General features: G+C 38.4%; 5 protein-coding genes across 6 annotated transcripts; 4 read left to right on the plus strand and 1 right to left on the minus strand.

The window, feature by feature from the left end:
• Positions 1-3479: 3479 nt before the first annotated feature.
• LOC145204750 (uncharacterized) lies at positions 3480-6178 on the plus strand. Its single transcript, XM_080077346.1, has 3 exons — positions 3480-3781; positions 4872-5016; positions 5195-6178. The coding sequence occupies exons 1-3, from the start codon at positions 3622-3624 to the stop codon at positions 5424-5426; spliced, it is 537 nt and encodes a 178-aa protein (XP_079933472.1). The 5' UTR covers positions 3480-3621; the 3' UTR covers positions 5427-6178.
• A 385-nt stretch (positions 6179-6563) lies between these two features.
• On the plus strand, positions 6564-23208 carry LOC145204612 (coiled-coil domain-containing protein 180-like). Its single transcript, XM_080077205.1, has 31 exons — positions 6564-6941; positions 7217-7363; positions 7491-7628; positions 8414-8567; positions 8991-9115; positions 9235-9369; positions 9475-9604; positions 11021-11179; positions 13286-13408; positions 13645-13773; positions 14122-14282; positions 14546-14678; positions 15215-15410; positions 15539-15620; positions 16018-16193; positions 16467-16647; positions 17081-17227; positions 17446-17622; positions 17842-18025; positions 18366-18488; positions 18577-18821; positions 19107-19197; positions 19516-19625; positions 19768-19867; positions 20090-20194; positions 20373-20463; positions 20653-20813; positions 21130-21222; positions 21374-21530; positions 21716-21922; positions 22637-23208. Exons 1-31 carry the CDS (start codon positions 6628-6630, stop codon positions 22837-22839), a joined length of 4677 nt encoding a protein of 1558 aa, XP_079933331.1. The 5' UTR covers positions 6564-6627; the 3' UTR covers positions 22840-23208.
• A 98-nt stretch (positions 23209-23306) lies between these two features.
• LOC145204611 (uncharacterized) lies at positions 23307-80515 on the minus strand. Its single transcript, XM_080077204.1, has 28 exons — positions 79823-80515; positions 72583-72697; positions 72334-72428; positions 70023-70332; positions 66245-67229; positions 65645-65824; positions 65263-65335; positions 64947-65149; positions 52531-52997; positions 51735-51958; positions 51509-51623; positions 50580-50710; positions 42756-42810; positions 42368-42554; positions 41934-42075; positions 41574-41693; positions 29711-29852; positions 27319-27373; positions 26766-27207; positions 26485-26622; positions 26282-26365; positions 26039-26154; positions 25832-25967; positions 25388-25558; positions 25007-25149; positions 24763-24878; positions 24528-24650; positions 23307-24330 (listed from the first exon to the last, which is right to left on the minus strand). The coding sequence occupies exons 1-28, from the start codon at positions 80400-80402 to the stop codon at positions 24192-24194; spliced, it is 5787 nt and encodes a 1928-aa protein (XP_079933330.1). The 5' UTR covers positions 80403-80515; the 3' UTR covers positions 23307-24191.
• An 8179-nt stretch (positions 80516-88694) lies between these two features.
• On the plus strand, positions 88695-101173 carry LOC145204500 (carboxyl-terminal PDZ ligand of neuronal nitric oxide synthase protein-like). 2 transcript variants are annotated; one of them, XM_080077088.1, is made up of 18 exons: positions 88695-88900; positions 89146-89217; positions 91934-92026; positions 92162-92220; positions 92359-92467; positions 92973-93090; positions 93294-93439; positions 93898-94053; positions 94794-94850; positions 94991-95114; positions 95406-95521; positions 95607-95760; positions 96041-96206; positions 96693-96848; positions 97686-97791; positions 97978-98060; positions 98210-98260; positions 99344-99408. In XM_080077088.1, exons 1-17 carry the CDS (start codon positions 88784-88786, stop codon positions 98253-98255), a joined length of 1878 nt encoding a protein of 625 aa, XP_079933214.1. In that variant the 5' UTR covers positions 88695-88783; the 3' UTR covers positions 98256-98260; positions 99344-99408. The 2 variants fall into 2 exon arrangements, with proteins under 2 accessions (XP_079933214.1, XP_079933213.1); XM_080077087.1 differs by lacking the exon at positions 98210-98260 and having other exon boundaries at positions 99344-101173.
• A 1227-nt stretch (positions 101174-102400) lies between these two features.
• LOC145204779 (uncharacterized) lies at positions 102401-107585 on the plus strand. Its single transcript, XM_080077372.1, has 9 exons — positions 102401-102484; positions 102661-102746; positions 102824-102919; positions 103510-103621; positions 104226-104468; positions 105625-105730; positions 105817-105971; positions 106383-106552; positions 107074-107585. The coding sequence occupies exons 1-9, from the start codon at positions 102418-102420 to the stop codon at positions 107269-107271; spliced, it is 1233 nt and encodes a 410-aa protein (XP_079933498.1). The 5' UTR covers positions 102401-102417; the 3' UTR covers positions 107272-107585.
• Positions 107586-110455: the final 2870 nt, after the last annotated feature.

The following is a 110455-nucleotide window of genomic DNA, read 5'->3' on the forward strand; positions in this document are numbered from 1 at the left end:
CTGCCGATACTATGATGGCTGTGTCTTTAAAAAAACACAAAACTGTAACTTACCATTTAAAGTGCACATAAATTTGTACATTTTAAATACGAAGGAATTTGTCCTCTTTTAAACTTTCATGTAAAAACGATGACTTGTTATGCCTGACAGGCGAAGTTTAATAATAAATTTCTAAAACGCACGAGTAATTTTTCGTTTTGTAAATATCACTTCCCCACTAGGCCTAAACTGAGGTTGATGACCCTGAAGAATGAAGCAATGTTTGGTGGGTAAACAAACCCTATACTGGCAGATTATAGGGAAATAAACTTTACCCAGTTGCGATAAACAGCAAAATGTCCTGACCGTGGGTGCCCGAAATCACGCTATCGCCCCACAATTATAGCTGGGTTGTTTGACAACTGGGTAAAAGCAGTGGGGTAATTGGTGGGAGGGGCCGATTTCTATGAGGTGGGACATAAATTGCCCCAAAGCCGATTGGGACCCAGCCTAAGCAATTTTATAACGACCTGGAAATTTGCCCACGTTTTGACCCAACTGCGATCTAAATAGACTTGGGGTTAAGCCTTGGGAAGTTGGATGTCCGGCCAAATGTGAAAAAAATGTATCAATTTCAGGCCCATTTTAAGGGTTTTCACGCTATTTTAGGGGGAAATTCAACAACAAATATCACATAAGAACGGACAAATGTCAGTACGTGACGAACTTTACATTAACGCAATTACGGTCAACCAGTAATGAAAACTATTAATAATCCATAACCGGAAGAGTTTATTCACCAACAAATATTCGTGCATATATTTTTCAAATATCTGTTTCCATTTTTGTTTCCAAATGACCCACATATATGCTGTCAAAACGACCTATTTTGCATCATCACCTGTTATTGTAAGTCATATATCTCACTGAAGAACTTCACAACGTAAAATATAAGGTCGAATATTGAACGATTCGCTCACACCTGGATATGGTGGGTAATCGAATCTCCACGATGTTGCCACTGTGACGCCATCACGACGTCACAATCCTGCTACTCGGATTAGAACTGGGCGGAATTGTGAGGGTGTGCGCCCGAGTCACACAGGATATCGGATTCTCACTTTCGCCACTTTCTCTGGTCGTGTGTTTGCGTCCCACAAATTATGGGCGCCGTAATTGACAAATTGCACCCCCTCCCCTCTGTTCACGTGACCCTAGGAGTGCTGCGGAATTGTTTTGCACCGTTTTTTTGCGGCTCAAGAATTCCAACTACGCTTGATACTGCGGCCTGAACTGAAACCCACCGATAACAGGCCTCGCGTGAGCAGCTTTCAATTTAAGGCAAGTAAATTGTGATTGATGGATCGAACAGGCGCGAAAACTTCACCCACGGGCCCCTAACTGCCGAAAATTAAACACCAATCGATTACTATGTTGCGAAATTCGAAACTGTCGGAAAGTACATGAACAAACATAACGTTTACTGCAAACCTTAATTTGGTGCGAGAACCCTTAATTTATTGCCTTAAAATCGTATTTGTTTTTCGTGTTTGACATAATACGCTCGTCTCTTGAATCAACTTTCACCCATGAATCACCCTGTCCATATGTGGATGTGGACACACGCACCCTTTTGGCTCGTGTGAGCTGCCTGTTTCCAGTTGTCATCCGCTGATGACACACGACGGTGCTTGAAGACCACTTAACCAACCACGAATGCCAGGAATTCCGCGTACCCCGCAAAAAAAAACGTTTTTAGCACTGACGGTTTCTTCAAGTGGTTTTCCCTTTTCGCAAATAACTGGACTAGATTTTCTCCGCACACTTTTTCATTGATTTTCGTGTGAGATTTTACGTCGTATGAGACATCATGCAATAAACTTGCGTCATTCATAAAATTTGATGCCATGTGTTCAGTGACGTTTAAATTAAGGGGGTGTGGTGCGTGGGTAGAGGGGGCGTGGTTAAACCAAGTGCTGGACTGAAACAGACCAATGAACTGGTAAAATAAACTTCAAAGAGTAATAAACTCTCCTTGCAATTAAAATGTCTCTGGTTTGTTAAATTAATGTCATACCGGCAGACTGCAAATATCAGCACCTTTAATAACTTATGATTCATCGCTATTTTATTCAATTGCATTGATTTCTCTTTTAAGGATGTCTGTCAACCCGTTTGTCAGCTGTCGCAGATTTCAAATGCCCCTCCAGAGACGGATAATCCCGTTTTGATCCTGTCATAAAAGGTGTCAGAAACCCAACTTTTACCAGATTTACGAGATCAAGTATCGCAAAATAATAAACTTGGTCGCTTACAGGAGACCTGCAATCCTGGCTGGGAAAATACCACAATGTTTAAAGAGGCATCACTTCAGACAAAAGCCCTGATACCAGTTATTGGCTCATCGGGGTCAATGCGACCCAGGTGGTCCCGAAGGGAGGAATTTTTGTCGCGAAGTGGCTTGACGTTATTAAGCAGCTGGGGTAATAGGTTATCAAGAGCAAATATTGTCACCGTAAGCGAAAAACTATTCGCTTTATGATAGTTGATATTATAATTCGGGCGATGCGTTGATAAGCTCAAGAGCTGAGTTATTTCGGGAGTTCGAATCAGTGTCTATGGCTTTTAATCCTTGTGATTTTGGTCCAAAATAATTTGTCAACCAATTTGCGTTGTAGTCGTATACCGTTACACACAACGAAGTAAAAAATATAATAAAAAGGTTGCGCTAAATGTATTTCGATACATCAGTTACCCCTTTGTGGTGTCACCGTTAATTTCAAGACATAATTGTCTGTTTTTTTATATGGCGGTCTCTAGACTTTAATGACAAATCTTAACAACCGAATTTAAATTTCGGGTTTGCAATATAATGGGTTCTTAAATGTGTAATTTCCTTTGGCGGAGAAACAAAGATGCCACGTAGAAAGCCGCAAGCGTATTTAACCTAGCATTTTTATAATTAGATGAAGGAAGTTTAATTTGAAACAAATGCTAGTTCCACATTTAAATATTACAGAATTCAATACTACAAGGAAATAAACTAAAAAATATGGAATTGCTTCTCAAAAATGTATGTCCTTGCTGGGCACTAAACAAACGCTGTTTTGTCAAGATGTTGACCTTTTGAAGACCGACGGGGAGACTTGAAAAAAACGTGTGCGTTTTAAGTGGGGTAGCTGATAAAATTGGAAAACACAACCAGGTGACATTGTCGCTTTTCGCCGAAAGACGCTACCACAAGTGGCGGTCGATCATTGCATGTCATGTTCCTTGGCTGCCAACAAGCCACACCAAAGCCGTGGCCAAAAGCGAATGCACTTACACAGCACAACGTCACATGTAGAAAACCCGACATATTCTGTTGCTGGACATGCTGCTTTGCGCGTGTCGCACCCGAAAACAATAATAACATTGATGACAGGCGGCTAGGTGTGCGCCCACAATGCTAGGTTCCAAGCGGCCGACGACCCGATGTGATCTAATACGACGCGAATAGTCGTTTTACGTAAGAAGGCCCCGCGTCTGCGCCCATTAGAGCTCGTCGGGCTATTTAAGGCCGCGCACAACCGAAATTTATGTATTCCCAGTCTGCATTCGTGGAGTGTTGAGGTCAATCAAAAAGTGAGGTTACCGCGAAACATGGCCATGACCCATACGATCTTATGTTCTGCTCTAGCTTGTGCTGTCACTTTGCTTCTAATGGCTGCAGGTTCAGATGCAAAGTGGAAGGGAAAACTGAAACACGATTATAGCGTAGCAAAAGTTGCCAAGAAGTTGAATTGTCATCTCAACACAAGACGTAAGTTACATTTTGATTTTTCTATAAACGCGTTACAAGTAAATTTTAATAAAATACCGAAAAAATGTGTCATTTTTTACAAACAATTCACACTTCGTATATTTTTGTTACTCTGTTGCAAAACAATATAAATTTAAAACATACTTTTCCGCTATTTTGACGATGTCCTATATGAAGATAACATGACAAGTAATTTGTTGAGTTAACATTGCGAGAAGATATGTACATTGATTAAAACCAACAATACAAAAAAAACACATTCCTAATCTTCAAACTCCTACCGTCGATGCATGTAACTTTTGTGAGATGTTAATTTAGTTTATTTCATTAGTGACAATAAGCGCCTAATCTAAAAAAAGCAGACAATTTATTTGCGTTTAGTCTGGTTTTCCGTCGTATAAGTAGCTTTTGTGACCGAAATAAGATTGACATGGCGACAGACAGGTTAACCACGGACAAACATGGCAATGAACTTTGTCTACCGATTTTACCCGGCGCCCAAGATTACCTCATTTTAAGAACCTAATGTCAACATAAATTTGGCAACACGTAGCCCCACCCTCGTCTAATACTCGCTTAGTGACTTCATGATTGACATGTAGCGACAAGTAGACACTGTAGGGAATGCCTTAAACCTCAAGGTGAAGTCGGTGTTATTACGTAATGCGCACATGCAAGTATTGCGTGGTATGCGTCAGTTGAGTGTCGGCATTTTATACCAGGTTTGACGGCACTAAGTATATTTTCAAACAAGCAGATTAGCGGTTTAAAATCGGTGTAAGACGGTCGAAAGCGTTGTCGCAAACCGGGCGTAGGCCACGGGCGTGGGAGCTATCAGTTGATCAGTCGTTTCTAGAATAACGCCCGACATTGTGCTTAGGTTTATGGTAAATAGGAGCGCCCCTGTAACTTGTTAAACTATTGCAGATCAGACTAATACCAAATGAGAGTACCAAGTTGAAGCAATGAATTTTTGTTTTCTAAAATTCGTTTCAACTTACCAAAATTTGTCCATGCAAAAATAAAGTTTAATTGATGAAAATGCTTGTTTTGCATTTCAAAAGTCCTAAACAAACAATTGCTTTTTTAGCGCAAAACATTGTTCAACTCCAAGATGGAAGCCAAATCTGTCAGTACCGGGGAAAATGGCACGACGTCGCCGCCAGCTGGTTTGACACGAGTCGATGTCTTCAATGTCGATGTCTGGCACCGTTGGGAATTGGCTGTTGCCAAATGTAAGTTTTTTAACTGCTAAAATCAACGGGAAACTAAATATGCAGGATACAATTTTCATCATAAAATGTTGTCTTCACTACTGATTTAGCAGAAATCTTGGCATTATATACAGAAACTTTATTTATAAAAAGAGATCATTTAAAACCCTACTTTATCTATGTGTTTGTTTATTAACAGACTTCTGCAGCCAGTAAACATACCCAAGCGGTGTGAGGTGGACCCACATCCCAGATGGAGCAAATTACCCAGACTCGCTTCGTGTATGGCACCAATAGTAAGCGTGAAATCACGAAAAAAGGCATGCAAGAACAAACGACTGAGAGAAGCACTGCTTAGAACTCGGTGGACATCAATACGTGGACAACCTGACTTTCTTCGTGCTGTTCACAGAGCTGATAGCAATCCCTGATCTTGGGGCGATATGAAATCTTGTTGTTTATGATTTAGGACTTTAAAGTTCTTCGGCCAAGTGGTAAACATTCCTTGGGTTGGTCGAGACCAAAAACAAACGAACACAGACAAAAGCTTCAAGCGCCATGGCTATCGTTACAAAGGTCCTTCGTTTTGTACTCATTTTTTTGCGATTCTTTAATGTTTTATGTTTAAGAATTTTGAAATGCATGCTTTTTTAAGGCCTAATTATTGCTAAACAATTTAGAAGTTATAAAAGCAATGACCCAATACAATTAGCATGTTACTCCCAACATACTGGGTTATGGTTCTGCTAGCTCATACCGCCAATATCTTGTCACCAGCTGCACTGATGGGACCTTTCAGGTCGATACATTGTGCACTGTCAGTTGCAAAATTTTGAAATCCTTGAAACCAATGCAAAAGATAAAAAATGCTTTTACATTGTTCTAAATGCTTTTACATTGTTTTCTGTATTATTATTTATTATTTATTTATTGCGGGTTTGCATTTGTTACCTTTTTACGCGGCCACTGAGTTATGCAAACTAACCAAACTAAACTAACATTCAAACGACAGTTCATGACATTCGAACTACACACGTTTCTGTTCAACAAAAAATGGTTTGAACACCATTTTAATGCTGTGTAAACACTGTGAATTTCTTGCAAATCATATTTACATTTGTAGTGTAGACGCTTGCTGTTGCTTTTTAAGCTCGTGTTTTCTTTAATAAAATCGCAAAGCCTTCCCGAACAAACTGCTTTCATAAAACTGGAAAAAAGTTTGTTCAAAAACAAGATGGAGAAAAAAGAAGAGTATATTGAGTTTCCAATTAAACTATGTAACAAATAATGTGTCATATAATTAACATAACAAATGTTACAAGAAAGTTTAGTACTGAAAACAAAGGAAATCTTTTTTTTAAATAAGCAGCTGCACGCCTGCAGCGCATTGGATAAAAAGCAGTTAGGGAAAACACCAGAGTGACATCGTTGTTATGACAACAGTTTAGCTTTGGCTGGCTTTATATTTTAAATGTACTTTCGAGGTAAATTTGCAGTTTTATATTTGGTTTATCCTCTAGGTTTGTTAAATTGCTTTATGAGTCACTGTTACTTTATTCGACAGGTTTTTGTGAACAATAATGTAGATATACTCGCACAGTCGCACTGACATTTTAAAACCACAGGTAAAACATGGCAGAAATAAAAATGCCAGTTAGGGTTCTGCAAAGTGGAAAAGTCTATCGTCAGATGTTTGATGCTGAAGTTCAGCTTATGAAGAAACTGGAATCAAGCAAAAACAATAAGCCTTTAGCATCACTTCATGAACCCACTGAGAATTTTTCCTTGCCTGAATTGCCAAAAAACAAAACTGACCATGCCATGGTTTCCAGACAAGAAGGGGCTGCCTCCAAACTGACTGCAAACAATATACTGACTGACAGACAGCGAACATGGAAAGATGGAATGCCCAATGATTCTGTAACTGAAAACCCTGTAGTTTACAGGTTGGTCTACTGTAATGTGATGTTAATTTGTTATTTCATCATCTGTCTATTAATAAAACTACTTTTTTTGATGTAACATACATAGTGGTTCTTGTTATACTCGTCTTGACTTTGCCCCAATAGCTGGCTGAAACTGGTATAGAAATCAGGTCAAGATTTTCATACCGTTCAAGCACTAAAATGACCCTTTGAAGCAATTTTACTTATAGTTATCATTTCAGGACTTGACTAAAGTATCCATGAAACAAATTAATCTCAAATTGTAACTTATATAGGCAACTTACAACTGAAGCAGCTGTAAAACTGCAAGAAAAAGATGTTGACATTGAAACTAGAGAAGTTAGAGGACTTCCAAACATCATTCATGTTGTTAAAAAGGATTCAGACATTATTCACAGAATTGCTGAAAAGAGAAAAGAAAGGTAGGGATTTTGTTTAATAAAGCAATACAAATATGAATGTGCTCTTGTTATTTCAATGGTTTATTATCATTTTGTTACTGTAATATACCATATTTTTGTCGTAAAATGCTCGTGATACTTGATTTAGACATGATAAAACATTGGATGAAATGCATCGTGATTTAAGCATGATCAGCAACAGGGTGGAACCTCGTATTACATCGATTGGCGAAAATTTGCAGAAGCAACTAAAGGATGATGACACAGAGATTGAAGTTACATTTAGGTACGCACGAATGAGTTTGTCTTATTTGAAAATTTTACACAGTTTGATACAGAGGCCCTAAAACAAGTTGAACAGGATACAATACAGTATGTTAAAAACACTATCATTTGCTAATGTTGAAATTTGCTGCAGTCATGTGACAATTCAAAACCCTATGATGCTTAAATTAAGTGTGTGTAATACATTTGGCAGTTTCCAAGAAAGCTCGTAGTTCCTATTTTTATCAAATAGACCAGGGTAATCCAAACTCCAGCATGCAGGTCATATACAGCCAGGGTCTTTCTTTTGGACCACAAAGTTTTCCTCAAACATTAATGTGATTTGTCATGCTATCCGTCTTAGACCTGAAACAGATTCCAAATCTAACAAACCAAGTTAATATTGACTCTGAAAAGCAATGGTACCATAACTGATTAATTTTTTAGCAAATGTTTAAAACATATGTGGAATGCCTCCCTCAAAGTTTATAATTGCGAATTTTCAACTGAACACCCTGGTTTGGAACCACCACATTAGGCTTACATGAACCTGTGACTACACTTTGCCCGTTCATTTCATAAAACTTTCATGGTAACTTTTAATCTGTCAAGAAAAAATATTATTTTTTCCCCAAAACACATTTTTTCACATTTTTTAAGTTTGTTTTAACTTATAGTTATATAGTAATAAGGAACATTTTACCATTAGTGAATATATATACTTTTATTATCTTTCATGTGAAAACAGTAAATATCTCACATTGTGACTAAGACGACAGTTTTGCTTAACATTCATTTCATTTTTAGTGAAATTGAGGATGACGATGATCTCATCCATTTTACTTTTGATCAATTGGAAGATCTTTGGAATCGAATTGAATCACATTCAGGTATTCGCAGGGAATGGATAAAGAATGCTGGAGAATGGTTGAATCAAGTAGAAGATGAACGCTTGCAAGCAGTAAATATTAACTTTATACATTATGCTAGGTGGATCTTCATTATGTAGATCAGAGTGGTCACAGTCCCAAATAATACACTTTTAATTATCAAATAGTAGGTCAATATGTATCTGTTGTGAAGCAACAGGGGCATTTGCACTTATTGTGATTGCATAAATGCATTTTTTTTCTTTTGCTAATATCAGCCCTTGTAAGAACTTTGAACTTTAGGTATTAAAACATAAAGTCTTATAAATGGCAAATTCAGTCCTTTCACGCAAAAAGTTTCTACTTAACAGTCTGAACCTTTTTATGGCCCTCCATTGGGTTAGTCTTGGACACTGATGTAGATATATGTGCATGCAGTTTTTTTGGTGATTAGTTTTGTGTTACTATGTGAGTGTCTACATAAGTGTATTTAAAATACAATTATTTACATTTAGATATCAGGAGTTCTTCACAAATTCACACTGAAACTTGAGAAAGTGGCAAGTCAGTCAAAAGCTGATATTCACAGATTGATTGAGAAGGAATCAATGATGATTAATCAAAGTGTGCTAGCTAACAGGTGAAATGATAGTCATAAATTACATTGTTCTTTAGTAATTTTTTGGGGATGTATGACTTTTTTGGGTTTGATACACAGTCTAATCGATAACATGTTTGAACATGCTACTTATTTTGTAGACGTGCCTTTGCCAAACTTGACACAAATCTTTTGGAGAGTGATATTGAGCGTGAAATCTCACAACACATGACATGGGAGGAGAGAGTCAAAGATTGGAAAAAACTTAATGCAGAAATAGCTGTCAAAGAATTTATGTAAGAATATGTCTGCAAATTATCTTGCCAATGAATGTATTGTATTCTTTTTCAATTTCAAACTAAATGCTAGCTACAATGAATAAACCATTTGTCTGTTTAAAGTTTCTTTATGGAGACTGATGAAATTTTGGAACCTCCAGAAGTAAAAGAAGTTATGGAAAGTTTGTTGGCAGAGCAGAGAAGACTTTCCAATGATCGCAAGGAAATGCTGGAGCAACTAAAAGAGCTGAAGGTTTACTAGAATTCTAATCACCACTAATGCAAACTTGAAATCATTTGTAGCTACATGTTGTGTCTTTAAAGTAGACAGGTGTCATTTTTTTGTACATAAAGGAATTAGCGTGTTTTAACTGCAACAAAAAGTAAATTTAAAAAGATAATACTATCAAATTTAAACCGGAAAAACGTTTCATTTTTACGATTTTCCTAAAACCAGTTTCTCATTACGGAAGAGAATAAGATTAGTCGTTATAGGCAGGTTGTTTATTCCGTTTTTTCTTTCTGGTACCAGTATTTTCACTTCTTTTGGGTTGACCGAAACTAATTTATTGCAGTATTATGTAGTATTTCGGCCTCAACAACAATATCTCCATTCGTGGTCTTTGCTCCGAACTAAACCCTGAAAGCAATTTGCAAGACATAACCATTATTATCAGGTGGTAATTGTATCACACAACTTCTAAAATTTACCAGACGGCTCCAATTAGCCAGATGGGATTACCAAATCTTGAAGCATATTCTTCTATTGCGCTTCCAGGCCGAAACACCGATATGTATTTTGTTCCACACTGGTGACGTTTTAGGTCAAAATCTGTAATCACCTCCAAGTGGATGAAAGGGATGGACCACAATGCACTACCCTTTATTTAGTACTTCTTTAAACCTTCTACAAAAGCTTTTGTTTGAAGTCGACTTGAAGAGACATAACCTTTTACAATTTTACCGTGAACAGCCAAGTGTTACATGTTTGAAACGCTAGCCTTTGTACTGAAACACTAGTAAGACAAAGTTGCACCCGAAACACAGTAGTTTTGCCTTCTGTTTAGGCGCCTTTTGACTTACTAATTACACCACACCCAAAGCCCTTGTCTCGTGTGGTCAATAACATAACCGCATACCTGCCTGGGAACTCTGTCCTCATGTGTAGTGTGTCAATCAGTGTCTTTGTTGCGTTATGATTGGCAGACGCTTAACAGGGTTTGGTTGTCATGTACGTGTAAGGTTCGTAAACAGGTCACGTATAATCGAATAAGGGGCTGTGAATCATGAACTGACAAATGTGAGGGGATTTCATTACAATTTTTGATTTGCAGTAATGTAATGCTATAAATGCAATTTTTGTGACATTTAACATGTGTTTTGTGCAAATATTTAAAAATCTTTTTTTTCTGTGGATGCTTACACACAGGTTTTTTTTAAGGTTTGGTTTGGGTGACCGCTAAGTAGTTTTAAGAGACCACAAGTGTTTCATTTAAATACCAAAAAATAGCCATATTTGCTTTTTGGGAAACCGCTGGAGAAATTTGGGGGACCGTTTCGGTCCCCCAAAACACCTTAAAAAACACTGCTTACACATGTAATTTTGTAAACAATAAAAATATCTGCATCTGCAGGATATGAGTGTCTTTATCTTGTGATTATTTTCCAGCCTCCTACATCCACCAAACCATCCGTGTACAAATGGAACTCAGCCCTGAGCAAAGCGAATGAAGAGTTGGATAAACTTCATCTCAAACTGGTTCGTTCACTTCACGAGAAATACGAGACCACGTGTCAGCTATGCTTGTCCGAGATTGAGAAATACAAGGTAACTTTAAAGACGAATAAACGTTGTATAAGAACAACTAGATTAACCTTGACCCCAGTTTGTTTGCTTCACAGTGAAAATATACGCAAGATAGTTAGGATTCAATTGCAAGCGTGTGATTTAAATTTATTTTAACTTACCGAATTTTATTGGGCTAAATCAAAATTACAAAAGTCATTGCTCAATTAACGACAAGGCTTTAAAAACAATTTTAAAACTCGAGTCCGCGAGTACAACAAAGTTATTAATTAGCCCTTAATAATAGGTAGTGGACAATAGGGTAATATCACAGGAATCATTAAAGTTGGCTTTTTCCGAAACTGCCCCAGTATGATTAGTAACAATCTAAAATGCGGTTCTCCTATGACACATGGATGTGCTTAAATTTTTAAACATTTCGGCGTAAATAAACAGTAACCACGTGGCTATCCGTCACTGATGACGTCAATTACGTGTGGGGAAAGTTAAGATCTAATCTTAAAACTTAAAAAGTCATTTCTCAAAACAACTACAACTTTGTTCTTGTAATCTATGTTGCATAAACAACGTTCAACAGCTATTTATATTTTAAAACGTGTGACAAGCTACAGGAGTTGCTCCCAAATGTGGCAAAATCCCGTGTTGATATTCTGTGTTGTGTTTGTTTGATGTTGTAGGTGTCTTTAACGGCAAAGGTTGGTATATGTTGTACTTTGACTGCTGTCCTGTGGGAGTCTGTAAAGTCAGATGCAATCCTTTAAAACCTAGTGGAAATTTGCTGTGGCGAATAAGCAGCAAAATGTGTTTGTCATGTTAGCCCAGGGATTTGGAAAGTTTAAATAGCGTTTGGGACAAACGTTTGCAAGAACGAAATTTCCTTGGGGGTTTTGTTTTTCCCCCCACAAATAATCGAGTGCAACAGGATTAGATTAGGTGTTAAAAAGTTACATTGTTTGTTAAACCAATGGACATTTTATCTTTTAACACAGACGTTTTTTCAGACCACTATTTTTATTATGACTTCTTTTATTGTTTAAAAAAAATATCAAGTGTGTTATTTTGTAGCTTTTATAACGTTTGAAATGCCCTTTGTGTATTTAGTTTCTTAACGTCGCATACCTGGAGATGAAAATTCCTGGAAACACTAAACCTTAAAAACTAAACTTGAGATAACTGTTTCTTGGGAAAAATTATTCTTCGAATCTTACTTTGACCTGGCGCGTGTAGGAACCACAAAGTTGCTTTAACTAATCCGCTTAATCCAGAGCACGATAGTGCAATAGCTTGCCGCTTCTGAAATGACATGTGCTTGCTTCCGCGCTCAGGATAATTTCTTTTCAGACAGTGATTCATGTTGTAGTTTAGGGCAGTTTGTTGACATTACAAAATCCGCTGCTTGGTTGAGCCGGATGTTTTCTATTTGCGCGGGTTTATCCGCAAACATGATGACGTCACGGCGCTAAAATTTCTATGGCAGGTTTACCGTTTGCGGTTCAAGGGTAAAGGACCGTGGTTAAACACAAATAATGAAATCCTTAGCGTCCGCTATACATAAGAACGGTTTATCGCATATTTGCCCAAGTGTTGCGGGAAATTCCGCACCATTCGTCATCAAAATGACGTCATCGTATCGCAGCAGGGGCGTGAATCACGGCAGTCGGTAAAAATCACTTACTTTCTAATTGTACCACACGGGGAGACCTACTTTCTTTGGCGTTTTCAAACAGTGCAACTCCTTTTCTTGTCAGCACGGATCGCATAACGCCTTACAATAACGGTGTAACTTCTGCGTTTATTCGTCGTTCAAGAGTCCTTCCATTAATGTTCGCTATTTTTTTGTAACCAAATCGAATAAACCTAACTCCAATCACAAATTGTTAAATATATGTTATAACATGTAAAGCAAGTCCTGTACAATACATGCAATTGCCCGAAAAATAGTTTTACTGCAATGTAAACTGGTTGTTTTGGAACTGCAGAAAACTCATCTAATCTTTGGCCCTTTTTTGACATTTGACAACAATTGAAACCGTCAGTGGGAGTGAAAAGATTGTTGACAAAACGTTGTTTTGTTTACGCTTTACAGGGACTTTGAATTACAAATCATAATCATTGTTTTTCTTCTAGCAAAATCTGCTTTCGTCAAAAGTTTGTGATGAGGAGGACATGAGAAGGATCGTGAATGAACATCTTCTTCCCATGGTCGGAAGCAGACTTCGCAGTTTTGAAAAAAGGCTAGAAGAGATGGACGTAAGTTATACCGATAAGTTGTTGAGTAAAAACTTAAAACCCTTATGATTAAACTTAAGTGTTTTCAAAACTACAGCTGCCGAACTCGTTACCCAAGAAAATGTTTTGGTGTAATTGTTATCGATTTGGTCTAAATTTTATCTATCTTTTTTCAAGCCGCATCATGACTTTATTTCAGCAATCTATCTCACATTGTAACATAGTGCGTTTTGCACTCTTTGACATCTTGTTTTTAGCAAATGTTGGAGTCGCTTGCCACTCGGACCGAACGTCAACTAAAGCGATTGTTCAAATTCGCACAAGGTGCAGCTCATCTGTGGGATGTTCATGAGATTGGTTTGGCACGACAAGAAAGAATATTAGAGGTGCACTTGTAACTATATGTGTTAAAAATACATTTGTCTGTTCCTTACAATATGTTTGTTAGGTAATATGCTGCCACTAACTACCCTACAGAAACACTTAATGTTTGTGCTGAAGATGACCAACTGTTTGCCTTAACAGTTTATAAGAGTCACAGAAAACTTTACGACATAAATACACAAAGTTGTAAACGGGCTCAAACCTGGCGCGATTCCAAAACACCAAACCCTAAACTCGATTAAACCCGAGTAAAAGCCCAAATTAGGTAGACCGAAGACAAAATTACGTCACAACTGAGGTCGAATTTAAAACATTACAACCAGCACGATATATAAGGTAATGTGGTTTAGAACGAGCTGGAGCACACACGTCAGCTCCACGACACCGACAACCAGGAAAGAGAGACGAAACTTGACGTCGCATTGGATCGCTTGAGACAGGAGAGCACTGATGAAGCTCTCTCTACATGTCTTGATCAATGCATGGAAATGTTGGCTCATATAAAAGACGGGTAAGCTTCGTAAGAAAAAAACTTCGAAACATAAACTTTCGATCGTTTCATTTAACTTGCATTCAAAACATTGCTGAATTACGACCAATATTGTTTACGACAAAATGGCTTAGGAAAATCTGATACACTGTTTGCGTTTACCAATGGTTTTAATTATAAAATTTTATGACAAAAGTTATGCAATTACCCATTTAAAAAAAATTACAAAGGCGCTTTTTTGAGAAAAAGACAACTATTTTTCACCAGAAAAATCGTTATTTTAGATACAAGGAGTTTCACGTGTTGCAAGTCCAAAAAACTGCTAACTACCCCTCCATGGTCAGTGAGGAGCTGACAAAATACGATGAGACTCTTTGCAAGTTTTTTAACGTCGATCGCACAAATCCTGAAGCCGAGGTTTGGTCTAACTCTAAAACAAAATTTTGAAATATTTTTTTTTGAGTGGAAGCATTTTGAGGTGTAACCGAGGTCAAAGTTTTTTGCAAACAAACAGTTTTGTGTTTTAATGTATTTTGTGACGTCAGGGGACAACAAATGTGCCGAGAACAGGAAAGAAAAAGAAACCCAAGAAGAATGAAAGAGTAAAGTCACCTACCAGTGTAAAAAGCGTTTATTAGCCTTTTATTTTTATCATATTTCACATATATTTACACACCAGGCGACCACCTGCGGAAATGAGCCATCAGGTGAAAAATCTAATTGAAAGAGTTCGTGCTCAAGAAACAGTTCAAATTATGTAAAATATAAAGTGCAGCAAGGATAGTGAATCTTATAGAACTGAAAACCAGACCGCACCTCAAGGCAGTGGCCACAGTTAATTAGTGTAGAAACGTTTCTCACATAAAGTTTTTTTGTTTGCTGTTGGGATATTGATGTTTGTTTCATTTTTCAAAACCTATTTAACCTCGTATACTTTGCCTCATTTGCGTTAGGAGAAGAGAAAAAGAAAACGAGAAAGTGACGGTGATGAAACTGAGTTGGATAAAATTGTGCGAGAAATATTGACAACGGACAAAGGGACAAACTTTTGCGTCATCACTCAAGCTGACCTTGAAGATTTTGAAGACGCAGGGGCGCCATCAAGCGACGATGAGATTTCTAAATCTACTTTCCTTACTGAACTTCAAGGTCTATATTTACACATTTTTTTACAAACCAGTAAAATATGACCTGTAACTAGTTTGTGGTATTGACGACTGGTTTGTATTTTAAAGTATGTTAAGCAGGATAACAAAGTGAAGTATTATTAATTACAGGTGGCAGTGACCCGGACAAAATGCCTGACTACATAAAGTGTGTTTATCTTGAATCGTCCTATGTGACGGATCTGAAGAAAACGTAAGAATAAAACACTTGATGCTTTTATTTACTGTTTAGAAATCTGTCGGTTGATTTAATGAAATTTGCAAATCGAAGTTTTAGTCGTTAAACTCATAACGGTAAAATTGATGAAAAGTGTTTTAATGTCTGGTAGAAAATGCATTATTTGACTATATTTTATTACAGAAGACTAAAAAAATAACTAAGAAACAAAATTGCCAGCGATGTAGAACAAAACGAAAACATTTTTTCAAGCAAAATTTTCACTGGTGATGACAATTGCTTTTGTCGAAACGTTTGCTTAATAAAACGCCTACGTTTTATTCTACAATTTTTTTAAAACATTTGTTGGCAATTTTGTGTTTAGTAACGATAGCTTTCTTTGTTCTTATCCATGTATGTCTTTTTATTTTAGCGTCCGACTTAACTTTCTAAACCACTTGGAGCAATGGAAGGAGAAGGCATCGAACAACGCACATGCCACATCCAGGAGCAAACAGGAGGAGCTCGTGTCTGAACTTGACCTCCGTCTCCATCTTCATGCTCCGAGAGCGAAGCGGATCGAAGTTGACGTCAGAAACGTCAGAGCTGGTAAGGTTACTCGCGGTCAAGTAAGGTACTAATGTTAGGATAAATTTGTCAAAACATTACCGACAACGTGATTGGTATTAGAATTCATTGATTGCAGTGAAAAAATTCTCTTTTTATTGTTCTCCTTTCAAGCAGAGGACATATATAGTTTTTTTTTCGGTATAATTCAAATTGTAATTTTGGTATTTTTTCATAGTTTTGAATTTCGGGTTATTGTGCACAAACAAGGATACTTTCTAGTACAAATATTTAATGACAAATATTATGTTTCAGCGGAACTAGTTTTGCACAAAGAGAGGGTAACACGTCACTGTAGGGGAATAACCGCTGCCCTGGCAACTTTGAAACACGAGTTCAGTGAAATGACGAAACAGCATGATGAACAGGCGGCCAAGTTCAAAGCACAGGTCGAGAGCACCGAAGACGTGTTTCTTCATGCAAACAAGTCCACCAAGTAAGTGTTGTGAATGATTTAAACACATAGAGAGGTCATTCCTAACCTATCCGTCAAATACCTTTGCATGTTTTTACATTTTTTATGAGTTTGTTATTACTCGTTGTTTTGCAAGGCACCATTAGGTTTGTGTAATGTTTTTTGACAGACTGTGAGTGTTTTATATTCCCTCAAGTAGCATTTTTGCATCCCCTATAACTAGAACAACGAGGCTTCTATTTTACCTCCAAAATACATTTTAACGCTGTGCAATGTTTTACAGCTTTGTGTTTAGGTGTGTTGCTATTTTGCACACAATTTTGCGTGAAAGCATTTCCCGGCCAACAATGTCACTAAGTAAAGTTTGTATTTATCGATACTTTTGTTTGCTTTTACAAACTCTTAAACACACTGGCCTATACTGTTTTTAGCTTTGATTGTTATTTTACGCTAGGCTGGTTGATCTAAATACTTCCCTGCACAAAGACCTGGAAGGTTACGTCGAAGACATCAAAGCGTCCCTACGTCGGTTCCGTCAAAAACTAGATGTGACATTAAGCAGGTTAAGGACTTCCAACGCCCAGTGTGTGAGAGCTTTCAAGTAAGTTTATCTGTTCATAGTCCATGAAAGAAATATAATGGCCCAAATAGATGTAAAAAGGCGCCATGGTTTATTTTTGAACGTAGATAACACTGACATAATTTAACAGTATTTTGTCATACTGTGCCTAATGCAAAACTAGGCAAACATACGTTTTATGGACAAAAAGATTTTTTATGGACAAAAAGATTCAATCCAAATTTTCCTGTGTTGTAAAGACTTTTTGCTGAGGGTGGCAACTTCTCACCAGAAGAAACAATCCCACTTCGCAAGAAGTTGGAGAAAATGGCCCAGAAAGTGGACATTTCTGAGGGAGCGATCATGAAGGATCTGGAAGGGATGGAATCGAAACGAATGGATCAGGCTACAGACGTGGTCAACAAGTTTGAAGACAGGTACTCAATAAAACTACAATTAAAATATGCGTTGGTAAACTTTGGTTGTAAATTGAAAGGGGGATTTGTATTACAAGGTCGGAACGAAAACGCAAAGCATATTTACAGTATAGTCAAACACTTTTTAGTTTATCTTAGTATTGCTTAAAAAAGAGAAGAATGTGTGTAAATACGTCTCGGGGATTCGAACTTATATTACTAATTGATCATAACTTTCAGGTTTAAAAGTCACTTGGTCGATATGACGTTTATCGAAAAAATGAAGAGATGGCTGACGAACTCACAGACCCGAATTAAGACCGAGGTTGCCTATAGCAACGGAATGGCTGTGGAAGTTGGAAGTCATCTCAGCACATTACGACGTCGCGTGGATGCTTGTGAACGACCCAACATTGACAAAGAGGTAACATTTTCTGATTCACCGTCGTCAACCGTACAAAATTCAATTCACTTGTGTGTAAGTGTTTACAAGCTTGAATTGTAGGGGGGAAATACAGCAAAAATGCAATTACGGAACACATTAATTTATTTAAAAACACGTATGAAGTACAAAGGGAACTGCGATATTAGATAAGACTTGCTTGATTTTAAGTAAAAAAGAAAGGTTGGTAACTTGGTATCAATTTTCACGGAAGATTTATTTACTTTCAAAAAAATAAAAACTCTGTCCTTTATTTTCACCGCGAATCAGTTTTCTAATTGAACCGTTTCTATCGGTAAACTCAACTACATTTTCTCTACAGAGCGTCACGCCTGAGCTGCTTCGTACTTACGTAGATGACGTAATGCAATGTCTTCACAAGAGGGCGCTGTACCTAAACTGCAAAAAGCTACCCCCTCTGCAATCGTCTGACAAAAATGGACAGGTGAACTAAAACTTGATTTTCCAAATATTTAAACACTATTGATGTTTTCTACTTCGACGGATGACTTAACTTTTTTCAACAATTCCAGCAACATCCCGAATCCCAAAGTCAACGTTCTGATCAGCTTACTCCTGGTCCTCCTCTATCAGCTGGTATCATCCCACCAACACCGCTGTCAGCAGCTAAGATACGTTCTGTTTCGCCAGCTGGTACCAAGGTGCCATCGAAAACCACCAGCAGACAGGGATTGGACACGCAGGGATCGACTTATAGTAGAGGCGGCAGACAAGCTACGGAAGATGCTGCAATTGGTGTGATTAAAAATATATTAAGGTTGGTTGCTTTAACTGCATTATGGCCACTGTTGGGGATAACAGACTGATAAATAGACATATTTACGAAATGTACACAGAAATACAGTTTTGTAACAAAATATTTAATGACATGTACAACGCATACAGTATCACTGTCATACTTTAACAAAGGCCTGACATTTACCTAAAAATACTGTTTTCAAACGTAATGTTAGCAACAACAAAAGCATTTACGCACGTTGTATTCTAGGTAAGAATAATGTTGTCAGACGTTACCTTCAACTTAGTATGAATTTGTGTGCAGAGCTCAAAAAGGTATGAGTGGTGAATTTGAAGATTCGAGATCGATTATGACAGGAACCACACGACCACCCCCATCATCATCAAACTCACAAGTATGTGGAATTAAACTAGACTGTTTAGCAATATCACCTTGGGTGTATTACTTGGTCAAACCTTGTACCCCAGGAGAGCAAATTTTGTCAAGGTCAGGAATGGTTTTCAAAACATAAAGAAACAAAGAGACTGATCTATAGTTGCCTCATATGTGTGAGACAAACCGTTTACTGATGAAAAATGCTTGCTACTCAGCAAATTATGATACATAGATTTTGGCAGATAATTGAGCCTTATATATCCTTGCGCCTATAAGAGTAAGATACTGCATTCGTTGTTTGTTACCAACCTGCAAATCCGTTTTTCGTTGCAAACAGATCGCCACCACAGGCCGAATGCATCGGACATTTCAGCGACAAGGCACTCTGGTCAGTATTGCCGGGAGTTTGGGAGAATCAGAGGCAGGAAAAAAGACTCCCTCGGACGGGTAAGAGTTACCGCATTATTATGAGACGGAACCATTATCTGTTTTGTTTAACTTACTAATTAACATCTTGTACGCAAAGGTATTTTTTATGAATTGTGTCATGCCTTTGTTTTTTGAAAGTTTTTATGATTTTGTATTTTAGTGGCACATCTGGTGTGTACAAACGTCGAGAGACGAAGTTTGAGGCAAAGCACATGATTTTCGGGGCAAGGCCTCCTGAAGGAACGCACTTTCTGGCAAAGGTAACAAGAAACCGTAACAAAAGCCATATATTTGCAACATCTTTATGTAAAAATCCTTTGAGTCTTACTAACTTTTTTATGGTTTCTTAGTTTCCAAATTTATTTTCTTGCATTGACGCACAAAAACTCGTTTTTTTAATTTCACTGGCCTGAAATTCACTTTAAAAAGCAAAACAATAAAACTCTTTGTCTGGTTGGAAACAGGAGTTTTTTGTTAAACAGACACAACAGATCTTGTACGAGACTTTGGACGGAATGTTGTCCACGGCCGAAATCTTTTACAAACAGAAAGGATCACGTCAGCTGACACGGCCACAGCTGATACAAGTAAGAAGTAGTTGCAAATTTCCACACTACATTGTTTTAGCCTGAGCCTTGCCATATGGGAATACTTGGGTGAGTGACTTGACTCGGTATTGCACCTTCATAAGCCTGACGTACCGTGATTCAATTTGCTCTACCGATTGTTTTCGTATTTGTGGTAAACATTGGTTTCTTTTATCAGGACAACTTTGATCAATGCGCTGAAAAGGTTGTGGAAAAACTTGGAGGCTTTCAAAAACAAACACAAGAGTTCCACAATTCCTCACTGCAAGGTTAGACCAGAAATTTATTTGTTTAGTTCCTTATGTACATTTATTTGTACATGTACATTTTTACATTACATTTATATGAAAACGGAAATTGAAAACTATGTTATGCAAATAAATCGCCCATACAATTTAAATACATGTTCTAATCTTCGACCCTGTGGGCAGGCTTACAAGTATTGTCGAACTTTAAAGATTTTCGAAATTTGCTTCGGGAACTTGAAGAGGAAATGTGTCACGTGCCCAGACTCGTGTTGAACGATCTTCTCCAGCAAGAGTTGGATGATCTCAACAGAGGACAGAATCAAATCCAGGATGAGTTTCGGAGCAGGGAGAAGAAGTGGGATGAGGAAAAGGTGTTTGAAAATCGTTCTTAACATTTTTAACAATTCGAAATAAAAATAAAAAACTTTAGGAAGACTTTGTTTCAAACAGAAAAAATAAGTTTATGCAGGCATCAATTTCCATTTTTATGTTGCGTTTGAATATTTTTAAGAGCTTATTTTTTTTGTATTGTAATAAAGTAATGCGATCTATGTAAAAATATACAAACTATTTCTACGTCATTTCGTTTCTAAATTGCAAAAATGAAAAAGTCTCTTTCAACAGCAGCGAAGAAAGAAACCTAACTACAAAGATTAACATTTTGCTAAACTGAAATTTGTTTACCAGAAATCGCATAAACATGAATTGCGACCAACAATGGGTCATCCTGATCAAGAACCTTCACTGCTCGAACTTTCTCAACGAGAACTCGATAGACAGGTGAAACTTTTATGATGTCGGTTTTGTACTCATTCTGCTACTTGTTTTGAAAATAATCCTGATTAACGCTGACTTGTAAAAGAATGACTGATTGTTATAAATTTAAATGAGATTGTGGTTTAAATTTGAAATGTGATGTCGGTTCTCATAGGATCGTCAGGTGACAGGTATAGAGGAACATTCGCGCTGCAAACAAGAAAACGTTCGAGAATGTGCTTCGCGCTTTGTTGATCGCATCACGGCCTGTTCTGCTCAACTGTTACGTCAGTACGACGGCCTGCTTACAATCGATGACGTCATCGTTGGTCGTAAGTTGGACCCAGTTCGTTTTTCATTTTATTTCGGAATGCCATTGGTTTTTGGACTTTGGCAAAATTTAATACTTTACAGAACACAATACATAAACATCTGAACTTTGTTTCATCAAATATTTGTATAAATCATGATGTCTCAACAAAATTAAATGTTTTTCTAACACAACGTATTTTACCAGGAGTTCCACCACGAAAAGAGCTCACCAGCACCCTCATGCGGCGGCGTGCGGAAGGCGTTGCCATGGGCGACGTAGCTGATCCCACGTATGGAATCAAGCCAATTGTTGAGCGTGGACCGAGACAATGGAAAGGATTGGACTTCGCTATTTTGGATCTATCGAGGGACGTTAAAAGTGGTTCAAGTGAAAGATCACAGACCCCAGGAGGTAAGTGTGTCTGCAGATTTGGATGTTGCATATTAGCGCTGCAATATTTTCATTGCTTAAGATTGAGACACATAAATTGATTGAGTTCGTAAAGTAAAAATCATGTTGAGCGCATTTCGAATAGAAATGTAACATGGCAGGAACTTGGCCGAATGGTCTGGACGTCTCACCCACAAACACACAAATACCTTTTTTATCTGTGATTTGTTGAGGCCCCTCCCCGCCTCAACATGTGACGACCGACCGATAAAACAAGTTATCTTGTCGTCTCCAGTTTAAATTACATACAGGTAGCCGAAAGAAATTGAAAATGAAATAAATGCATAACTGAACCACAAATAATGCGCTGCAAGCAGAAAAAGACAAACCAGAATATTTCAAATTCGAAACTTAGTTCGATGACAGTAGGTTGTTTGCACATAATACAATAATATGATGCAAAAAACAAACCCTTGTGGTTTCCTGTAGTAAGTGCTCGGAAGAGTCGTAGGTTCGAACCCCGCGAATACAGTACTCTCAGAATTACACTGTTTTCGCACGATCTTTTAAATTTCATGTCAACCATGTTCGACAATTAACAGAAGCGATGTAATCGTTCTATTGCGTCACAAACCCACGCGATGAAGCTATTTTTTTAGTTTAAAAATTTGAAATGAATACAAAATACAGTAGGAGCATACTGTATTTGATACCAACTAATAGTGTTTATTTTAGATGTGGTTCATACACTTTCTACTACTCTTCCACACACAACTGTGGCATCGGAGCGGGATGCTATTCTGCACAAATATCACGACGCTCATGTCCGGACATTACAACGAATTCGTGACAGCCGCACGGTGTCGCTACAGGCTGAAAGCCGCTGGAAAACGAATTGGCAAGATTCCATTGAACATGTTCGAAATCTGTATCGTTAGTTTTGCTTTTATTCGAGGCACTACTAATACTGTGAATTGAAATTAAACACAACTAACATTTTATTTATGTTTTAAACACAGTTCGTCTGGTACATTTAAAAAAAGTTTTTTTTACCAATCACGGCTTTACAACTGGGCTTATAATGAGTCTTTGCCGTGAATGCTCTGTCGTCAAAAACACATTCAAACTTGGGAATATTTCGTTGTTTGATCACTTAGTAAGTTTATAAAACTGTTTTGAACTATATCGCGCGGTAAAAAATGCGGATAATATCTTCTCGGGTGCGAACAAAGCATATGTCGCCAATGGTTACTGTGATTACTCTACTTACCCTTTTTACGTTTTAACTAATAAAAACACAAAACTTACGTGACTGGTCTACTGTATTATTGCTTTTCGCACTAACTGTTCAGACAAAAGGGCCTACCCCGAAATACCATGCTTTTCACACATAGAAATGTATCAATCGGCGTTAATTTTCGATTTATTACGTAAAGAGCACGCGCGAAAATACAATACAGAGGCGACACGTTATGTACCGATAGAAACAACACGAACACCTCAATCGCAGGAACTGGTGAAAGAAAGAGGAGAGGTTAACAGCGAAAACAGAACAACGGACAAATAAAAACGCGCAAAATTTTTAAACCAAACCGCGAGTCAAAAGCTGACACTTGTCTCTACCGACACCTAGTGGTTCACGTAAGTAGTTAACAATGGCTGGTTTGTAAGTGAGGGTCTGTTTTAAAGCACTTTAACCGTAATAACAAATAAATAGCACATTTGGAGCGATTTCGACGCAACTTATGTTGCACGGAAGAATAAAATCGTGTACCACCCATTGTTACAATACAATGACGCAATTGTGACGTATTATTTCATTCACGAAGCGAGATCACGAATAAAAAGACGCAACACAAAGCGAATACGAGCGCCACTAATACTGTAATCGTTATTGTGTGTGATGACGTCACCATCAGCAATAGATCAAGATGACGTCATCGGGCAGTGATGCTAACAAATGAGGGGTGGTGGTTCTGTATTTCGAGACACTGTAAAATTTTGTTGGCGACTATTATATTGTTTTTTACATCATGAAATTTTAAGAGATTAAAAAGGGCTTTTTGTTAACACCCCGTAAGTGTCATGTAACGATCTGTGTCAGCAGCTTCGCAAAGCTCTCATGACGTAACAACGCTATACTCTGTGACGTAACATATGCACAATGACGGAGTCCACCTTTTGCCGTGGTCCACTCTCGGCGCGGCACTCTCTTGGTTCCAGGTGGCGTCATATGGGCCATGGGGCAATGTGCGATATTCACAACATGCAGAATGTACATAGGTGTTGTTTAGCTGTGGCTTCCACTAAGCAAGATTTTGTTGATGAAGTTCACGATTGCTGGGGCTGGTTGGTCCATGTCAATTTCAGCAAACAGGTGACAGCTGTTTTCCGCGGTGCCAGTTTTCTTTGCAACGAAACCGAACACCCTGGACAAAATACAACATGCTTTTACTTGGTACAGGCCATGTGCGGTTTTAGAGCCGGAATTGACATTAAAAAAGTAATAGTTTGCAGTGCATTGTTTTTGACACAGTGATCCACCGTGCGAAATATTCCATAGTTCGGCTAAAGTATGAGATAATTATCTTTTCTGTTATGACTGGAAACTTATCGAACACCTTACCTAGCATTATGGGGTCCTCTGTGTGCAGTTGCGTCCCACCTCCTGTTGTGTGGCTCTCTAGCGCTAGGGTCGATCCCGCAATGGGTCAGAGTGGAAGTGGGGTAATGACGTCGGAAGAATATTCTAGAAAAAGTTAGGTGTTAGGAGTAAACGAAAGAAACGCGATACTTTAGTTTAAAGAACTAAGCCTTTAATCTATGTTATACTTGAAAACCTTAATCTATGTTATACTTACTTTCTGGCATTGTCGGTCAATGTTATTCCCTGTGCTGATACTTTGAAGTGGACGACAGAAGTCTTGACCGCTTGACCAACGTTTTGCGTTACTTCTCGCATGGCCCGTTCAATTGCCTAAAAGCAAAAACAAATGTCAGATGACTTTGTCAGAAAACCTCCAATAGTTTGCAATATGCAAAAAACGCCATTGTTAGCCGTTATCCATTAAATTCAAGAAGTAGCAGTTCCGGTCAGTTTCTCACCTCTGGTCCGGTCAGCGATTCCGTGTCAGCTGATCCAAGATAGAGAACGTTACACGCAGCTCCTTGACGCAACAAATCAGCAGCCGAGTTTGAGATTTCCTGACTGCTGCGAACAGAGCCTGGCCTTGATTTGACCTCCATATCTACAAAATCGTGTAATTAAAATTGACGGCCATCATGCAGTACAGAAATGCCAAAAACACGCAATACGAATTTGCTTTTTAAATATTTTTTGAATAATAGAAAACAACAAGCAAGTAATTAAGCTTTACCTTGATCTAAAAGAATCTCGTTAAAAAAGACACATATTTTACAATATTTAAGAAGTAGTTTCAACTGTTGAATTTTCGACAACGTTGCAAAACAACTAATTACACCTACTTTCGCTGGGAATAGTCAACTTGCATGGCAGAGCCAACGGAGTGATGGAGTGTTGATAGATAAGGGCCGAAAGACTTCCAAAAACTGGTTCGTTTGCACATCCCTTCAACTTGACACCTCGTGAACTTGGTTCGATCAGGAAATGTCGAACGAGCTCATTGTTCATGTCAGCTGTGACGTAACAATACAATGGTTAAGCGGTTGGGCGGTGGTTTCGCAGCAAAATATCATTTGTGGTAGAATAATTCGTGTTGTATGCAACCAACATATAATTTATGGTCATTTTAGCATTAATCTATATGTATACCAACGATCATATACAATTGCTTAAGGAATTTAAAACAGTTTAAAATTTATGCTTCAACTTTAAGTAACAAACTTGTAAAAAATCATAATGATGTCTGCACAAAATCAGCCCTGCTAATAAAAAATGCAATTTCTTACTTCCTGGCTTTGCGTTTTCAATGACTGCTTGCGGAACTTCATGAACCTTCAGTGCAAGTCCAAATGCACCTGGGTAACATCTGCTATCACGAACCACAAAACTTCCAGCAGCTCTATCTCTCAACATTGCAAGAGCCTAAAAACATAGAAGTAAATTGCATTAAGCTGTCAGGAGACAACAGAAGATGTGTTTGCAAATGAACTAACCTGATCACGGGTAATGTCGGGCTTATACCAGTAGGAGGTTGTGTCCTTGATAAACTTAGGAGGTGAATTTCCGTTTAGACCAGCGTGTGCCATGTCGTGCGTAAGTTTTTCAATGTCTGTCAGAAAGTACATAATTTGTTAACTATAGCTCGAGAGGTCAAAAGTCGTCTCTGAAATTGTTAAAACTGGAAAAATAGTCGCATGTAAAAATTGTTACGTAAGGAAATGTTCAGTATCATTTACCAGATATGGACGATGAACTAGTTCTTCCGGATGTTGGACTGCTCAAGCCTCCATCGTCTGACGACATATGATGTCCGTGTGGAACTATTCAAATGAATGTATTAATTTAAATACTGAATGCGCAATCCTATTTCTAGGCTGTATTAAAATTTAGGGTATTAAATATTGGCAGCACTTGAGAGTGTATGTTAGCAGCAGCTTACGTTGTCTGTCGTACGCCGAAAGCTGACTTTCCCGTTTGTTTGCTGGATGAGCGAACGGGTAGTGTCCGGTCGAGGAGACTGGTGATCCAGCCGAATGCGGGGAAGTTTGGGAAGTACCGCCCAAATAACCACTGCCAGCTGCAGTAAAAATACTCTGTTAGCAAAAAATCTTTACTGAAGGTAACAGCATGTAAGAATGTCCACTATAGCTACACATCACATACACAGTTACAAAACCAACAGTTTATTGCATGAAGATGGTAAAACTTTTTTTTTCAAACCTGTTGAAGTGCTTCTAATGCTGCTACCAGAATGCCTGGACGAATCTTTTGGTGGAAGCGGAGGGTTTGATTGTCCGTAACGCTGTTGCTGCTGATAAGCGGGGTGAGGATGCCTCCCTGAGGCACTCCCATCTGACAGCAAGGAGTCGTTGCTTCCAGTCAAGCTCCGTGTTCCGGAGGGAGACACTCCTCCCGATCCAAGTGCTGGAGGAGTCAAAGAAGGTCCCAAAGAAGACACAACGGGACTTCTGGTGTTCGGTGTCGTTGCTATGGGACTTGAATTGTCTCCATTGTAAACCCACGGAGATCTTTGTCCATTTTCGTGACCCTGCATCTGAGCGTTGTAGCCGGCCTGATTGGCCCATCCGTTTTGCGGCACATGTTTAAATTGCTCGGGGTAGCCATCTGTGACCACTGTATCCATGGAGATGTGACCGTGTCCCTAAAAACAACATAACACACGTTTAAATACGACAAGCATATGACAAGGAATGGCTACAAGCAAACATAACTTTTATTGTAGCAATCTAACATCTACTTGTTAGGTACTTACCGATCCAGGTTGAATAAGTCCCACATTTTCACGCTGCCTTGCCTGATCTTCCAACCTAAAACACAAAACTTTAAATTAAAAAATGATCTGTCAAAACTTGATTTTTTTCAGTTTTTTTTTCAACTAAAAAGAAATTGTTACTGCCACAGATCACAAAACCCTTTGTTGAGCAAAAATTTAAAAATCGTATGATTTTCATTATTTGCGATAAAGCGTTGTGCGCCTTTTACTTTCCGGTCACGGTACAGTATAGCGTTGTAAGCTACCTTCCTGAGTCGTACACTTACATTCGTAACAGCGCCTGCTTCATCGTTGTGCCTCTCTAACCAACAAATACACAGTGAAGTATTATAAGCTGAGCACACAGTCCAAACATCAGGTCATAGCATATTGCACATGTCAATTCAGCAATATTTCTACACGCTCCTACGTAGAACCTATTCGTCGTAATTACGCAACACGTTAAAATACAGACGACATCTACACTGCTCAGATAGATGCTTCGGTGAAAGAAACGTTCTGTGACGTACTACAACGCCTACGTGTGTTTAAAAAATTCCCGATACCAAGAAAAAAATCTCCAGCTATACGCGTCCAGATCTTTATCAATATGCACTGATCTCAAAACTGAAACTTAGAATGTAATATACATGCGACTGTATATGTATAGCTTACCGATGTTAACCTTTCGAGGACTAACACAGAGCCTGTCAACTATAGATCATGTTGCATTCAAATTCAGTAACGTCTTATTACATCAGTTCTGCCTTTTCTAAAATGCCTGCATTTGAACATATGAAATCGTTTAGTTAACCACAAGCAATCCAATAGTTAACATACGCAGTTGTGACTATTCACGTAACATCAGGTATGGAAAAAACAAAAGCATTCCGTTACGCCACAAAACAGATTAAGTGCTAACAATTAACGCTTTGTCACCAACGTCGGACATTTACTTTCTCTAGTGACGTCACCATCGCGCGGCTGTTGCGGTACGTCACAAACGGGAAAGCGCGAAAAAGGTTGTTGCTGAGTATTGCTTTATATGATTTACAAGGCAACCTGGGAATTTAAACACTACATAATTGCTTTTTAGTGGGTGAATTATTTTTAAACCTAAAACTTAACAAACAGCTTAAAAAAGTAGCGACTTTTTTTTTTCACTTTGCAGACTCGAGCTGTTATTTCTTGTTTAGCATGAATGCCTGACAATGCTAACCACTTACAAGTATATATGGTACAAACTAATCACTTCCGATTTAAAGGTGATAAAAACAAGATGAACGCATTTATATTGTATAGCTAACGGACTAAACGAATATTTACAACATTGATGTAAACTGAAAAATATTTTGTTCCAACTAATACAAACGAGCGAATATAAACTGAAAGAAAGCTTCTGTGCAACTGTTTCGTAAACAAGCAGCCAGACCTCGCTTTGTGCTATTGCTATGACATTTTGAACGACATTTCCTCTGCTTGGCCTATCTCCCGACAACTAAAGGCGTGTAAATGTCGCCTTTCAATGTGATCTGTCGAAAACTTACGTCATGTCACACATCATAGCAAACCACTTGTTGATGACAAGTTGGCCCAACTGGTTCCCAAGAATTCCCGCAGTGTCTAACCTGTTTCTGTGACTACTGTCTGTTAATAACAAAATTTGGGCGTTTTGGGGAAATTTGGGCTTTATAACTTCATACATATCAGGTACTATATTCAAAGTGCTAAAAATGTGATACAATGCTTGGCAAAACAGCACAAATCTAACCTTCTTTGACGGCCATTTCACCGAACTAATCTGTTTCATGACACAGAACTGTTTCCACGAATTGCATCCGTGCAAACAAAAAACTCCACTGACCTTTACTCCCAAAAACAACTATTACACTCTACGCGGACAGTGCTACCACGGGCAACAACATCTTACGCACAGACGAAAAATTTCCTATCTCAACGATGTGCCAAACAGTTTGAACAGTCTTCCCTCGCATCGCTGTATCATCAGGTCAAGTTACACGGCAACACATTGGATCGGCTCGCTTTCACTGATAGTTGATATTTATAAATAGCTTCCCGCCTGTAACCCACACACCCATTTAACATCGACGCTCTGGATCAGTTACAAAATACGGTAAATACACGCGACTGCCATAAAACGAATGGAACCTTTCCTCTTTTAGGGATAAAACTCATCGCTCCTGCTGCAGTTTGAATGTAAACCATAGTTGACACTAGTAACAGTGCCAGTAAAAAAGTGACCTGATGTAACCTTTTTATCCCATAAGGAAACGTAAAGGTCACGACATGGAAAATTCAAACCCAAACAGTTTATTCCTGTCTCGTTCTGTGTTACGGCGTTTGAAAGATTTTTATCTGTCTGATAAGGTACCTGTTTTGTGACGACATAAGAAGGGTGTCTTTCGTCATAACTTGACTTGTGTTGGTCGAAATTCCGTTGGCGAAATGAAGTGATGACGTCATCGGGGAAATGTTGGTTTGTGGCTTGGTGGCGCCATGGAGCTGGGAACGAACTGAAAATAAAAACACAAAATATTAATCAATTTATACTTGAACCGTATGTTATTTACATTTAAATATAAACCGTCAAGTATAAATAACAACCACATATACCATTACTTGTTCACAAACGCACACAAATAGCAGTACGTTTAATGTTTGTCATCATTACAGCAGAAATAGACGTAACGTTGCGGCTGTACAGCGAATTTCAATTAAGCCATGTTTTGTTGGGCCGACCTGTTGACGTAGCCGCAAATGCGAGCGAAAGAGAAAACGGTGTTTTAAGTTTTCTTCCGGACAACCGTGACTAACCCATCCGTTGTGGTCAGTAAATACGTACGCGGCGTCCTTTGATGTGATAAGCCAATTAGGTTTTAAGGAAACGACTTGTACCCTGTCTATGATGTGATTTTGCTTCCTTATAGCTCAATGTTTCTTTCAGGTAATATTTGTTTACTGCATTTTTAGGGACGTTTTTTTATCAATAATTTTGGATAATGACCTTTTTGTGGTACCTAGAGCAGTTATAATTTTCAACTGACTTCACATGTTTGATCATGGATAGAGAGAAAGCGGAGACGAAAAATGGAAACAAAAACTCGTGCACTCCAGCAAATCAAATATTGACTCTGGATATGGAACAATGTTTTTGCTGAAGACAAACAAGTGGCCGTGAGCCCGATCGAATCATATTTAAGAAGTCTTTCTTCCGAACTGGCCCGTGGGTGTAAGCCCAGCCTCAAACTCCCAGCACCTCAAAAATAACACGGAACCGTTCTTGAACCGCAATAGGTCTATTGTCCCCCGCTTCGGCCACAGAACAGAAACTAGCCTTCTAGTATTGTTGACCACACGATGCTGAACTGTCAATCAAAACCCGCTTAGGCAGGGACAGATGTAAGACGCAAAGAGGATGTTGTCATAAGAGAGGAAATTGAATGTTAAGCAAAAATGTGGCGTCAATCAACAGCAACAAGGGAAAGGCGGGGTCACCAGTCAGCTGTTGGCCTTTACTTATAGTTGTCACGCGATTTCGTTATTTCAGGAGGTAAGTCTGACCTGGGATTAAAATTGCCACCACTGTTTGTTTGCATAAAACCAGTGGGAGTCCTAGTTTTATTGGAACGCGGCAAAATGTGTGTTTTTATCAACTGCTGTCAAAACAAGTGATCGAAACATTGTTGAAAGAAGGTGTGTTGTTACTGAGACAATGTATTTGTTAAGTCGCATTTATTAAGCTAAAAGGTTTTTAAGATTGCTTAGATTTATTTGACTATATTACGAAATAATAGTTTTTCAGAAGTTTGCAATCCAAAGATATGATCTATTGAATTGCAAAATTTTTGACACGAGACTCACAACTAAACACTTTGATAGTTAAGTCATGTACCTTTTGTATCACTCGGCATTATATTAAGTATGATGTAATCTGAATTTTCCTGGTGGCTAGGACCACGTTCCACCGGCTCTGTAATCCTCATGCCTACGTCACAATCCCGGTGTTCCAAAGCGCTTGCTTCCGGTCGCGCGTGATGGATTGGCGCCGGAATTTTAGGGATTTAGTCGCTGGGTCTCTTGGCGGCGGCACTAAATCTGCGGTCCCGGATAAGCTGAAATTCCGAGACAGGTTGGGAAACTGGACACCAAAAAACAGACGCAAAAGATTGTAGAGGCTGCTTGGGTTGACGAACTGAAGCTTTGGTAAAGTCAGATAAAGCTTCTGTTTATTTAAATGTACCACAAGACAAGAAGCTGAGAAAAATCCTGTAAGAGTAAATATACTTAAAAGATGTCCCAATTTGCGTCCATATACTGTTTAATCTGCCTAACTTTAATTCGTTTGTAGTCTGGTCTTTGAAATAACAAATATACATTGTCAGAATTACAAGTCGGGGGAAACCTACGTCGAAGATTTTAAACACTAAACTTGGATTTTCCTGTTTGTTGCTAGAACACAATTGGGAAAATCCTGTGAAGATATGAATCCCGTTTCACTTGCTAAGGAGAAAGCTGCAGGAACTACTTTCAAACTTTCCCAGGAACTACACTCTCGCTTCCGCTTACTGTCTGTAATTGCCTCCTTGCTGAGTCTACAAATATATCAATATCATTTCAGGCGGCAAGTTTCCGCAGTCACATACTGTCCCTAGCTACAACAACAAACGAAAGCCTAAAACACCTGGCAGCTAACACTACAAACCATCAAAGATCACGCACCAATGAACTGAACAGTGCATTATGTCATGCCAATTCCTTCTACCTGGCGACAGGCGCGGCATTTCCTCACATACTGTGGGAAATATATGATGGGAATGTGCACTTTCCCGCCTAAACTGGGAACGGCGCGCCAGACGACTGCCTATCAATGGACGCCACGCGATCACCATTGAGACTAGATTCGATTTGCCACAAAGCTCCGCTGGGCGCACTTTTGTCATGGTAGCCCATACACGTGGGCTAATTGGTTTTAATGAGTGGTGATGAAACCGCCCACTGCGCTGGTTTCTACATATTTGTATGTACAGGTGTGGAAAGTAAAACCATTGTTTAAAGTGTGAGAATGAACTCACACCTTACTGCCACAGTTCTTCCTACTTTACATTGATCAACGGAACTGGGACAGATTAACGTCTTGACCTTGTTTGTTTATTTAACGCGGATTTCCGGTTCGAAGCGTAAAACAAACGGTCAAGAAAATGAAATTATTCCGTACCTTTACTTTCAAACACTGTACTGACACTTTTAATAATCGAAATGAAAACCTTCTGCAACTCAAGTTACACATAAACAGCGCTATCTCTCAAGCCAACCGAGGCACTGCTTGTTGGCATTCGCAAAACTTTATCTGCAGGCAGGCCATCTTGCATGCTGAGATTACCCAACCACGTGATTGTAATACCCTGAAAACATGCGTAATCACATAAAAGCCACGCGCGTAGGGGCTTAAACAACGTCAGGACGACATCTGTCAGTCGCCTTTGTTCGAACAGCAACCCGCCGCGGTGCAAGGCTGCCAGAGTCGATCTCAGCTTCCGATAAATCCGACATCAAAGACCGAGCCGTTGGCCAAACTGCGGCACACACAACAAGCGTCCACTTTCGACTTATGTTCAAGCAATTTAACTCGTAGCTCGCTCTGCGGTCGTAAAGCGGTGCCGGACAATCAGTGGACGATCGCCAAATCACCGGTCAGTCGGCGAAATCCGGGTTAGAAATACAAAGCGCCCACCGGTCAGGCGAAATTATGATCGATTCTAGAATTTCCGCGTGCTCTTTTGAAATAAAAGGCGTCGTAAAATTGCTTGAACACTAACGACGCGATTTTCTAATACGATTTGGTTTCTTGTGCGTTTATTGGACTTTCCGACCTATGCTGTAAGACCCACAGGTGCTTGGAGGCATCAAAGACCTGCGCAAATTGTTCGCAATTACCCGGGCGCAATATAAGATTACCTCTTTCGTGTTGTTTGATGTAAACAAGTGAACAGATAAAAATTGTTCACCACAAAAACTTATCTGAGCATGAGATATCACAACGAACGTTTACTAACATTTAGCAGTCGTTAAAAGCTCGTTAGACAATATTGCTTGTTGAACGCACCTGTCCCTCTTCACAAATGCCACCAAACTGCTAAACGTGATTGCAAACGCGAACCAAGTACGACTTTGTCACGACATCTATTCAAACGTGCTACACACGGGGCGCAAACTGAAGACCAAAAACTTCTTTTTAGATCGTTTCATAAACCTTCTGACAATTTTACCGAACGTACATAGTTTGCGAATCTAATGTATCCTAATTGCTACACGTTCCCCCGTCTAATCTAGTCAGTACACAATAAAGTCTTGCCAAAATTCGTTCTGTAGCGAACTGCAGCGGTCGTCTGGACACTCCTAGAACCTACAGACAACAAACAAACCAAAACAGTGGAAGACGGCGTCAGTAGGCAATCAGCAAAACGTCAAGCTTGTTAACTTGCTGCAATAAAACTGGTGGCAGCGGATGCAGGGCTTCGACACAGAAAAAAGGAGATAATCTGGCGTCTTTTTTGCGCCGAGTTATCTGCTAGTTACAACATGTCGGAAAACAGCGTGACCTTTTAAGGAGATCGCCACTTGACGTTAATGACACCGGAGCGCGAATTAAACCAACATTGTGCGGTGGTGGTGGCAGGTTGGGGAAGAGCAAGGGGGCAACAAGGCTTGACGTCAAACTTTTGGCCTTTTCACCTGCATTTGGGCTCACAGTATCGTGACGGCGCACCTTATAAACGCCGAAGTTGCGCCCTAAACAGCCGAACCCAGTAATCCGAGGCTGATGGTATAGGTGGGTATTTATGATCGGTGAGCGCGGGATACCTCAGGTTCATTTGAGACCTAAATATAGACAACTGAACGCGTGAATATTTGAAAGTTTTTTGGCCTTATTTCAGGTATAAACGATTTGTTTTTCGGCCTTCCAATGCTTAACCATGTTGAGTATCAAAAACAAAACTGCCAGAGAACTTCTATATCTAGTTTTTTTGTGCACGTGTCATTATTATCACTTCACATGACCAACAAATGGTATTCACTATATACGTAAGCTTTACAACAATTTTAGTTCCAATCAATCCTCCCGCGTTCTAAAGAGAAAAGCTATCACGCATAAAGAAAAAGCAACTTAACAAACACAACGCTATGGCTTTCATAGTTCTAAAACACAGTGCCCATCGAATTGCTGACAGTATAACATTCTGCATCTCGACTATATCTTTCTATCAGTGAGGGTTCAACAGACAGGATGTTTGTTACAACGGAATTAGGCGATCGACAGCGGTTTTAACCTCGCAGCAGCCTCTCTTGGCAACCCAGATGTTCAAACGTTCAATTTTGACAATTTTATTCACCGTATAATCGCGAAGCGCCCCACGCCACAAACATAGACAAGACCTAAAGCGTGTAATTACCCTTCGCACGAATGTTGTTATCACGCAACATGTTTCTCTATACCTTTGACATATATCAACGGAAAACTAAAGGTCAACTCAGCTCACTTGAAAACCTTAACACAGATTTTTGAGAACCCAAAACAGCATTCATAGTACAGCATTCATATCTACACTGTATTCTGTATACTTTTTTTCATGCCATATAATGGTCTTCTGTTTGAAATCTCTCAGCTGCTACTAAATTCGTCCAACGGCTATTCAATTGTAACGGAACACAGAGTTTTGCCTGCTTGGTCTTTTACGATTATGACCAGTACAAAGGGCGCCATAACCACGTGTTTTCGACGTTTGCTAATCCGCAATGCAAGTGTGGCGTCAGCAGTGGTTTTACAGCCCTCGTTTGTAACATGTCATTACGGGACAAGAGCGATTAGTAAGACTTCGCTACCCTGGTAACTTGCGACCACATCAATGCACTACTATGCAAATAACTCTACACTGCTTGTAGGATGCTGAACCCTGCATTTACGTCACAATTCAAACCGCAGTTGGGCATATTCCCTGGTGAATTAGGCCGCAACGTTTTTTTTCATTCTTGAGTAACTTAAAAGGTCAAAACCATCTACAGGGCGTAGCTGCAACTATTATACGCCTTTTGTTATAATAACGTATTTTAAAATCGACTTAAAATGTACCATTGTTTGCCAATATACACAAATACTATAGTGCACTAAAAATCTTACTTTCTTAACACCGTAGTACAATGCTTCTGCAGTTTTTTACCTAGTTTTCTGTACTTTGACATTAATGTCCAAATGAACCCATTTGAAATGGATTATATATACCGCGAAACAAGAATGGCAATTCAGAGATAATGGACCACGCGTTTATAATTAACACCTACTGATGATCGACTTCCTATGAAACTAAATGGTTCGAAATGATGTGCACATAAATAGCATGCATACAACTTTATCGTAAAGCGTTTCCAGAATTTGCATTGTCATTGTAGTTACTTTAGATTGATTGATGCATATATTTTAAAACCACGTTTTTCTTAATCTCATTATAATGACATTTTTATTAAATATTTAGAATGAATGGACTGGCAATTCTTAATATACTTTTTGCAAATATTAACCTACACGATGTGCTACTCATATTTGACGGTCTTAGGTTCGGAGCTTAACTGTAAAACTTTTAAAATTTGGGAGCAAATATTATGACCTTTCAGGGCGCCAAAGCCCGTCGTTAAATATTAGCCACAAACTCGTGAACAATAGAGTAATATTTTTCAAAATTTTTACTAACCCCACAAAAGTTAATAGCAAGCTGAAACTTTCTTAACAACTATTAAGCTTAAATACACGTATTTTTTAGAAAAATACCGTTCTTGAGAAGCTGTGCTATGTAACTTGAATAATAACTGAACATACTTTTGCTTGGAGTTGACGGAAACGCTATGGCCGCATTTTTATGTTCAGAGCTTAAAGCATGCCGCCTCCCAGGATGGAAAAACATAAAGCTAGCTGCGAACACTCACACCCTGTCAGTGTGTGGCGCCTGACATAAGACCACTTGACGCCATTCGCTTTTTGCTGAGTCTCATCTGGGTAACGTCAAACCAAATGACTTCTCGTCTCGTCCGGATCTTGTTAACACAGACGACATTCTTTAGCAAACACAAAATGTCCTGCATAATTCCACAACCTACATAATACACATATCCTAACCGGTTTCTGTGTTCAGGATGCGTGGGAGAGGTTTTGCTAATTTCCCACACCTCCGTGTCTAAATCATTGTGAGTGGGCCTTTTGGCGTTAAGATATGCAATGTTCGAAGTTGACGTCAACTTCGTAATGCAATCCACTGACTATTGAACGAACAATGCACAGTGTTTACGTCACAAATAGTTCGCCACCGAACTTTGCTTGTCGTGAAAACGAGATTACCAGGAAATCAATCGGTTTAATTTTTCGCGAAATGCTAGCGTACAATAACAATATAAAATCTCCCGATACTGTACTTTATAAGCTGACGATATATTGGAGAATTGCGAAGATATTTTTTTTACTTCATACAGTTTAAACAAAGAAAATATGTAAATGCAAACATTTGTTTGAACTTTGCCCCCAAATGTGGCACTAAATCAAGTGTTTGATATTCTTAACGGCACTGACGGAGCTCACGTAGCGTATTGTTACGTCATAATTCTTTGGCAGATGTGCGGCGTTTATTCTCAAGATCAGCGGAAGTTTACAAAACAATGCCCCCCGGGAAACGAAGAGCGCGTTGTGCGCACGGGAAAATTGCTGGATTAGATTGAATCACCAAATTACTGTAGGGCGTAATGCAATACTTGTGTGATTTTGTGGCGATATTGGGCGTTTACTTAACGTGCCACCTTTTCTTGCAATAAGAAACGCTCTTTTGCTCACGATTTTTTATAGTGAGCATTGGTCCCAGCCTTGTGCAAATTAGTTCTCACGATAAAAAAATTTCAGAACCGAAGGTTCAAGCATCAAATTTTTAAAAATTAACAAATTAAACATTACAAGCCGGCCTAAATCTACTTTACAGGTAATCACCGCGCATAAACGGATGTGCGATAAAAAATCCGTGATAAGAACACAACAGACTGAGCACTGTTCAATTCTCGCCACGACCGCAATTGAGGTATGACGTAATCAAACATTACGTCATTAGTAAACATCAGGCTAATGAGGCGTATGTAGCTTATCACGTAGTACACTAATTCTTATTCCTGGTTTAAACGAGATCATTAACTAATGTACAAAGGTAACATTCAAATAGAACTGAAACATGACCAACCAGACCCATAAAAATAGCCTGGCAACTAGCAAACATAATTAAACACCAAGACGTGATAACTTTTGCAGTGTGCATCTATATAAAAGCGTACAATCTAGTAGCTACATGTTATGACTTCATGGATAAAAAAAACTTAGGTGCCAACACCTGTAAAAAGGCGTAAGTAAACATGCTTGGCCCACGCATATCCAGAACTGCGTACTGCTCTACCTGTACGAGTAAGAACTGAATGCAAACGCCCGCCCTGTACCAACTTGCCCACATAACCAATACCGTACGTGCGTGGCTCGATGCTAAGTAATAACGGCACTCAAGTTATGAAGAAGTGATGTAATGTGTGTTTGGGCTTGAACCGACATTTCTCCAATACCTCTTGCTGAATGGCGGAGTTATTTCGGGGAATTCGTTAAACTTGATGTAATGCGGTTGATGCGGTACTACCCAACTAAATACACATCGCCAATAAACGACACGTTTCTCATCAGCCTTGTCCACAAAGCACTTTGTGAATTGCGTACTTCAACGGTGCAGAAAAGCAAAGGAATTTTCACTACAAACGTCACAAAGTCTTAACGGTTTTGTTTGGAAAAATATGCGTTGCTCCTAAATGACCTTAGCTCCGAATTCGAAACAGTTTAACAATACATTGTAACTACGAAAGCATCCCTTAACGAGGTACTTGTGTTCGGCTTATGACGGACGGGGCCTAGGAAGCCTGGGGTGAGCTATGATGAAAAGCAGCGTGACGTTCCAGCGGAAAGCAAAGGATGTTGCGGACAGCCTGGCAGTCAGTTGGCCGTAAAACCAATTTTACGGTGCGAAGAGTTTCATTCACTCGTGACCGACTGATGGGACAGTTGAAAGCCGTTGAATTATTGTTCCGCAATGGACGAAGGGAAACAAAAATGATACAACAATAGCACCCATTAGCTCAAATCAGTATCCCCACATACCACGAAAAATCGCAAAATGCATCGTATATCTTGCAAAATCGCTTATTTTGACTACCTTATTACAACCATGACACGTATTTGTAAGGAATACTACTTAGTACATTTGCGTGGTGCGGTTTTTCGAGTGCTGACATGTGGGAAGCAATTGCGGCATTTGACATGGTCAATTACAGATACGAGTCGACGGCTGGACAGCGCAAAACTACCTGTGTTCATTTCCGTAAACACTTGAAAGCGGCATCTGTTCGGCACAAGTAATTGTAATGCTCAAATATGGACAAACACTGTGGGATTACAACCACACTGGAATTCAAATCCAATAAATGCGGGTAAACGTACATGTCCAAACGGTCTCAACGCAATCGTACTGCATTTAATTAAGGCAGCGGTTTTTAAAATTGCCATAGGACTCGTAAAGTCGCATTTAAACGTTGTGTTTGAAGAAAGAGCAAAACGTATCTAAAATCGACGTCTTTATAGTTTTACCGAATTGTTTTTTAAAAAAACGGTGCTTTGATGAACTGCCGCGCGTTCGACGCAAGCGCAAGACAAACATCGAATTTTGGATAAGAAAGGTTGCGTTGCGTGACAAGTTAGGTTTATGTTTGGGATTAGGGCGAAGCGACAGCCGGTTGCGTGTGCTTGGCTACCGGATCACTTGTTTACTTTTCTATTTAGGTGCCCAAGGCAGCCATGAATAAACGCCAAAGGTATTCAGCCAGCCTCGTACCTCGTCAAAACCTGTCCATTTAACGCAGCGAAATCTATTTTTGTAAATAAGTCATTTACGTCAAACAGTTCAAACAACTCTTTGAACACAACATTTCGAAACGGTAAACAAACAACACAATATTTTAACCCTTCAGGCTTTCCTTCTCATGACACTGCCCAACTGAAAGTCCGTTCAATCTCCGTAACTCAGCCAGAAACCAGACTGTATTTCTACACAAGGATTCGCACAACTGATCCTGCTGTAAGCCAAGCACTACTACATCAAATAGAGCTGAACTGGTCGATATCAGGCAAGGTGCTTCACTCGTTCCAACTCCAGCAAGGATTTTCTGTTTACCGAGAAAACATTGGGCCACTCGATCCGGCATTTCTCTGCCTCCTTCTCTCTTTTTGCTGCTTCCCTTCTTCCGTTGACTTTTCAAGCTCATACGCTTCGTTCCGCATGGGTGGTCATATCCACTGAAGCGTGCAGCAAGATGATCATCGTTTAGCATCGGAAATAGGTTTGAACAAAACATTTGCGTATCACTGTATTATAAGACATAAACCAGTCCAGACATTAGGACTCTACGGAAATGGTTGCGGTGGGCTAGAATAGAAATGTACCAAGTATTTTCTCGTATCTTCAGACGACACTACAATTGATATGTCATGTGTTGTTTACTTGAGCGTAGACCCGCGGGCGCATACCAAGATAAGCTGGGAGAAAATCGGCCCGTTTTTAAGGAAAGTGTGATGGTCGGAGATAAACGAAGTCTTCACTCAATGCCATTCTCGCGTGAAATGATGAATATATGAGTGGATATGACAGCTTTAGCATGGGGAACTTACGAGGATGCGCCATGCTCATATATGGTATGGTGTAGGTGTACAGTAAAACGGCACGTTTTTTCCTTCCGTTTAGTTTTTTCGTAGGACAACCAGGAACAATAAAACAATATGTTGAAAAAACTTTTCGCACGTAGTTCTGAGAACTGAAGCGAAGTATGACAGAATTTTTTACTTCCAAGTTATACTTTACTACATAACTGATAATACTGATGTTATAGTTTAATACGATAAGCTTTAAATTAATATCAGACGATTGTACGCGCAATGTGCTTGAGTTAACCGGATCAAAAACCCGGCGTGATCAGGCAAGAGCGTTTTAAAGTTGAAGCGTTCCTTCCCAGTTTCACACAGTAGCCCAACCTCAATATGCCTGAACTTTCATCAATATCGCAAACTGTTTGCTATCCCAACATATAGATCTTTCTCTGAAGTTTGTTGGTTTTTCGATACCGACCAATGGTTCGGTCGGCAGCTTTGAAGATTTCAGAGCAAACGTTGTATTTTTATCCTTGTGTTTGAAGTGGTCATTGCGTTTTGGTTAGAAGAATTTTGTGTCATCAGCAAATCGAACGAAAAAATGTTAAGTTATGGTTTACTACTGGCATAATAATAAAATTTGTTGGTGGTTAAGAAACCTTAATGTACATCTGGAAATTTGGGGTTTGATCATGTCTGCGGTGATCTATATGCTTGTGTACGAATTTCCCCTCATTTCAGTCGCCAAATGGCGAATGATGTACCTGATGTTTATCCAGCATTAGGCGGAAAAACGATTATATCAGGAAGTCGAGTTTGATAAACAAAACTCCTGTTGTAAGATTTCTATCAACTCCGCGTGCCCTGAACATAGCATACCACAACCGTCTAATTGACATTGGAACTCATTAACTTTTAGATCAACTCCAAAGGTCAAATGGAGATAAGGAAGCGGTTTAAATCACATATGACAAAAAATAACTGCGAAGCGAAATTGCTTTAGCACCAAAAGCGTTTGCAGCACATTCTTATCACTTAGCCTTTTTAGAGTGTAAACAGAACGAAGCACAGTGTAGGATGACATCGGAGTCTAACTTGGAAATTCATGTCAGAAAACAACACGCTAAATTAACGTAATGGAGAGAAGTAGAGAAAAGTTTGAGATCATGTCGTTTTAGAAGTATTTACACTGTGTACATTGTGGAAGGACCAATGTTTGCGCTGACCACAATGTTTTGCCACTTTGACGTGGCTGTGACGTAATTACGCAATAGCAACAGCTACCAAAAATATTTGCGTTTTGTTTTCCGACTTCAAGTTACACTGGAGTAAAAGGTTTTTCGTGTGTGACCTTTCTCCAGCTTTGATGAAAAGCCTTACTCATGACATTTTAACATTTTAAACATCCTTCCCATGATATATCTCACAATATATCACAATTTCACATGACGTTGAATTGACATAAATGAACTATTACCTTGGTCCTGATGCTGTTCGCTTGTAGTAGGAACCTCGTCAAATGCTGGTTCGGGATGTTCTTTGGGCTTAAGTCCAAGCGCAGCTAAAGGTGTCTTTGCCAATCCAGCAGGGACGTGGGCTGCAAGAAACATGTAAAAGTTTTATTAATTGGTTATATCTTACGGTGGTTTTCTACAGTTCATTCATATGCAGCAAAATCAACTTTAAATCAAAGCAAAAGATGTTCAGCCAATCACAGTTTACAAAGTAGAAACCATGGTAACAGTACACATGTTATATGTAATACCGTTGTTACGCATGTTTTGTTTGAACTATCTGTTAAAATACCCCATTGCACCCACTTTGATGTGTATGTTACCTTGTCCAGGGCTGGTGTTTACGTAAGGTGTGGCAGGAGTGCCGGGAACATTCGGGAAACCCGGAGTAGCGGGAGGAGCATCTACGATGTCAACGTTGGGCGATAGATGGGGCTCAAGATCTTCTTTGTAACTATGTATGTTCTGCAACAAATGTTAACATCATTTACCATCAACCATTAATTTCAAGGTACAGTAAACCGCGATTAATCCAGACCCGTTTGGGCCAAACAATTTGTCCGGAATAAGCAAAGATCCAAGTTAACCGATGTCGATTAGTTCAAGTCTTACCCCATTAAAAATCATTATTTGTACCTAGAATTTTTTTTATCCGAATCCGGTTTAACCGAGGTTTACTGAATAACCAAGTTGGCGTTTTACGTACTGGGTAACATTAACTGCAAGTTTTGACTCCATTTTTGATGACGCCACTCACCTCAACAGGGCGCCCGCCGGGATTGATGGACATTGCGAGGAAGAGTTCGGGCGAGAGTTGTTCCTCTATTGCAGCGGAGGAGGATTTCTTTTGCGATGGGGGTGGTGTGGACATTGGTCGTGCAATAATTTGTTGCTGGGCTGGACGGGTGAGCGATGATTTAGGAGGGTAGGAAGGCTGGGGAGCTCTGTAGCAAAAAACGCAAATACATAAAGAATATTTTTTATGAAATAACAATACCACAAAACAATACCATTAAAACAAGGAAATTGAAAGTGTACATAAACAACTGCATATCTTATTTTATTGTTTAAATAAACAAAAACAGAAAAAAAAAAAAACTTTTTATGGTGCAGCTAAAATTTGATTGCTCGGTAACAATACTTACACTGGAGTAGGAGATTCAAATACGTCATCTTCCTTTCCAGTAGGCAATTGAGCTTCTGAAATAAAATATGTATTATATTACAATCTTAAGTTTCATATCCCAATGTTTTATTAAAATCATAAAGGAGTAAAAACAGTAGCATATAACTCTTGTTTTTGTTTCTCCTAAATAGATTGTAAAAACAAAACATGTTTTATATCATGCTTTACGGATTGATTTTTAAATTGCACCCCGAAACTGGTATTGGTTTCAACAAATCAAGTCGAAATCAATTTAGGAAATCAAAAAAAAGGAAACTGATTGTAAACTTCATGCGGAAAATTCTGACGACCAGCACGCGTTGTTTGATCAACATTGTCTAAAAAATTGCAATGTTTGCGTTGAAAGCGAAACAAAGATCTGAAATTTGCTCGAAACGTTGCCACAGCAAAATCAGTAAATCGCATTCCTACCATTCCAACTAAAACGACGTTCGTTGGACCACGAATCGCGTTTGAAGTCCACTCGTTGTTGGTTTAGATCGCCGTACATCGTAAAGGTCCTTGGCGTCTCGCTTATTCCATTACCTGGCCGGAAATGGCGGGCAGGTAAGGCAGACTGGGTGCCGTAAAAACCAGCGACTTGTTGCTTCCTCAGGGCTGAAATTTGCTCGGCAGGATCGTCAAAACGTACGTAATTGCTGTTTAGCGACACCGTGTGCCTGCGTGAAGCTGGTTTTCGCTGTTTGAAAGCGTTTTGTTTTTGTGCCGGTTCCTTCACAGCTGGAAGTCGACCTTTACGGAATGATTTTGACTTTTTCGGAAGTTTTGTGTAGAATTGCGGTGCAAAGGGAGATACAAGATCTTCGTTTGAGTCCACTCGCTTTACCCAAATGTCCTCAAGTTTCCCCGAGTCTAATGACTCCGAGTCCGCACTACTCGGATGCGAGTACGAGCCAGTCGAGTTGCGAGCGTTTATGACGGGAGTTAAGGCTTCCATCTCGGCAAGAACTCGCTCAAGTTCAGAGAAACAATCAACGTCATCCTCTCTCATGACGATTATGCAAGTTTTTTTCCGCACAGATTTTTTTACAAAAAACAAAATATATACGACTAAAAGTGAAACAAATAAAAGACCAATTAAACCGTGGAAAGTGCTCAATCCACAGTAAACATGTTGTTTCATCCTACACAGGGAATCCCTGTTTTTAGTCACCACAACCACTCGTTTAGACCGTTTGAATCTTTAATCTGTCTCTGTAACAGATACGTTAAAAATGACTTTTTACAAAGTATAACGAATCTCTTTTCAAATCTTCCTTTTTTGCTGAATAATTTAAAGTTGTAAAGAACGAACAAAATTTCAAAAACACACCTGGGCATATGCTATCTGGATCTAACTTTCACCTGACGGAAGCGATCTGACAAAAAACTGAAAATTGACTAAAACCAAACCACTCTGATAAAATTCCGCGAAGATATTCCCTGCTCGATAAAATCTTTTCCCGCATTCCATGATCTTTAAGTGTATGGGCAACATCATCGTAGGATTGTCGCCGACATTTCCACTCATTGTGTCCCAAGCAATACAAATGCCTGACAAGAATGCGTTAAGCGAACATCTTTAATAGCGGCGAATTCAATATCGGGGCCGTGGATTTACTATAGCTTTGACAAACCTTTCCCTTGATCCATAAAACGGAGGCAAACCCATAAAAGCGAGATATATACAGAGGACAGTGGCCTTATCTAAAAAGGTAGCAGCTGAAATGACAGAAACAGTTCGATGTTGTCAAGACTACACCGATCACAACAGATTTGTTTCTATGTCTTGTCTATTACGAATGTACGTAATTCTACCGCCACATTTATTCCAAATATTTGAACGCAAAACCACTGTATACATGCGCACATAATAAAATGACTTGACGTCATAAAAACGTAGGTAGTGACCTGAAAACGTTTTGCGAATCAAAAATCGTTTAGACTCTCTATAGTTAATTAAATATGGGCGAATGGCACAATTCTTAAGCATTTTGGATTCTAACATAAATGCATAAAACATAAGGCGTTTTAAAGAGAAGGGTTTAAAAACAAACCAAATTAATGGTTTAAAGCAGTGGTTCTCAAACTCGATTTTTGGGGCCGCATGCGGCTCCCAACTACTTATTCTGCGGCTCCCACCAGACCTCAGAAAACCACCAAACATTGCTATTTTAGCTTTCAAAGTAATAATCTTCAGTGATTTTCTCAAGGTTTCGTTTTTTTGCGGCTCCCTACACACTTAAAAAAATACCATTTGGCCCCGACAATAAAAAAGTTTGAGAACCACTGGTTTAAAGTGTCGATACGCTAAATCATATCACACACTAACAAAAGAGTTATAATCAAATTAAATGCGCTCTTTGCGTCATAAATAACATTAGTCCGACAAGGTTGGCCAAATTTTCCTTTCTACTCATCTTCTTCGTAGAAAACCCTAACAAGCATATCACCTAAATGTCACCTAGTTTTGGGATACTTTTAAAAATATACTCCAATCTAGTTGCAGCAGATCGGAATTCGCTGAATAACGACCTATATTAACCTCACATAAAACACACCATCCTGGCCTGACACAAGTCGTAAACTTCGGTAAAGCAAACACCGTTTGACAATAGATGATGCGTTTAACCACAACCTGCATCCAATCTCGCATAAATCGACCCTCAATCTGAGACCACATCAAAAAAAACAGCAACCGCCGAATCTATTCAACCCGTGATTACACAAGATTAAGTGGGCTACAGCGCAGTTAGCACTTTGCTGTGAAAACCGCTGTCGTGTTTACGACTGCTGGGCGGTGCAAGATAATTGTCTGTCGCACGATCGAAATGGGAGCAATATCCGAGCAATGAAGACGTCTATCTGCTCCCGGAAACAGAGTTGTTTTACTGCGTTCCAGCTTCATTTACTTTCAATCTTGTTTGGCTTCGGTTTAACCTGATGCCCTCGTACGTCATAATACGATTACGTCAGCACAGGGAAGAGATTGGTAAAGGAACTTAAGTGACCTTTTGTTGTTGTTTGTTTTGATTTTACATTGCCCGGTTGGCTTTTTAAAAAGGAAACTTGTCCTTTTGTTACATCAAACGGCCAGGTGCTATGCTTGTCAACCACTGAAAGCTTCAAATCTCTGCCTTGCCAATATACGTTTCATATGAACGTAATCGAATCTTGTAACGGCCTATGCGTAAGCTTGCTGTCACAAAACATCGTAACGCCTGACAATTGACACGTATATTTCAATAAAACGTCCAAAACGGCCCTGCTGTATCTGATACAGCACCACACCGAAGCAGTAAATTCTACTTAAAGTATCAAATTTACACAATAACTATTTACCAAAAAATATACCTTAAAGCAATATGACACACATGATGCTACCAACGCAAAACACGCAAAATAGATATTACTTTCCTAAACGCACTAAAGTTTCGTGTTATGCAAATCATACTGTACATGAAACTACAAACCCCAGGCAGCAATCTGCAAAAAAACGGTGCAAAAACACTTCAAAACGCCGTTTGCGAACTGATAATCGCCAATGACCTGAAGGTTGTTATTAGCGTTGTGCGTTTCTGTATGATGGCAACGATCGTTGGCCCTGGCAAATATTGACCTGCGGTAAGCGGTGATAGCATGAAAAAGATGGCCTCAAAAATTGAATTGTGGGCGGGTTTGACCTTTTTCTGTACGGCCCTGTATTATGGCAAACACACACGCTGCTTTTGTGAAGATACACCTAAAGGAGTTAGGTAAACGTTTTGTGGAAGTTAAAGTTTCACCAAAATAGACTTGTTTGTTTTCAAAACCAAATGTTACAAACTGCTTTGACATAACAGTAACATCAATATCTATATCACGGCGAAAACATCTCCGCATATCCTATATCAACTGAATTATCTGGGTATTGTTTATTAGTAATGAAAGATATATACATGTAAGATCAAGCAATGTGATATGGAAAACATTTCTACCAAGATAGCAAGACAACGAAAATAGAATTCCAGCACATTTATCCCTTGTGGGTTCGCAAAGGCGCCTGGGTATGTTTTCTAGCCAAGATTTCGTGTTTTCTTTGCGCGTTAATCAGCTTACAACAAGTGTCCTGTTTTACGCAGCGCCATTTCTCCCTGGCAAATTCGATGCCAATTTCATTACACTGCCCACAAACACACGTTGAAGGTCCCACTGTGGGTGTTTATGCGAGGCGGGATAAATGATAATTGATAAATAACACCACGAGGAACATCTGGCGTCGTTTGCATGGAGCGATGACAGATAACACACCCGGCAAACGTGTATGGCATATTGCGTGGCTTTAAGCGGCGGAAATTAAATTTCAATAAACGTCAAGAGCCGTGGCCTAGTGACCCGCTATACTTCAACACTTGAAAATTTCCTGTTGCTGGAATTTTTCGCACTAAACAAAAGCAAAGGCACCTTGACTAATTTGACCTTTGCAACTATATACACATTCTGTTCATTGGTTTAATGACGAATATAACGGCACATTTATACGTAGAACGCAACATGCGTTATTATTTATAAAAAATAACTCATTTGGCCTGTTATACTTGAGTTATACCTGCCTATACGACAACACTGATTGAGACAGCCCAGCGTAAATATACCAAGATGCCACAAAACAGTCGCTACAAAACTAAAACCTGCATAATAAAATGACCTTAAATGTAAAAAACCAACTACAAACCGAACGCAATCTTGCATCAGTAATAACCAAATCGACACTGCACCTACTTGAGTATGAAAAGCTAGGTGCTGTAGTCTGAGTAGCGCTCAAGTGCACAACATTGCTGCAACAAGTCCGGCTAACAACTATTCAAACCAACCCGTAGTCAATACAGACTGCGAAATGTTAGGGCTTTATTTATAGTGCGGGACTTCATTGTTTTGACATTTTAAGCACAAGTTTTTGAGACAACCAACACATGAAACGCTGCATTTTGAACCAGCATTTATATGTCAGAGTAAACTCCAGAGACGAAAGAAAACGCAACATCTCCTATTGCCTCAGCAATTTTTCCAATGAGTAGCCTACCATCACAGAAAAGACTAGCTTAGACCACAACACGACTACAGCATCTGTCACTGAGTGCAAATAAGTTTGAGGTCAGACCCTTGCACCGACTTCCATCCCTCACAGAAAGACTAAGAAGTTATATCTTTTCTCTTGTGGAATATGTCAGTTGGAGCCTGACAGTCGCAACCGCATGTCTAGCATCAGTGCAGGAGTTTGTCACTGGTGGCATATCACTCCGCAAAACATAGGAAAGTTGTTGACTTAACACGTTTAATTGCTGCAACCGTGCCAAGACTGCAGAAAAATCAAAATGTCAGCAAAATGTTCTGAGATGTGTTCACACGTCTGGACATAGGTAACTTAAACCTGCTAAAGTTCAGCTACACCTGCCATGATATCTTTGCTTTAACATACCCAATGGGACTGCTTTAACGGGAAAGATCTTTTTTCTGGGCCTCTTGACAAAGCCCCACCCACAATCTACACAAGCTTCAACAATCTTAAGTGACTTGAGAAAAACATCCGTTTACGCGAGAGAATTGGCAACTTGGCAACAGGATTTCGGTTGTTGACGATATTAAGTACCTTCTGCTGTCGGGAAAGCAAACCAAGCTGCTGGTGAGATGTGAACAACATATGGCAACGTAGATCAAAGCTGTAATCTTAATCACGGTTTTTAAGTTAAACTAGCGAAATATGATGTTTGTCTTAGAAAGTGTTTCGGCCCAAAATGAAATTCTTCAAAACAAGGTGCGGTTAATTAATTGCTCGAGAAGTTGGAGCTGCAGAAAAGGCTCTAACAATCATTTGTAAAAGCTATATACCTTGTTTGTTCGCACATGTTCGAAAATTCATTATTCAAGACAGTGCGATTGTGTAAAGGGAATACGTTGCACAACAGCCTAGCATTCTATTTCCATCAGCCTTTGGCGGTAAAAATAACTGTGAAAGGACTGAAACTTTGGAACTTGTTTAGTCAACAACCTTGATTCAGTCACACCGCTTCACAATCACGCGAACTGACGAAAGTTGCCACAACAAACTTGATACTGTTAGCGAAGGTGCCACATTCATTTCAAATGGAGGCGCCAGTTCTGCTTCGTCTGCTTCTTGATTGTTACGTCACAAGTACGCAACGTTCAGTTAAAACCAGTACTTTAAAAAATGCCTAACATTGGCAAAATTATTCATTTTAAGGGCTGATTAAACTTGATCATCGCCATAAAGTTTATTTTTTATCTGCATGTGTGCCTAAAATTTAACAAAAGCACATTACCAGCATAAGAAACGAGTATAAACCGAATTTTCGAGCGAGCGTCTTGCAGTAAACCATAAAATATTATCAAAAACATTTAACCAACGATCTATGCCTACCTTAATTCGAATCAACTCCATTTGCAAACCGCTGCGCTTGAACAAACAAAGATGACTTCGACACCTTCTTTAGCAAAACGACAACCTTATTTAAACACCCCATGCATTTACAACAGCGGCCTACATCACGTTCGTAGAAGTCTTTCACTAAACAACCACATCATGATATCCCAAACCACAAGAAACCTAGTAGCATTTGATTAAGCGCGCTGCATTTATCACGTTTTCAACTCTGCACAACGATCTGATATAGAAAGCTAAATGATTATTATCTTTCCAATGCCACAAGCCATTGAAAACAAATAGCAATATGAAGAGGCTTAATTTACAGCAACAGCTCATAACTTCACAAGTGCCGTTGTTTACAATTTCTTCGCAGAGGTTCGCCCAGGTTGCGCTACGTCATAAATGCATATGAATAGAAATGGATCTCGCGTGACGAAGGACTTCGTGAGAGAGGATTTCACGTTGAAATTCGCTTCAATGCGCCTTGTGTAAATTTCAGTTGGCCTCGAAATCACCTGTTCTGTCAAAAACCTCCAACGAGTGACACACACGCCCTTGCTAATGGAGTTCAGATGGAAGTGAGGTAATGGAATTGGAAAGCACTTTAAAGCTAGGTGGGTTTCCATGGGAAAGAGACAATAATTCGTTTGTGAATTAGTCAAGAAGTTTTACATTATTATGTCAGTTAATGGATCAACTGTATTACTAGATTTCCTGTGGAGCTTGTTACATTTGTGATTTGCACTAACATACAACAAACATCAAAAAAACATGTAACCTTTATATAAGGTATGAACAAGTGCGGTAGCGGTTGGAAAAAGCACAATGTGTTTCTGATTAATGATAACTTCGCCCGATCAGGGTGAAACCCGGGTCCGGACATTAATATTGTTCAACTTCAGGGTGTGTTCTACAGTTTTGCCATTAATAAATCAAAACGTCTGTTTTGACGATGATATACGCAGTGCGTGACGTACAACTTTGCTTGGATCTATTAATATACGTCTTCCGCAGTAAAGTAAGTAATGCTCCCCACCTGTTTGAGCTAAATAAAGAAGAGGAAGGGTTTGATACGAAAATAAAGAACTTATATATGAAGGAAGAGTGCTCTTTTGAAAGTATTTGGCAACAATAATTTACTGCGATATAGTTAATCAACCTCTTTGTGAGATAAACTTCTAAAAATAATGCTGATTATTACATAAGCACGAGGTGACATGTAAAAGTGTGTTAAAAAGGCAAGTCTGAAAGATGATGCAATACCACTTTTAGCATGTCACTATGCACTTGTGTTTTATTCCAATAGTAAACCACGTGACACGAAATTTTGTTTTGCAGATAGTAAAAAAATTTTTAGCAAAAGAAAGAAATATCACGCACCATTTTCGATTGAGTTTTGTCTCATGACTTGGGCGAGTTCAAATCCGTGCGAGAGACGACGGGAGACCGAATCATAACTGCTTCTGGTGCGGGAAGGGGGGCGTGGTGGGACGAGCGCGTTGCTGATTGGACTGTAGAAATAAGTGATCGATCGATGTTATGCAAACAATAGATATGTGTAGATAGAACACTGATGTGTATGTGAAGAGTTCGAAAAATGTCCGAAATTCTTCTGTAGAGGATTTTGTTTTGCAAGTAAATTTAGAAAGAAACACCATACAAATGGAGTCCATTAAACTAAAACGCAGTTTAAACGAAAATTTTCCTGGTTGTGGAAGAATCGTAAAACACAGGTAAAGTACAAAAGTTTGAATTTGAATTATGTACAATTAATTTCATGCGTGGCCACATAATGCTCGTTATTATTTTATTTGCAAAATTCTACTCATTAAGCCACAGGTCCAACATTTAAGCGACCAGACATAAATGTTTAACCTTTGACATTCAGTTTAGCTATGCTATTTAGTGACACAGAATTTCCCAAATGCGAAAACCACCCTATTATTATCACAACATGTTGTCGCAAAACGACCAATAATTTGCTCGTAACGTGTATTTCAGTTTGTTTGAATCGGTCGTTAACATCAGAGGTGCTGTGGGAGTTCAGGGAATTTGTCAGGCGATTACATTCATCAAAACTTTTATGTATTTATAGCCTGCTATACTGCAAACAAGGACAATATACTTTCTGTTCCAAACACTGACCACATGCGTGTACATTAAACAATTTTGGATAGTTTTATATTAGAGCAAACCATAGGTACACAATTTGCCGGTAATTTTTCAGAAAGAAGAAACTGTTCGAAACGATGTAAGTTTCAAACTCAGATAATCGCTTGTATATTCTTGCTGGGAGCAAAGGCATTTACCTCGATAATTCTGCAGCTGTCAGGTTAACACTTGGGTCAATTCTTCTCTCCAATTCAATGGAAAAAGATCTTCGTCTGCGCCGCACTACATCAGTCTTGACGGGTGAGGATTCCACTGCAAACACATCAGATGCTTTATAAGGCCACACCCATGGTAAAATTCGATTTTCAAAAACTAAATGAGTTTAAGTATATATCAAACAAAGGGGCAAAGCAGTTTATTAACCTGGCATATCGGCAACGTTGGTCAGTTGGGCGATGTAGCGGTCAAGCTCGTCCAGCTGGCTTTGCAAATCCGGACCAAGTTCCGGTTTCGCGTCCTGAGCGGTGGGACGTGTCTCCTGGGGCCGGGCTGACGTCACAGTGGACAAAGGAGTGCTCGGCGACGTGACGCTTGACGACCGGCTGCTTGGTGACGTCACACTTGATAATGGGCTGCTACGTGACGTCCTGAGGATATGACGGTTGTGTATATTTGTGTTGAAAACAAAAGCGTGTTCATTTTTTCCATGTTTTGTATATGTTGAACCACAACCTTTCAACTGATGAGAATTTCATGTTATTCAACTCTGACATGAAAACAAGTTTTGAAATATTTTGCAAAAACTTTCTTAAAGCAGTATATTGCACGTGACAGATTACAATACACCAAATGCTTGTGCATATTTGAACCAGCATAAATTTTAGTTTACTGGACTGTGTAACTTGAATTCGTAATGCACTAAGCGGCCCATTAAAGGCATTTTAGACAAGCCGTAGCAAATTTTCAATTAAACTTTGTCGTTTTCATGAATATATCATGAGAACCGAATATCATCCAATATCAACAAAACTTGACCCCGGATGTAATTATTGGATTAACGTCCAATAAAAACACAAGTTGTAATACAAAAACAATGTACCTGTACATAAATAATTAAAGAATATAACTACAAAGCAATGCTGAAGATTAAATGTAATGCGCAAAATCCATGTATACAAAGCACAGCACATGTAGCAGGTCAACGCCAAGATATGCTTACGTCAATTTTTTCTTCTGCTGCTGGAGTTGACTAGCAAGAGGAACTTCTTTCGGATGTTGCACGGATCCACCACGCACCAACTTCTGCTTGTTCTCAAACTCAATCTGGAACTTATCTTGTTTCTCTCTTTCTAATTTTCTCTTCTCCTCTTGCTCCAAAAAGTGTCTCTCCCTCCTCTTCAGCAGAAGCTTTTCCTGCTCCATTTGCCTTCGCATGATATCTCGCTCCTCCTCCCGCCTCCTCCGTTGCAGCTCCTCGTGTTGTTTCTCCTCCTGGAGTTTTATCTGCTGCTGTAGTGTGGGAATATGCTGGGGCTGATGCATGGGGTGAGCATAGGCAGGGGTGAAAACCACAGCACGCTCAGCGACCCGGGGGTCAGCCACCTTGAACCCAGGGGATGTTTCGTGAAAGTGGGGGTGATGCTCAGGAGGCATAGCGGTCGCTGCCATGTCTAAAGGCGGTGGCTTCTGCAAAAAAGTATGATAGTACAAATTAAAGCCCAAAAACAAAGTTGAAGATTGATAATTTTACCTTCAAAAAAAGAAAAAACGGGAACTTTTTTGTTAAAAAACTGATAGATTATGTAAAACGTAGTATCTTTATAGTGTGCAAGGTAAAATTGTCCACTAATTCTCCGATTCTTTCGATATCTTATTAGATATTTGTTGACAGTGCTAAAATTGTTAATCAGAAGAAGGCATTTGCCAACAACGGCTTACCTGGTTACAGGCAAGAGTAATTACAACAACAGTCACTATCTAAGCTGCAAAACAAGAGATAAAAGGACATTCTAAAAGAATTTAAAATACAAAAACTTTAATCAAAAAAGAATACATCTTTTTACGAAATCTATAAATATGCTTTCCTAAAGTCTCCATCTGTCTTATCTTTCGCTCCCAGAATCTTATCTTTCGCTCCCAAATGTTTTCTGGTGACTCTGGACTAAAGGGTAGCTAGAGTAGAAACAAGTGATCATCACTGGTAAGCGAACTGAACCCAGGTGATACCGCACAGACAATACGTAGTCAGTCAGGCAGAAACTGAATGCCTGCGACGCATTCTTGGGATCACCAATGCGAAATTGTACCCATGTGAATAAAAGCTGGGTTCGATGCCCTGTATTTTGGGCCGGGTTTGGGGAGTTTTTCTAGGTTAAAGATTGGTCTGGAACGATGATAGCGTGACTAGGTGATGGTAACGCTTAGACTTGGTTTCAGCAAGTGCGACACGATCAAAGTATATTTAGCCCGTAATTTTAGTATTTCGACATTTACGGATCATTTAAAAAACATATATAAGATAGATATCCCCGTATACAATTCAAAAAAAAAATCCAAAGCAGTCTGAAGATGCAAATTAAATCCAAATTGCCGCTGGGATGCAGCTTGAACTTCATGATATACCACACAACAAAATAAGGCTAGAATCATAAAGTTTGTCGGACTACAATACAGACATCTACATCAACTGTACCTGTTCAACAACATGAAGATAATCCTATACACCAAAAAGACTTTTGTACATCTAAAATGCAACGCTGGTAATACTAACGCTTCAACCAAAGGCCAAGCTACATCAAACATCTGCAGTTGGTCAGATAATCCTCAGTACATAAATGCGCGGGCTCAAAGCCGTATCGTTTCACACATTGGTAAGATAGAGAGCTCTGGTAGACCATAATCCCATTACAAGGCGCCGAGTTTAATGGTACGTTCTGTGAACGATTTGTCAACGTAAAACTGTCAGCTACTTTACGAAGTTGTCTAGGCGACAACATTGAACCTATCGATCATCTGATGCCAGGTTACGATGCTGCGCTTAAAAAGTGGCGACGAGGGGCTGTTTTAAAATCATTAATTGGCCACTTTAATGTGGATGAACTGATATGTCCATGAAAACATCTGTACGCATCTGTGCGAATTTTTAGCTTGGTTTCTTATTCATGTCAAAGTAGAAAACATTGCGCAGCCTGGCACATGTAAAAGTTAAAAGCACAATTGTGTGCTAAAAATTACACACGATGCATGAGACAAACTGCTCATCCGATAAAGATCAAGTTGCAGACATATAGCCTGTGGCTCTTTATCCCAATATGAATAATTCACTGGGAAGCTGTAGAATGAAAATGACCGTCTACTAGTGTCGAAATGGAATTATCGAATGACTTAAGTGTCAGAAAAAAACGTGTTTGGTTTATTCATATTCACGCAACAAGTGTTTAAGTATGATATGGGATCAATTTGAGGCTCGTTAAGTGCAATTCCTAACTACCATTGGGAAAGTACAGTGCTTCCTGCAACCACGACCTATATGTGAAAATACAACCGAAACGTGGGAATCAAGAGTGGAACATGAATACTTAAGACTGAATTGATCATCTCATCTATTCAGTAAAACAGTGGGATCACTATAGGCCATATTAGCTAGTTTCAAGTAAATTCGCTGGAATAATGGACTTAAAATGCTATACGAGTGGGTTATACCAACGCACTTACATATATATCGATTGCCAAAATACCCTGTGGTGCTAATGTAAACAATCAACAAGCAAGGTTAACACCATATGTAGTCATAAATTGCGGCCCCCACAACCACAGTAGAGCGCTAGACACTACATAGTGAACAACAACCCACATTCTGCGGCAAGAAACGCGCCAAGCCATATTAGGATTGCCTCAGCGAAAGTCCGACTTCAGGGTAATCCCCTGTTGTGCAACACGCAATTAAGGCCGTGGGAGAGTTTGGAGAACTTTGGAGGAAACACTTATATGGCACACAGGAAAATGATTTAATGTATAAACGCGGTTTTCAGCATTTCGGACATGAATATTAAAGATCACCACAACACAGCCGTTCTTTGGATTCTTTTCGCAATAAAACCACGGCTATATATCGTAAATCAATGCAGTTAGTACTAAACGATCTATAAACGATTAATATATTGCTGTAATTACGCTGTATTTAAATTGGCTGTCATTAAACGGTAATTGTGATAAGCGTCATTAAAATAAACCGAACCTGATCATCTTTTATCTTAACTGATACTATTTATACGTTCGGAAACGAAACTGAGAAATTACACAAAGTGCAAACTAAATTTAGACAAAACACGAAGGACTATCAAAGTACTTTAAAACAATCATTTTCAAAACTTCAAATGGAAAACAAATCTTTTCTAAAACAATTGCTACAGACAAAATGTGGCAAGCAGTGGCAATTTTTCAGAAAAAAAACTTTTACAGACCATATCAGCAATGACCTTACTTGCTGGCTGGACAACATTATTGTCGTGTTCTATCTCGTATTTGCAAGTTGATTCACTATATCTCATCCACTAACAAGCGACTGCTCAGTGTTTTGGAGTCACAACTTACAACACTGAGTAAATTGCCCGAATACCCAATTTAGGTTATTAGCGTGGTCGTTTGGTACATTCCGTGGTTGCAACTAATGGGGGTAGAAAATTCCACCACTGCAAAATAACTTCATATGTTCCAAATAAAAGTGGTTTGGTGATATTTTTGGAGCACTTATATGTTGAAAAACATGTTTTTTTACAAAACCACCACAAATGCAAGATACTCTTCATTTGGTGTATAAAATGTGCTTAAAAATTACCCTCCAACAATTTGAAAACACCTTTTTTGCTGAATGCTGATCAAAACCTTACGCTAGTGAAACAGTTAACGTCGTCTAGACTATTTCTAAACAGTATTGGACTGAGCTATCCTGTCGAAGGCCTTTAGCCAACATAAGCTGTGAGATTTCCTACCAACTTATCAGCAATGTCTTACATCCTGAGACGAATTTAAACCACGCCTTTAGGCAAATATGCTTCCGCAGCCAGTACATCTATTCTAGCGATCGCCAGGCTAAGACGACTATCTTATCATGGTACCACCTCGTTAGCAAGGGTAAACTGAACGCACTAAAGTGGAGTAAATAGTTACTTTATCTGAGCAGCGGCGTCGCCAACTTATAACCGACTGTCTGGCACAGTTCAGATAACACACCGGTCTTGCGACGCCTCTCTATGACGTCACAAACCAACAATTGGGATGACGAGTTGCTGACCGGTGCACAGCCCAACACAAAGTACAGAACAGTGGACAAAAACAAGCCCTTTATCTTTCTAAATCGGTCGGGTTCTTTTGTTTTTCAGCCAAAGCGCTGTCAACGAGCCGGCGCTTTTTAGGAAATGTGGCGGAGCGCGTGTTTCCTGTATAGGCCAGAATTGATTGTGACCTCACCATGAGCATTGTGATGTCGCGAATGGTTTGGTGAGAAAGTATGGTTGGCTCTGTATTACTTTTTCGAACGACCTGAACAACAAACCGTGTGACCTGATGTAACAGTGGTTCGGTCCTAATATTTTTAGTGGTCGACGTAAACAGATGTAATGCTAAAACTGCGTGGGTTAGACAGCGATACGATATCACTTTGGTTCACCGCAGGTTAAATCACCCCACTGAAATGCAAGTGTGTGATTGACAACGCGACTTTCAAACCATCCTGGCTTATCTCAAAGCCTAAAGTAACAAAATACGACTGCATGCATTTGGGCTTGAGTAGGTTGAAGCCAACTCTGACACCTAAACCAAGCATTTCCAAAAGTGCCAAAATACGCGCATATAAAGAGCATGGGTTCGGTTTACAGTCAAGTAAATAATGTGTTGTACTTTTCATAGCTGATGAGTAAAATGTTTAGCGAGCCAAAGCTAATTTTGGCTAACAACTTCACTACATAAATTTTAGGGACCCATTGCATGATCCAAAGCGAAAACAAGACGTGTATGTTAAATCACTGGATGTGATCAAAAAAAGATGCCGCAACAAGCCAGTCATTCTGCAGCATTAAGTTCTGTTTTCTTTAACACGCTGTCGGATTTGGAAACAAACATCGGGCGTGACATCAAAGACCTGCTCAGCGATCCATCAAGCTACACGACTAGTTGATATACAACACAGCTGGGTGCCGTGAACCGAGATGACATGATGTGATATATAACCTATCATGGAGGCCTGCTTGCTTAGTGTACGTTGGGTTGGATTGACAAAATAAGAGTTTGTTATGTAGCACTGTAACTTGGTGAATAAGACTACTTACAAATTTGGTCGCAATAATTTTATAACTGTATTTATGTGATGTGGTCGCAGCTGTGTAGTTGACTGTATATCATGCAAACAACTTATACACATGGGCGCGATCAGAAAAATTTGCAAGTGGGGACAAGGTTGACACATACACATAGGCTCACCATTTTGGGCAAGTTATGTGCCGGCGCCCATGCTTATGTAAAGCATAAAATAAGTTTGATTTTAAAAACGTCACAGATATAGGCTTTTCAATAAATAAATATGGGGTTGAAAGTTTAATGTCGTGTGTTCGAAATCGTGTGAACATATTTGTTCATTTGCCACGGTTTGGTCTTCAAACGTTGAAAGCATGTAATGATTAGCTTGTCATCGTCTTTAATTGTCCATGCTACACATTTACCGTGAACTTTCACAGTTAAGTGTTTATCATTGCTGTTTTATATATACAGACGTTACGTAATGCGGAGTGCTCACATTTTATGGCATGTTATGTCTCAGTGCATTGTGGGAAAATGGCAATACAGGACATGAATAGGGATGTCCGTATTGCAGAATAACTGTCGAGCGATTGCCAATTTGTTGGTTATATCGTGTGAACTAGATGACAAATAATTGTAAATGACACCAAACGATACCGATACTAAAGAAACATCATTCTGCCCAAAATTGCGTATAAAACAACGTCAAAACACAAATTTTAGCCCTGTGATAAGGCAATCATAAATAAAATGAAGAGCCCTATGTTGTCAAAAGAAAATCTAGTACTTTTCAACTTCGGAAAACAGTAAGATACAAAACCAGCAAATTCATATTGCACTTTGCTACAAAAACACTGCACCGCGATCGCCCCCCAGTGACATAATAATATACAGGAACACAAAGCCACAGCGCCACCCGCTGGCGGGACCAATAAAGGTCAACGTAATTTGTCATAGTTTTCGGCCTATTTGTATCTGTGGAATTTCACGCTTTTCACCGAGATAACCCCGATGACGTAACAAAAGCATCCTGGTTGCGTCATAATTGCACGTTTTGGCACGGCAAGAGTCAGTGAAAGGCAGGTGAAAAGGCAGAGCAAGTAACGACCACCGAAAATAAAAAAGGTCAAGATTTGAAATCGTATTTGTGAAATAAAACGTTTCATTTACGATTACTTTTATTAATAATATGATTAAATAGTGGCGGTCTAGACTGAAATTAACATACTTTTTTACTAATTATACGACTGACACAGGTATATTTGACTGATTGGACTTAGAGAAACTAAAAACAAATCAGCACGAAAATATTAAATAAATGGTTGGGATATCCGAATCATCTAATAGGCAAGAGAATAAGTAAAGTAATTAGCTGCACGCTTGGCAAGGACAAAGAACACGACAAACACAAAGTAGTATTGATTTGCGGTTATTGTACAATCGATTTGGGATCAACTGATTAGTGTAGAATGAATGTAAGTGGAGTTAAGACCCTCTGGGACCCTGTTTCTTTGTTACGAATTATTTGTCCTGCACATGGAACGAAATATGGATGAATGCGCAAATGTTTTGGTTGCAATTGCAAGCCTACCAAAAACCAAATTTTCAAAACAAAAAGTTTTTCGTATTCATCTTTTGTCAAACCCCTTCAGTACGTTAATAAACAAGAACTTACATACAACGTTTCAAAGGAGAGTTCTTTTTTATTTTGACAACAATTTAAAGCTATTTCCAAATTAATATTACGTTTATAATGCGAAGTGCATTGCGCACAGAAAAGATAAGAGGGCAAAACTGGGGTCCACGCTTAAATAATGGATAAAGCCAATTTTGTCAGCATTTTAGCACCCAAGCCAGCCACAATGTTGACAATATCACGTAAATAATTTATGTATTTTGAGTTCATTGCAAAGGACATGTCGTTATTGGTCAAATAAAATCCTCTAGTATGCAAACGATTCTGCGCTACAAAAAAACTTTAAAATAAATCTTATGATAGTTTACAACGAGTAAAAAAATATATGACTTATTTCTCTGATTTCCGAAATTGAAAAAAAAAACTATGATTAAATTGAAATAATTTAAAATGCATTTAATTGCGGCAGAATTTAAATCCTAATGATTTTCAACATATAGCTGATCTCAGCCTTGACATGAACAGTTGTTAGGATTCTACGATCGATCAGATTTTAATCTTTTCCCCTTCAATTACGTTTCGGGTCGCTTGAAGCGGACATTCGAACCCCAAGGTCAAATAGGAAAAGGATTTTCGGCTTTCAAGGTCAGATCAACTTAATCTAGACGGTTTAAACAGTCGATAAACTGAACAAAAGCGTTTTTACTGCTGATTGCAACCGACACTTCAGGACTAACAAAGCAGCTTAAAGCCTAAAGCTCGTTCACTATCACAAAATAGCCAAAGGTTCACTAGCACAAAAATAGAAAACAAATGGTACCAGCAGACAAAACCACAAAGGTGTAAGTTATGTTCCACCCCTAATATTAACAAAACGCAAAAACTCGTTTTTTTGCATTGCAACTAAACACAATATTTTGCCTGAAAAACTTATAAAAATAGTAATATTTACCATGGAAAGCGCTAAACTTTTATTGAACAAACTTTTAAGTGTACGTATTATTGTTGCTCAAATATTTGTGACGTCACAGTTACAGGGGGAGTCAAACTCAAAACGTCGGAGGTTTTAACATGTCAGTGACCTCATATGTTTGTTCAACGTCGATTATGTGGCGAACCGCAACGTACATCATAAATCACAAAAGTGCGAGTCAGATATTTGGAATTCGAGCTGTAATTCATCAGCGTGTGTTGTTTGCAGTCATGCATTACTGCCCACTTTGATAAAGCACAACATTTAACCCAAAGTGAGGTATATTAGATACACAGCAAAGTTGTTTTTTCGGCAAATTTTAGTGTTTAGTTTTTTTGTAAAAACTTTGAAAAGTTCATAGTGGATTTTTTAACCTTATAGTACCATTGTAATGCATTATTGTGGAGATTAGTAGAGCATAATAATATTTTTCAATATGATTAAGTACACAACAAAAACGTGTTTCCTCCTGGACAAAATCATCTGTTGGTTCAATGGCCAGTAAGGTCATTCCATTTTGGTGACAATTTAACACGGGTCAAGTTTTACATTACACGGTAATAAGTGGGAGTGTACACAGATCACTGCACACCGGAATAACACGCAAGAAAACGATCCTTTATAGTTACACAAGACGTGGTGGTTTGGTAACGCGGAAACGGCTTGGTGCATTCACCTTCCGTTAAGGAAATCCCACTGACAACAACACGACTGCTCTGTTTATGGAAAGACTATGCAAGGCTGATCGTGTGAACACGTTTGGATTGTGAGTTGGGGGCATTGTGGCTATACTTAGAACAACACGTAATTAGGCGAACAAGTAAGAGCAGGGAAAGTTTTGCTGAGTAAACAATACTGCATAGTTAAATTTAAGAAAAAGGGCTTTTGAAAACGAATAACGTTTTCTGAAGGAGGACGAACGTGAAATGTGTCATAGATTCAATGCAAAAACTGAAAACTTTGGTAATAGAACAAACAAATTGGAGGAATCAAACCAAACGTAACTTAATTGTATTGGTAGATGTTCAGGAGCAAATTATTGCAAGTTAACGATAAAGGTGAACTTGTTTCTGACGCTTTGAAACACCTGATTCTCAACTAATACATCCTACATTTACTACTGATAGTCTTAATGGATAATAATTTATCAATGCTAAACACAAATATTTTTGCTCAATTTTTATTCAGTCAGTGATAAAATGTAAAGCATGTTTTCGATGTTACTTTGGCAGCATCAGTTCGTAAAACTGCTAACACTTTCGGTTTATCTTTAAGCGAACCATTGGTTTTACAAAAAATCTTTTCCTGAAAGCTATCCATTAAAGACACCACAACAAGCAAAAAACAAACGATTTAGGCAAGTGATGACATGCATTATCTCCATGATGGTAATCCCTCACTTGTATGCATGGCAGGTGGGATTGGGGTTAGATGGCTGGTTAGTTGCGCATCAACACATTCATGTACTGATACAGAGCCTGTCAACACTTCACTTAAGTGATCTTGCATCGCGTAAATACCACTGTTCAAGTTACACCAACCAAGATATGCAATGGAATGATAAATAACTGGACTTTGTTAAACATGCAAAAGAACGATGACCCCAAAAGTACAACGTTTCAATAGACAATGGAGACACCTATACGGTTGTTTGAAAATCGTATGGATTTCCAAGACATACTTTTTCTGTTAACTGTGGTCCACCACCTTTACTGAAGGTCTAAGAATTGCCCACAATGAGTCATACAACGATAACATCACACCTACTATACACTTGTAACTGCATGCCACACCTACAAACTACAAGTGCTATATCGTTGTGTAAAGATGAAAAATGAGACTTTTGTTCAAAAATTCACGGGCAGCAAAAATACGAAAAATGTTTTTGTAAAAATGGACAAAACTAGCAAAACCTAATGTTTTGATTATTCTTGTAGATTTGCCACGTAAATGCACTGGAAAAACAATACACATAAGATTATACGTTGTTTTAAAGTTTAACGTGTACGGTGCAACATTTGCTTGGATATATTCAACTTGAAACAAATGCAAAATACCCACTCCGAACAAGAGTTGAAATCGTTTAAAAACCAGGGTAACCAGTGTTACTGGACCCTTTGGGCTACTTTTATCGAAATGCGTTTTTTTTCATGAATTGTTGATTGTGTCTTTCTGACCGGGACTTAAAATGATAACTTCTGCGTTATAAGGGGCATTAATTGCATCGTTCAAAAAACGCACTTAGTTCAATTTTGACAAAAAACTAATTACACGTCCCAGAGTGTCGAAGATCAAAGCAAAATAATGCTGTTTTGTTTATATAAAAGCAAAATTTAAAACCCCAATGAAGTTCTTATTAGCAAAGTTAAAATTCTGAATTCCTCATCGGTAATGACTTAGTATTTAGCAATAGCATCAGTTTTCCCATGACACAGTAACCGTCAACTAATGAAAGTGATTGACTGAGTATGGGTTGTGTTTAGTAAGCTCGCTTTAAGTTTCACACCAGAGCTAACCGCGGCGTTTTAGGATCTGTCATCAATAGTAAAGTGAAACTGGTTATTCTCGTTAAAGCTGATTGATCTCAAAACGCAAAAGTTAAACACGGCGGCCATGCTTTTCTAACGCCGATGCCACCCTGCACGCTAGGGCATAATTTGCATTGTTTTAAAAATGTGTGAGAAATCTCGTAACAGATTACCTAAATAGGAATTTTAAGTTTCATGAACTCTCACCGTTTGGGATTGAGTTTCTAGGTTTGTAAAAAGTGCCTCAATTAAACACATGGAATTCATAACGAAATTTACATAAAGACTGTGGTTGGTGTATGTTTCTGTAAAAGTAAGCAAGGATCCCTTAACTCAGAGCTTCTTGGTCGAGTTTTTATTTACCTACAAAAGGTAAACTTGACAAAGGGGTTTAAAATAAGCAAGTAAAACATTGTCGGCCAAAACTATTTTGTAAATCTTTAAATGGATCATCAAAAGAGACGATATTAAGAACCTCTGTCTAAAAACTAAACTCCATGACATACGATGCAACATTGTTTAGAACCACGCAATCAAAGTTAGCAGCTGAAAATAATAAACAAACAAAACAATATGTCCACCCGCTGGTCACTGCGTCGGTAAATAAGCGAGACCGATTTAGTTTCCCACGAAGGAACTGGCCGTGTTCGATATTCGACACAGACCAACAAGGCAATTACAACGCAGCGTGTCATGGGAGGTTAATCGCAGTGCACGATCGTCATGTATCGGGAAATCTAATTTCAGCCTTGCATTGACACAGCGCCAATTGTGTGCAGCACAGATTCATTTATTACTTCCTGTTGGTCAAGCAATCAGTTTCAAATAGCTTTTCACCGGATATTGACATAAAACCAGTATACATGTAAGTTTTTAACGGGCCTAGCTCTTGTGTTCAAAGTATCAAGTAAAACACTCACTTTAAAAATTCTCAAATTTGCAAATCTATTTCAAAGAATATTATTGTTTGGCATGCTTTTGTGCTGTGTCCGCATTATACCCGTAGCTATAACATAAAGTATACACAAAACAGTTCATATAGATTCGTTTAATGGTGGATTATTGTGTAATGAGATAATAAAGTAGATTGCCTTTTAAGTGATAAATTTGTTCCGCCCTGTCAAAGACAATACACTGGAAATTAGACAGAGCAATACATCAATTACCCAGCGTGATCGATTTGGCTGTCATACAACGCAAAGTCAGACATCACTTAACTACTGTGGAACTAATTTACACGATTAAAAGTAATGAACTATCTGCCACGTGGTAAATCTGTTCAGTCTAATGTAATAATAAAGGACATTATTTTCCAATTACCTCTTTTAATAAATCAATATCTTTTTTCACTGACAGTAATAACATAAACTATATTAAACATCTAAATCCTGATCAAACATGACCAAATTTTACCTTTTTACCAAACTTATTACAGCTTATTTATTTAAAACATATCACTTTTTCACTGTCATGTCCTATAATCTTAGTGTGTGTTTTTAACTTATCACACAATAGGTAAACACAACTGTCCAACCATGGTCACCAACAAAACTGCTGCAAAATAGTGCTGATCACTATAACCCAAGGGCACGCAAGTTGCAACAATACGTCGCGTAAGGTCAGGCAAGGTTCGACTATCAATAATGTAAATGTGCTGTTAGTTTGGATGGGTCTGTCAAGTTGGGCGATGCTGCATTAGATTGTATCGCTCAAAGCAGCAGATCATCGGCGGGGAAATATGCCAAGCTGAGTGACGAGCGGTTCGTTACATGCCGAGCAGTCAGTGATTAATCATTTATGTCGGAATTGTTTCAAGACTGCCTGAAAGATCGGTTCAACAAGGCATTTAATGTTGTTTTAAGCTCAAAACGCATATGAAAGTGTAACAAATCTTAAATAGCGGCCAATAAGGCGAGATTTCAATATCAAGAGAACAATTAAAGTGAACAATCAGCCCTTCTAGACGCTGTTGTACTAACGAAAATAAAAAACAACAACATAGAAACACATTTCACCCCAAAAAACAAAGTAAAACTTGGGAATGTATATTTCGTCTAAAATAGCGTAGACAATTCCGTAGTTAAATCGGACCTGTCTTTTGCGATAGATTCACTATCTTTGGCAGATAAAAAATAAATAAAAGGCTCTTTTTACCCAATTCATATTCTTAGTACATGCATGAAACAAATCTTAGGAAAGCTTACTTGTGGTGTGTTAGTAAGTTGAGGAATCGTAAAATCAAGTTCTTGTACGGATCTCAAAAGATCATCGATGTCTTGTCGTTCCTTCTCACTTATTTTTTCAGTGTCAAGATCTTCGCTTGGTTTTGATGGGTGGAAAACCGGTGTCACGTGAGCAGGTGGGCGCCGCGGCAAAGTGGCGCTTACTACGTGCTGGGGGGCAGCTTCTGTGGTAAAAATGAACATAATATTTTTTTGTGATTTTTAAACATAGGTATTTAACCGCCAATGTGTTCATAAAAAATGTCAATTTGTTCGCTTAAGGCTTTGCTGAAATTACCTGATACAACTGGTGCAGAAATCGTAAAACTGTGTCGTTTTGCTGCATCTTCTTTCTTCTTTTTCATTTTAATCTAAATATCGCATTATTAAACTATTAAACATTTCACGATAATTTGGTGACCCATTTGTAGACAACGACTGTTAAATCGTCTACATTAGAATGTATTCAGTAAATACAATTTCCATGGCAACTTTGTTTTTGATCAAACTGCACCCGGTTAAGTCTTAAGGGTTTCTTTGGCAAAAAATACTTCTATCTAATCGGCAACATACGAACCGTATTTGAGCATTTTTTCATTCATTCATATTGTTAAACCAGCAGTATTTTGCAAACAATATAATCTGGCTACAGAAAATATTCAAAAATGAAAAAGATTTACTCGTTGTTCCTCGAGCCACAGAAGCTTCTTTCTGGTGTTTTCAATTTCTTCCTGCATACGTCTTTCCTCTTCCTCCAGTTCATCATCCATAGGACCAGAATCATCAGCAACTTGTGTTAAAGTTTCAGGTTGTACAGCTTTTGCTGTTTCGGGTCGATCAACTTCTTGCATGGGAACCGTCTGTATCAAGTAATAAAAAAATCTAAAAAACTTAGATACAGTCAACTTTGAAAATTGGTTTTGCACAAAAAGTTGTTGATTTTTACCAACGTTATGCCAAATTGTTTCTTTTCAATCATCAAATAAAGAAAGAGTGCTCAAACATATAACTACTATAAATCTTTGATAAAACGGTTAAATTTAGATTGTTGTTAACAAGTACAAATGTAACAGTTTACATGCGAACACTTGCAATTTAACTCTACCATAGCACAGGTGGGTCTGCTAAAAACCGACCGGCGAAAATGTTTCATTTTACAACACAAACAACAGTGCCATTGTCTGCAGTATGCGATGCATGCTTACTGTTAAGGGGAATGTGGTGTTGAAACAAAGCTGCGTTAAGACTTCATAAGCGCCAGTGCAATCACAACCACCTACCGCGTTGTTCTGGTCGGCGAACACGTTCTTGATGTGAATAATTTGAATCTCAGCTTCTTTGGGAGCAGGAATATATTCGATGACTGGCTCGGGATATTGGGTTGCCGACGTCTCATTGGGTTCAACAAAGTCATCACCGGTGCCAACGCATTCACTTTTACTCTCCACCGATAACGGCATTTCGTGGACTCGCACTTGCGACACGTCATGCATGACGTCAGTATAGGATGATGACGTAACAGTCGTGGACGCAACTGTACTTCTGTCCAGAGTCGGGCTTAGGCGCACATCTGAGGATGTTGAAATGACCGTCGCACTACCATCGATGCCACTGTCGACGTCACTATTGGACATTGTGACGTGGAGATTTGTGGTAATTGCGCTGCCAACCGAATGACCGGAGTCAAGACTATTTTTGTGGCCAGCACGTGGTGCCTCATTTGTCTGTAAATCGTCTATAGTAGAGTATCCGCCACTCTCCAATAATCTAGCATTGTTGCTGTTATTATCATCAACAGTAGAAGTGACTAAAATGGCTTTACGAGCTGGAATCGACGTTAAAACAACATCTCTAACTGGTAAAGCGTATTCAGGACCCTTCTCTTCAAACCGTACATCAGTTTCTAAAGTAGGATAATCCGGTTGTTGTGGGCTGAAGGTAGGTCCAAGATCAGGTACATCCGAAAATCCAGTGTCATGTTTAGGTTGAAAACCATCCGGTTGAGTGACAGAGTGTGCTTCGGTGTCAGCGAGACATTCGTTAACCAGTGCCATAACGTTATCCACATCAACTTGACTTAAGTGGTTTTCTGAGGTTGGTTGTAAGTTTTCCATATCTTTTTCTTCTGCTGTTGCTTCTTCTTTTGATTGGTCTTCAGTTTCTTCAATGGCGTCGTTACTTTCCAAATCAGTATGCACTTCTAGAACGATTGGTATTTCGGGCTTATTCAACACTTCTACATCGGTTGGTTCGGTTACGGAAAAGCTATAAAAGAAACAAAAAATAATAAATGTCACAGCAAAGCAACGTCGGATATTCGCTTATGGGACAAACTGTATTTTTGTCGTATTTTAATTCTAAAACTCCACAATCCGTTATGTCGCATGTTTACTGTACACTATAATTCATGTGAATTTCATCAATATGAGTTTAGGCATGTGCAGCATTAATTGCTTTCAGCGCTTTTTGCAGGGATCTAAGTAAGCAGGTAGGCTTTAAATACGACCGTAATCCACACGAACTGCTATGACCCTTCAGGAGCACTTGCGTAATTACAGCACCTGTAAACACACAGGATTAACACACACACATATTTGTTCAACCATTAAGGTAAAGAATGGTTTGTCGCTTGCAGTGTGCATTCTTTGGCTGCGCGACCTTTAGTGGTAGATGAAGCTAAGTTGGTAATGAATTTACTATATTTTTCGTCCGTAAAACAAGTACAAACCCTCTGCATTAAATTACAAGGTCGAACTCTTTCTGGCAGCTCAATTGCTTGGCTGTAAATTACGGGACAGGACTACACAAATTTATCTCAGCGGTATACGACTAGCAATAACAGTGAACAGCATGCTATCTGTCCTAAATGAAGTAATTCCCCAACTGGTCTATCCATGCTACACAAACACTACTAAGCCTAAATATCGTTATGTGCACGATATATTTGCTCGACATGATTGGAAAAAAGGTACAACAACTTGCTGCATGTTGCTCTGCGCAAACTTTTGTGAAAACCATCTTTCCGGTTCCTTGTTTACACGCTTGGTTAATGATAAACCCACTGTCACGGACATGTGTTCGCAAGAATGTTGGGTTACAAGATCATGTTTGCCTACTATCAAAATACATTAAAGAAATCCAAATAGCAACCATAGTACCAGAAGTTATTTAGCTCAGCGTTATAAATTTATGAGTGTTTATAAACAGCTGAATATGACAAAAAAAAAAACACTTTTTACCAACAAAAACTACATGCCGTTAATTATATTCTACACGCCGTGTTTAAATAAAGACAATTCTACCTGACAAATTTCATTGCGAATTTCGGTACACTTACTCACAGCAATGTTAGTCCAACTGGACCACCGCGCTCGCAGCTGTACTAGTATCCTTCGCAAATAGTGCAATGGATGCAAGGTCCATTAGTCAAACGAGTCGACTATCACTCTGCACGAGAGCAGATAACAAACGTCGCAAAAAACACAAACGATGGCTGACCGCTCCAATCCTACAGAACAGATCGATAACGTACAGAGATACTGTTGCCACATTCACATTTCATCCTTTTTTTCAGCCGGGCAAAAACACACGCATAGTCGGGCTATTGTTTCTACGTTTGACCTCTAGTCTCTGCGCTTTCCAACAATTATCTGCCCTTTGAGTGTAACCACTTTGTGGCCAAAATAACTTACTGAAATTAGCAGTGATTGTCTGCACTTCTTTTTCCCCAATGCAGAAAAATTAAATGATCAAATACATTAATATGGACAAGGTGTGTGGAAAATAACATGTTTGCGCTTTTATCCGTACAGTTACAAAAACGAACTGTGAAGAAATAACCAACAAAGTATTTCTAGGAACTATTAAACTCTCGCATGTTGGTGACGCTAAACTCATGATTATATTTATGCCTCTCTTCTAATCATAAGGCAAGATTGTAAATCCGTATATATACACAAGACCAGAGTCTACGTGGATTTCCGTATGTCTCATCCATTAAACTCGATAAGTGATCTGTTCTAGGTTATTGTGAGTCGAGACTTCTAATAAAGTGTACCTGCCTGTCTACCTCTCATCCTAATGTTAAAACACTACAACTAAAAATCTGAACGCATTTAGTTCAGTAGGATTAAATAAGTTCTTCACGCTCGACTCCGAACAACACTGAGCTTGAGTTCGTTTCATTGAACGTAATTTGATCACAATGCCCAACTGCAAACAAATTAGACCAGGCGTAAGTATTTTGGTCAGGAAACGCGTGAAATCTACCACAAACACGCGGCGCTCTCATTGGAATTAGCTCTAATATCCACTCTCCTAAGCTGCCGACTTTCATGACTGCACATACCGCAACGCAAGGTAACTGAAAACCGTAGCCGGCGAACTCGTCGCAAGCCTTACAAGGTGCAAAACCGTTGAAGCGGCGCGCGTGCCACGAAAGTTACGTCACTTACACGACGTATCCGGTGGACTGGGCAAAGCAAAACGGCGACGAATGAGGCAACCTATGTGATTAGTGCCGTAAGCTCAAGTGACCTACGCCCGCAAAATACTGTGATAAAACAGGCCCAACGTGATAATTTGGCTTTAATTGAGGCCCAACTTACATGTGTTTTTGAAAGAGTATGAGACGAACACATAACAAGTTTATGAGTTGTAACGTTTGCGCTACTTCGTTGGCATTAAACAGCATACTACAAACATTTACTCCTATGTAATGCATTGGAAGTACAATTAGTCATAATCGTACATGTATTCCCAAATGTACATTTAGTCCTAATCACCTGGTCCTATAAAATTCTGTGCATCACTCTGGGCATTTAAGTAAGCTGTTCAACATAAATGTGTTGCAGTTGGAATCACTGGCAAGTGTAAGAGTAACAATATACACTTCGGAAATTTCGTTAGATAAGTTGCATAATTATTTTAAACGAAACTTGGAGTTATAGTTAGTAAACGAATTGTAGCCTGGAGCATAATTGCAAATCCACACCCTTCCAACACAGTTATGTTAAAAATGTGTCGAAATAAAAAAAATGTATCTAATATGCAACTGACCTGGTTTGTGGGGGAACTTCTCGAACTGTCGTAACCTCCGATTCCGTCAACAGTTCATTGTCGGTAAATTTATCGTCTCCCTCATCCGATATTCCATCTACGGTATCATGAGTATCCAAGTGTTCTTCATGTTGTTTAATCATTACAACTTCAGTGGTAACGGTTAGTGACGTTTGTGTTACGTCACGCAATAAATCTACGCTTTCGAAAGCTTGTGACGTAACGGGTGGTAATAATAAGTCCGATTCTTTGGAGATTATTTCAGTTTTGTCAACAGGGTTTCGTAAATTCTTATCTTTCATTTCATATCCTGCAAAATGCAAAAAAAAAGTTTTATTGGTTTAACTTTGAAACACGCTTTATAAAACTGATTACATATCATTTATAAGTTAACTCCACAAAAAAATAATACGAAATTCAAAATAATACAAAACATTTTATCTCACACAGGCAGAAATATTTTAAAGGTGTTTTGAGAAATTTGTTAAGTGCCACGGCATGATACTGAATGATAGGTATGTGGAATCATAAATTCCAGTGGTATTTGTACAAACAAAATTAAAACCACATTTGCTAAAAAGTCGCACCATCAGCATTCCAAAGACAAGTGCTTCTTTTTATACATACCCTCAAGCAGACTCAGTGGGTAAAAATACATGTTTGTTGCACGCACAAGGAATTTGCGATTTCATACAGACTCAAGAGCAGACATACCGATAGATTTTAGGCGAATATTTCGAAGTAGGTGGTCACGTATAAATAGTGGGATCAAAACTTTCGACCAACGCTCACAAACCAGACTCTCTATGCATTAAACGATTAGTATTCACACAAAAGGTGGCCTTTGTTGGAAGCGAACACCCCAAACACATATACCCCATATTTATCTACAATTTTTGGTTAGTTATCATTAGGATTTGACGGTATTATATGCTACAGAACCTACAGTACGCAGACAAAGATCACAGAAAGCCATTTTTCTTGTAGGTCACCGCAACATACGCGAGTTTTACCACACTGCCTATTAATCACTATTCCGTAGAACTATAGGCATCCGCAGTTATAAATGCCATAAAATTGAACACATCTTTCGAAGACATTTACGATACAGGTATAGACGATACTGCACACTGTAACACAGATAACTTTATGTTTAAGGGGAACGTTATTAAGGCCAAGTGCTGCAAATTACCGACCAACATTTGGTCAAGATAGAAACATAAGGAATAAACGTTATGGAACCTTATCACTTACAGCAGGGGTGGCCAACCGGTCGAAGCTTAAGAGCCATATTTTTTATTGTGTTACCACAAAGAGCCACATTATACACATAAGCACATATGTTTAATGCCTCGTCCTTTCCTCCAACACTCAGAGACCTGTGCTTAGCCAGATTTATTCTAAATGTCGCACATGCACCAACATAATAATGACACAATTTTTTTGACTTGTATAGAGTATAGACCACGGGTCAGTCATTTTCAACAATAAATGATTTGCACTGTCTAGCACACACAAACTCTCAATTCAACGAATCCAACAAACAAAAACATATGAATTAAAAACCCCTTTTTTCTCATTCTATAAGTAACGTGCGGTGAGATTCATGTCTGGTGAATTGCTAAAATCTTTTTTCACCGCCATTTTGAAGGTTAACTTGACAAAAATTGTGATTTTCCCTGCTGAAAAACTTTGCGGTATTTTCATCTAACGCGCATGCGCCCTAAACTAGGCGCCGAATTTCACAAAAATGCAAAGTGGCGAAACTAAATTCATTTCGACGTCACTGATGCAATCAGCACCAACAATCGCTCAATTCAAAGCCAAGACAAACTGCCCATAAAACATAACGTTTGCCATAACCCGAAGAACAACGGATTGAAGCATTAAATTTACTTTGGAACACATTTGTTGTAAATATTGCTGTTGCTTTGTGTCTCATTCGCATACGCAATGATGAGCAACCATTCATTGTTCAACAAATCAATATATGCCATCATAATCAAGCCATTTGCCACATAAGGTTGCAGTTTTAAGGCAAGGTTACCGTTTGTGGCCATACAGATAATAAGTTTGTTCAAAAGCAAAATTGTTAAAGCTTTACTTCAAATTTAACTATTTTTGTACCAGATTGTCACATACTAACCAAAATATACACAGTGACCCCAAACTTCGACAACGATGTAAGAGCCGCATAAAACCAGGCGAAGAGCCGCATGGTGGCCACCCCTGACTTACAGTGTTGACAAAAATAGTGTTCATTTTGTATACAACTTTAGGTTGTAGCACATTTCGCAATAAATTTACATACCCTGTATATTTGATCCCGATGAACTCTTCCTATCTATTGCACGTTGCATGGGAAGAGTGGCTGCTGCGCTAAGCTCATCCGCTGAGTGATAATTTCTATAAGTGGAAAGCAAAATAAGTAGTCAAAATTACAGGTAACTGAAGTAATTTAATAACAATCGCATGCCAGTTTGGAATTAAAAAAGTTTAAATTTACACCGACAAGCAAAAAAAAATGCTGTTTAAGTTGTTCGTACTGTTGATTTTTTACCTTGAAAGGTTCGTCTTTTCATGACTATCGTCGGATTCATCTGTTCCCACCCTTCTGCTCTTTTTCACTTGTGTGTACAGACTGCCATCTAGCGGACCCGGAGAACGCGGAACGTCTAAAACAGATATAATCTGTTAACCTCATCGTTTACTGCGGTGGACAAATAATATTTTTTCCCAGCAGCAAAGACCATTAGAAATTTTGAATTTATTAAACGGAATTGTTTGTCCTATATGATTCTCAGCCATGTTGAAAAGGGGAAATAAAATAAATTTCAGAAGAAGAAATCTCTGTCAATTTACCTAAATTGAGAGAGACCTAAACGTCAAAACAAGACGGAAGGGTTACTCAGTTAGGGTACAGACAGTGTATCTTAATCAGGTTGAGCAAATCGTTGCTTGGCTTGACTGGGTTACCATCGAACGTTGGACTGAACTTGAGGTCACGATGCATTTGTCTAGACAAGCCTATCGATTGACTGGTTTTGACATTATATGCATAATGCAGAATGGGTGAAGTGAAATGGACGTGGTGCGGACGCCATAAAAGCTTTTTGATAAAAAAGCCAACGCAAATGCAATTTGCATGATCAAAAGTCTATGGCAAAAATGTACACAAAATATGCTGTTTATAACACATTTTAAACGCGAGGTATGCTACGTGTGACAACGTTTTTAGCCATCTTCTGACAAAAAATACACCAGTTCGACGGAATGCCCGAAGTTATATTTTGAGTAACAGTGTACAAAGTTTACACATTTTTTGGCAATTTTGTTTCTTAATAAGCACAGCCGCTGTATACTTATTTTCACAGTTTTGGCTTCCCAAATGAAAATATTCTTGCAAAAAAACTCCAGATTTATATAACGCCTTAATGAATAAATAAAAGCAAGCTGTCAAGTGCAATTGACAATCACTTGGCAATATTAAAACTGACATGAAATGTGTATCGAACTCAAGTCTCAGATACGTTGACAATCGTTACAAGGAAGTGGATCTTATTTGTGACAATTTGCGCACAAAGGTCTATTTCAGGTTTATTAAATGTTGTGGGTAGTCTGAAACATCAATGAAAGCCTTGTTAGCTGGAGCAGCATTTTCAGAAATGTCAATATCCCACGTTATAAGTGCATTTAACTGTCAATCACACATTCCTTACACCGCACAGTCAACATTGATTGCACATGAACAAAACTACAGGTATTTGATTTAATTTCGGAATTGGAAACCACAAATTTATTTGAAGAAATGTTATTTATTGTGTATTGGTGTAAATACTTATTTTTAAAAAAAGAAAAAACGTGCTAAATATGACAAAACACATGTGCAATGTAAAAAATGTTACATATATGGTATGGTGGATATCAACGAAGGTGGTGCCACTTGTAAATACCAAGGTTGGTTTCTGACGATGTTATTCTTTGAAAACTGGCAGCTGGTCAAGTGCTAAGTAAATATTTCCGCATGTTATCTTACCTGAGTCGCTAAGTGACGATTCGTCCGTCATTAATCCACGCTTTGAGGTAACTAACATCAACAACGATCATACATACATGCTAATATCACCAAGCAACCCTGTACACCAAAAATGTGGTGTTTAATTCGAATGTACATTACAATAGCAAAGTATACCACCTAAGATTATCTGTACACCTCATTTGACAACATTGCTGTTGAGTGTATAATTCGTTCTTTGCATACGGTAGATAACGTTACTTAAATGAAATCTCTAATGACATATCAAAACAGCATAAAGAAGCAATATCATTGTGTGAAAGACAATGCCCTAGAATACAGCATGTGATATTGCTTGTTACATCATAGAGCAGTACGGCTAGTACCACTGGTAACCAAGGTGGTGTTTCATAAGACCTACACTACAACAACATAATAAAGGAATTTTACTGCAACAGATCAATCACGTTGCTAATGCCGGACACCTGCAAATTACCTGAATGAGGAAAACTAGAAAACTAAACAACCGTTTGCTGTCAAAAAGCACAAGGAACGAAGCGTGCGAATCAAAACAATTCTCTCCCGTCCATTTCGAAATGAAGCAATTTCCGAGAAGACAACGGGAGGTGTATGTGCCCCAATTTCATTTGTATCAGTCAACAAGCAAGACACATTGGAACTTGGAAGCATACTGATAGTGACAGTGAGAAAGTTTGGTATTATGAAATAATGAAACTTACATACAGGCGTTTTTGTAAAAAACTTTTTTTTGTAAATGGAATATATATGCCACTCACAAAATGGTAGGCGTGACTGTTAGATTCGTTTTGAATGTTGATACATGGAACTAAAATGAAACTCAACAAACAGCGCATAACGCTTAATCAACATCAGTTTTTACTTAACTGTATGTCATACTTTATTGTCTAAAGATCGGCTTTTGCGATTTCCCACTTGGCAATTTAGTAAAAACACTTAGCAGTCTTTGCAAAAATACAAATTTTGAAACTTACAAATCGTACGTTGCACTAACAAAATATAAATGCCAATTTATCACTGATAACCTTGCATTGAATCTGTAAAGCAACTTTATGGACGAAACTAGAAAATGACTCGACCTATAACACAATTTCCAACAGATTTGTAAAACCTAATCTAGCCTACGTGTCCGTCAACACACAACGAGCAGCAGAAGGCTTGACAATGGTCGTAAATGCCGTTGATCAATAGCTGGGCACACTCAACAAATCCCAAGCACAACAACGACTGAATTTAGTGCTTCAAGTGGACACTGACTTGTTACCACTTCACTGCAGCGATATTGTGGAAACTTTCATGTCTTTTGACAGTATTACACTTTTGTCAACCACTTTATTTTAAAGAAATCATTGCAAGAAATTTAGTAAACACTGAAACATGGAAACGCAAATTTACAATCCCACGATGGGTTGAATAAACGAACGGCATAATTTACTGCATTTAATAGTTCTGAATAACGATGTACTCGAAAAAAGTCTCACAGACAAATAATTGACGAAGTGCTACAATGCCTACTTTCCTAAAAAATTGTCTTCATTTACCAGTCACGCGATACGGAATGGAAAATACCATTTGTAATTGCAGGTGGTTTGCTGCAACATGCAAACTGGCACGCAAACATTAGAGCAGAATTGCAGTGGTGTCTTCTAATTGGCACTCGCCAGAAAAGTTACAAGACGATATAACCGCAACGTGGGTTAGAGTCAGGATCAGCTAAATAAACAAGCTGTTTTGTTACGCACATAGGCAATGGCTAATGAACTAAGGTCTATATTCCTGGCAGTAGTGTAGGGCCTTAGGCTGCTGATACTTACGACAAGTCTATCTCGGCTATTTGGGTTTCCTGCATACTTTACCGCAAGCATGGACGCATGGTTTCTAGATATGCAGCTTTCACTCCGCAGAAATATTTCTACGGGGACCACTTATTAAAGCTATTATTTCGAAAACAAAGCCCTTTACACATTTAGGCGAAATAGCTCAGTCACAATATACACTGCTGAAGCAGACGTGTGCTAAAACACTCATAAGTGGTCCCACACTGACTTCATACCGTTCCACCAAACAACACAATTTCTTGTTCACGGAGTATATCGACGACAGTGCACAGTCTTGTAATTGTCAGTTATAACGTGGAAATTAAGTGCCTGTGCAATTAAACACTTCTGGTGATATAAAATGCGAATTCCGTTGACGTCTGAGTGCCTGCACATATAATAGTAGCATCTGGAACGGAGAGAACTTGACAAAGCCAACCATTTATGTAATGGACGCATCCTGACTTTAAGGACAGCAGTGATACCAAGGGAGCCACTGGGACCCGACTTTTATGAGTGAATAATTTATAAGTCTGCTTGATGTCAAGCGTCAAGCAACAAAACATTCTGCCTTTACTAATTTTTCTGTTTTTACTGTATACCTCATGTTGCATGGATTTATGTGACAAGTTCACACTTTGTAAATATCAGTTAGTTTTTTTTTCGTTTTTCAATGAACATACATCATTGTTTTGTTCAAACATATGCAACTTAAATGCAAAATAGCACTAAACAATGCGTCATGTTAACAAACTTATCAATCACGTCTTACCACACCTTAAGAATAACTGCTGCTAATTTTTACAATGCTACAGCTCGATCGATTCCCCTATTGAGCACGGAAGTAAATATGACAGGTATAAATTGCATGTCATCATATCCATATCTCTGCAGCTGCCTTGTACATGATTTACCCTACCTGAGTAAACTAAATTGATTAGGACAAACAACATTTACACTTGGGCGCAGGTTTTCGCTTCGATTGATTGCAAAAGCAACTGAGCCTCAACAAAGCAGCAAGCCCCGGGGCTGTGCCGAAGAATTCACGCTGAAATTTGCCCAAGCGTAAACGGCATTACGTAACCATACAAAAATGTACGCTGTGCGCCTGTTTTCACCAATATTTTGCGAAGCACTTTTTCTGCTCTTCGAAAAATTCGGCGTGTTCAAACTGCTTTAGCTGATACTAAAATGGTTCATTTTGAGGATAGAAGTGGTTTGAGGTATTGGCTTATTGATTTGAAATCAAACGTAGCCATCTAAGGACAATATTATTTATGTTCGCTAATTGTCGCGTTCTAAACCTTTAAGGAAATATATTTGAAAATATTTACCGGTTTATATCTTAGTGCTGATAGCAGCCGGTCGAACTGTCTTAACCTCGTCACTGTTGATGATGCCAAATAAGAGTTAATCTCAACACACAAACAAACACCGCAGACTCTCTATATCTCACTTGGCAGATTTAATCTCGTAATAGCTAGGTCCAAGCAGACTTAGGTGCATTAAAAGCTTCAATCTGAGAGACTGCTAAATTACTTACAGACAAAACCAGCAACGAAATGGTCCATTTATAAATATTATCAATTCTTGGATATCGTTCAAGTTATGGCCAATAAACGGACGGAGGAAGTAGCATGACTCATCTTTTACGCACTGACTGTGACCGCAATTCCCAAATGGAGGAGTTCGTTACAGAAAACCCCAAAGCCAAATTTGTTGAATGCTAACCTTTCAGACAAGACGAACTGCTTAATTCGCTGATCAAACGCCTACTAGATATTTTTCACAAGATACAAGGCTGCAGCAAACGGTAGCCTGATTTCTGTTTGATGAGCAAACTCCACATGCCATTCTGCGCAAGTAATGGCTTTAAACCGAAACCAGAGTCAACGATTTGCGTGGCACGTGTAGTACGGAAGTTTTACAACACCGATCACCGCTCCCCTTCTCTCTATTCTGTTTACTACGTTTAGGAATGTAGCGTCGAATTTACCAAGAGCCAACAAACCACTGAGATTGAAAAAAACGAGTTCAGCTCCAACGGAACGTGAACAGTGCAGCCTGAACTCCGCTGACGGGTTCAAAATATTTACACCACATGTTGTTTCTTGAGAAAATGCAGTCATGTTTACCAGGGTTTCAACATCAGTGTTTATCGAGAGAATTTAAGCCAACACCATTATGACGAAATATTTTTATTTCTTTTTGCCTGTTTGACAAGCTGTTATCGCAAACAATTACCATTTAGAGCAGGTGCGTGCAACCTTTGTTACTGTTTGGCCAAACACAATAGTCAAAATTAGATCGCGGGCCGCACCTGTGTATAACACAAGGTGATTTTACTTTGTTGCTTACCAAATATGTTCAACTACAAGTAAAATTCGCATTTGATTCCAGCCACATATTGCCTGGTCGCAGAAAAATAGCATCAGGCGCAATAATCTGCTCAAAAATATAAAATAGTTGGACTCGTTTGTCAGTACATTTGAAACCCAAGCGTCTCTGCGGGCCGCACCTTTAATCAAGGGCCGCATTTGGCCCGCGGGCTGCAGGTTGCACACCCCTGATTTAGAGGACAACAACACAGTATAGGCAAATTCTTCCTGGGAAAGAAATGGACAATCACAATGCCACGTTATAAAATGCGTTTGTCTCTTCATGAAGTCACTGCTCTGTCGACCATTTCCAATTAAAAACTTTTGACAGCAATTGCGTAGCTTTTAGTTCGTCATCGAGATCGAAACCTCCTACAGTATTACCTAAACTTTCGCACGTTGTACTACATTTCAATTGCGGCACACATTTTTCTATGCTCGGGTTTGGAACAAGAGTGTCCTTTGCTAAGTTTAAAACCAATCAACAGTCATTTTGTTAAAGGCATACATCCCATCCTGACCGCACATAGCGAGCATTTGTGAAATAAATGTCACTGACCAGGTAAACACTTTACGGCAAAGGTCCTTGGCGCAAAACAAAACCGCGCTATCTTGTACCGACAAGGTGCGTTGCAACAGCATCCGAAAAACAAGATACGTCAATAAGTATTTTTAGTTGGAAAAAAGAGCTCTATAGCACCACCTCGTGGACGAAAGTGGCTGAAGATCTAAAACAGTCGGGGTCAGTATCATATTGATTTTAACAAGAAACTTTGCTAGAAATTGTGCACTTTTTCACAGGAATGAATCCAGTTTCGCTTCGTTTAATGTACTGTAGTATAGCACCCAATGTGCACTGTCTCCAGTTTTTTTACAAACACATAACTACCAGGAAACTTTACGTGAGATAATGCATCGCAAAAGTCGACAATGCAAAACCAAAAACAATGCAAAACTTGTTACATGCAAAATATCTTGTTTTTGGATTGGGCTATTTGAATTTTGATTTACGTTAATCGAAATTCATGCAAATTGTAGATTCGGAAAGCTGTACCATTCGTCTAGCTGTGGGTACTTGGGTTTTCAGCTAATGGCACTTGAAGTAAAGCAAACAGAAGAGATGGTCGGCCCCGCGCCTATCAAGTGGTAAGATTGGCATTTTAAGTTGAACTGAATTCATCCTGGTGCTAAACGTGGCATCCAATACTGTTGACAATATAGGCGACAAGTGCTACAAGGGTCTGCTAGTATTTGAAAACATATGTCGCCTTAAAATTTAGATTTTGCAGCAACCAAGCGAGGTCACTGAGATCTTTGATATCAATTAACTGTAAAGATGATTAACCCTTACGAAATGCATTTTTAAAAATAAAAAACTCAAGCATTGCAGTATCCCTGTATTTAAAACGGCCCATATAACCGCTGTGTTGAAATGCTCAGAACTCATTTACCTCCAAAATAACAAGCAAAATTTTTTGGCGATGATTTACCAAAAATCATTGGCACGTATACATCTTGTGCAAACGCTACTCAATTATTACAAAAACTTACGATATCGTTTCTTGGTTTGCGGGGGCGTTTGCGTTCCAATGTCTCTGTTCAATACAAACTTCCGCAAAGACACATCAGCTGCTCTTCGTTCAGTTGAGCTCTGGCTTTTTGGTGACAGCGAGTTCAAACTGCTACTAGCTGAAAGCGAACTAATTGGAGACATCACAAAAGCTTGCTTCGGTGACGATAAGATATAATCCCCAGTTTTGTTTACATCCGAACCAACGGTGGTCTGAGACAGCGTGCGTTCAGCCATGTTACCAGTCCACTGCATAAACGTCCAAGAGGTTGGTTTAGAATCGGTTTTCAGATTTTGCGAGGAACTGGCGCGAAGCGTGCGCTCTGATTGTTTGTTTTTGAACACCGACCACGAGAACTTAGGAAAACCACGATGTCCCGACCTCTTTGGCGACGCCTGGCGGTCCTGATTTGGTGGAAAAATTGTGTTGACGCTTTTTGCGCGTCTGCATCGACAACAGGTTGTTTCTATTGGTGAAGACGGACCAACACTCGCCAGCGAATCAAAGGCTGATGGAAAAGACAGTGGACGGCTTTTAGATGCCCTGCGATGGTTCTTCATTTGTATGTGGTGAACCAAATATTCTTGTCCAAACCTTTCAGCTTACAGAAATGAAAGTACAAACTTCTAGTCTGCCTTGTCGCCCTGATATTTTGCAAACGATCGTAAGATTTAGATAAAATGTACAAAAGGGTATAGGTCTCTAATAAGCATCGTATTTTGTTTAATGTAAGACATTTAGGCAAAAAATGCTATATCATTTGATACTAATATTGTCAAAAAATAAACACTGTAACTGGATTTAAAAAGTGCCAAACAAAACACATTCGTAGTCCTCCGAAGCAGAACAATCGTCACCAAATCAAGTTATGCAGTATAAATGTTAACCTGTATGTTTATCCTCTCGACTGACTGCCAAATCATAACTTGAATGGCTTGCACTTAACGACATTAATTCCTGCGCTGTGAAATTTTGCTGCAACTTGTCATGCTGCTGAATACAAATTGAGTGACCTTTATATGTTAAATGTTCTGGCAGAAGCAGCATGCTTTCCCTCAGGTAGTAAATCGCAATGATCGAGTAAATCGTAACGGTGTTACGTCATAGTGATTTGATTAATGACGACAAAGCACGAGAAGTCACGTTAGCAAGTGAGGCAACTTGGGAAAAATATCACTGACGTCACGTATTTCATGACTCTTGTTAAAACATATCGTGAAAAGTTATACATTTTGGGGAAGGAGTAAAATGTTACTTGGTCAACAGACTCAATGTTTAGAGCAGGGGTGGGGAACCTTTTTGTTTGTGAAGGCCGCCAAACGGTTTATCGACACTCGTTTAGGCCGCACAGACTATTTCTCAGGCCAAGGACAGTGGCATTCAAACTTTTTGACTTACAGAATGGTCGATGTGCTATTGGCCTTACGGTCCAAGCTAAATAAAATTCGTCACTACATTTCCACCCTCACTACAACATTCAGGATTTTATTAACGTAGAAACTCGCTTGTTTATCAATATCAATCTCTAAGAGGGGCTTGTGACATAACAGACAAGTTTAAGACATTCGATTTTGCGCAAACAATTGTTCTTTTGCAACACAAGTAAGATTGTGGAACCTTTGTCTCTTGGCAGTTCTGCGGATATCGCTTTGTGTAATGTGTACCAGTACGCAAACATTTGGTTTTAGTTTGAAAACCGCTGCCCTAGAACGAATCAAATAGTTTGGAACACTATATACGGATCTGTTCATAAGTTTTATGGTGAAAATAACGGCCCAAATAGACGTAAAAAGCGACATGCTTTATTGTTCAAACGTTTCGGCAAATGCTCATGCCCTCATCAGTGATATGAAAGCCACATCAATTGCACCCATTTATATACACTTTAGTCGCATAAAGGAATGATAAAAAGGTGCGAAACAAGCGTCGCATAAAAACGATAGATAAAAAGGTGCGCAGAAGCGAGGTGTAAGCCAGTGTTTCCCAACCTATGGGTCGCGACCCAAAGTTGGGTCGCCTGAAAATTCTGTTGGGTCGCCTGTTTTTTTAACAAAAACATCTACTATTTGACTTTGTTTCGTAGTGTTATTATTTTATTTCCCAAGACTTTAAATTGTTGCCAAATAATAATTTTGTGACAACTTGATGTGATAATGGGTAATTCTGTTTGTGACGTCATAAAATATGTGTTAGATCACTGTTGAGCGTTGTCTGGCTGAATGCTTTGAACCAGTTCTCAAGTTCGGGCTAAATGGAAATGTTTGGTCAATAAAACGATTATTATTTGTTTGATAATTTATTTTTCAAAACTGGCGTAGTAATTTTTAAAAAACTTTCGTGATTTGGAGCAGGGCTTCCCAAACTTTTTTGATCGCGACCCCTTTTAATCTATTAAAATTGTCCGCGACCCTTTACGGGTAATATGATAAACCAGGGGTGGCCAACCGGTCGAAGCTTAAGAGCCATATTTTTATACACATAAGCACATATGTTTAATGCCTCGTCCCTTCCTCACACACTCAGAGACCTGTGCTTAGCCAGATTTATTCTAAATGTCGCACATGCACCAACATAATAATGACACAATTTTTTTGACTTGTATAGAGTATAGACCACGGGTCAGTCATTTTCAACAATAAATGATTTGCACTGTCTAGCACACACAAACTCTCAATTCAACGAATCCAACAAACAAAAACATATGAATTAAAAACCCCTTTTTTCTCATTCTATAAGTAACGTGCGGTGAGATTCATGTCTGGTGAATTGCTAAAATCTTTTTTCACCGCCATTTTGAAGATTAACTTGACAAAAATTGTGATTTTCCCTGCTGAAAAACTTTGCGGTATTTTCATCTAACGCGCATGCGCCCTAAACTAGGCGCCGAGTTTCACAAAAATGCAAAGTGGCGAAACTAAATTCATTTCGACGTCACTGATGCAATCAGCACCAACAATCGCTCAATTCAAAGCCAAGACAAACTGCCCATAAAACATAACGTTTGCCATAACCCGAAGAACAACGGATTGAAGCATTAAATTTACTTTGGAACACATTTGTTGTAAATATTGCTGTTGCTTTGTGTCTCATTCGCATACGCAATAATGAGCAACCATTCATTGTTCAACAAATCAATATATGCCATCATAATCAAGCCATTTGCCACATAAGGTTGCAGTTTTAAGGCAAGGTTACCGTTTGTGGCCATACAGTTAATAAGTTTGTTCAAAAGCAAAATTGTTAAAGCTTTACTTCAAATTTAACTATTTTTGTACCAGATTGTCACATACTAACCAAAATATACACAGTGACCCCAAACTTCGACAACGATGTAAGAGCCGCATAAAACCAGGCGAAGAGCCGCATGCGGCTCGCGAGCCGCGGGTTGGCCACCCCTGTGATAAACAGTGCAAAAAATACGTTTGTTGTATTTATTGATACGACTAATTTGAGCAAAAACTAAAAACAACCTACCGGAACTCGGGAGTCTACTACTTTACACGTCCAAACACCGATACTATTTACGTGCTTTAGCCTTTTTAATTTCTGTCAAATTGTTTTGCAAATAGGCACTTGTCACAATGTATTCGTGTGGTTTGGACGTTTGCTGTGACGGTCACCTTGCACCAAGTTTTGAGGTCACCTTGCACCAAGTTTAGGCCATTGCAGTGCTTTGCAAACGGATATTAAACACTGCTTTGAAATCGTAAATTTATTACCTATTTTTATTTTTTATTGGAGAAAGTTTTTGCGCCAAACAATACTTAAACGTTAGTCTATAACTCTATATGTCATATTTTATGTTGCATTAAAATGCCTGTGTATTTCAAAACAATTGCAATCGTTGCGTTTCAACCGACGTCTGTTCGTGCGGCACCCCCACACCCCCGTACTCCACGCCATGGGGTACTTTCTTTTTGTGTATGGAGTAATTGGTACAGCTCTCTGCGACCCCTCAAGTTTGTTTAGCGACCCCCAGTTTGGGAAGCCCTGATTTAGAGTACAACCAAAATAGTAAGCAGGTATGTCCATGGGTCGCGAGAGACCACAAAACAAAATTTTGGGAAGTATTTGGGTCGCGTCAAAAAAAGGTTGGGAACCACTGGTGTAAGCCACCTGCGAGTGTGCGTCTGACCAAACAGGGGCAGAGCAAAATCGTTTTTATGCGACGCTTGTTTCGCACCTTTTTACGTCTATTTGGGCCGTTATTTTCACCATTAGAATCAAATAGTAATGTGGAATAAAGGTGAAAAATACGTTTCTGTCTATTTTTTGCGCCTGGTGCAGTGTGTATTATCAACATCCTAAATTGTATTCTGACATCGAAGGCCGCACTTAGTGCCCTAAAAGACCGCAGGTTCCCCACCCCTGGTTTAGAGTTTAACACAGCTACAGCGGATCTGTGTGTCAGATAAGCAATTACTAAACATTTGCACAACTAAAAGATTTGGGTCAACACATCATGCTATAACTAAACATGAACCCTACACCTTCTTTGCTACGTATTCCGATAAAATCTACTGTGAACTGAGAGCTATTTTCCTTCTCACACTAGTATTTACTCAATCTAACACTAAATCAGCAGTAACGAACCACAAACTTTCATAACACTAAACCACCATTTGTGATTGACAACCCACAATCCACATTTGCTCATTGTGTCCCAGGTTGGGTTGTAAACTAAGAACGGCAAATCTGCTTGTTTAATCTGATGCTTTTGCGTCGCTGCTTCTGCAATCTGCAGGCTCCAAATGCACGCACCACGTTGAAACTTTTTTTTTCTTGACACAAATTGAAGAGATAAACAAGTAATCAGGCTTGCGCTTTTCTTGTTTACAGGTGGGACGAAAAGGTGAGTTAAAGGTGCTGCAGGTGATTTAACTCCCAAATCCATACTAAAACTGCTACAGCTGTAATGTTCTGTGTAAATAATCGAAAAACTTTCCACTTTTTTACGTGCTTTGAAGAACAATACTCTTCTGTGAAAAAGCGGAAGCCATTTGCAATTCAGTGGTTGGATTAGGCCATGTGCTTTTTTACTACGCTATCTTCTGTGCTGAAAGCATGTCAATAATGACCAGTCCAGAGCGGTTGTAAACACGCCTAAGGCTTTCTGATGATTAAGTTACAACGGCAGCAAACGTCTGGCATTATGTCAACTATTGTCAAAACTTGTAAGCTATGGTGATGTAACTAATCACCTACACTATTTGGATTTTTTAGTTTAGGTTAGTCAACAAAGTATGTGTGAAACTTTACCTGAATACTTTTCAATTGCACCACAAGGAACGTCTTTCTGTGCATTGTTAATGACTAATCTAGAAATTCAGCTTGGTGCGAAGATTGGCAAATACTAATAAATAAACTATATTTATTAACATGTGTCAAAACCGTATCTGTCGTTTATTTAAAGTCAACTGAAAATCCACCTTGTCGCAACATACAGGTGAGGTTCTGTTTGTATAAACAGTCACAATGTTGAGGCCAAACTCATCTGAACAAAACCTTTTCAAAACCATTTTCTAAATAAGCTGTCAACGCGCTTAGCTTCACATAAAAAGAGTAAAAGAGGAGCTCATTCACAGTGGAACACGGTCATGGCCCACTGAACATAAACAGATTCTCATCAACCTTTTTGGGCGGCCAAATAATGACGTGTACAAACAGCAGACATTACGTCACATTAACAACAAAGATTGAGATTTGGCAGCAACTACCACCGTAGAAAAGGTGGACACACACACAAAAACGCATTGTAAGCCTGTTTGTCTTGTACAAAAGAGCGGTGCCGTCATAGTTGCTTTTGGTGACAAAGGTTTAAACTTCAATAAACGTTACAACGAACGGACTAAAATACAATCTTGAGAAGTGGACGTTTTTACAAATGAACTAATTTCTATGTGTATTTGTTTGTATATGTCACGGAAAAGGAAGTGAATTTCAGGCTTTCAAGAGCAGACACACCCCTTTTCACATGTTTAATAGTCCGTTACATGCTATCACGTTTCTTTGCATGCATTGTGCCACAGTAAAATGCTTTTGTTTGTGTATTTGCGTAAGAATATCAACGGTTTGTGACTACAGACATTGAAAACATGTTACTCCATCATTTTGTTGCTTTTCATTTTTTCGAACAGAACTGTGCAACAATATGACAAATTAGTAATAAATTGGGTTCTTATCATGCTGAATTATAGGAAAATCGGTTGAAAAGTGTTTGAGCAACAAAAATTTCTTACCACGGCGCAAACGCAAAACTGCATTGCTGGCTTTCAGGTGTGGTGGTCCAGATAATCTAATTACAGAACAAACAACCTCCTTCACGCGGTGTTTACCTCACCTAAATCTTTACAGACTTACAAGTTATGCTGGCATTTGTCAGAATGCACCACCTATACTTGCTGGTTATTAGTTATTACCCCCAAAAACGAAGAGTTTCAAGGTTTATTTGACTATCACCATAAAAACTAAACTCAAACTATATTTAAAAACTTACATTTTCACCACATAGTTTGCTCCGGTATACGTACATACCAAAAATATTTTGTCCTTTGCCAGCCACGAAAAAAGGTAACGTTGACTGTACCACAGCAAAGTCACAAACACATACGACGCCAATTCGGTCGTAGGGACGCCTTTACACCTCGACGGCACGGTAGTGAATAGCAAGCGCTCGTGTTAGGGCTTTGAAGTGACAAAAGTGGACAGGACTTAAGCAAAGCCGTTTAGTACAACATGTAACTGGAGGTTCGGTGGGTAAACAAACCCTGAATTGTCCGAGTCTCAAATTTCTCGTGAAATATTTTGCCGTCTGGCCTTAAAGCGAAGTGTGCGCATATCCCGGCTTAACGGGACTAACAATATTACCTTTGACTCTGTTTTGCCGAATCACAAGTAGCAGGGTTTAACTAAGCAGTTATAAAGCTTTTCACTTAAGCTTCGTTACAAGTCCATAAACATATTGCGCTAATAATTAATTAGCGGCTTATTGCTCTATTTTTTAATTATGCTTTTTACCTGTCCTATTCTCACAATTAAACGAACCTATCTTATAGTTTTTAAAATTGTCGTCAAGGTGGTACAAAGTTGTAAACGGGCCTGAAATTGGAGACCGAACCCAGCCCGAACTCCAAAGTACAAGCCCGAAACCCGGCCCGAACCCGAATCGTTTTTGAGAAGCTCGTTCAGGCCCTAAAGTTTGATTGACAGGCCTATACATTGAAGCCTCAGGAAAGACCAAGACAACAAACACAATAAACAATTGGTCTTGAACAAGGCGTTTTAGGACTGTTTGACATTAGATGGTCCAGCAATAGCTACTTAGCTAGTTAAATTTATTCAAAATGTACTGACACAGAGTGTAAAGTCAGGCCCGAATCAGGCCCATTTTTCAAGAAACCAAAGCCCGAACCCGGCCCGAACCAAACCTGAAAAACCCGGCCCGACCTACAAGTCTGAGGTGGAACAACTATACTAAAGGACATATAGCCTAAGCTTAAAATGATGTTGCTTTACAATTCAAAACAAAATCTCTTTATTGGACTCCTCCACCACTCATAAAGAACGTAAAAACATATTTACATAATCAGTGTAGGCTACTTACTGAAACAGAAGATGCAGCAATTCGGGTTGCAAAGTAACTTCAACGATCTTCGTACTTCGTCCATAATATATTTCGTCCAGCAATCGTCCTTGAAACTTTTGGTTTACAAATGATACCGAGCACGAAATGGCGTGATATAAAATTTTCGTTTCCGTAATGCTTCAGTGAAACCCTTTCCGCATGTCCCCTGGGTTATATCCTGTAACAAAACGGAAAACAAAACAGTTTCCAAATTTAAGACGTTTAACTTGAATAGGCTACCAATAAATTTGACATGCAACTCTTGTGGCCTACAAAAACACAGTTAAAAAGCTTAAAAAAATCATTGTTGTTCTGATCAAGAGTAGGCTAGGCCTAGCAGTCAATCGCAAACTATCATGTTGTTTAAATAACTGGCGTTTTTATCTGGCATCGTATTAACATGTGCCCATCGGGCTCTTTACTCAGTTATAACAGACAGAATATAGGCCGTAAAAGGTTTCGATCGACACTAATTCAATAACTTGAGGTAAATGGATTTTCCGATCTTATAGCTGAGATGAAAGACTATGCAAGCCTACACAACACCCAACCGCTTTATTCAAAGGGCCAAAACAAGTTTTGTATCTGCGTGCAATTCAAAGGTGATTGGGCTATCAACGATATTACATTTGTTACAACTACAAGTGATGCAACTCCTCAGTGAGCTGGTGGTCTTTTTTAAAACGGACTACTAGCCGAAAATTTTGGCTTTTATTTTTTTGTTTTCTAAACCATGACCAATATCAAATGACGTTAATTTTAGCCACGTAAACATTGTTTTTAAGCGTTTTTAGCAAAATGCTAAATGCCGGTGCTTATTTTCATAACTGCATTACAACACAGTTCGTATTTGTTTCGTTTTTTCCGCGAGAGGGCGAACAAGACACGCTGTTACGTCCCACTATGACATTTTTTCTTCTTACCCTCTAAGTTAATTTGGTCTTAAAATGTAATGATCACAAAACAAAAGGAAGGCGTGGTTGAGACTTGAGAGCAGGTTAACGAGTGTGAATGAATTTTAAGCTAGCGTGTCACAAGCCTTCAAATAAATTCGGTAATAAAACCGTTTCTGATACGGGCTTTACGTGGATTTCTTCTATGTTGTTATTTGTAAAGGAACTTTGCTTTAAAAGAAAGCTTTACACATCTGAGGGAAGTGAAGTGGTATTGTATTGAATGTGATGTACTGGTGTAGATTGTCGAAATGGAATTATGTAGTGTGACACAATATGTAACATGCCAATGAATTTCTTTAGGTCATATTTGGGGTTAATTTAAGCTAATTTATGAGTATAAGATAGTATTTCTTGTGTCACAATGCCAACTCGACTAACAAGAAGGAAAGACTACAACCTGGTGGATGATACATATGATACAAGATTACCTTTACACAACGAGGAGGCCTTTCAGCATGGAATCCAGTTCAAATCAAAGGTAACTGAGAATGGAAAATATTTTCCAAGTAACAGAATGAGACAATAAATTTTTATGATATGTGAATATTTTGCCTAACTGGCACTTCAGCTCCTTGTTCAAATAGTATCTAAATTACAGGCATATATTATTAACTCTATACGGAATGCTAGAAAATCTATGGCTTTCTTCTGCTATAAGTTTCTTACAACTTAAAATAACAAACAAAAATATGAAGATTGTTTTTTTAACTTTGTTTTATTTAGTACATTGGAACTTTGGATGTGCCTCGGCCTACTGGAAGAATGGAGATTGTTGTTGCCATGCGAAGAATCAGGGTAAAACATAAATATTGACATAAAAACCTTCATGCATATTGCAATTATACTTTTTTCTGTTTATTTTGCATGCAATATTTTTCTAAAATTAGTTGTTTAAAATGGAATTTTTCCATCCTATAACCTGGTTTATAGTTGTTGTCAGAATGTCACATTGTAAAGTGTTAACTGTTAAATGGTCTGTTGATATTGATTTCCATTTGTTGTCAATAACCATGTGTGTTTTCCCAGAACAGCATTTAAATTAGCAAATTCTGTTTTCTGTTGCTCTCGTTTTGATTAGTTTAGGGCTTTCCAGTTCGGTGGTGCAATCGATTTTTACAGTTGGTGGAACGGAACTGATTTATTGAAGGCAAAAATGTTGAAGTTAAGAAAAAAATCTGTAAGATTTTAGAGAACGTTGTAGATTTGTATTTCAGCTTAACCTTTCTGCATTTGGACAAACCTAAGTTGGTTTTCCCTTTTTAAAATTATGATGCTTAAGGTTTGCAAAACATTTTTTAGAAAATACTCTGTTGGTGTTTTTATGTTTCAAATGACAAGTTTCACACAAATTACATAGTACACTAACTATCAAATTGAAAATTACATGTCACTATATCTTAACCTTAACAGAACTAAAAGCAATTTTTTGGCCTTTTTTTTAAAGTGCCTTCAGCTGCATAAAACTGTAGAAAATATGTTTGTGTTTTTGGTTGTTGATAATTGTAAAAACATTTTTTGTGGACAGAAGCACAAAAACTAGTATATATCAATGGTGCTAATTGAGACAGGATATTTAAAGAGAAAACCAGTCCAAGACAATGCTGGTGATTTCCTGTAAGATTAAGGTCAAAGTGCTTGTCTTTTGTTCGGATTAGGTAATAGAAATTCCACAGATATATAAAAATACATATGTTCGACAATTTATTTTCCAACATGTTTCATAATACATACTGACTAGTAAAATCAGAAGGCAAAATTCAGAGACATGTTCTCCCATAAAAATTATGCTTATACACCAAGCTAGTAGTTACTGAGTGATATCACATGGCAATTAATTAACTGTTCGCCTACACTCTCCATTTTTGGACATGTACACTATTGGTGTTGGCATAACATTGGGTTGGGCTAACCAAGAACAACAGCTTGACTGAAATTGGAGACAGGGTAATGCAAACAAAGCGATTAAAGGTTACGAATCACAGACCCCCATCCAAGTAGGAAAGTATGCAAAGTAACGTTTTTGCTTTTAAGGGGGTTGTTACCACATATATAATTCATGAAATGCCTTTAAGGGCGCTTACCTCGAACGTTTTAAATCACACCTATATCTTACATTGTTACAACAGCTGATAGTTACTTCTCTACACAAATTATGGCATACCGTTATCTTAAGGGCAGCTGCAGGCGTGGGTGATTAAAAAGAACGCTCTTAGCTGCTTTAAAACGGAAGTAATCAATTCGAATCGGCCAATACCAGACGCATACATCCTGTTTTGACGCCTTAGGATATCTACAGCGCTATTAAATAGCGTTCGCGGAAACATAGATTGAAAGGAAGTTGGTTTGATTTTCTGACTGCCCTTTCTCCATTTTTTCAACAACCATTGTAAAATTTCACCTTTTAGTGATTATATTGACAACGCGAGTTTTGTTGTTTTTTAAATACGGGTCGTAAGCATCCGTTCCGGTTCAATACAAACACCAGGTTTTTACTTAAAGTTCTGTGTTTAACATATTCAAGTCCAAATGACCGAAACGTTTCATCAATTAGGCCACTTTCTTTGTTATGATGCATTTCCTGCCTGTAATATTATGAAGACATCTTCTTGAGAATATTTAAATAGATGCAATATCAGAATGGAAGTTTAGTGAGGAAAATAACGTTCCAAATAGACTTTAAAAGCGACATGCTTTTATTAATTGAATGGATTAGTGCTTAAAATACATGCAAGTAAACCAAAATTCGAATACACAAGTCGCACAATTATTGGAAATAGTTCAGGTTGTTGTACATCGACTAATTCAATTCAATTTTATTTTGTTTACAGCGCCCACAAGTATTTATAATAATTCACAATAAACGGAACAAGTCAAAGCGTTGCAAACAAAAAAGGATCAGCTTGAACCACGCGCGGTTATAACTTGTAGCTGACCCCAACTAATTCTCGCCTTAGGTCGAAGAGATAAATCCTCAAGAGCTTCCGCTTTTCTGGTATTGATTATTAAATAGGGAAAAGATCGAAGGTCAGTATCTGTCTTTGTTTGCCAAATAGGTCAAGACTCCGCTCAGACTAATTTTATAACTGGACTTTATAAACGGATGGTTTAGTAAACGGGCATAAACGGTTGCTATGGATGTTTTGCAACTGTTACCGTCGCACCGTTGACCCCAGGTGACTTGTCTTTCTGTTATTTCACGCTTCGTTGTGGGAAACCATTGTTCTGATTGTCGCAAAAGTTGTCGCTGAGCTCGGTCTTTTGTGGCGTGCCATGCGTGACCGTCTTTCCATTTCTAACTCCCTGCAAACAGGTTTAGGTTTACATGTGGAAGTACAACCACCCGGTTTATGCGTTTATTGACCGATGTGGAATTTACTGTATGTAGACCTAAAGGTTGTATTTTGTTAAAAACATGAATGTCCTAAATTCCTTTTATGTTCACAACTTTTTTGCTTTTTTTACATTTTTGTATTTTTCAATTGTCTGTTTTAATCCTCACTATGTTTTACAGTACGAATTCAAAGCAAAGCAGGTGAAGAAGCGGAAAGTCAATGTGACTGTGTCAGTTGATGGGGTTAGAGTTGTTCAACGAAAAAAGAGAAGGGTGATTTTTTTTGGGTGTTTATGGATTGACATTAGGACTTGGACTCTAATACCCTAAATAATTTCGTTTTTTTGTGTTTACAATGCCACCTAAAAATGTGGAATCAGTCAATGTAAAGATGATTTGTTTTTGCAGAAAAAAGATTGGGATTGGGATGAAAGAAAACTACAGGTTATGCATGATCCAGTGTACAGGTATACACTAAGTTTCATCTGGAAATAATAATTTATTAACATATCAGTCATTGTTGAACAACGCTGTTACAAATATATACTTCACAAAACAATAAGTCATTTGGATGTATATATTTAACCTTGTGCCCTATATTGCAGGATATTTTACGTTTCTCATGATTCACATGACCTTAAGATTTGGAGTTACATAGCTAGAGATGGATCTAGCAACGTCTTTCGGTGCAATGTATTTAAGTCAACAAAGAAGGTAAATACCTCTCGTTGTTTGCGCTGTCAGGGTTTTTTAAAGCCCTTTCAAATATTGTGTAATCAGTGGTGATATAAAACCGAATGAATCCACAAAATATGCCTGGAGACTTGTACTGTAAATTTGTATCTGCCTATATGATGTATGTATGCCAAGTGAAAGTACTTGCGGTTGCTAAGCTGCAATGGTAGAGAGTGTCTTGGGTATTTAGGTAAAGTTTTTTAAGTTTTGTTTATGGTATCGTTAATTTTTTATGCCTGGTCAAATTGCACGCAGTCAACTTTTGTGATGTATATATTTGTTTAAGTAAACAGCACTGCGATCCTTAAACTCATAAGATTATTGCACTTTAATTAATGTGGTATTGTCATGTTTACTCCCACAAAACTAATGCAAGTATTCTTTGTTTACAATGCTGGATATCCCAAACATCTAAAGAAATGTCCTTCCAAATGAAAACTTTCAATCAATATATGTTTTTTTACACATCAACATTTTCATACAGAGTCATGCGATGCGAATTGTTCGCACCATCGGTCAAGCATTTGAAGTTTGCCACAAATTTAATGAAACCCGAACAGCTGAAGGTGCAAGCGACAAAGAACAAGATAAGAAAAATGAAGGTAGTGATTATTGTGAACTGCAAATAGACTTAGTATAACCTTTTTATTATGATTCTTTTTTTTACACCCTTGACTTATGTCAACTACTATATCCGTGTGTGTTCAAATTCAATCCATAATACTATGTCATTCCAAAATAAGTTAGGTTTCAAGTACAACCATTAAAAAGTTACCGTGAGTTACCGTGAACTAATGCTTTGTAGAACGCCAAGCAACTGTAGGTGGTAATGAACGAACTGAACCAAACGCTGTTTTGGAAACGGATATTGATGCAGTTGAGGTTGTCGATTCCCCTCCAGAAAGCACAACAAGAGTGGGAGTTACTGATTTGGATTCAGCACAAGCGCAGGTTAGATTTTCCTTTCAAATTGTTTAACAGCGATAATACTGGTATACCAAGATTTTTTGGAAAACCTTTGCCATTTTATTATATGTAACTGAATAATAATATTTTAGGAAATGTATGGGTAGTTTGACTGCATTTAAGATGATTAATGCAGGCAATGGAATTTGTATCTAATGCCCATTTTATTTATAAGAGGATTAAAATTTACATCAAACCATTTTCTGCTTGACAAAACACCAAGCCACACTACACTGGGTGTAGGGGTTGTATTCAGTTTTATTGCACCACTCTTAATGCAGTGTGTTATTATAACTTTGATGCAAATAAAAGCCTTAAACTATAAAACTTTTTTTTTCAAATTTGTGAAAATACAATTTACTTTTACACACTGTGTTGTGTAACTGGATGAAAAGAGGCAAAATGAATTTTATTGTGAGATAACAGACTATTTTTTGTTTTAGCCAAAATCACCTTCAATTTCCCTGAACAGACAAACAATGCAAGGTCTTTCTTCCCTGACGTCAGGTCATGCACCACTGAGCACACATCATCAAATTCAGCTAATGCAACAACAAGTCCAACAATCTGAACAGAAATCTCAGTTTGCTGTTGCCAAGGTATGTCCCACATCAATTTACACAAAGGCAGATTAAGCCCAGGTTTCGTTGGCAGATTAACGTGGTTGAAGCCATTTTTGGTTTTTTGAACATGAATAATGTTTTGTACTTATAGAAATATGCATTTAAATTTGTATATTTAATAGTTGTTTTCAAGAAAACAATCAAACTTTTATCGTTTCAAAATCAACTTACTATAAGTTTTGAATTTCAATTTATCTTGCCAAAATAAAATTTCACACCAGATTGTGAAAATAAGTAGTGATGGGACGATACCAGGTTTTGAAGCGAGTACCGATACCGAGTACTAGTACCACATGTATATACCTTTGATCCTGAGTACGATTACAGGGTACTTAAGTGCAGTGTTTTACTTAGTTGTATATCACTGGCTAATTTATCTGCCATGGTCGGGGTACAGGCTTGCACACACACACATGCAGAAAAAAGTAATCTCCATACGATAGCGAAAAAAAATATGTAACCTGGCGGAACTTTTTTCCAATTTTGTGCTGGCCGAAGCAAATATTGGCATAAAGTTGCCCGTATTCTTATGGTGTAAATCGACCTTCGGTACTCGCACGTTGGTATCGAAAACTGAGACAAAATATTTCGATACCGAGTACGAGTATCGATATCACTGAAATCGTTCGATACCATCGATACCGAGTACTGAGCACCGGGTACCCGTCCCATCACTAAAAATAAGTAAAGTCATCCTTTCATTTGTTGTTGAATAGGTACAGCTACTAACTGACCAACTTGCTGCAGAAAGATCAGCCAGAGTTGAAGCACAGGTAACTTGATTATCTGATTTTTATGATGAAGGAGACCACTAACAAAATTGAAATAATTTGCATATAATTCTGGCAGAAATTAAAAAAAAATCCTGGGCTGTTGTTGTTAATGTATTTTAGTACATACTGTTTTTTGGCAGGCTCGTAACCATCAACTTTTGTTACAAAATTGTGAGCTGATTTCACAAATGAGTGTGATTGTTGCCCAGATGAAACAACTTGAGCTAAAAGTAGCAAATGCCCAAGGCACAATTAGCCCTTCAGGTAAAATATACCATACAGGCTGTATGCAAAACAATGTTAACTTTTACATGATGTTTTAATACATTTACAATTCTTGTAGCACAAATCTCATTAATTAGCAAAACTCTGTGCAAGCTTTTTTTCATGCCTTTTTTCTCAGTAGGTCATTGTTCACCACTTAATCAGTTTTTATGTCCTACTGTTTGTTGTCACATTCCATGCACTGCTTTTGTTTTATTTCATAGTTAAATATGCAACTGGGTGACTAAAATGCTTGATTAGTATTAACTGTTGTTTCGCATTGATTTGCAGGGGAAAGTTCCAGTCAGATTGCAGATTTTCCTATTGGACCAATAGTTGTGGACTCTGGCAATATGATTTCAGGCATAAATCCAATACAAACCTACACTGATTTGGACTTTCTCAAAGTAAATATAGTGTGCCTAAAATTTGTTGGTGTGTTTTATTGTTGGGCTTTAATGTACTAATGTAATTTTTCATTGCCTTTTTCAGAATCCACCAATTTTGGACAACAGCTTGTTTGAAAATACCAACATATCATCATTAGCCCCTACTACCCCTCCATCAATTAAGAGTAATTCATCCAAGGGAACACGGCCAAAACTTCCAAGTGGAGCAAAAAGTAGAAGAGCCAATGGAACTTACAGTAAGAAATCTTGTGTAAAGTAACAAATAACTTCATAAAATTTCTGGTAAACTTTTTTGTTTTCCACACAAGAAAGATTTGTTACCGTGTAAATCCTACTCAAGTAAAAATAAAGACCAAAAACAAGTTTAGTTTTTGAACTGGTTCAACACATATATGCAGTTCTTTAGTTGGGACATTTAGGGATGTAAAAAATGCATTTCAAAATTTGCCGTCTGAATTTTAGAACTGTTAACAACCCAATCAGTTTGTAGGCATTTGAAAACACATTTGAATTTAGTATCTTCGGAATCTTCAAGTTCAAGTGACGATGAAGAGGTTCCCATGCCAACAGGATTATCACAACAAGTTAAAACCAACACTACAGCTTCCACTACTAAAGCAACCTTTGGTTCTACTACCATCAAAACAGATGCATTGGATCTGCTCAACTTTGATGATACTGCGTAAGTACATGTGCTTGTCTCCTGCACTGAGATGAATTCTTTAAACATGTACAAATGGAATCGACATGTAAAGCGGGTCAAATGTTGATCTTTGAGGGATTTGCTTTTTGTGCAGAAACAAAACTGACCAAATCAATCTTCAGTGCAAACAATTTGTCAAATTAAACTTTTGCTAAAAAGTTTTGTAAAACATAACTGAAAATGGAAAATATTTTTCAAGTAACAACATCAATCAATGAATTTACATCGAATATATATATTTTTCACGGAACTGGCATCTTCAGTTCCTTATTGCTGTTTGTTGGGTGGTCTGAAACTTTTCAGTTTGTCTTAGTTTTAAAACACAACGACTATTTTTCAGAGCATTGTTCAAACTAGTATCATTGCATGAATCTAAAATTATATCAGTGTATCATTTGCCAAACCACATAATTACGCCATAGCGTATTATGTAACATAGCAATCACGTGCAATTAAATTTCCCAGCAACACATCAGTTTGGACGTCTGGCATGGTGACGCCATCACAATTACAACGTAACAACAGCAGTTACCAACGTAGTGCAGCAACCGACTCAATTTTCGATGCTTCCTCCATGTTTTCAACATCACACTCTTTGCAGCAGACATCTGTCAACCAAGCGTAAATATTGTTTTTACACTTTTTATTTTAGTTTTGAGGACTTGAATGAAAATAAGTAGATTTTGTATGGCATAGTTTACTTTTATGAACGGACCTAAAGTGGTGTGTTCGTTTTTGGTTGATTTCATGTTAAGGTGCTTGAACCTTCCAACAAAATCATGACACTAAATCATGACATAACAAAAATTGGACACTGTTTTTTGGTTGTTTAAACTAGAGATGTACCGAATATTCGGTTTGCCGAATTTATTCAGCCGAATCGATCATTTTTGCAAAGATTCGGTTTCGGCCGAATAATTTGTTGCGATTCGGCCGAAACCGAATCTTTTACGAACACAAATTTAACGCGTTAAACGTGTCTTTTCTGCTTATTAAGGTCCACGCAATCTTTCAAAAGCCCAAACATAACGAAAATTGCGTCAATGTTTATCTTTTTCAACACATTATCGTTTTCCCCACGGTAGTCCAAAAAATTAGTAATTCATTGGCAGGTTGCCAGTCATGCTTAAAGCAATTTTAAACCCCACAGAACTGAAATAAGGACGAAACACAACTATTTTGCACTGGCTGCCTGGTAGATAAACATTTTTTCACGTCGAACGCGTAGCGTACGACTTCGCGTGACGTCATAAATGATTCGGTTGATTCGGCCGAATTTATTCGGCAAAACCGCCGAATATTCGGTTTCGGCCGAATCGAAATTTAGCCGATTCGGTACATCACTAGTTTAAACTGCAATTATAATTTTTGATTTAAAAAATGATTTGGCATTTTTAGTCATACGATTTTTTTAGTGGTTATGCAAAAATTTTCAAAACAAGAAATGTTCTTTGACAGAAACGGCTTTACTTTGTCACCCATCCTTAACCTGAATAATACCAGTTCCTCAGCAAATTCAACACCAAGGTCAAATAGTCAAGGAGATTCAGTGAAACGAAGCAAGGTATGCAAATTATAGTTGTTACTTGTGGCAATTTTCGAATGCGTCACATTTGATTGCAGTCTAGATTCCAAATGTAAAGTTTTATTGATGACGTTGAACCGTCTGCAGAAAATGTATATATTCACTGTACATCAGCTATCTTGCATTTTTTGTTTTGATCTGGTAATGTCTAATATATTGTTTCAGGACTCGCCAGGCGTGAATCCGATCAAATGGCGCCCTCTATCGCCACCTAGCAGCGGTTCTGCAGTTTCTCCCATTGCTTCCAAGTGAGTTGCTTTTCCAATAATACGTAAAAAAATCGCACTTTTCCAATAGTATAACGTGGACAGGCAAAATGACTTGTCACAATACTGATGTAAATTGGAACTTCGTATTTACGGCTTTTTATTTTTATGTGTCACGCTTAAATTTGCAGCGTTTCTGACAGACAACAAAACACCGATCTCTCCCCATTATGTTAAATACGGTCAGTATGATTGTGACGTCACAGTCGCTGTTGCTTGTCCTTCCGCAATTAACTTCTAGCTGTAATTACTTGTAGTTGAGTTTTTAGCTGGTGAAAAGAAAGGTTCCTATTATCTCTTAGTTCAGAGGTCGGCAACCGCCGGTCCGAGGTATTCGTTACCGGGCCGTGTAATTTTCAGGGTAAATGCTTTTAAACATTTTCTTCTTGCAACCTGGAAATGACAAACTATTATAAGCGTTTTTTTTTGCCAAGTATTTGTAGTTGTTTGATGACCAGCCCGCCAAAAATTTCTCTTTCAAAAACTGTCGGCAGTGCAAAAAAGGTTGCCGACCCCTGTCTTAGTTGATTAAAAAAGCCTCCGAGATAGACATGTACTTATTGCTGATGGATAGCAGAAGTGCTTTAGAGCGATTCTTTTAACAAACAAATATTGATGCCACCTCCCTTACATGATTGTCGCATTAGATTCTCTCCCTTGTGGCGTATTTTGCGCCCCTGAGAATATTCATCCATTGACCTCGAAACTGGTCATAATGGAATTTGTTGCTTAGATTGTGTCGTGAGATACACTAAGTAGTTTGAAGTTACATAGAGTAACCATTATATTGTGAATGATATTGTACTTGTTTGTAATACCCAAATGAGTATTCTAAAATAGTGAAAAAGCCTTAAAATATGTTTTTGTCTGAATCATCACACATACTACTTATTTGTTAAAAAAATTGTTTTGATGGGCTTAAAGATTATTTTCTGTGTCACAAACTGATAATTTACAGATCTTTCTCAAACTTAATTTCTGAACAATAAATCTATTTTGCTCTTTCCTTGGCATAACCGTCACCTATCGTTAATTTCAAGATTTTTGAGATGTTTTATGTACCCTTTTATCAACAAATATCAGCAATGAAATTACATTTTCTATCAATCACACAACCTATTATGTCTGGTAATTATGCACAACTAAAACACAAATTATCGAATCTTTGGTGTGGGGAAGTGGTTTTGAACACGCCTGTGTCGTGGTATGTTTTGATTTGGGTGGGATTTTTTTTTCAGAAGATCTTTCAACCCATTTGTTTTTAGGAACACTTCCATAGCATCTCCTAATACGTCACTTCCGCGCATCAATCCGCCACCAAAAGTGCAACGAAGTAACACAGTTACGTCACCAAGCGGTGCGCGCATGCGCCCACAACTCACTGGCTCATCGCTTCCCGCCGACGATACGCTCATCCTCTCTGACTCTTCGCTCATCCACGTTGATGAGGAAGTCCAAAAACCACGTGACAACCGGACGTCTGATATGGACGCAAGTTTCAAGATGGAAAAACCAACGCAAAAAATTTTCGACTTTGATCCTACCAACTACGAACGCCAGCTTCGGTACGAACCGCTACAAAAAGTTAAATCCGCTGCGTGGCACCAAAGCGCTGCTGTTGCTCAACAACCGTCGCCAAGCGGCAAGCAAATTCCGACTACAGCGAGCGTTGGTCAAACCAGTGCCATGCCACCTGTTCTAGTACAAGCCGCAAAAGTTTTACCCCTTGAAAGCAATGACGAAACTGACGTCACTATTGGTTCGATGTTGGATGAGATTGAAAGTCAGTTTACGACGGAATTTTGGGACGGCGACACAACTGAAAGCATGCGTACTCCAATAATGTCTGAAGCGCTTTTGGATAAAGATACATCTTCGTCAAGTGATAATGTAGAAAAGTCAACGCTTGAGCTAGGATTCAACACCACAAGCAGTACTTTCAATGCATCAGCTTCTGAACAAACTGAACAAAAACGGAACGAGCAGACTGCCCCACCTAGCGGAGAGAACCCCGCTGCGCCATCGACTTTACAACTCACTGGAATTCCATACAGCGAAAGCGAGCCGACCTCCATAGCTTCCAGCGATTCTGGACTAGGAAACATTGTTAGCGTTTCTCAATCATTTCGAAGCCCAACCCAACTGAACAAGGCGTCGCCTTTGTCTGATAATTCAGCTGTTTCGAGGTAAACATATAAGTACCCTTCCCACCCCTTTCTTTAGTTCTTCAACTAATATTTGAGATGTAGCTTAACTTAATTTGCTGATTTCTTTTTTTTGTTAAATATTTCATCTTGCGCCAAAATCGCTTCCATACTGCTTTTATTTGTTCTTCTTGAGTTTTATGTCTTTTGTTAACGCTGATCTTAGTGAAATCACCTTTTAATCATCCTGTTGTGTCAATTTCTCCGGTTATTTCAATCATTTATAGACTACGTGTATTGTGGTTTAATCAGATCCTTAGCAGTTCGTAAAAGACCCGAAATAATCAGGGAATGAATTTACGAACTACTTTTCAATGACCAACCATCATTCACTGTACAGAGCAGTATGCCAGTGGCAGTTTTGCACGAATTTCGCAGGCTACCTTATCCATACAGCCATTGTAATGCTTCGATCTTGTTATTTTAATGCTTTTATATTTCAACATCAATCTATTTGTATCAACTGTCTTGCATTCCTGGTTGCTTACAAAGCATTTAAAGACAGTTTTAGTCTGGAACTGCTTATTAAAATACGTGGTGTGGCCTATCAAATGCATTTACATACGTACGTAATATATGATATGTAAAATGTACATTAGTTTTAAAGGCACAAAAGACTGCAAACACAGCCCGTTTCGAATTAAGGTTGTTACCAAGTTAGAATGTCACTAATGTAACTTTGGTTGTGCACACAAACCTACATTGACCTATATATATATTTATAAATATTCTATACATATCATGTACTTTTGCCATTATGGTTAACGGTGCTATTGACGTTTACCTGCTTGCAGCTGTTCATTGCAACTCGTCATTGTGATATTACGTTTCTGTACGTTTTACATTACCTGTATCGTACAGCGTTACTCGAATTACAGTTTTTACAATTTGCGATAATGTGTCTCTTTGTCGACTTTTCATAGTGTTCCAAGAAATGTTAGAAATTGAGACATTTAGAATTTCAGGCGAATATTGGACAAACTTGTGCTCATATGGTGGCTTTGGCATGAATAAACATTAACCCCATTTGCACTTTTAGGAGGGTAGGGGCATGTAATAATAGACAGAGGGGAACTTTTGTTTTTCGCCTTACTAACTTGAAAAATAATTGTCTTTAAGTATGGTAGAACTTCAGAACCAAATGAAGGCGAGGTACAGCGCAGCTCATGCAACTTTTTAAAAGAAAGCGCACGTTGTAACAAATATAGCGCGACATTACTTCACAATAGCTATACATAACGCATCATGATCATGGCCTGTACTCATATTGTCTTTGATTGCAATCCATTTATACCAAGCTATATTCAAGGTTGTTTCAAAATTATGGCCACCCTCGTGTATTTATTGCAGTGATTTCAACATGTTTTAGAATGCAACGATCATAAATACGTTTCTAACTTCTTTAAGTATTTTAAACACCTGAACTGTTTATTTATTTCCAGCTTTGCAGTTGGTTGATTTAATGATTTAAAAACCTAATTTTGACGCCTTGCCATATGGTGGTGAATGCTTGGTGACCGGCTGATTCAGTGTTGCGCCTTGTTTTGTTGCAAATGTTCGGATTCATTCCAGTGCTCCCCAATTGTTCCTTTAGTTTCCAGCGCCCCATTCATCACTGCACACAACCACGGTTGGCCCTGGCGTCAACCTTGAGAGGTTATGAGAACCACTGGTTGAACTCGTAAGCCGTGTAAACAGGTATATAAAATAGCTGTAAAAGAAATGCTCTAAATCAGGAATCAGGTTTTCAAAGAAATAGAATCATTCGAAAATGCATTAGAATATATGTATTTCGCCTATTGGCGTCGTCAGTTTCTGTATAAGCATGAATTAAGTGTGCTGTTATGAAATACTGCTGCCGAAGTCAGCCTAGTCAGCCCAGCCAGACAGTCCTGCTTTTAGTCAAAAATTCGTTTGTGTGAAATGCCTAGATTTAGAACGATATGCCGGAATAAATAAATTACACTGGTTTTAATATTCTTGTCTCGTTTCATAGTTGTGGTTATTGCAAAGCTCCTATCTATTTGCGTCATGATGCTTTGGCCCAAGGGCTTTTAAGGTTGAAAAGGATTTCCAGACCAAAAAACGATGGGCCCACATATCGTTTGTAAGGTGCAGGGGTAGTTTGTTAAACAATGTGTTTGACTTATACTTGTCGGTTCCTCTTTCTTTTTGGATGCTTTTTGGTTCAAACAGTCGAAGGTAAAAAGTAATATAGTTTTAACAACAAAAGTATAGCTTTATGGATCATTTATAATGTCATTTTACGGGCATTTGTGTTTTTTAAAATTGTATTAGACTTGGCTATTCCATGTAATTTATTGCGCAATATTTATATGTTACAATATACATAAGTAGACACATGATTTTCACTACAGGTCTACAATGTTGGAAATGCGAAAGAGCCACAAACGTGAAGTTATGTTCCAATATTGGACGAATGGTTAGGTGTTTGACTTCACAGGTAAAAGCGACTAAATTTCTTTAAACCTCTCTAAGAATATATTTTTGTTTAAACCAAATTATCTACATTTACAAAAGAATTCATGCGTGACTGTGGTACGTCGATATGGTGACGAATCTTTCATGTGGAAAGGATGCAAGCAAACCGTCGCTTGCCAAAACGACCAAAATCAGGTTAGAAGTTCTTGTTGGAAAGTTTTAAACTACATCTGTTACATCTTTTTTATACCATATATCTTGTTTAATATTCGATGCGAAACACAAACACGCACAATAAAATTATGTCGAAACCAGAGTTATAAACAAAACCAGAAAATTCTAACCCGAAACTCCAAACCAGATCTTTTTAAATTAATGCCCGAATTAAGCGTAACAAACACATCCTCCTCTGTGACATTTCCACAATAAAGATTCTGAGATAAGGCACGAAGTATCAGATTCATTTAAACTTAAGCTTAAACCTGAACCCGACCTAAAATACCTCTACTGGTTTACAATTCTATTTAAAACTATTTTCTTTGTGTTTTTTTTAATTTAAATATCACAATTTAATGCAGTTTTTCCTGTTACAAGTATCTAATTCTGGGATATTTTGTGCCTCATCTATAAATGCATTCACCGAAATATTATTAGATTTCTTGTCTGTTAAGAAACAACCCGTGGTTTTGTTGTCACATCCCATATAACCAGTTCAACATTATTGCAGGAGTGTAATTGTTATAATTACGATAAGAGATTTTAAAAATGATCAAACTATTTTAAAGAACAGAGAAAAGGTTCACCCATATCAAAACCAGTGCAACAGTCATCTTAATTCGTCGGTTTGTACTTGCTGCTGCCACTCCAACTTATGTAACGCAAAAGAAGCCTGCCACGGTAAGTTGTAAATATCTTTAGCAGTGCTTGTGTTACCTGCAACGATGGTGGGAAATGTTTAAAAAAGGATAATATGCCTGCCATTTTATAATGCCATTGTTCCAGAAGTAGGTTTCCTACAGGTAAAAAACAAAATGTAGTGGATGTGCCCTAAAGATTAATTTTGCGTCTTTGTCTAAAACCAAAAACCAGAAAGTTTTGACTGAGGTTGGTTATTATTTTTGCTAGCCTTTAAACTCTACAAAATAACGTTTTTCGGGTTGTTTGTACTTCCAAAATGTTTTAATTGAATTCACGAGAAATCAAGTATGACAAGTAATAATGCATCATGCGCCCATGTAAAATGTAAACGAGGTTTTAACGACCAGTCTTTTGCATAAGATATGATTGGTTTGAGTTAGCATATATCCACACTCTTGTTACATAACAGCAGATAAGTAATTTTGAGACTGTGCTTTATTTTGGTTATCGTGATCACGTTTAACGATCTTAAGGTCTTAGATCCAAATCTTTTGATTTATTTGAATTCTCTTCAATCGATTTTAAATCGCTAAAAATTTACGCCCAATCCACCCTCACAACTTATTGCAATTTTTATTTTCAGTTCAAAGTGACGCGCCCTCGGGCAGTTTTGCTCGTTTGAGGGCTAGTGAATTACCACAAAAATGCCCCAACGTAAACCGGTTAAATAACGGCAAGGTTGAATGCACTTCCTCGAACAACGTTGGTTCAATTTGCAATTTTACTTGCACCAGCGATGGATTCACGATACAACCGACACCAGAAGCAACAACATCTGAATGTCTTGCTAACGGAGAGTGGAGTCAACCAAAGCGATGCTGCGCCCGTTAGTATAAATCAGGGGTGGGGAACCTGCGGCCCGCGGGCCGTATGCGGCCCGCTTGCCTTTTGAAAGTGGCCCGCGTCACAATTTTGTTACAGCATAAAACGTAGCATAAAAAAACAATAATAAAATGTTTATGTACAAATATTTACTTGAAAAGACTTCGACATTTCTATATTTGACGCCAAACTTATTAAAATTGCCACACATTCAACCACTTGCTGTATTTGTGACGTAACAGTCACTCGATTGTCTCTTCTTCCAGTAACAAATCATTTGCCATGTTGTGTTAGTTTTAAATGGAGCTAGGGTGTTCCAGAAAGAATGGACAGATTTTAGTCGAATTAAGTGATGAACCTGTATGCCTTGTTTGTTGCAAACAAGTAACAGCAAAGAAAAAAATCCAATCTGGAGCTATGAAATATAAAATCACTTGTGTGCTTAGGGTATTATTACACGGAATTCGAACATTACACGGAATTTGAACATAAAAAAATATTTGGCCCCCCGAAAATGTTGTGCAATTCATGCGGCCCGCAGTACTGAGTAGGTTCCCCACCCCTGGTATAAATAAACCTTTTGTTATTGATTTCGGTAACACTATTTACGTATTTGTTCAACATTATATATACGGAGTCTTTAAGGAATGTAATGCCAAAATGGACATAAAAAGAGTGATGCAACATTGGCTTCTCAAATTTTGGGGCAAATTTATGCTAAGGTCATCATTGATACAAAATGCTTAATCAGCCATTTTCTAATTTATATGCCATGTACAAAAAAACCAATACACTTGAGCCTTTTTTCATTTAATGATATAAAACTTCACAATTTGTTTGTCTACTTTTACGTATACTACGTATATATCACATTTCACATGGCTCTTTTGGTACAGCGCGAAGACACTGCATGCTTGCTTAGTTATGAGTCTACAGACTTTAGTTGCGAAACTCGTGTATAGAATCTGACTCGCAGGGCGATGTAACCAGAATTTCAAGGAACTTAGGGTTCCGCAGAGATTCCCCGAAGTTTGTTTTGTAAAAATATTACTTCGTAATCTCGGATCTTGTCACAACATTTACACCCACCATCAAGTGTTTTACTCCTACGCATATGTACGCCTACGCTTGCATACTTTGCTTACCTCATTGTTTCGCAGGCTCCTGTCCGCCGTATGCCCCGATGGATCTGGTTGTTCTACTTCACATTAAAAGCCACCGAACCTGGTTAAGGGTACTCACAACATTTACACGTAATGTTCTCAGGTAATTTTTTTATTGCATTTGTCCCAGATACAATTTACAAGATAATAAATTTGATCCATTTATTAATTTTGAAACTGCTTTCACAGGACTTACAAACTTGGTTACGACGCATTACGACTTGCCCGCATAACGTTCAGCAGGGTTCCTCATTTAGATCAAGCAATCCTACTCAACGACACCAACAACATGGCAGCATCAACATTTTTTGAGCTGGCACAAACGCAGAAATACAGGCAAGCAGGTAAGAATGTAAAATTCACAACATTTTTAATGAAGCAACTTTGGAATTTCGAATTATCTCGCAAACTCATAGGTAAGGTACCGGCGGTGATCACAATTCCTCACAAATGAACGGTCTGGGATCAAACTTTACATTAGCCATAACCACAACAGGGTTGCTGTAATTCGATCTAACTTACGAACTGCAATGTGGCACAGGCGAAGTTACATTTCAAGATCGAGTGAACAGTAACAGCATGTTGTAATACTAAACGAATTGTTTCTGGTTTGTTCACGTCAGTTAAACAGCTAGATTCTTTTGAACACTCCACATTAGGCATTTATTTGATCTATTTAAGATCAATTAACATCCACTCAAACTTACATACATTCATCTTAAAGTTTAAAGTGATAAAACACACAATCAATTTAGATGACGGACTTGTGAATATCGGTGCTGCCTTGACTTACGCTCTGCAAATAATTAAAGTTGAAAAGCAAGATCCAAACCGACCACTACAAGCTGTGGTTGTTCTTACTGACTCAAAATCGGACGACGACGTTCTCGGACCAGCAGAAGCACTTCGCAACGAAGGTGTTTTGGTATGAACATTATGAAATAGTGGTATATTGAGCCACAAAATTGGCGCCCTTAACATCGAGTTCTGGCTGCGCCCCTGTTTTTACGTTAGATTGGAATTGAAAATTTGCTAAATTCCAAAGTTGCATTGTAAATATTGATTGCACTACCGATGCGACGTATACAGTTTATACAAAGACCATAATTTAGTTACGAAATGTAATTGATGTCTGTTGCATAACTGGGAATGTTTTTTTTTCCATTACCGTAATAAGATAATGTTACGGAAATCGACAACTAAAACACACAGAAGAAAGGACTTGTAATACCTATAAGGCATAAGCGGTGGTGGGATTCAAATTTTTTGTCAGCCGGTTCTGTTACAAAAAGTTCATTGAGAGTAACCAGTAATGCTAACCGGTTCGTTGATCCCATAAAATTTCGTGAGACGGTTCAATAGAACGGGTGTGAACCGGCTGAAACCCACCACTGCCTAAAAAAGTGTAATATAAGGTAACATTCAACACTATATTTATTCTTTCAGACATTCGCGCAGTTTTACCAAGATTCAAGCAGCGTAAATTATGACATTCAGGAGTTACTACAAATCGCTGGAGCTGATCAACGAGTGATGGTAATCAACAAGAATGATAACAAGATTCCTGACCGCCAAGATTTTGATATTTTTCGATATGTGTGTGCTGATATCTGTAAAATGTACGAATGGAACATAATAGATTAGGTTACGGTATCTTATCTACTGTAAATGCCCACTACCGAAACAAAACTATTTCCAAGGTCATGGGAAGGACAACATTTTCTCTTAGTTAATTCATGTGAAAATTTTCTTGAGGTCATTTCTTTTTTATTGTCTTTGGCCCCCACATTATTTGTCGCATATCATTAGATGAGGTTTTGCAGCATCTAAGTTAGATTCTTCATTTCGTGTTATTGGAAGTATCTTTTGTTATCCAAGATCGCGTGAAAGAGCCAACGTTCTGTGTAAAAGTCTGCCAATCCTTCGCCAACAATACATTATGTAGGCTATGTGTATAATTTAATGTGTAAAAAAGTCTCAGCTTTTATATGTGTAAAACATTAGCACTTCACTTTCTTACTTTCTTTGATGTCACTTTAATCTGGATGGCCGAAATCGGTAAACCCCAAGACTTAGAGGGGGGAGTTTGTGGTTGTTTGCTGTATGTATACTGTGTTGCTTTACTTTCGCGTTATGCGGCAGATTTTACACTAATTTGCTTCCTGTGCAAAAGAATATTTTGTTGGAAAAAAAGAGAATAGGCCGAAAATAACATAAGAAAGACGCGTCAAAAGAGGATGCTCAGAGGCTTTGGCTAGTCTTTAGCGAAAAAAAGGAAATTACACGATGCGCTAACAAGATGAACGTAAAAAGGATGTACTAATGTTCATTAACTATCTGCTTCTTAACCACCTGTAAAGTGTTTTTCAACGTTCATCGCCAGGTTGGTGTCATTAGTCTCTTTTATGTGTGTTATCATCCTGTTGTTGTCAAAAACGATTTTGTCTTGTTGTACGAATGCCATGCACTGAAACGTCGGATAAGGTGCAGGAAAATTCCGGAAGTGCAAAATATTGCTAATGAGAAAGGTGTTTTAAATGGCGGCAAAAAACAAGCAAGCTGGACAGTCCCAAGACCATACGGCGCTGACTAATACTTCCTCGTGATCATACCGTATATAGCGATTCGTCAATAAGTCGTGATATGGACACAGCAAACAAGCCACACAAAAGTGAACTATTCGGTATCCTATTATTTGGATGCCATCGTCATCTTATTGTCAACAATCGAATTTAAAGCATATAATGCACAATTATACTAAAGCCCAAAAAAGTGCTGTTGGTCTAGGTAACCGACGTTATAGAAAAATTGGGCAAATAAATAGTAGCTTTAAAGTGTTTAGGACAGTTTAGACCATGTTAGATTTTTGACGCCACACTTTTAAAAGCTTTGATTTTGTACGACAGGAATTAAAAGCGTTAGTTTATCACTCGTCGAATGCATCAACTAAATCTGGAAGAACAAAAAACGATCATAGCCGTCATCAACCGTGACGCCGAGCTAAGAAGCAAAGAAAAAGAAAGAATCCAGTAAGTTTAAAGATGTGCGCATGTAGAAAGTTTGGCATTAAGCATTGACCAAAGACATTGGAATTGGAATAATTCCGAACTTAACCCGACCCGAAGAGTTGGTTTCGACTTTTTACGCTGCTGTTTTTGCTATTGGTTGTTGTGTGCCTTGCTAAAGCCTAATGAATGTTCGTCATAGGCAGTTATGCAATGTGTTTGATATTTTTTTGTGTTGCGCAGAACATTGAATGGGCTACTCATTGAACGAGCATATCAAGTAAAAGGGAGCGAGGAAGAGCGAAAAAGCATTTGTGATGTTTGTGGTCGTAAACTCGGACTAATATTTTGCCGAGGGGTAAGTCCATAACCAACTGGTTAATTCAAAACTTTGAGTGTTATCTGTTTTTGCAGACAGACCTGCGATAGTTAATTTTTGCAAAATGTAATTGTTGCAAATGTTCTTACTTTTAATTTTTGTATTGTAGGTACAATGCAGTTTCTGCGGAAGTTATGTTTGTGGAAATCAAGTCTGTGGATTTGAAACAGATTGCAACAGTTGGTCATGTAACTACTGTGACAAAAAACGGAATAACTTACAAAAATTGATACTTGTCTGCTGGTGTATTTAAAAGACACACTTTTTAAACAGTATAAACTAAATTTATTAGGACTTACTTGCGTCATACCTTCCAATGTTTTTATACAATAGCGGGGACGAAATTTGCTTGTCCAGGGTTTGAGGTTGTTTTAAGGCAGCTACACAAACAGAAACGACAAAAAGGTATTTTATAACGTGCTACTCTAACTTTTTTAATCTGCTAACGGACATTGGATGAAAAACGTTAATAATTTTTTACAGAAATTCAAGATATTGCGAAAAAGAGTGACAAGCCAATGGTAATTGTTTTCCTGGGTTTTTGAAAAATATTAAACGCAAAGTAGGCTAATTTAGATCAGTGTTTCTTACCGCGGGAGGTTTTAAAAATGCTGTGCTGCACAACAACTGCGATTTGACAATTTTTGAGGATAATTGGATCATATTTTTACCCTCGGAAGTAACAAAAATGTTTATGATTGAACTCGTTTGATCTTATTTGTCACCAAAAAGTTTGTGTTAAAGATGCAAATTAATTTCTGAAAATAATTTTGCTGTTAACCTGTGTGCTTGTAGGCTACTGCGAACAAAAATGCAGTTAAGCCTAATGGAAGTGTGCCGCTTTTAAAAACCGTTGGAAAACACCGATTTATGCAAATAACATTTACTAACAGGCTCTTTGTATTACAGTCCCCTTCTATTTCAAGACCCGAACAGCTCTACCAACATCCAGTTTCAAACTATGTCTTACACAGCCAACCAACCCAGTTTTTGTTTCACTTTAACTAAATTACAGCAAAATATTTTAGCATTGTGTATCTCGTCAACTTTCTTTCGTTCTTTTTGTTCTCGTTGTTTAAATTTATTTTTTATTGGGCTTTATTTTGTGTCATGAATAAAGTTAGGTAGAGCTACTAACACCGTAACTCAAATGACAACCAAAAGTCGATTGGTTATATAATAAAAAAATTCAGCTTTTTACGCCCCTTTGTGAAAGCGAATCTCCCGAGACTGTCATTTGAGTTACGGTGTTGGTAGCTCTACCCATAGGCGCCGAGTTTCACAAAAATGCAAGGTGGCGGGCGTAATTTATGACGTCACATAATGTGACGTCACAAATGCGTGAAAAAACAAAGAGCTCAAATCAAAGCCCAACAAACTTCCCATGGAATGGAACGTTCGTCAACATTAAAAAAACTAAACGTTTGAAGCATTGTTTATTTTT

The sequence above is a fragment of the Phallusia mammillata genome, chromosome 8 (genome assembly GCF_965637545.1).
Source record: "Phallusia mammillata chromosome 8, kaPhaMamm4.hap1.1, whole genome shotgun sequence".
Classification (NCBI taxonomy): Eukaryota; Metazoa; Chordata; class Ascidiacea; order Phlebobranchia; family Ascidiidae; genus Phallusia; species Phallusia mammillata.

Bases quoted from the DNA above. Each gene is read 5' to 3' on its own strand.
- LOC145204750 (XM_080077346.1), top strand. From the start codon at position 3,622: ATGGCCATGACCCATACGATCTTATGTTCTGCTCTAGCTTGTGCTGTC. The intron at 3,782-4,871 runs GTAAGTTACATT...TTGCTTTTTTAG, and splicing joins TTGTCATCTCAACACAAGAC to CGCAAAACATTGTTCAACTC. The intron at 5,017-5,194 runs GTAAGTTTTTTA...GTTTATTAACAG, and splicing joins GGAATTGGCTGTTGCCAAAT to ACTTCTGCAGCCAGTAAACA.
- LOC145204612 (XM_080077205.1), top strand. From the start codon at position 6,628: ATGGCAGAAATAAAAATGCCAGTTAGGGTTCTGCAAAGTGGAAAAGTC. The intron at 13,774-14,121 runs GTGCACTTGTAA...AATGTGGTTTAG, and splicing joins GACAAGAAAGAATATTAGAG to AACGAGCTGGAGCACACACG. The intron at 14,679-15,214 runs GTTTGGTCTAAC...CATTTGCGTTAG, and splicing joins GCACAAATCCTGAAGCCGAG to GAGAAGAGAAAAAGAAAACG.
- LOC145204611 (XM_080077204.1), bottom strand. From the start codon at position 80,402: ATGAAGAACCATCGCAGGGCATCTAAAAGCCGTCCACTGTCTTTTCCA. The intron at 72,698-79,822 runs GTAAGTTTTTGT...TATCTGTTTTAG, and splicing joins GCAAACCAAGAAACGATATC to ACGTTCCGCGTTCTCCGGGT. The intron at 25,968-26,038 runs GTTAGTTCATTT...CTATGTTTTTAG, and splicing joins CCGACATTACCCGTGATCAG to GCTCTTGCAATGTTGAGAGA.
- LOC145204500 (XM_080077087.1), top strand. From the start codon at position 88,784: ATGCCAACTCGACTAACAAGAAGGAAAGACTACAACCTGGTGGATGAT. The intron at 88,901-89,145 runs GTAACTGAGAAT...TGTTTTATTTAG, and splicing joins GAATCCAGTTCAAATCAAAG to TACATTGGAACTTTGGATGT. The intron at 94,851-94,990 runs GTAACTTGATTA...GTTTTTTGGCAG, and splicing joins CAGCCAGAGTTGAAGCACAG to GCTCGTAACCATCAACTTTT.
- LOC145204779 (XM_080077372.1), top strand. From the start codon at position 102,418: ATGTGTTTGACTTATACTTGTCGGTTCCTCTTTCTTTTTGGATGCTTT. The intron at 103,622-104,225 runs GTAAGTTGTAAA...TTTTATTTTCAG, and splicing joins CGCAAAAGAAGCCTGCCACG to TTCAAAGTGACGCGCCCTCG. The intron at 106,553-107,073 runs GTATGAACATTA...TTATTCTTTCAG, and splicing joins TTCGCAACGAAGGTGTTTTG to ACATTCGCGCAGTTTTACCA.